Source organism: Diplotaxodon limnothrissa, linkage group LG1, assembly GCF_057381915.1.
Source record: "Diplotaxodon limnothrissa isolate DT_005_m linkage group LG1, D_limnothrissa_male_GT1.1, whole genome shotgun sequence".
Lineage (NCBI taxonomy): Eukaryota > Metazoa > Chordata > Actinopteri > Cichliformes > Cichlidae > Diplotaxodon > Diplotaxodon limnothrissa.
In genome coordinates this window covers 22,031,328-22,175,506 of record NC_140596.1, presented here as the reverse complement: position 1 = coordinate 22,175,506, position 144,179 = coordinate 22,031,328, and the positions used below count along the sequence as shown (strand labels likewise).

General features: G+C 40.0%; 5 protein-coding genes across 9 annotated transcripts; 3 read left to right on the top strand and 2 right to left on the bottom strand.

Annotated features, from left to right (window-relative positions):
* Positions 1-17,295: 17,295 nt before the first annotated feature.
* Positions 17,296-19,164, bottom strand: calca (calcitonin/calcitonin-related polypeptide, alpha). 2 transcript variants are annotated; one of them, XM_085355043.1, is made up of 3 exons: positions 19,079-19,164; positions 18,663-18,794; positions 17,296-17,458 (listed from the first exon to the last, which is right to left on the bottom strand). In XM_085355043.1, the coding sequence occupies exons 1-3, from the start codon at positions 19,162-19,164 to the stop codon at positions 17,296-17,298; spliced, it is 381 nt and encodes a 126-aa protein (XP_085211169.1). The 2 variants fall into 2 exon arrangements, with proteins under 2 accessions (XP_085211169.1, XP_085211159.1); XM_085355033.1 differs by lacking the exon at positions 17,296-17,458 and adding an exon at positions 17,871-18,048.
* Positions 19,165-28,769: 9,605 nt separating this feature from the next.
* Positions 28,770-31,537, top strand: cyp2r1 (cytochrome P450, family 2, subfamily R, polypeptide 1). The gene is made up of 5 exons (XM_085355019.1): positions 28,770-29,053; positions 29,786-29,927; positions 30,033-30,665; positions 30,783-31,112; positions 31,271-31,537. The coding sequence occupies exons 1-5, from the start codon at positions 28,835-28,837 to the stop codon at positions 31,486-31,488; spliced, it is 1,542 nt and encodes a 513-aa protein (XP_085211145.1). The 5' UTR covers positions 28,770-28,834; the 3' UTR covers positions 31,489-31,537.
* A 2,361-nt stretch (positions 31,538-33,898) lies between these two features.
* On the bottom strand, positions 33,899-82,454 carry pde3b (phosphodiesterase 3B). 3 transcript variants are annotated; one of them, XM_085342644.1, is made up of 16 exons: positions 81,455-82,454; positions 49,099-49,149; positions 46,972-47,262; positions 46,619-46,770; positions 45,864-45,964; positions 45,541-45,760; positions 45,341-45,426; positions 45,027-45,190; positions 44,351-44,485; positions 43,838-43,949; positions 43,601-43,714; positions 42,423-42,622; positions 40,102-40,305; positions 38,096-38,257; positions 37,483-37,741; positions 33,899-35,981 (listed from the first exon to the last, which is right to left on the bottom strand). In XM_085342644.1, exons 1-16 carry the CDS (start codon positions 82,340-82,342, stop codon positions 35,779-35,781), a joined length of 3,342 nt encoding a protein of 1,113 aa, XP_085198770.1. In that variant the 5' UTR covers positions 82,343-82,454; the 3' UTR covers positions 33,899-35,778. The 3 variants fall into 3 exon arrangements, with proteins under 3 accessions (XP_085198770.1, XP_085198850.1, XP_085198925.1); XM_085342724.1 differs by having other exon boundaries at positions 45,027-45,187; XM_085342799.1 differs by having other exon boundaries at positions 46,972-47,220.
* Positions 82,455-86,888: 4,434 nt separating this feature from the next.
* Positions 86,889-103,762, top strand: copb1 (COPI coat complex subunit beta 1). Its single transcript, XM_085342373.1, has 22 exons — positions 86,889-87,009; positions 88,455-88,607; positions 89,016-89,245; positions 89,409-89,578; positions 89,660-89,774; positions 89,891-89,983; positions 90,082-90,219; positions 90,360-90,479; positions 99,118-99,225; positions 99,342-99,488; positions 99,618-99,763; positions 99,922-100,018; positions 100,103-100,263; positions 100,369-100,489; positions 100,588-100,815; positions 101,296-101,475; positions 101,811-101,955; positions 102,063-102,182; positions 102,303-102,448; positions 102,659-102,748; positions 103,033-103,188; positions 103,524-103,762. The coding sequence occupies exons 2-22, from the start codon at positions 88,517-88,519 to the stop codon at positions 103,581-103,583; spliced, it is 2,862 nt and encodes a 953-aa protein (XP_085198499.1). The 5' UTR covers positions 86,889-87,009; positions 88,455-88,516; the 3' UTR covers positions 103,584-103,762.
* Positions 103,763-106,333: 2,571 nt separating this feature from the next.
* On the top strand, positions 106,334-133,689 carry rras2 (RAS related 2). 2 transcript variants are annotated; one of them, XM_085342528.1, is made up of 6 exons: positions 106,334-106,838; positions 128,654-128,741; positions 129,001-129,103; positions 130,691-130,799; positions 131,469-131,587; positions 133,088-133,689. In XM_085342528.1, exons 1-6 carry the CDS (start codon positions 106,737-106,739, stop codon positions 133,173-133,175), a joined length of 609 nt encoding a protein of 202 aa, XP_085198654.1. In that variant the 5' UTR covers positions 106,334-106,736; the 3' UTR covers positions 133,176-133,689. The 2 variants fall into 2 exon arrangements, with proteins under 2 accessions (XP_085198654.1, XP_085198601.1); XM_085342475.1 differs by lacking the exon at positions 106,334-106,838 and having other exon boundaries at positions 128,439-128,741.
* Positions 133,690-144,179: the final 10,490 nt, after the last annotated feature.

Genomic DNA, 144,179 nt, shown 5'->3' with positions numbered 1-144,179 from the left:
TCAGCGATTCAAAAAGGACCATCAAACCCAAACTTGAGAGCAGTGTCTTGTAATTGAATAATACATTACATGTGGCAATTATTTCTGTTAGAAGCAGACTGAGAAATCAATAACCAAGGGATCAAATCAAGGACTGTGAAGCTCTTGTTTCTATTCCCCTTGTGACCAATTACATCACCACAGTTTAAACACCTGCAGTGTCACAGCTCACTGTGACACTTTCTTGCACACTCTCTGTCTCTCTCACACAGACACACACACACACACACACACAGATAAGTTGTGTTAGGCAGCTGCTGAAGACTTTGAGAAAGGAAAGGTGCCTTTATCAGGATCTAATTTAAGTCTGTACTGAAATGTGCGCTGTGCCATTTAATATTTACATGCTGAAATCTAGTCTGCCTGATTGTTGAACTATTGTGTGCTAAATTGACTTTGCATCAAGACATAATTGTAAATATGAAATGATGGGAGAGTAATGCATCTTTGTTGAGATAATATGCACTCATTGCACAGCCTGACCTGGAGTTATAAATTATGCACTAGTTTTTAGCTCCAGGCACTGTGCTCCCATGACATGTGTGGTGCTGATTAAGAGGGAGTGAAATGGGTCTGTTTTAATGAACATATCCCATTACACAAAGGCATAGCTCCAGTATATCACTTGGAACACACAGGTGACAATGAACCTCTGACCACCTCACAGTCTGTTTGTATTGGTGAATACAATTTGCTTTTATCTGAAATATTCACAGCTCCTAAAAAGGCTGATATCAGGTCTCATTAAATGTTGATGCTCCTGGTGAGTAAAGAGAATACTGGCTACATCAAAGGCCTTGTTATGTCCAGTGAATACTAACTAATCCCGAGTTTTTGCTTTGGGAGCGTCGAAAGCCTGTAAGAGCAGCAGTGTCTGGTTCAATGCTGGGACTTTGTCTGGTCCTTACAGTTCCCAAAGCAGACCTCTGTAACATCACAAGGGAAGTGAGGAGGAGGAGGGAATTGTACAGAGTGAGTGAAGGTGATGTTTTCTGTAATTATCTGCTCTAGCATGTGAAGCATTGTGTTTCATCTAGCCCTTTATGATGTTCAGTGGCCTCATATGCCTCCTCTCATCTGAGAATGGATTATCAAAACGCGAGCAGTCAATACTGCACAACACACATAGGCTCACCCAAGCAATAATAGCCTGGAGTCAAAGGATACGTGTTCCACGGCTGATTGATTATTAGTCCCATTTGGATTACTTTGTTTATGTGAGACAGAGAGACAAGTGGATGCGTATGTGCCTGTCTGCGTATAGAAAACATTTTTAGCTGCAGATAAACTAACTTCTTATTTTATTGATAAGAATTCAGTGTCCACAATAGGTTTTTTGTTGTTGTATTTTAAGAATTAATTAAGTTAGCGAACCATGCCCAGCTTAAACCAGTCAATAAAACAGAAATGAGGCCATCAAAACATTGTGCGAGAAAGCCAAAGCAGGAAAAGCGCCTGCAATGTTAACAGCAGTCATAACAGGTTGTTGGTGTCAACAATCATAACCGGGATAGTGAACTGAGAATAATAAATGCTACGGTGGGCACTTATAAACCTCAGCAAAGAGAAATACAGTGTTCATGAAATAAAAATCATGGGCAGATCTGCAGACCCACATTACTCTGATGTAGAGAGGGAGAGTGCGGTGCTGGAGCAAGTTTTAGAGAAGGTTAAAACATCCACGGGCTAGTTGAATGAAGACATGCACAACCAAAGGACTTAACATCAAAAGAACCTGTGTTTTCAGCTATTCTCTGTGGTGGGCTTGCTTTGCATATTTCATGGCGGAGGATTTCATATCTAAGCCCACCTTTCTATTGATAAGAGCAAAGCCTTTTCTATTTTTCAATTAAAATGTGGGCTTTTTTTATTTGAAATGATAATCTGTTGTTTTGGTTTAAAGCTGTAATTTCAATTGTGTTTTTCTGCCGTGGGGAGCGATGCTAACACGTGGAAGCCGCCACCCCTGTGCAGTTCTTACCCAAAAAAATGTAGAGCAAAAGTAAGAGCGCAGCGTTTGTTTTTCTCTACATAAAAGCCTCCAGATGACCTATGGTTCCAGCCAGACCTTTAAAGAAATGGAGAACAATCAAAAGGACAAATGTGACGGGCCTCCTGTGTGAGGTACAAGATGAATGCGAAACAGTGCGTCAGTTCTGTGATGTCTTTGACCTGATAGTTCAAAGCTGCTCCTGGACTCTGGACCCCTGTTCAGTATGTGAGCACCTCAGACAAAGGCTTTGTTCATAATAAAGTAAATCCACCACATTGTTCCTTTGAGCTGAACATCACCATTTCAACCGGGAGGACACTTTCCCGACCTGAGCAGAGCATGAATGTGTCTACAAATACATCACAGGCGCTGACATCTTTTAAAAATCTAAAAAGAAAGAGAGAAAGTTTAATTTTCATCGATTTTAGACCGTGTGATGTTCCCTTTCAAAGTTATGCAATTAAAACCTTCTTTTTAAAAACTCTCCATCTGATATGCAAACCTAGTCTTCTTTATGATTAGACAGTGGATGATATTCTCATTAAAAATCTATGTTTAGCCATCCTCGTCAAGAACAACTCAGTACGCAGACTACCTATGCTGCAAGCAGAGAGGTAGTCTTATAATAGGTTGCATAATGCAGGGGTCAGATTCTGCAGTGGTATGGCCCAAACCAGTGTGCTGTGGAGGTACAGGACACCAACTCTCCCTTCCACCACCTCCACTCTGGTATAGAAGGCATGGGGTGGTGCTCCAGCCTGCAGTCATAGTTAACCATGGCAAGGCAGTGAAAGCTGGCTGCTATGGTGCCTCCATTCCTCCTGAGACACAAGGGTGAGCAAGTCTTTGAAGTTAAAAGTGTGGCTGGAAGACAATATGAGCAGCATATGAACATCTATCTGTACTGTGTGCTGTGTAATGTTAAGGCCAAAGGTGGGACGAGTGATGTTGTTCTTGCTGTACAATTGAGCGAAGTGTGAGTACACCGTGGTAATAGGGATGTATCTGCAATGGCTGATTTATAAAGCAGTTGTGTTTTAAACCATCCAGGCTTTAAACATATTGTTACTTTTAAGGAGTAAGATGGCAAGAGCTATAAAGATTTATATTTCAGGATCATGCAGATTCATGCAGTTCAACTTTTTCAGTTCCTAATTTTATAATAATTTTACTTGTATAGCGCTATGAAAATTAATAACAAACTGATCATTACTATTGAAATATCACAATATAAGATAGATTTTTCCAGATGTTTGCTCCAAATATTTGACAACCACTGAATCTCTATACACAATCTGGTGCGCAGAAGTCGTCAATATATTTATATAGGCTGGAGGCAATATAGCCAGTTGTGGTGCAAAATTATCACAAGCTGCTCAATATTCACGTACGATCAGGAGACACACAAGACGACTGTCAAAGAATTACAGCTATTTCATTATCCAGCGAGGTCCCATGACACTGCCCTAATGAGAAGTCTAACAATTAGGACTACATGTTGTGTGTGTCTTCTTTAAGGGAATATCAGAAAGGCATCTTTATCAGACATAGTTCTTTATAAATCCTTCTGTCACTTACAATTAAACAGATGAACAGCAGGAGCGTGCATATCAGAACAGGAAGCCTGCTTTCCTTTTCAGAGTATACACAGGGCATTCCTATGCTTACAAAGGGGGCCTTCAGAAAGAATGACTGATGATTTGAGATCAACCTAAAAAGAGCTATGCTAGCTTGCATTTGATAACTTCGGTGTTAAGGTCATACTTAAGTATCATAGGCATTCAGAGGTATTATAATCCTAAACAGCAGTACCACAATACGCTCATTCAATGCTATACCGATAAACTGACTTCATTCTGATTTTCTTGTGAAACTGGCTAAATGCTTTTAATTTATACCTCATGAAGACTCGACTCTCGAGGTATGAAAAAAGCTGAATGAAACAACACACCGCCGTTTGATGTTAATTTTGCTCATCACAGAGATGTCAGTTATCAGTTTTGTCATTTTGATTTAGTTACCACACTCCTTTCTGGTTGAATAGGTTATTTGACTGGACAGTTTTACTTCAGGAAGAGAAAATCATTTTATCCATTCTGTAAAGTATAAATCCAAAAACGAAATAAGATCAAAATTAGGATATTAAAAAAAAGGCAGAATACTGTTTTCATTCTCTTTGATAAACATAAAACTGATGAGTTGAAAAGTGGGGTAGTATGGCTGTTTGCTGCCATCTAGTGTACATGAAGATACATTACACTATTAAAATAAAAGCTTTGCTTTTTACAAACGTATAGCAATAAGTTTTTATGAAGTTAGTTCAGTCTTTGGAGAAACTCTCAGCACTGACTACTTAAGTTAATGACCATAAGGATTTACAGTACACATGTAAGTGGCACTCGTTATTAGCGTTTCATATATAAAAAGACTATATTATTAAGGTAAGAAAAATAATAGTAGGCCATTATAAATCTTACAATAGCTCCCCTGTATTTTTTTCACCTCTTTGATATCTAAGTTTTCATTTTTCTGTTGCACAATTAAAAGCCATGGGATTATTTTTCTCTTTGAATTTAATATTATGCACAAAGTTCATCTCGAAATCTTGAAAATCTAACTGGAGGGTATCTAGATCAAATACAAACGTTTCATTACCACTGACATGTAGGAAGCCAAATTAGGCCCTAAAATTACGTTAAATTAAACCCAGCAGACTTGGGCTCACTGTTCACTGTAGCACATTATGAATATAATATGAAAGTGTTGTATTATTGAAAAGGCCCTTCAAGCTGGCAGAATATGTTTTTGGAGCTGGGAACACTTACAGCTGTGTATTTGGCAAACCAAGACCTCACTGATAGGACAAATTCAATCCAACGCAAGGTGTCACACATGTAACACTGATGCACAGATGACCCAGTGGTCCATGTCTACGTGAGCAGTTTAGAATTTATGAGAAAGATTTGTTATCTCACTGTAACAGATTCAGATTAATTGTATTTATATCACACTAATTCACAATAATAGTCATCTCAAGGCACTATACAGTATATGTAAAGCAAAGATACTACCAAAATAAAGACAAAACGCCCTATGAGCAAGCACTTGGAGACAGTTGGAAAGAAAAAAGAAAAAGGAGAACCAGGCTCAGGGAGGGGCAGCCATCCACCTTGACCAGTTGAGGGTGAGGGGAGGGAGACAAGCCAAAAGACACACTGTGGGAGCAGCAGTTAACAATACAAGAGTTTAGTAGAAATCTAAAATCTCACTATTAACCTTAAATGAAGATAAATATGCTTATGATAAAGTGTACAGGATGATGGTTAGCCAACTCCATATAAAGGTCGTTTAGTCTTTGACTGAAACAAAGTGCAGGTTACCAACAGTTTTACAGTTATTGTTGTAAATGTGAAAAATTGCAGTATGTCTAATTATTATTTGTCCTGACCAATGCCATTTGACTGCGTTACTCCTGTGTTGTGTTTGCATGTGAAATATCTTGACTTGAACAGAGAAGAATCGAAGCATTTTAATCAAATTGAGTGTTACGGCCCTAGCAGGGCCTCTCTCCTCCTGAAGGTGCCTGTGTGGGCGTGTCACACTACCTCTTCTGCCTGAGGTGCCACCTTTCCCTTTTGTGCAGCTGACTCTCGTCAGTAATCAAGGAGATTTAAGCCCAGGGAAAGGTGAGCTCTGGGCCAGAGTGCCAGTAGTGTGGTTACAGCTTGTGAGCTGTTGTTGTGTTTTCAGCTAGTGAGCTGTGTTTTTGGTGGTTTTCAGCTAGTGAGCTGCTCTTTCTTTTTGGCTTACGTTTTACTTTATTGACCAACGCCTGAGTTTTGTTTGTTTTCTTAAATGGTGATAGCGGCTTGTCCGTCTCTTTTAGTTAGTATAAATTGAAACTTTAATAAAACTCTTTAATTTAACCCTTTTGCCTCCTTGACTCCTTTTTCTGACCCGGTCACTTTTGTTACTTCCCCCTCCTTGCCTAGACCCCTCAGGGGAACGTAACATGAGTAAAGATTAAAACTTTTGCACATAGGTTATCAGATTATTTGGCTGGATTAGTATTGTTCTGCATTTTTAAAAATAAATTGGAAATCAAACATGTGAGGTTTGGTCCTGGCAGCTAAACCTCTCAAAAATATCATTCTGCATCAATAATCCTAAATGTACATTACAGCAGCCATCTCCATTGTTGTGAAGCACTTTGGATGCGCCAACACACATTTTGAGCCACATGGTGGCATTGTACTGCAGAGAGAAGGAGACAGTGTTTTTCCCTCTGATTTTTGTTGCCATGTGTATTTTGATATGCAGTGATCCATGTGGAAAATGTGCCTGTTAAACTATGTGCCTCAAATTAAACCCTGACCGCTTATCAGTCAATGGAAAGATATAACAATCAAGAAAAGAACAATTTTAAAAGATCTGTTAAATTTGCTACATTTCTAAATGTATAAATACAAATATGTGGCAAGAAAATTAAAACATTTTTAAAAGTTTAGCCATGTCATAATGTCTAGTTCTAACTACAGTAGGCGGCAGCTGTATTCCAGCAACTATATAGTTAGAAGCCAGGGCAAATCTGGTTGATTCCTCCACTGCCAAAATACATCACAAGAATTTTAAATTTTTAACCAGGACAATAATCCTAGTGAGTTTCACAAAACATAATGTTAAGAAACGTCTCAACGTCCGCAAATATCCTGATGCAGTGTGAGTGATGGCTGGACACTACTAGAAAGGTTTATAAATAAAAAAACATAGATAAGAAACGAACTGTTCCTATTGGATCATATTCAGTATTGATATGTCAGAGTAAACTGGTATGGTGGTATGGTATGGTATGATGATCTGATCACTGTAAAAACCACATTAATTATAATCATGTTGACAATAACCTATAAGGAAAGAAGGCCAGTGCTACTAAGGCTAAGATTATACACACTTATAGTGTTTTAGTTTAGACTAAAACACACTTATAGATTATACACACTTATAGTGTTTTAGTTTAGACTACTTCATTGCTTATTCAGTTATTTATTTGTAAAAATGACTATTTAGTCACTAGGGAAACCTCTAGTTGTTGCTTCAAAGACACAACACAGCAGAAAGGATTTCGCTGCCGATACAGCAGACTAGTGTTTTCATGCATGTGGACTATAATACTTGACCTCAATACAACATTGTATTTCACTTTGGCAAAAGACTGGCAATACTGTTAATGCGGTTTTCTGACAGTATTAAAAACTATAGCATAAGTTTTTCTAAAAACCAGTACAGAAATACGGTGATACCATCCAATCATCTTTACATTATCTTCCACTTATGTTATTCCAGTTGGAGCCTATCACAGCTATCAATGAGGCGAAATCTAATGTACACCCCGTCCTGGTCACTAGTTAATCACCAGCTTAACACACGTGTCTATTCACACCTACAGCCAATTTAGACCAGTACATAGCAATACTGCTAATCTAAAGACATTTTCTGTCAAGTGTAATTGCTCACAGCAAAGTAGGGCAGAGTATGCAAATTATGTGTCAACACAACACAGCCCTTGAAGAGCCGAGGTGCTAGAGCTGTCCTGTATATCATTTTCTCACTATTTTCTTTCCTTCACAGAAGTCCAAGCCTTCATATGAGTGCAAAGTACAAGAACAACACATTCACAGATGCTTTCTGTATTTTCTCTCAACCACTCACTGAACAGAGTACACACAGTAAGAGGCGAGCCTGCAGCGAGAGAAAAAGATCATCCTTGAATATTATCCTTGCAGAGTAAAAACTGGTGACTGCTTAGCCAGTTCAATTCAAATCTGTGCTTTCAAAAGAAAGTTGCTAAAAGAATATGATAGGTGGTGAAATCAGTGATTTTTTTTTTTTTTACATATAGGACAAATTGTGCTTCGTTAAAGACAAGCTGTAACTTCAACTTCAATGAGGATCTGGTTTAAGTGTGCCTACTATCAACCATTGTTACAGTAATGTTAAGGCACATTTTCATAGTCTTGAGCAACCCCCTATGAAAATGGGAATTGGTGCAGCAGTTTATTGGAACATGTGCAAACAAGAAATAGTTTTCAAAATTCTGCTGAGCTTGAATGTCAATAATTGGTGTGACCACTTTTATCAACACAGCCTGAAGTCTCTTAGGAAAGTGTTATTGTAATTTCTTTAACCCGTTTTCAGGAATAGTTCTCCAGGCTTCTTGAAGGACATTCAAAGCTCTTCTTTGGATGTTGGCTGCTTTTTGTTCAGTTCTCTGTCAGAATGATCTCACATTGCTTCAATAATGTTGAGGTCTGGGCTGTGGGGTGGCCAATCCATGATTGATAATCTTACACTGTGTTTTTCTGTCCAGGTATCCTTTTACTTCATGCTTTGGCAGTGTGTCTTGGATCATTGTCATGCTGAAAAATACAGCCATTGTCAATCAGAAGTCTCATGATACTTTAATGTGTTTACACTTTCATAATTCCATCAACCAACAAATATCAGTACCAGTATCAGTCAGGCTTTACATAACAGTTCTGTATACCTAACAACTGGCTGGCACACACAAGAAAATATGTGACTGTTTCAGCATTAAAACTGAGTGCCAGTTTTGTATCCAGATGGTGTTGAGACAAACGTGGCAGATGCTTGTCCCCAGATGCTCAAAAGTTGTGGCATCTCAGCTCCACTGAGACTTTGAACCAACTCGCACACCCACCCTCATCTCCCTCATTAGCTTTGATTGGGAGTTTACACATGGCCACTCACATTTATGAGTAGACCAACTCTCCTCTGTCTAATCAACCAAGATATGTATGATTCATAAATGCTCAGGGGAGAACTCTAAATGTAAGAAAGGTCATGTTCAGATTTATGGTTCTATAAATGTAGAAATTCTGAAATTCTCCTCTTCTATGTATATTATGTTAATTTTTTCTTTCTTTCTTTCTTTCTTTCTTTCTTTCTTTCTTTCTTTCTTTCTTTCTTTTTTTTAAACATTATGGTTTCCTGCTTCTTCGATACTAGGGTTTTTAACCAAAACCTCTGATTTAGACATCTTCGATTACAAAATTCTGAAAACATGGCAGTACTTTTTTCGTCATGGTGGGGCTATGACTACAAGTTTTCTTGCCTATCCTGAAGAAGCCATCCAGAAAAAGAAGAAGGATGTCCATATAGCACAGCAAACAATATTTGTGAAAGCGTTGGTTGTTCTAAATAAGAAACTTCTCATTAAGCAAGATAGAATTTATGAGCATAGTTGTTGTGGTGCAGTGCACAAAAGTCACCAGTGCTCCAAATCTCTGAAAATATCAGCACATTAGCCCTCTATCAGATTGCCAACCTTACCAGGGTGAACCCGCCTCTCACCCAATGGCAGTTGGGACAGGCCCAGCCCCATCACAACCCTGATAAGGATGAGTGGAAGAGAATGGATGGATGGATGGACAAAAATGTTGAAGCAGGAGTTTAATGGCACAGATTTCCAAGGCCAAACAGCTCCTTTACGTGTAATGTTTTGGTGGCCTAGTACTTTTTTCCCAGTAAGAAGTATGTATCAAGTCTCCAGCTGAATGATATTGACTTGGCTGGCTATAAATGATCCCATTATTAACACTGAGTAGTGAGTTGTTCATATATACTCTACACAATCAGCAAACACCACATATCCAGGCCTAACATTATGTTAGCAGTTCAACATTTGTATTTTAATGTTATACCTTGACATGATGCCAGAATATATTTAGACAAGGAGGGAAAAAACATGTGCACACATTTTGTCAGCTATTCTCCATAAACACGCATTTTCCACTATTAATATTTATTTTAATGTTGATAAATACATTTAATATGGATTGCAGATAGACAACAGTGAGTAACACTTAGATTAGGTTGAGTTTCATTCAGCTGAGTTACCCACCTTTTCTCCATTTTGTATAACACCCAGTTAGAATTTCACAATGTTCAGAACCAGACAGCATACACGGTGCATATTAGTGTCTCTGTACACCACTGTATATTCACATAATAATCTCCTGTTGTTGATATTTCAAGTTTAGAAAAGCACATTCTCCCAAAAGAGACACTAGAATCAAGAAGTCAAACAACTTGTACAACAAACATGTCAATTAGCCAAGACTAGCAGCCATGAAGTTAAGGGTCTGTTACACAAGAACGCTTGAGAAATGTGGCAGTACTCTAGGGTGCTGTTAGGTCTGGAACAGCAGGTTCCAGGGGATATCCTTCATTATGAAGTAAAAGGACAGACTAACTACTGCTACAACACAGTAACCGTAAAAGTCAAGGGCCTAATCTCAGACAAATGTGACTAAAAGAGCAAAAGTCAGATTTATTGAGTTTGTCACTAATAATTACAAGATGGCTAAATTTAGCCTCGAAGGAGGACACAAGTAAATGATGAATCAACATCATGCTTCTTACTCTGGAACAAAGGGCTGCAGAAACAGAGCTAATGGTGAGACAATAAGATTTTTTGTCAAGGTTGCTCAAGTGGCTAAAACTTTAGTCATTCTGATCTATTTAAATGAAAAAAACACTTTCATTTTTTTAAATAACACTTATCCACCAAAAATTACTGACCCTATGTTTTGGTTTAGCAAAAACAAACGAGTAGAAAAACCCAATGAGTTAATTATCCAATCAATGCCTACTGTACATGAGGCACAGTCCCGCCCTCTCCCATAGAAAAAGCTTAGGGATTGGCTTTATTTTGTTTTCGGTTTGTTTTCTAGATATAGCGATATACACACGCATATATATCCGTCTATATTGTGCATATTTTTTACATGGATTCTCTTATACAACCAAAGGGCAATATTTGATATTCAAAGCACTGTTTTTTGGGAGTGTTTTCTTTGCATCATCCTGGTACAGTAAGACACAGTAATCCATGCCCCGGCTCCAACCATACCGGCCACCAGTCGTACACCAACAAAAAAAGAGCAAACATCATCGTTAAATGTGGGCAAGCGAAACCAAGTTCAGAGCAAGTCACCTTCCTACTAGCCTTGCACTATCACAACCTTAGCCTGACATCAGAACATACAAAGTACACTCATATCTTGACAAGACAGAAAACATTTTCACTATCTTGTAAACAATTATGTAAGAGTGTCATAATTTGAAATCAATATTTGCCGGCGAGAGATAAACTGAGAATACTTAGCAAGATACCGCTTTTAGCAAGTCATGCTTTTGGGAGTTTCTGTTTTTATGATTTTTTTTGCTTTGTTATTGTTTTGAACATGACAACGATGATTTGACAAACATAGCAACGCTACAGAGAAAGACATTCACTGAAGCTCATATCAATGGGGCAGCACTCTAGTGATAAAGGTGAATTGATATTTAGTTCCTAGATCCTCCTCTTGTGTAATTCTCTCAGTGTGTACTCCACATTGACATAATGATCTGCATCATTTAATCCAGGTGTTTCTATGTCAGAAGACCTTTCAAGCTGTCTCTATCCATAATAATTTGCGCTTCATGCCACATTATTAAAGCATTACTTTCTTTTTTTTATAAAAGTATGTGAGCTCACTTTTTATATTAATGTGGTTAGGCTAATTTTTATGGTCCTATAATTTTTTTCCAAGTTTAGATAATTTACCATAAAGAAAAAGCAGGAAGTGTACAAGTGTTTGTTTTTTTTATGACTGGCTCTAATCTGCTGCTAAGTCTGTTTCACAGCGCTGGAATTGCAACCGCTAGAAACACAGATCAGAAAATTGATCGACTACATTTTTAGGCTATTTAATCACCAAGAATATTCCATCAATAAAATTAATTTCACTTTGATGTGGTGAAAAACTGTTGAGGTGCCCAAATCCTTTAGTAAGCTATGGGACAGAGTCAAAAATGAACACACTAAGTAACCTGTAATGTTGTAAATTGCATCCATTTTAAAGTTACGGAGCTCTAACGTAGAGCTGTCGCGTTAAAAATAAACAGCAGCAGAGAGCGCACTCAGGGGTAAAATATAAATACATTATGCACAGTGGCTTGTGATGATCATGAATTCATAAGATTAACACCACTATCCGTAGCATTACTCTCTTATTTACAGCATCACTGTTGCATTTTGCAACTACAAATTTTTTTGTAATCTTTATAGATCTCTATCAGCCGCTCCCTTATAACGTCTGACTGAAGCAGGCAGGGTTCAATAGATCAATTCTATGCAGAAGAAAGAAGAAATGACTGTCAAACGCCCCCTTTTTTGCATAAGCATGCACACAGGCTGAAGTAGAAAGCCTGGGTTAACAGAAAAGTTGATAAGTGTGCTTAACAAGGTTTCAGGTTTTGTCAAACCAATTAAGAGAGCCTGGCAATGTTGAACTTCCTTTACAACAACTTCCTTTACAAGAATGCATATCAACATGTACCACCAACCGCCATAGAATAGGTCTATTTTTTTTTTATGTATTCTACTCTTTATTGGGTAAGGAATTTGGTAACTTCAAGGACATTAAAACTGGCCTCCCCATCCCTCTCTGTGAGGTTGTGGTACCACATAGATTTATCTCAGCCAATAAAAAAAACGATCAGGTTACATGACAAATAGTAACATTATTGCATCTGACCAATCAGCAGCGGCCCTGAGCATTTGAAGACTTCACTGTCCTTCCAGAATTCAGGAAACTGGGTTTTTGGCCCATGCCTAACCCCACATCTTTATGTTTATGATAGCCTTTATAACAAGGAACATTATATATTAATCGAAAGCCCTGTTCACCTAAAACTGGGTCAAATGATGGTAAATCAATATTTACACCAGATCCATGAAGCCACATTTGTGTTATTTAAGTTTACAGTAGAACTCAACAGTATATTTGATGTTGCCACAAGTTAGTAGAAAATTATATATGGATCCACTTATGCACATTGTCAAGCTATAAATATTAAAATATGTGCTTTTGTTTGTTTTATAACCATATGTATGTGTATTTTTTTATTATACTCAAATTGCATATATTGGTATTTGCTTTTTGTTTATTTTTTGTGAGTTTTATTTACTGCTAAAATTGATTTAGTAGTTCAATATTTCTGTTTTATTTAGTTTTGATTGAATTATGTATAAGAAAAAAACAGCTAACACCAGTAGTTAAAACACTATTTTTTTTACTTCTTGTTAAACATTTACGATTTTCCATGTCAATTTTTTTGTTTGTTTTCAGTAGATCTACACTTCACTGTTACTGTTTTCCTTCAAAGTTGGATTGATATTGACTCAAAAATGTACTCTTTTCTCTTGCAGCTGTCTAGTCGACTCTTTAATGAAAGCCTGCCCATCAAGTACCATGACACAGAATAGCACAACTGGAATTTGGGTCTATATGCACATGCTATGTTGAAGAAATGAATTTAAATCTTTGAAGAGAAGTACATAAATGTTTAGCCACATTAATTTACTGGAGATTATTGCCACCTTATATCAGCTTCACAAAGCACTATGAAGCTGTTGCCTTGAACTGGACAGAACTTCACTTTGATTCTTTATTGATGTTATACTGTATTTGTCAAACTTGCACATGTGAGTCAAGAAAAATGTTCCAAAACGTTCCTTTAAGTTTATATGTCCTACATTTTCACATACACACTTTTTGGGAGAAAAATGTTTACTCTACAGAGCCATGAACTATATATGTTAACTTAGCTGAGCTTGAGCTTGTGCCTCCCCCCCCCCGGGAAGGCACAAAAGTAAAAAGAAAAACCAAATCTTGCAATAAATTCCACTAGCACACTAAGGTTAAAAATGTGAAATTCCACGTATTTCTATAAAGGGTTAACATGTTTCTGTTAGCAGCACATTTTTGCAATCTATTTAAAATAAGTTTACTACCTTTGGGTGAAACTTCCCTCCCTCACAAGAGCAAGGACTATTCTTGGGTCTTCTTGGGCCTTTTTATCCCACCTCTTCACAGCATTATCTTTAACTTATGGTACAGCAATTAAGTTAGAACTTGCCTCCTCCTGGTATGATGTCATTACTATACAAGTAAAAAAAGTTAAAAAAAAAAAAAAATATATATATATATATATATATATATATATATATATATATATATATATATATATATATATATTCACCTTAAGACTTTTTTACTTTGTCTGGGGAAAATACACTTCTCTAAACCAAACAGAAGTTTGGTCCAAACTTCATAGCCTGCTGCAGCTAGCTTAATTCTTTAGCAGTAGCATCATGCTAACATCTTCATAAGTATAGGCTCTGATGGCAGCTCTGATATCTTCATACCAGGTCAAGGATCAACATTGCACCTGACCAGTCATGTTGTCTGAGCATTTAGTTAGCATTAGCCGAGATGTTAGCTAATGCTATTAAAACTCACAAGTAAACCAGCATGAGTAATCAAAATTTGGCTAACAGCAAATTTAATGTGTATTCTAGAGAAGAGGGTTTTTTTTTTATAAACACGTATTTTAAAGCCAAGACTTCAAAACAGTGGACCAGTATTAATTTGATGATAGGAGTAGCATGTGAATAAAAAGTCTGACAACAATAAACCTACCCAACTCCCATTTTTTTCAGCAAACCGACTGATAACACAAAAGCAGCAGTGATGATGACGCTGGCACAGTTTACAAGAAGGCTAGTATGTACAGACACACACAGAGACGGTGAGCTCAGGTAGAGCTAAAGACAAGGTGTTTTTGGCCTCTAAGACAGTATTTCCTGCAAGCACATATGTAATAGGGTGTACTACACATGTTAACTTCAAGGTTTTTGTAACAATTATCATATTGAAAGTGAAATAATATAAAATGAAGGCTTTCAGTGAACATGGTCACTGTGGTTCTTGCTGATACTTTTCTGTAGATCTTGGTTTCAACTGGTGGTTTTCTGAATTCTACTGCCTTGCTATCAGCTCGAAGCAGTCATTTCTTTTTCCTGACTTTTTACCCAGAGAACCACTGCTCACTGGATATGTTCTCTTTTTCAGTACACTGTTTCAGTTTCTTAAATACTAAGACCAGCCCATTTGGCACCAAAAGTCATACTCTGTTTAAAGTAACTTAAATCAACTTTTTCCTCATTCAATGCTCAGTTTCCACTTTGGCAGGTCATCTTGACCAAGCCTACTTGCCTACATGTATTGATTGAGTCCCTACCATGTGTTTGGCTGATTAGATAGTAATGGTTAAATAGGTGTGCCTAATGAGGTGGCCAGTCAGTGTGTATCAACACAAACAAAAGCTTTTCTGCAATTTATTGCCACACAGTTAGCTAGTTCTTTCTTTTTTCTCAAAGTCTGTCAACTTATGTAGAGCTTTATTTTTATAAGCATGTTTACTTAATTTCTAACGTTCCACTTAGACCTACTCAACCCGTTTAACTGTTAAGGGAAAAGCATAAATTTTTTTTTTGGATGGTTTGGTCTGACAGAAACGCCCTCTTCACTAAAAGTACATCTCCTTATTCTTAAAGCGCTGTCATTATATTACAACAACTTTATCTGTGAATTTAGTAATATAGCTCAATTAGACTAAAACTTTAAAAGGTTGCTGCAGCTAAAGTCTGAAAAGAAAAAGGCAGAAGTCTCAGAGGATTAGATCTATATGATCAGGAAAGGCCAATCGGTTTTATTGTGGACGTTTGCCAGATGATGCCATTTTCAAAGGCAATTGATTGGTTGGCAAATGATGCTAATGTAGTTATGTAAGTTATTTCTCACCAGAATAAAATGTGAACCGCCAACAGGAAAGAAATAACACAAGTGTTGTGCTTGCTTTTGTGTCACATGACAAGATAAAATGAAATAATAATGTATAACTCATAATTCAATACTTACTCTTTAATTAAGAATCAAGAGCATAGTTTCGTTTTCTCAACATGCAGATTCATTCGCTGTGGCGACCACAGGGAGCAGCTTCCGAAAGAAACCAACTTCATATTTTTAATACAACTTAAATTGCACCTTTTTAAAAACAAATCAACATTTCTTTGTACATTTCTTTGTCCATGAGTCGATCAACAACACAGTAAGACAGTAGAGTCTAATGTAGCTAAAATACAATTTATTCCTGCATTTTACATTTGTATTTTTCACGATAATTTAATTAAAGTGTTTTACAGCAATCCACAAGAAGGTGAAGGTGGTTTTAATGTAGATGGATACATCAGCACAAAATAGAAGCGCAGCTGAGCCACAGGCTGAGACAGAAAGAAATCCACTCTATTTTATCCTATTGAGTTACCTTTCTGTAACTGTAGTTATTTCTCTGGTTTTAAGCACAGATTAATCATCAATACTATGGAAATGTTTGTTAGCCTGAAAACAAGACATCAGTCAGTGTTTATGAAGTGTGTAAATGGATTGATGATGAAGTTGATGTCACCCAAGGAAAGAGGCACTTTGTCCTAAAAAAAAAAGAGAAGACAAAACAAAAAAGTTTATCTTTTCTGAACTTGCAGTGAATCACAACACGATGTATAAGATCCAGATTTTTGCGGTGAATTTAGGATTTTATATCAGACTTTAACAATAGAGTGCAAAATAAAATAAAATATGACTAGATTACAGAAGTAGATTACACCAAAAGTTAATCTTCTGGAGGAATTAATACATTAATGAGTTTTAATACGATTATTCTGACACACTAAATTTGTTTACTCCCTCTCTTAGTCTAAGGAGCTTGGAAAGAAAAGCGTCTGGACTTCTTTGAGTTGCTTGAAGACGTTTCACCTCTCATCCGAGAAGCTTCTTCAGTTCTAATTGAAGAAGCTTCTCAGATGAGAGGTGAAACGTCTTCAAGCAACTCAAAGAGGTCCAGACGCCTTCCTTTCCAAGCTCCTTAGACTACGATGACCTGGATGACTGAGAACCTTCACAGACATACTCCCTCTCTTATACTTTATTTTCAGCTCAATCTCCGATGAGTTCAGCCGTAAAAGAAGTACAGAGCATGGAGTCCATGTAAAGACGGACATAGCCTCTCACTGGTCAGTGAAGTCCCAAATTTCAGACGTGTATCTGCAAGTAAGACCTTAAACCAATCAGATGGTACATCGGGTGAACTGAATGTTTTTAACATAGACTTTATAATGCATACTGTATATCTTTTGTGGAGTCAAAAGAGTTGCACCCTGCTTGCAATTAGAAAGAATGCAGATTTTAAAGAACTTTTTATTGACTTCATTTTTCAGATCAGCAAGCTTTATCCATCTTTTACCTGCAGTCGATTGTATCCAGTGACTACATACCGTTTATCTGGCAATGTGCTCACACAGAGATGAACCGCTTCCGTCTGCCAAAAGCCTGGGCACCAACGTTGGTGGGAACAAAGTTGCTGTATCCAAGTCCCCCAGACCGACTCAAATAGTCTGCTAGGCGGTGGGTTACACAGGTGGCTGTGTTGCATGCCCGCTTTTGTGCTGTTGCATTGCTTGTAAGGAATAGAAACAAGACAGCAAATTATGGTATTCAAGATAAGACTGGAAACGTATGTGACAGACATTAAGCAAACAATACAGTCTGGAATTGTGAACACCAAATTAAAGGCACTGAAAAACTGCTTTGAAGTAAAATATGAATTTATTATAAGAGAAAAATGCCAGGAAAAAAATTTACATAAGAAAATTTTTTTGTAGAATTACTACAACTTTATAGGTGATGAAATCTTCAGTTTGCTGTCTAAAACTAGTGTAAGCACTGCCATTAAGCTCTTTAAGCTTTTTTTGTCCCTTTGTTTTAAGGTGGTCATACAATACATACAATCCTATACATGTAAACGTATATATCTGCAAGAAAATGTTGACTCAGATAAATGTAACATAAATGGGCTAGCGCTGAGAGCTTCAATTGTAAGAGTTGCTGTAGTTTTCATATTTCTCAAATAGACTTCTCTTCTTGCCGGGTGTTTCTGCTCCCACGTCAGTGCGAGGATGGGTTTGTAGTTTGTGAATATCCTGGGAGAGTTTTCCCAGCACACAAGTGCTTAAGCCTGTGCAGCGCTTAGACATGGGTCTATCCAAGCTGTTAGAGATGGAGACAAACATGCAAAAACAGGCTTACAGTAACATGCAGATAATTATTACTATTTACATGCAGACATATGGGGTTTTTTTCCTGAAATGTCATGCACCAGCAGAAAAGCTTCAATTAATATTTCAAAGGCATGCTAACGGTTTTGAATGCATATAATGATATCTTATTAACCAAAATAGCTTATGCATGTTTTCATGCTATTGGTATAATCTGCTCTAAGGCTGGCTATCATGCATGTTCCTGTATGTATGACATCATGCTTTTCCAGTGTTGCGCCTATTCCAGGCCTATTCCTGTTCCAGGCATGTCATTTAACATTCAAGAAATGAATGGATGAATGAATAATTGCTGTCCATGCATTAACAGATAATGAAAATGTTTACAGATCTCACTCTATACCTTATTAAGTAATAAACACAAAGTTGGAGCTGTTGGGCTTATCCAAAAGTGTAGTGTAACAATATGATAGATAGATAGATAGATAGATAGATAGATAGATAGATAGATAGATAGATAGATAGATAGATAGATAGATAGATAGATAGATAGATAGATAGATAGATAGATAGATAGATAGATAGATAGATTAAAAAGAGTCATACTTGTTCCCATCAGCTGTTTGTTGGGCTTGCTCCTCTGAAGTTATCTGCATGAACTCCTTCATAGCTCTGAGCAACCTTTGGGCGTCATCATTTGATAGTGTGACTCCATCTGACATGGATTCCTTACTGGTTCTGAAAATACACATTCAATTACTGTACAGTGCATTGATCTCTCAGGCTCTGCCAATGCACTTGCTCATAAATTATAGGTGTTGTCCAGCGTAAATACAATAGCGCACAAAGTAAACCAAAAACTATGTGAAGTGATTGTTTGTTTGTTTTTTTACTGGAGTACACTAAAGTAGCAATATTTCATTCAGCTTGCAACATGTAATAATGTATGTAAATACAGATGATTATCGTACTTTTTAAAGGTCAATATTTTATTTTCATAGGAATAATAACACAGTTCTCACCTAGTTGGAGCTGCCTCTGAGACATACATCTGGCAAATGATCAAGGCATAAGCAAGAAAAAGCGTCCACAGCTTGAACATTATCATTATTCACTGTGGAAGACACATACAATACAAAACAAGGTAATTAAATATGATCAGGAAAAGGTTTTGTGATTTGTTTTGGAGGGTTTTCCACATATGCTCACAAGATTTTCTCTATTCCATACATCCACAGCTGTATGAATCCCCTTTCTCTCTCACACACTCACTGCCTTTCTGCTTGAAGTCCTTGAAGTTGCGGAGGAAAGCAGGAGAGTTATTAGTAACTGCATGTTCCCCCAGAAACTATACCACCAGCTTTCCGTGTTAGCAAAATTAACAGCAGCAAACCAGAGACATCCTAACAACATCACACCAGTGGGTGCCAGCTACTATCCGATTTACCCACCTTCTTAAAATCTGCTGTTTCTAAGACTGACAGCACATTTTTCAGTAAAACCAAAGTAAGCAATCTTTTCTCTACTTACCGTACAAGATTTTTCAGCTGTTGAAGGTTCAAGTGATGGACCTACTCGTGGATCTGCTGAGCACTCCCACAGTACACGCTTTTATATATGTTCCCTATGGGTTTCAGCATCAAGTGAGTGAGCACTCAACGGTAGCTTATTGGCCAATCAAATGCTTTACCTCAAACTACCAGCCAATCAGAAGTCCTTTGTCTCTTAAAGTAAGCCAACAAAAGTGCCTCTGTGCAAATGACATCACTACACAGTCAAATTTACTGTGCTGTCAAGTATTTGTTTTTTGTTGGTGGTGGAATTTGCAGTGTAGTCAACCTTTAACCAAAAGAAATGTGACTCTTCTGCATAAAATTCATCAACTGAGTGCTTCTTATGCCAATCAGAAACATTATCAAAGCAAAAATATGGCTCTTGAAGCCAATTTTAAACTAAAACTCTAATTATAAACCGCTCCAGATCAGGTTCAACATATGATTAGTACTAGTTGTTATTGTGAATTAGCTAAGACAAAGGAGAGTGACCTTTGTGGCACTAAGAACTCCGACTTTAGGTACTGGACATTGTTCAGGAGAAAAGCTAACCCTGACACTTACAAACAGAAGACTGACAGTGAAAACAAACAGGAAACAGGCTGTGCATGACACAAATGTATGATAATGTGGTGTTCATAGATCCCCCGTACTGTTGGTTACTGAATGTGAACAGGTTTGAATGCCATCTGCAGAAAAATGCTAAAATACCTCTAAAAAAGACATCTTGATTATCTATGACTTAACAACACAGCTGATTAAACATTCTAAACAATTTACGTTCAGTTAAAACCTCACACATTAGTACTGATAGCAAGAAAATCTAAGACTCGTAAGAATGCATAATATGCGTCTAAATTGATTTATTATCACGGTAATTTATTTTTCTACCTCCTGAACTGCCAATCAGGTTATCTTCTTCTAGCTGATCTTACGATTGACCTGGCATCATGAGGTGTAGAGAAATACTGAACACAATGATGTCCCATTTGACAACAATTTAAATGTAATGCTGTAAATCAGTGAATCTGGAGTTAATTTCTTAGTTGTGTTAGCTAGTTAGGCAGTTGTTTAATACATGGAAATAGCATCACAGTGAGATACATCGATCAGCTAAACCTCCTATTTCCTGGTATCCATCCTGTTTCTCCGAGCTAATTACTGGGCTGTTGGTCTCTGGCCATCTTCTAATTCCTCTTATGTAATGATATTGGATGAGGTATCATAAACCATCCTGCCTCCTAGTTATTTTTTGCGTCACATGGAAACTCATTAGAGTAGATGAGCCTTTTAGTACTATTGTGCAGACCTGCAGCCTCTTATACCAGAAGCACTAAATTAGTTTCCCCCAGCTCCACATGCTGTCAGAAACTACTCCTGAAAGGCTGAAGCTTATGAAAACGAAAGACTTTAAAGCAAGCAATCCCATTCACAATGACTAATGTTAATTATCTTGTTCTCTGCCAAGACATTTTAATTATATATATATTTATCTTTTAGGTAACTGCTCATCCCCAAGTTTAAGTGCAGCGTTAGCCAAGTAGAGCACATAATTGAAAATTGAAGGGCATGAAAATACAAGAATCTGGAATTCGATGTTACGTCTTGGTTTTCTCAAAAGATGACAGTTAATACCGAAGCCAAGAGTTTTGTAATAATGATGTAAATCTACACTGAATCATTCCCAACTCAGAAAAGGATGTAAGGTGCCCCCTCTAATAAGCCAAACAGATCAAATACATATTGTATTAGCATGTGTATAATTAAGTATCATTCACACTGTTTTGGACTGACGCTTAGAGCCCCAACTGGCCACTATCTGGTTGACCAGGGACACCAAATGAGGCAGAGAAATTACATTCCAAAGGGAAAAGTGCATTGTCAAGATTGCAATTAGCTCACAATATTCACGTTCGCTAACGTTAAGCATGATTTGGCCTGGAAGATTAATTGAAACACAGGAGAATGTTCATGACAGCTAGGGCAACATTAGGCTCGGCGCGGTGCTCATCACTGACAGTCTCAGCAGAGTCACTGTGAATGTAACTGCTCGGAAACAGAAGTAACTCTAGTCTTCACAAGAATTATTCTTTCCAAACTCCTAATGTTTGCTTATATCATTATTTGTGCAGGCACCATGAGGAAATGACCACATAATGAACAAAAATTGCTGAACAAAAATTAAGTGAATTTGAATGTATGCATTTTGTTAAAGAGATGGTTTCTCTCTCTCTTTTTTTTTTAATAATAGGCTTATATGCAAAAAGTAAAGCTGCACTGAAGCATTGAGCACAACTAAATAGGCCGTGAGTATAACATGTTTAAATATGTTTTAAACCCATGGTCAGAAATCAAATGTCAACCTATCCTGTAAGAGCTCAAAAGTGAAAAAACAAAAAACAAACAGTGGATAAAAGAAATATAACTGTAGAAATGGTGTTATGCAAAGTCCTGGGAAAAGAGCAGCCCGAGGAGGACATTTACAGATTGCTCCGTATCTTCAAATGGAACATAAAATTCAACTTCATGGAATTATAAACACAAAGAAGTGAAGTATGCTTCAGCAGAGGTACTTCCACCTGCTGCTCTCCATTAGAAAGCTAACCAAACTCAATTTAACATTTAAACACCTGCCCAGAAGTTGCAGAGGGATTACAAGAGCTCTTGATGTTCCTGCCAGCGTCATTATGTTGTTAGAAAGACGAGGTTCTGGACAGTATTAGCATTAACAGAGAAGGCCAGTTATTAGATTTTCCACATGCACTTGATAATTCCGGTCATCCAGATGGTAAATAATTTACTGTAGAACCAGAGTAGTCAAGAGTCCCACCCAATTAAACTAGCATGCATGCACACAGTATAGCAAAGCAGGAAGAGCACTCCACAAATAGCCTCATAATATGCAAACTGATGTTTCCTACAGCACATATGGTAACTGCATTGATATCCTGTATACTAGACATGACTAAAATCTCTCCAGGATAGGGCTATATTTATATATATGTATATATAGTGGTGGCTACCTCTTTAAAAACTTTTCATAGTATTAGGATCTTGGGTAATGTGCCATAAACTCTTTTTTTCTTAACTCATATGAGGTTCTGCCAAGATTTTGTGGGACTTCACATATCAAGTAAAGTTAATTTATTTTATAAAACTGGTGATGTGAGAAAATGTATTGTTACATTGTTACAAGTCTGTGTGAGAAAGTAACTGTTGAACCAGACCTAACCATTTTTATGCCCTCTGGTGGTCATTTTGGGGCTGTTTATACACGGGCAGCTATACTAATTATGACATTTTTCTTTTCGTCTCCTTCTCAGATATTTACTGGCACCCTGTAATGCTTGTATGCTTGTGGCATTTGTTGTTTTCTACATTTTCTACTAATAACATTCGAATTTCAGACAAATATCTTTGAAATAAAACTGAGTCTGCTTTGTCTGAATCCAGTGTAGGCTTTTTGAGTGTCCGTATTAAACATCTGGCCACTCTTGTCTCTTCTGTTTTGATTAATCCACTAACAAGGTACAGTAAGAGAACATGAGTTTTGATTAGATTTGACAGATGTTTAACACACCCAGACTAGTCTTTGATTCAGGGAGATGGCAGGAAGCAAAGACAAAATGCAAGATTCTCCTTATTATGTAGTAGTTCTAACAGATCTGAATCAGAGAGCTCTGCAGAAAAAGGATTTTTTTTTAATAAAAGAAAAAAATACCAGCTGTCTTAGCAGGAAGCAATGGCAGGGTAAACAACTTCATGTGTAATGAGGAGTCAATCAGGACAAACTTGTCTAGCGGTGTGGCCAGCAAATTTTAGAAGTATTTTGTGTCTATAAAAGCTATAATGACATAATGTGAGACCTATGTACTTTTACCAGGTAGGTTATTGTTGTTTGTTCCCACTTAGGGCTTTGTTTTATTAAATATAATTTCATCAATCATTGTTTTATTGTCCTGTCCTAAAACATACACATCCAGTAATCCTGAAAAGATCACACATAACTTCACAAGTTTGGAAAGTGGCACATGCCTTCAACTTTACCCTCTTGAATTAGTCCATGACCTAACCTTTAATGGGTTGAGGTAAAAGAACCTGCAACAGATTACGGGTGTCAACATTTATTTGCTTTAAAACCTGGTAACGTACCTGGACTCCTCAGTAAGTTTGATGAATCCAGAAGCACTCTGTGAGCCGTTAATTTTACTATCAGTGAGTTATGATTACACAAGTAAAAATGAAAATGTAAAGAATGCTAGTACAGCAGCTATCATTAAGACAACTAGCTAAATAATCCATCAAAATATTAAAAGATTAAAGATTATTCTTATTTTTGAAAACAAAATGATTTTTTGTACTAATATGGGCAAATAGGTTGACACTTGAACCTAAAACTTGAAGTTGCTCATTTCCTTATGGGTTTTTTGTTGTTCTTGTTTTTGTTTTTTTTGTTCCTTTAGTTCATTACCAGGCCTCTGGAGAACTTCAAGACATGTTGAGGAGGTAATTTATCCATTTAAATCAGATGGGTTGGACCAAGCACACATCTAAAACCTGCAGAACACTGGCCATTGAGACCTGGAGTTCCCCACCCCTGCTTTAGCACAAAAGAGGACATGGGTAACAACCAAAATATAAAAAAAAATAATACCAAAACAAAAAATACAAACTAAAACATAATGAATAATAATAATAATCATAACTATTATTAATAGTTATGAGTAGTTGGTGGTGTCAGGAAATTACATTTCTGTATCATGGCACTTATTATTACTAAAGTTTTACACTCCAACTTCAATCATTTGTTCTCATGCTTTTTAATAACGCACGAGTAGCCTACCTCTTCTGCTCCTTTCACTTTGTTGAATGTGGATTCCAGTGTTGCCATTACAATTGATTTAAAATATCAATGCTGACTTCCTTGCTTATATTTCTTGCTGATAAAGTCACTCTATCAAGCTATTGATAATGTCTCTGTACTATGTGTTCATGGTTAAGGAGTACCCCCTCATTCAGATAAAGGAATACTCCTGTTATCTACAACAAACTTCCAGTCACATACTCAATGATGCTAGACCCTGATGTACAGCCTGTGGTCCGTCCAGCTCACCGCATCCCCGTCGCGATGCAAGAAAGAGTCAAAGCTGAACTTGAACGCATGCAACGCATCGGCGTTGTAACACCAGTCACCGAGCCTACTGACTGGGTGTCCTCAATGGTGGCAGCACACAAGAAAAACAAGCATGAGATCAGACTGTGCATAAATCCAAAAGACCGCAACACACCACTGAAAAGACCCCATCACCCAATGCGCAGCGTTGAGGAAGTGGCAGCACAGATGTCAGGAGCGACAGTGTTCTCAGTGCTAGATGCAAAAAACTCCTTCTGGCAAATACGGCTTGACGAGAAATCCTCAATGCTGACCACATTCAGCACCCCATTTGGGCGATACAAGTTTCTGCGGATGCCCTTTGGTATCAACTCAGCCAGTGAGGTGTTCCAGCGCTCCATGGGACAGCTGTTTGCCGGTTACCCGTGCTCTGTCATCGTGGATGACATCATCATCGGAGGACACGGAGTGGCCGAACATGATGCCAACCTGAAAAAAGTGCTGACACGTGCTCGAGAGATCAAACTCAGGCTAAACCCTGACAAGTGCAAATTTCCCCTAGATCAAGTGTCATATGTGGGCCACATCTTCACAAGGGACGGTCTAAAAGAAGACCCCTCCAAAACCACAGCAATAGGAGCAATGCCGGTGCCCACGGATGTCACGTCGCTACAGCGCTTCCTCGGTATGGTTAATTACCTTTGGAAATACATACCGAACCTTGGTGAGATTGCCGCACCCCTAAGGAAACTAACCCACAAGGAGACTGCGTGGTGCTGGTTCCCACAGCACCAAGAGGCTTTCGACCACCTCAAATCATGCCTCTCCAGCCCGCCAGTATTGGCGTATTACAACGTCAAGGAGCCAGTCACACTGACATATGATGCATCATGCTATGGGCTGGGTGCCGCGTGTTTGCAAAATGGCAGACCGGTGGCCTTCGCCTCGCGTGCTCTCACTGACACAGAGACGCGATATGCTCAAATAGAGAAGGAGCTCCTCACTGTGGTGTTTGCCTGCACGAAGTTCAAAGATTATGTCTATGGCAAAGCAACAATCATTGAAACCGACCACCAGCCCCTGGTGACCATAATGAAAAAGCCAATCCATGCCGCCCCTGCCCGGCTCCAGAGGATGTTACTGCGACTACAGAGTTACGACATCAGTCTGGTCTACAAAAAGGGGAAATACATGTATCTAGCCGACACCCTTTCAAGAGCCCCGCTCGCCCCGCTGTCACGCTGCCCGGTTGAACACACTGATTATGAAGTGATGACAGTGAGCTACATCTCCACTGCTTGCCTGGAGGAGCTAAGACAGCACACAGCACAAGATGATGTGCTACAAGCGCTCAGCACAGTCATTCAGCGAGGGTGGCCCAGCAGAGAGAGCCAAGTACAGCCCGCTCTGGCTCCGTTTTTTCCATATAGAGATGAGCTCAGCATGGAGGATGGGATCATCATGAAAAGCCACAAAACTGTCATTCCCCAGTCCCTGCACAAAGAGTACATCAACATCGTACACAAAGGCCATCCAGGTACCGAAGCAACCAAGCGCAGAGCTAGGAGTGTCATTTTTTGGCCAGCAATGTCAAAAGACATCGCAGAAGAGCTGCTCTCTTGCACTGTGTGTAACAGCACTAAGACACATCAGCAGAGAGAACCGCTACAACTGCACCCTGTTCCAGCCTTCCCAAGGTCAACGGTGGCTGCTGACATTTTTACCTGGCATGGAAAACAATACCAGGTCCTTGTAGATTCCTATTCAGGATGGATTGAGATTGACCTTCTCCGTGACTTGACCACAGCAGCGGTCATCTCCAAGCTAAAGAGACACTTTTCAGTTCATGGCACACCGCACACGCTCCTCACTGACAATGGCAGACAATACACTAGTCAACAGTTTATTGATTTCGCAAAACAGTGGGACTTCACCCATTCAACCAGCAGCCCAGAGTTTCCACAGTCAAACGGTCTTGCTGAGAGAGCGGTGCGCAGTGCAAAACAGCTCATGGAAAAATCTCACCGAGATGGGACCGACGTGTTTCTTGACCTCCTAAACCTTAGAAACATTCCCCGTGACACACAACTAGGCTCCCCTGCTGAACGCCTCATGTCTCGTCAGACACGCGCGGGCACCTGTGTGCAGCAAGCTGTTGGCACCCATTGCAAAAGACACAGGACAGATCTGTGACCGACTTCGCAACAAAAGACTCAGACTGAAGCGTCACTATGATAAGTCCAGTCGCACGCTACAGCCGTTGCAAGACGGACAAGTGGTCCGCGTGCAGACAGAGAAAGGCTACGACAAGCTGGGAATTGTGGAAAGGAAGAGCAAGGAGCTACGATCCTACATCATTCAGGTCGATGGAAGAACCTACAGGAGGAATCGCTGCCACATCCTCCCAGTGGCAGAACCGCCTCCGCCACCACTCCATGACTATGACCCTGAGTGCCAGGACACTAACCATTCTACAATGGACAGTTCCACACTCACACCACAATCACACACACGCTCAAACGAAGATTCACAAAACACATCCTCTCCTCAGCCCCAACCTGCTGTGCAGGTGCCCGGACAGAACATTGTGAACCAGACACCATACACTACACGTGCAGGTCGCATCTGCAGACCCAACCCAAGATACATGTAAATGGAAAACACTAGGATGCCTTAGGTGTAATCAGTTTGTTATCAGTATGTTGAAATATGATGCTTGCTATTTGCATTTTTCATAACTGCTGTTATGTTAAGGTGTGGGGTTACTCCGAGCAAAAAAACATTGTTAAGTTAAAGTTGTGTTAGAAGCACTGTTTAGAAACTTGTGAGTGAATTAGTTTTGTTAGGTGCTACCAGCTAAATGGGGAGGATGTAGATCATTTTGATCACCAAGCAATATTTGTTTGTGCAGACCTGCCATAACTGTGGGGGACTAGTCCAACCGGAATAGTATGGTGGGGGGAGTTTTGTTCTTCCGGTGCGGTTTGTGTGTTTTGTCGTGTGCTGGAGTACCATTAAAGTTTTACAGCGGACTAACATCGAGAGTGATTATTGGCTCGTCGCATCACACGAGAGTGCTACACCTAGAAATGCCTTTTTAACCAAAACCTTGTGTTTTAAAGTACTCCCAACATTTAAAGGAAGCGGCCATAGCCACAGTCCCCAGCTATGAATACCCAGAAACTTGCACAGAGCCTGAACCGGTACCGGTCCGTGAGTCGTTTGGTACCGGGCCGCGAGAGTTGAGGCTCGAGTGTGAAATGTATGGTTTTCAGGGTTTTTATCGGTTTTTAGCGTTATTTTGTTATCGTTTTTATCATTAACTCGGTTTTCCTGGGTCTTTTCACGTGTGTTATGAATAAATCTTCTTTTTTTCGGTACCGGTACTAGTTTTATTTTGTTGTATTTATCCGCCACACTTTAAAGGCCGGTCCGTGAAAATATTGTCGGGCATAAACCGGTCCGTGGCGCAAAAAAGTACATGCTGAACTTCAAATAAAAGCTGACAAAGAGCACGTACATCTGCTTCATTGTAATTTGGGTGAAAATTACCAAGAAGTCTTATTTTGATACATCATACTCGTGCTCTATAGCATATTCTATATCGATAACTGAGAGACATCTGCAAGCTATTCAGTTGCATGTGTCCATATGTTCACTAGTCTCTTCTACTGTAACGTCATAGATTTGAAATGAATTTAGATGAAATTAGTGTGTGACTGTTTTACATCCTCTTTTATTCACATCTTCGTCTAATCGAATACATTTACAAATGCATTTCACAACCATAAGCTCTAAAGCATGTTCACAACCAGTAACGAGAGGATGAATTGCAGTTGTATGTTGCGCTACCTCCCCTGGAAGTGAATGTATAGTTGCCAAAACTCCGTGTAATAGCCACCGAAATTCTTCGGATCATTGATCGATAGTTGAACAAAGTTCAGCCAAAGTCACACTGATTTTCTGACCAATCTTAGCCTTAGAGGCGGGGGATAGAAACGTGAAAGAAGATACATGTGCGCTTCGGTTGCTCAGAGACGAAGCCGAAGTCAGCAGAGTTGATCTGTTAGGGGAAAAAAGTTTGTTTGGTTTAAAAAAAAAAAAAAAAAAAGATGATTTCAATAAAATCGCCCTGCGCGCAGGCTCTGCTCGGTGTGGGCTGTTTGGCTTTCGCCCTCCTCGCGTTCATGCTGGTTCGCCAGCTCGTCAAGCAGAGAAGACCTCCTGGTTTTCCTCCCGGTCCATCTCCCATCCCTGTGATAGGCAACATTTTTTCTTTAGCCACCGAGCCGCACGTCTTTCTCAAGAAGCAGAGTGAAGTTCATGGACAGGTAATGCCCTTACGCGCACTTTATGAATCTAACGCTTTTACTAGTTTGCAGCGTGTACACCCACACCCACACACCAAGAGAACAAAAGAGACTCGCCTTAATGGCCTGGGAACAGCTGGAAAGCGTACAAGTCAGGGCCTCCCCCAAAACACACACACACATATGTATGTATATAAATATATATAGCGCTATTTCTACCGACCTTATATGACTCTCTTGGAAAGGTGAATAAAACTCATAATGGCAACCTGGTAGTTTGTACGTCAGTTTATTTCAGAACACAAACCATGTCACAAAGCTCAGATCATCTCAAACTGGTTTCTTGGACATGACAGTGCGTTCAGTGTACTCGCGCCCCATACTTAACAGCCACCAGATCTCAATTCAATAGAGCTCCTTTGGTGGAACAAGAGATTGACATTAGGAATGTGCAAACAAAAAATCAGAAGCAACTGTGTGATGCTATCATGTTATTGGCAAGGTTTACCAAAAAAGTGCCCACTGAGTGTGTGTATTATAAAACCGTTTGTCTCTCTATTGAATACCAGGGAACTCCTTCTCTAGTTCAGACAGCCACTTTGGAAAGAACAGACCAGCAAAGACTTGCAAATGCAAATACATTTGTCTAAAAAATAGTACATTCCTCTAACAGAGGCTTTAATGTGGATAGAAATGTGTGTGAAGATCTAAATGACTGCAGTGACTGCTAATAATGGAATTCACACCTTTCAGATTTTCAGCCTTGACCTGGGAGGCATCTTGACTGTGGTGTTAAATGGATACGACTGTGTCAGAGAGTGCCTTTACCATCAGGGTGAGGTGTTTGCTGATCGGCCATCACTACCTTTGTTCAAGAAAATGACCAAAATGGGCGGTAAGATGCTTTGATATAACAGTGAATGCCGTTTTTTGCAATCTAAAAAAATGTTATTTTGATTCAAAATGATTAAATTCTGTTTTTCTCTTCCAATGTCCAAAGGGCTTCTTAATTGCAAATATGGCAAAGGCTGGAACGAACACCGCAAACTGGCATGCAGCTCTTTTCGTTACTTCGGCAGCGGCCAGAAACTCTTTGAGAAGAAGATCTCGGAGGAGTGCATGTTTTTTGTTGATGCCATCGATGAACACAAGGGAAAGCCCTTCAACCCCAAACATCTTGTGACCAACGCAGTGTCCAACATCACCAATCTGATCATTTTTGGCCAGCGTTTTACCTACGATGATCGCAACTTCCAGCACATGATTGAGATATTCAGTGAGAATGTGGAACTAGCAGTGAGTGGCTGGGCCCTCCTCTATAATGCCTTCCCTTACATTGAGTATGTGCCCTTTGGGAAACACCAGAAGCTCTTCCGCAATGCTGCTGAGGTTTACAACTTTCTACAGGAGGTTATAAACGGTTTCTCACAGGGCAGAGTGCCCCATGCACCACGCCATTATGTTGATGCCTACTTGGATGAGTTGGAGCAGAATGCAGGCATTCAGGGGTCTTCCTTTTCTTATGAGAATCTCATCTATTCAGTGGGTGAGCTCATTATTGCTGGTACAGAGACTACAACTAACACTCTGCGCTGGGCCATGCTCTACATGGCTCTGTATCCCAACATACAAGGTCAGTTGTAGTAGAAACCCCCAAAAATGTTTTTACTTCTAATTATTTAGTCTGAGTTTGCTCTAAATTTAATGGTTATATAATCTCACCTAATAATCTGTGTTTTTACCTACAAAGAGAGGGTGCACAAGGAGATCGACAGCGTGCTGTCCAATGGGAGGGCGCCCACTTTGGAGGACAAACAGAGGATGCCATACATAGAGGCTGTGCTGCATGAGATTCTACGCTTCTGCAATATTGTACCACTTGGGATTTTCCGTGCCACGTCCCAAGATGCAAAAGTCAATGGGTACACAATCCCCAAAGGGACCATGGTGATCACAAACCTCTACTCGGTGCACTTCGATGAGAAGTACTGGAACGATCCTGGTGTTTTCTCACCGGAGAGGTTTCTGGACAGCAGCGGCAATTTTGTGAGGCGCGAGGCTTTCCTTCCATTTTCCTTGGGTAAGGCTTCGTTTCTCAAAACCAGCATTAGCTATGATTGGTTAAACCAAGTTATTCCTCAAAGACTTTCCTGTTTATTTGCAGACTTGAGATAATTAGCCAGATGCAGTGTGTGTGTGTGTGTGTGAAAAACTAACAGTTTTTTGTTTTTTTTTCAGGGAGGCGTGGGTGCCTGGGTGAACAGCTGGCTAGAATGGAGATGTTCCTCTTTTTCACAACTTTGTTGCAGAGGTTTCATCTTCAGTTCCCTCCAGGAACTGTCCCAACTGTCACTCCCAAGCTGGGCATGACCTTACAGCCCAAAACTTACTACATCTGTGCGATCCGCAGGCAGCAGAAAGTTCCCTGCTCTGGATACACTCCTTTTTACAAGTAGTCAGGTGAACATTTTCAATGGCTTGTTTAGCCATTATGTGTTACACTACTTTGCACAACAATGCAATTGCGTGATAACTTAATCACTCTGAAGTTTCAATGCATTGCATTTTTCCAAAGCATCATTTATGGCAAATACGGCTGTACATCTGATTATTTAATCCACTTTATCTAATTACTATTGCTTCTCTTTTTTTAAAATGAGCAATATGCATGTTTGCACAATGCTCTTTTTGGAAACAACTGGTGAGGCAGCAAGTGATGAAAGAACATCCTGGGAACATGAGTGTCATATTGATTCAGTTCTCTGAGCTCAGAGACTGAAATATCTGTGAACCCTGGGACAGTAGCAATGAGTAGCTTATATGCCAGTCAATGACTTACAGTATGTGCACCTGTGGCGGTTCAGGATAGCACTGGGTCAGACAGAAGACACCAGCAATTTATGTGGGTCACACAAAATGGGATGAACAGACTTTCCAAGAACGTTCGTAACACTGTGTGCTGAAGATAGACGTGGGCCAAGATTCACATCATGTTGACTGACACTGACCCCTTCTCCAGGCATAACGGTCTGTGGAAAATCTTTCTCTTAGAAAGCAAATGCAACCCTGTTTTTTTCTAGAAACTGACGTTGCAACGCTGGTTTCTGTTAAATGGTGCTTCTCAGTATGTACTGAATTTAAGTGGAATGTTAACATTTGTTTGTACTTTATTTGTTTTGTAATGCTGGTGTTTTTGAAGGAGCTTTATGCACATTAATAAAGTATTTTCTAAAAAATTAAAAGACCCAACATTATTCATTTCAAATCTATAAATCATGTTCATGAGAGTGAAAAAGGAACCTGAACATAAACATGGTGCCAAGTGTAAAAAATCTGCCTAATCACACACGCACAGCTACTTGCTGCAACTACCCCTTGTGACAAGGGAGCAGTTAAATTCAGTTCAATTTTATTTATGTAGCAAAAAATCACAACAGTCCCCTCGAGTCACTCTAAATTGTAGGAAAAGACCCTAAAAAAATAGAGAGAAAACCTGCAAAATCAGACGACCCCCACCATGAATATATAAGCAAGCACTTGGTGACAGTGGGAAGGAAAAACTCCCTTTTAACAGGAATAAACCTCCAAGAGCTGAAACCAGCTCCTTTAAAAATGTTTTTCTACCTATAATTCTACTCATAGGTAGAAAAACTAAACAGGCACAGTATGCCCCCTTTGTTAAAGGTGTAGACATTGAAACCATGGAGACAATCCACTCATGAGTCAAATGATTATAAATCAAACTACTAAGATCAAACCAATACATTGAGAGACGCTCACATTTTGTGTACTGATCTTGTGTGGAATTGAAGTGACCTGATCCTTCGTAAATCAAGCATAGTTTGTACATGTACTGTTCCATAAGAGGAAGTGAATACACAGTTGGTATATCTAATGTCTTTAAGGTTATTCTCCTGTTTTTATGGGGTGGCATGGACAAAAAATAAAAAAGAAAATTAAAAAAAAGAAAAGAAAGGCATATATATTTTGGGCTCACACAGACAAACACAGACACCAATAAAAATCAATGAGAACTGCTGATACTTGAGGGATGGTGTTTTATGACAGCTATAAATAACAACAAAAATCTGTTGCCTCCACAGTGTAGATAAGGGTGAATGGTTACATTAGACAAACGTACGTATATTGATGCTACATAAGGGTAACAACCATTCATTGATGTATTTATGGCACAATCATCAGAGGACACTGTGGTTTGAAGGACTGCACAGCGAGAAGCCAACAAACTTTTACAACTTAATGAGCTGGAATACGTCAGATCAGGGGCTACCGATGCTTTATAGTCCAGCACGGGTCCATGTGAAAAAAAGAAGAAAATAAAATTATGACACGTTTGTCATATTGTTTATGGCTCTGAGTCCACCCGCTATTCTTAACACTGTCACTGCCACTTTGATCCCAGTGGAGTATTTGACACGAGCTGCTTCTCTTTTCACAAATGGTACCGGAGCAATTTTTTTGTGTGTGTGCGCGTTTTGCCAATCAGCTCATCACGGCACACAAATGAATCCATGTAGGTAACGTTTGGCACTAGCTGGGTCATGTGATAAAGACAGGGACAGAGAGAGACGATGAAGAATATAAGAGTGGTTATGATACAGAACAGACAGACGCTGAAGTTGGAAAAATGAAAAAAGCTAAATCAAAACACCAAGCCCCACAGTTCCACACCTGGAAATAGAAGTAGATAAAAACTTTGGAAACACAAAGGTAATTACAGGATCGCAATGTACAATATGTCAGCTGTGTGTAGAAAACAGATGCATTCATTTGATTATTTTAAAAATATATCTTTATATGCACATACTCTTTTGTACAGCGGCTAAACACTTGTTTGGTATTAAAATGTGCACATCTGTATCTATTTTGTGTCTTTAAATATTACTATCTCAGTTTGCACTGCTTACTTAACATTTTCTCCAAACAATATGATTCAATAAGGTGAGAAAGGAGCTAGGTGACAGTTCTAACTTCCCTTTGATATAATGTCTTATTCTAGTGGAATGCCAAGAGTTCTTTAACCTTCCTCATGGTAGGTTAGAATATATATTTATATGTATATATATAGAAACAAAACCAAAGTGACATGAAACTTTGGATCCCTTCTTTGCAAACTGGCCAAGTCATAAGTGTGAACAAAAGAGAAAAGTTTGTCTATCTAAGGTCTGCATTTAGATACTGTTCTGTTAAAATGAGAGTTTGAATTTTAAATCATTTTAAAATTCAATTAAAAAAAACCCTAAAAAAAACCCAAACACACTGTTATAGCATGTGTGCATGATGTGCTGCTGCTACAGAAGACACATTTGCAGTCTGCTGACAACCAAGAAAGGCCTTTCTCCAGTGAGATTGTAAAAAGGTTACGCAAACAGTGTATGGATGGCCAAGAGACGGCGCATACCGCATGTCCCTCTGTCACAGAGGATTTCTCGAGGATTGCTTGAATTTGTTTGTAGTCGAGTTGTTCATTGAGAGATTACAAACTACTTCAGTCACCCAGATTTTTAATCTTCTTACGTTTGAAAGTGTATTTCATATTAATGACATAAACTCTTGCAAAATAATTATTCAACTTTGCGTGAATCCTGAGTAACCTTTAAAAAAATACTTAGAATCAAAAAAAAAGGAAAATGAAGAATCCATTCATTGAATCGGCACTCCTGATCTGAATGCGACATGTTAAACACCAACCAGACGACATTTCACTGATTAGAAATCAACTGTTGCTAACAGGACAAACAAACATACATACAAATTACATAATAAAATAATTAAAAATGCGATCTCTTTCTCCCTGCTCATTCTCTCCGTCACATTCCGGACAAAAATGTTCACACATTCAAACGAAACAAAGGACAGAGAGAGAGAAAAAAAACAAAACAAAATCCAAGAAGACAGGTGGTACGCATGAGTAAAAGCATCAAAAATGATGCATATATAATGCTATTAATCAGTCAACATTTCAATACTGTCTCTGTGACTGAGTCTGATACAGTGTTTCGTGTCACCAGCAAGGAGAGAACTACACAAGCCTAGGCTCTGGGCCAATATGGACTTAGTAAAGGTTCAGACAGGCACATTTGCTATATATATGTGTATATATATATATATATATTTACATATATATAATTCAAAAATATACCTGACATTGAAGCTGAAACAGTTTCAGTCTCTTGTCTTTCCTTTGGTAAAGGGTATCTACCACTTCATGATGTCATTTGCTTCAGTATGTTTCCTCTACCTTTCCTTTTGAAATACACAGAAACTGTTTTTGTACCTAAGGGAGGTGGTAAGTGTTAAGCGCTTTGCATTCAAGGCAGCATCACAGCCAAGTTACCATGGAGGACAAGTTCATCCTGGACGTCAGTCCACGCTCTTCTTTTTCTGCACCTTCTGCCTCCTCAGTCCTGGTGCGTTTCTCTGGGTGCACTTGACTCTCCATGGGGTGAAAGTGCATAGGAGTTGGGCCCCCACCGTTGCAGTAAGGATCCGCTCACAGTAGTAAGGCCTTTTTGTTTCTCCAAAAACCACGTGACTGCTTAAGCATTTGAGTGTCAGCACAGTGAATCTTTCAATATGTTTGTGTGGGCGTGTGTAAGAGAGAGGGAACGTGTGTTTTATGTGCATTTGTCAAATGTTAAAGTCGGTGAAAGGCAGGTGGTTGAGGGCCTCGTGCCCTTGTACTGCCTCTCCTTTTCTTGTCCACGCGTCTGCTCCTCTTGCTGCTACTGACGCTCCTCCCCTTCTTCCTCCTCTTGGATGACCTGGATGTCATCTGACGGAGAGGTGGGCAAACTGTCTGGCTGCTGCTGTTTGGCAAGCTCTTTGCTCTTATCCTCCTCATCGATGACCTTCTTCCACACCTTGTGGTTCTCTGTCAGGTGCTGCATGATGCTGCAGAACAACCTGCGCCGTTTTTTCCTCCTTCCTACAACAACACCAAAAATAAAAAAATAAATGTGTTTAGGGAATTCCACACTGGTGTAACTGTAACGTAAACATAAATGATTCTTTATTTTCTCAACACATCAACCGACTCCCCGTCTGACCAGGGTGGGAAATAGTCAGAGTTTGGTGCCCTGATCATAGACTGTAATTAAAGGATGGACGCACAGTGACATCACTCATTAGTTTGTAAAGTCCCATTTATAAGCCTTGATTATTTATTTTTAAAATTTCACCAGACATCACAGGTGGAGGTGGATCCAACTAAGAAACAAGAAACACTGGCCACTCTTATGATTTTTTAAAATCACAACAAACAAATTACATAAATAAAAACAATGTTTGATCAACTAATTATAAAATTATGTACTAAATAAACATCAACATGCCGTATGACTTGAAACCTGGGACTGAGACTGTAAAAGTTTCACAAGTGCTATAAATTACATTTTACTTTCATACAGATGGTCTTACAGAGAGTTGGCCCCTGCTGGCTATCAGGACGAATGAGATATTTTGCATTGCTTTAACTTTTCAGACCTGCAGGCTTTGTTGATATATATACAGTGTATGAAACTGACTGTGCAACCAGGAATAGAAATAAATGCAACAATCAATGTCAACTAGGAACATTTCTGAAAAAATTTTGAGTGTGCAATTAGATAATAATTATTAGATAATAATTACTGATATAATAATTATATAATTACGATTTGAGTTAGTAGCAGCCAATACTGTTAACAGCTTAACAGCTTAGAACAGAAAGACAGACAAAGTGGAAGTGCTGGTATAGTTTGGTGTAGGTATAAACTCCAAGTACAGCAAAAGTTTTAGCACTGGTTAGCGTAAAGGGACGGTTTAGGTTGGTAAAGACGTTGAAAATAAAGAAAAAAATCATTGCCTTATCATACAAGGACTGTCAGCCTAACAAAACGCATTGGCAGCAAGAGGAATCTTCTAGTGCAAAACACTGAGCAGACCGAGGAAGTTGGAAGCAGTTAAATTTGACCAAAACAAACAAAATCGCTCTCAACTGTAACAACTATCATGGAAGCATGTAATTTTCTGTCTGTATATATAACAAAGTGACAACGGAGACTGAATGAGTTGATTGTTCTTCAATGTGGAGGGGGTTTTTTTGGACACAGTTCTATGCGAATTTCAGGAAAACTATCAAACAAATCGGTACCAGGAGTTATAGCGTGCTATTCTCGACACAGTCACTTTGATATAACTTTTACTGAGGTTTTCTCAAAGCTGCACAAGGAGTACAAAATAGTACAAAAGTGCTAAATACTTTAGACTGTTACACTAAATTAACCAATTAGCTTAAAAACAGGGAGAGGTAAATATCAAAATGTCAGACGAGTCAATGTCATGCCGTTAACAGTCACATGACCACAAAACCCAAAATACTAAGAATACCTGTCTCATAACGACACCTGAAGTGGCTTTATTTAAAATTTGTGGGTACCACATCTTACTTGGTGCCAGCTCTTCTTCTAGCTCATCTTCCTCATCTTCATCTTCGTCTGTTTCGATGTCCACCTGGCCCTCTTCGTCATCATCATCCGACCCCTCTTCAGTGATCCAGTGGCCAGGAAGTAAGCCAGCAGCATCGTAGGAGTTACAAAGCGGTCCTACAATGTGTGTGATGAAGGACTCCTGCAGCTTGGCCAACTGAGGGGAGGAGCGGTCCATGAAGGGGCTGATGGGTAATCCCAACCTGGATTCTTCATCTCCCTGCAGATTAAAACCGCAGATTACAGACATTTAGAGATGAGATTTGATATTTGATACAAACTATATCACAATCAGAGGAACAGAAAGCGTTGCGCAGCTCTGACTTTTTTCCTCGTATGACCATGCGCACACAAAAGCAGATTTGACACAAATTTGAAAGGTTTTTTGAGTGTTGATATTTCTTGATATTTCTTCTTTCCTGGTTTCAGGATCAGTTTTACAAGAGGGTGCACTCTCATTTTACAAAAAAGTTCAAATCTTCTAGAAGGAAATGCTTAAAGTTTAATACAGAGATAAAAATCTATGATCTATGATAACTAAAAACTCTCTGCAGCATTAGCACGCAGTCTGTACCTGTTCGTAGAACTCATTGACGATTCCTTCTGTCCATTTGAGGTGCAAGTCACGGACTTTGGCTGGTCCATTGATATCTGCCAACTTTATGCACACTTGGCACACCAGCAGTCTATCGTTCTCGTTGGTCCAATCAATTCCTGGACTGTTCACATCGTTCACCTGTTTACAAAGATGGATGCCTTAGTACAACTTGCAGAGGTGTGGACTCGAGTCACATGACTTGGACTCGAGTCAGACTCGAGTCATTAATTTTATGACTTTAGACTTGACTTGAAAAAATGTTCTAAGACTTGTGACTTGACTTGGACTTTTACACCAATGACTTGGGACTTGAATTGGACTTGAACCGGTTTACTTGAAAAGACTTGATATTTTACCCCAAATATAAAACTTAACATGCATATTATATAGAGATTGAAAATGTGACGTCATTCACGGGTAGAACCGCAAAGGATTCTGGGAACTCGTGGCAAGCGGTACTAGCGCACGCAGGCTTTCAATTAAAATCAGTTATACAGCGATAAAAAGAAACACAAAAATGTCAAGAAGCTGTTGTATTATTAACTGCAATAGCCGGTCGCATGACAGCCACGGGAAGCCGACGGGTAAAGAGATCGGTTGTTATCGGATTACGTCGTTGAAGAGAAATTGTTCATGTTTCCGAAGTAACAAAGACGCGACGGATGGCCTGGATTGCAGCCATTCAAAGATCAAATATAACGTCCCAGAACACTCCAGCTCACAGGTTAGTCTGCTCCAAGCATTTACACGAAGGTCAGTGTTTTTTAGTAGTTAATACGTCATTTTCATAACATAATTGGTGATATAGGTTACAAGCAAGAACAGAAATTGTCGCGCTATGCTCCTTTATTTATTGTGCATAAATAGTGAATTGTCCTGACACAATATTGCGTTTCGCTTCTGTTATTATGGTACATTGACAAAAACATATACTTTTATTCACAGGATAAAACAGGTTTTTTGTATCACTAATTGCCCAGTACGATTACAGCATACAGTATTATTGTCACTGCTACATTTCTGTGATGCTACCAGAAATTATTTCCACTACTAATTAATTACCGTTGAGCTCAAAGGTCCTATTAATAAACGGTTAAGGAATGTGTATTTATGACGACAATTTGTGAGACTGGTAAACTTATGATAGGTACGATGGTCTTTCGTTCTACACGGTGCATTTCAAGGTCCTGCACCCATCCGTCGGTAAACTGTACCTGGGCTTGTTGCAGTGACCTGAAGTTACTAAACTTCATGAGTGTATGCACTCACTCCAAGAACCGTATAATTATAAATATGCATATAAATATGCTAAGATGAGATAGCTGACTTCATCTAACTAGCAAATGTTGTCCAGGCTACGTTGGTGATACAGTTTTTTTTAATGTGTATGATATTTTTGTCATGCGATTTTAAAGCCGGTCCTACAACCGCATCCAAGAATAACATGCAGCTTATCTCAGAACTGTCGGTGAAAATTATTCTTGGAGCTAGGTTTAATTGAGCTGCATTTTAAAGAGGTGCAATTTCACAATTTGTGTATATTTTCTAAGTTCACTATTTTGTATGTGTTGAGAAAAACACAGATTTAAAAATTACATGGTCTAATATTTACATTTAGCATATAACTGCAACATTATTTTTTCGTTTTTTTTTTTTAAAGACTCGAAAGGACTTGAAATTCAAAGTTTCAGACTTGTGACTTGACTCGGACTTTTACACCAGTGACTTGAGACTCGACTCTGACTTGCCTGACATTACTTGAGACTTGACTTGAGACTTGAGGATAAAGACTTGAGACTTACTTGAGACTTGCAAAACAATGACTTGGTCCCACCTCTGACAACTTGTATCGTAGACTCATTATGCCATGTATTGCTCAACTGATTTTTTTTTAACTTAACAACCTCTCAATGCTTAAATCAATGTTTTGCAGAAAATTATACTTTTTGTAAGCTGTCTGTTCAAAATAATTCATCTCAGACCTTGGAATTGAATTCAGCCAGGAAATCAAAGTGCTTCTTGAGGTCTGTGGCCAGTATAGCCTCGATGACGAGGAAACGAAAACGCTTGAATTCCATGTGATCCAGGTTGACGAGGAAGTTGAACTCAGGTTGGGAAAGGTAGAGGCTCCAGGCAGATGCTGCATGGTGGTTCTCCAGCACTGAGCGGTCATTGTACAGCACAGCCTACAGCGCCCAGGAGGACAAAAGCACAAGGTGTCAAAGTGGCACACTAAAATGATTCCTAAAAAGTTCTAAAAGGTTAATAATAGGGTTGCTCGTGTTGTGCGTATGAGCTGCATAACTTGTATTGTGTATAAAATCGCAAAGGTATTGATTTTTAAATCCCGGGTGATCGTTCATGAGTTATCGTGTTCACTGTTTAATAACAAAGTCCTTAGATCTCAAGGTCAAAGGTCATTGTTATTCAAACTAATCCAGACTCTTAGTAGATTCACCTATTGCATCAAACTGTCGACAAACTGTCAAGTCAGGTGATGGAGAAGTGATCATTTTGCCTTGTTCTGCAGCCACAGTACTTGTGCACTTGGCAGTCAATGAATCGTCCATAAAGTCGTCCGTATAACAAAGTATTGTAGAGGCAAATGTGAGGCCATCGTTCTCAAGCAGCTAAAACCTGGCCTAAACCGGATCATGCAGCAGGACAATGTTACGAGCAAGAAAAAGAAAAGAATCAAGGCGTTTAATGGAGCAGTCAACGTCTAGAATCAACCTGACTGAAATGCAGTGGCAGGACCTTTGAGAGGGCTGTGCATAAATGAATGCAAACCTCAATGAACTGACACAATGCTGCAAAGAAGAGACAAAATTCAATGATTCAGAGGTGGTTCTATCAGCTACTGAATCGTGGGGTCACCTTAGGTTTTCACATTCTGGTTCTGCATTTTAGCCTAGTGTCTGTTAAGTAAATAATGAGACAGTGTAATATGTCATTTTCATCTTAGATCAATCTTAGTATGTAAAACTTTTACTGTGACAAGCAAAGGCGCAGACACAGCTGAAAACATCTACTGGTTGAAAGGTATCAAATGATAACAAATGTTAAAACATTTGATACCACAAAATACTTAAGATCCTTTCAACAGACATAGTGGTCGTCAACATCGTTAGCAATCAATAGGTCCAAGGTTCTTTTCTCCTTTTCTTTTAACTCACTTTCCTAGCACGAAACCCAGACAGAGTGAGCGCTATCGCTGGACATGTCGTCAAAATACAATATTTAAACTGGGGCAAGTGGTTAACTGTTTCATCGCTCATTTACATAACTCACCACCAATGAGGGAGCATTAACTGGCCATGTGGTGACAAGCTAATCTTGCACATGATCTTCATTTGTAGAGATAACTAAGGAAGTCTCAGGAAATCAAATAACACCTCAGCGTAAAATAGCCTGTCAGACAAGCACAAGTGTGGCTCGTGTGTCACGCAGCGGTGATGTAAAGAAAAGTTAAAGATTAACTGAAAAACCGGACACTAACTACATAAAGACAAACCACAAAAAATACCACGTGAGGCAATCTGATACCGAGGTGCATGCAAGTTAAAATTTAACATTATGCTTACATTGCTGCATTAGCTGTAATGCTATCTCTAGTGTAGGAACCTAATGTATCTGATGTTACTATATTGCTAGTAATGTTAATATAATAAATCATACATCTTATGTCCAGTGGCAGTAAGTATTCCTTGGGGTGGAATCGGAGGAATGTAAAAGTAAAGCCACACAATATCCGTCGGGTGACACTTCAGGGAAGCCCAATCAATGCTGCACAGACAGCCATGTGAGTTTCTGTATGTACACGAGGCTTGTCTCAGGCCAAGTGTTGATATTTGCTCTTGGGCTGTTGGTCTTCAGGGAAAACAGGTTCCAGCGCCTTTCAGGCAATGACCATCAAGAGCCAGTGAGTAATTCACCCTGCAGACTTTGACATAAATGTATTTTGTACTTTGTTTTATGGAAGATACTGTTAATTTCCACAGGAAGCCTAGAGGACTATATAGACTGGCCACCAACTCTGAGTGTGAGACACCATATCTAACACTGCTGTACTAGCAAACAAAGCGCAGGACAAATACTAAGTGATTTATCCGCCTAAATAGGGGTGTAAGCTGAGTAAGTATAACTAATAACAACATTTTGTATACTCTGTCTTCACCACTCCATTTTTAGCAATCCATGAAAATGGCACTTTGCCTTAACCCATATTTTGAATTCATATTGTTATCCTCTGTTTCTGTTATGTCTGCAACCCTCTGAAGTACAAGCAGAAACTGTACGCTACCTGAGGTGCATTAGTGGCTACTAGAAAGGCATTTGTGCGACCAGGGTGGTCATAGTCGTGCATTGCAGCTGCTACATAAAGGGCCATGAGCTCCAGGGCAGGGATGTTCCAGGACAGGCAGCCATAGCTGTCATCTGAAATTGAGGAGCTCTTGGACGAGGCGTAGGATATCCTGCCTGGAGAGATTCCACTGTCTGAATCTGGAACATAACAAACAAGACTGATGAGTCTCAGCAATAAAAAAAATCAGACAGATTACACTTTTAGCTCTTTTGTAATTAAGCAAAACTAAACTGGAGCTAATGTAAAGGTCTCCATACACCTACATGCACACGCACACACACACACACACACACACACACACACGCACACACACACACACACAGCGTTCTATGCCAGCGTATTCGCTGTTTTAGATTTCATTTCCCAGATCACTTCCATTTTCTCACTCCCCCTCTCCTTATCAAATGACAGCTGCTCTGGCAGCAGTGGGTGCACGTCAGTGGATAAGCCTCAGATAATTTCTAATAGAGCTTAAATATCATCTGCAGAAACGAGCCTGGGAATCTCTGCCATTTGAGCCAAACCATCTGCTTTCTTTAAACCAACCCGTGAGGAAGAAACTCTTAAAAGCATCAAGCAGCAGTAACAGTGCGGGCACTTCCAAAGCATGCACACTTTAGCTAAGTTAACACAACAAGGCTAATTATGTTTAGTTGGCTGTATTTTTTTTTACCAGAACAGAAAAAAATGAAACTTAGAAGACCAAAGTGTTTCTGCATGTTAATGACATTTGAAATTTTTTTACAGTGTGAGGGAATCACTGGGAGTCAATGTTGTGCGACCATGTGTTTGGACTGCAAACAGCATTGTCTAGAGCAGCTTTCGCACATGCACTACGGCCCTGAACTTTTCAAGACACGGAGTGAATGTAAATGAATGTAAATGTTCAATTCAGGCAGATCAATCGCTGACTTTACCCCGAGACCTATTAGTACAAAGGTCGGATAATAACCGACTGAGCGCAAATCCAGGCCCTGTGTCCTGTCACCTGCACACTCTACCCCGGTGCCTCCCTCTGTCTAAACCAAATGGCAGTATTTCCAGTGGAGGAAACTGGTATGCATGAGAAAAGTGATTTATAAGATTATAATGTAATAGTACAAACTGTTGTTTACCTGTGTCACTCCCAGTCACATGCTCACTGTGGATCTGCTGGAACCCAGGGATTGGTCGAGTGGTCAGGTACCAAACAGCGTGCAGCACATCAGTAGCATGTACCCGATTATGATCTGTGTGTTTTTAACCATAACAGTTTAACTTAAAAATTATTGTGCTTGATTATTGCAAAAATAAACATAACCATGTATAAGATTTTTTTTTAAGTCTTAAACACTGCACAGCGCAACACTCACAAGGAATGTCTCTGTATCCATTTTCCAGAGCACAGAAGTATGTCATGAACTCCCTCACAGGGATCTTGAAGATCTCAAAGAGACACATATCCTGGAAAAGGGTGTATGTCACCTGGGGAAAGAAAAGGCAACTTTACTAAAACACCCATCCGAAAACAGGAAAGCCAGCGACATCACATCAGTTTAGTGCTACAGTAAAACAAAGTAGATTCCACAAGTAATAAAGTCCACAGTTGGCTCAAACTGAATCATACTCATAATCATAATCAGTCATAACTTAGGGAGGAGGTACCGGAGCATCCAGGCTCCACTAGACTGCTGAAAATGTATGAAGCTGTGCCTCTGGGGCACCTCTGCTAATTTTGGTAATCAAAGTTTACGAAAAAACTGGACATATTCACTTCAGACTAAAAGGTTTAAAGTCTATCCAACAGGGAAAACAATGGTCATTATATGCTACTAGCAGAACTGCTTATCAGATATGTACATATTGGGTTTGGAGTTGTTACTAACATAGCTTAGGATCCTTCCGGTCTTCCCTCCTGTTTTGTCCACCAGGTCAAAAATCTGGAAGTTCCAGGTGTTCATCCTCTCCATGAGGGTCTCGTGTTCCTCAAGCATAGGATCTAGCATAAACTCCTGTTCATCCTGATGACACAAGATCATTAGGCTCACTATAGACAAACAAACAACAAAACAATGCAGTATTTTCCTTCTGATTCTGCAGCTAGCCTGCTGACAGTTTGATCAGAGATTTGCAAATATTTTGTTTGCTGGTCACCGCTAATGTACCCTTCTGCTGATAGCAGGACCTCGCATGGCGTATTAAAACGGTGCTAAACACCTTGCTTCGTATCTCCGATAAACTCCCAGGAAGTTGTCATTGAAGGCTTTTTACAGCTTCTTTGGGCATTGCATGGTCTGACCTTGGGAGGAATTTGCTGAGATATCTGATCCTCGAAAGCCTGAGCAATAAGACCAGTTTTTTGGTCTGACTGCTCCAGACCAAAAAACTCCCCAAACGTCTCACACTTGTTGATGATCAGTTCTTCAAGTGCATTTGATTAGCAGTATCTGGCTGCTAATCACCCTCTTAACTTCTACGGGAACAGTGCACTTATGTTTTTTTCACAGGTTGTTCTCCGGTCGATAATCACACTGTGAGTAAAAGCCCTCTGATTAAGCTCACCTCTGATTCCTGAGTCTGCTGGTCTGTGCTCGTGCTCTTCTCCTTCTCCTCCTCTGTCAGCCTCTGGTTCCCCCCATCGTCTGGGCACCCATCTTCAGACACATCCATCTCCGAACTCTCCTCCCTGATCAGAGGTTCTCCTATGAACTCTGGTCCTTCCCCTGCTATGTATAAAAACACAATGTAAAACCACCCAGTAATGCATCACATGCAGAGAAAAACATTAGCACCTTACGCAGCTTATAGAAGTTTTATATTTTCAACCCTAAGACTCGAAACTGTGCCATTGTTCCATAACATCTAACTATATGTACCTGAGCGTCTCCGCTGAGCCTCAGTGGTGTACGGTTGATGGGATTCCCCTGTATCACTGTTGCCCTTGAGCATCTGACGACCACAGCTAATAATCACAGACATAACCAAATGCAATCCATCATATATCTTAACGGCAATCGCTGATAGACTGGATAAAAGATGACAGTGTGGCGTGTCTCTTCAGTTCTGCAGGTCTCACCTGGTGCAGAGAGGTAAGGCGGAGCTACGGAAATCAGGGGAGTTTACTGTGTAGCCCAAGGGTTTATGCAGGTTCAGATTTACACTAGGCTTCGTCAAGAAGTCAGCCGTGTCTGGGAACTCCACAGGCAATCGAGGAACAAGGGATGATGAAGAACCTGTGCCTACAGTGGGAGGACTGTGGCTTGGAGAGGTGACGGGGCTCAGGCTCGGTGATGTGCCTAGAGAGAATAAAGGGAGTGCAGGAAAAGACAAAAACAGAGTCAAACATGAGTAATAAACAGACGTGCAGTGAGTCCGAGGAGCTTTATATTTAAGTCTCACCTGCTCTCCTGGGCCCCGCATGGTATGTGAGGGTGACAGAGGAAGATCTCTGCTTGGGAATGGTGAGCAGGTTTGCATTAGGCCCATTGGACAAACCTGAGCTGCAGGACAAAAACACATATATTAAACACGGGATTTATCAAGAAAATATAAAAAGGGTTTCTTTTTATCAGATGTTATGCATTATCCAGACAAAGAACAACAGTTCAAGGCTACTCTGGCAAGCCAATCACGTTACACTACAGAAACAAAGACAAAAAAAGGTGCCAACATAGCCAATCCTCTCCTGCCATCCAGTGGAGACACACGGTAACAGGCACTGCACCCCACCGTCACTATGGTAATTCAAACCAATTTTGAAATGAATTTATTTAAAGCTTCTAAACCCATTTTTAACACTGAAGTGTTATGCTATAATTAATAAGTCCATTTCTTGATTGTGCATCAAAGAATAGATTTGCTAGTCCTTGGTTCATCGAGGTAGCCTTAGTTAAAGAAGTGACAACTGTACTAAAAGTACAGTGATTTATTTACATTTGGGTAAAACTATCACTGCACTTACTTTTCATGATAACTTTCATTATGACTTTCTGGCAATAAAAGGAACACGTTAGATCCTGCAAGAAAAGCAATTTTATCTGCTCCAAAACAGGAGAGATTCAAGTAAGAGATAAATAACGTGCGCTAGCAGCTCTACAGATACTCTTGTGTTTCTGCGAGGTGGTAAGGTAGACGGCTGAGTTTGTGATGAGTACCTGATCAAGTTGAGGTCAGGGTGGGGTCTCTTGCCGTTGTTACGTTCCCACCGTAAAGAGGCGCAGTCAAGAGAAGGGAGTGTGGAGGATGCAGATGAGGTGGAGCTACGCCTTGGCTGAGGGGTGGGGAGGCTGTTTCTGCTGTTCAAACCCTGATTGGTGAAGAAAGATCCAGTGATAAATATATGTTTTATACAGTAACATTAACATCATAAGTTAACTTGGCTGACTATTTGAAACTAGTAATCAGTTTTATGGCTTCAGAACTATTTCCCATCACAAACCAGTGCTGGTTAAAACTATTAATAACTGATAAGGGACTAGTTTTGTGCAGTAGTAACACTTGTTCCCACCTTAATAGGTTTCCTATCACTCCTCTCTACAGAGTCCTCCACCTCATCGCAGGAGTAGAAACCTGGAAAGGGGGTAAAAGGGTTGACCCTGGGGCGGCATGAGCCTGAAAACGTCCCCATGAGGCTGGAGATGCTGCGCAGAACTGAGATAGTGTGTGGAGGCAGCGACGAGTCCATGAGCAGGTCTGACACCAGATTCCTGGCCTCGTTGATGACTGAAAGGTCCACACCGTTGCCGCTCACTGCACCCTGTTGTAAATGCACATACACTGCACAGGTTAGGGAGCAGAGCTGCAAAGGCAGACATAAAATGACAGTTAAAAGTTTATGGTTTGTGGTGTCTAGTAGACTCCTGCTGGAGTGTGAGTACTGGTTTATGGCAGATAGGTGGCCAGGAATAGTATGAGGTTTATAATCGCGTTCTTTATTTCTTCACGCTCTCTTTTATAAATTCCACTTTCCCATAAATTACACATAAACTGTGCAAAAACATGAAGAAGGCATTTTAAATGATTCTGAATCCGGTCCTTGACGATTTTGGTTTCCACTGACTGTTATGTCTTTGTGTAAATTGCACAATGTACATCAACTTTATATACAGTCACGTGATAGATAAAGATAACGTTTTCACAGGACTCTATTCATCACTGTAAAAAACTAACAACCCATGACTCAGCCACTCGTAGGTCTACTTTTAACAGCAATAACTTGAAGTTATCGTTTTCTTTATGACTTTATCCATCTCTTACATCATTGTTTTTTTTACCCACTTCCTTTACAGCATTGCTTCAGTTCAATGAATTTTGGGCATTTGTGCACCCACAGCTCCTTCAAAGTCACACCGTTTCAACCAGGTTGATTTTGGACACCTTGATGCTTGTCTCTTCAGCCATTCTGCTGCTGCTCTGTTTGGGATTATTGTTCTGCTGTTTGGCCTATTTTAGGCTGAGCTTTAGCTCTCAGTTAAATGGTCTCACATTCACTGATAATTCATTGTCAACCCAATAACTGCAAGGTGCCATAATAATGTGGCTGCTAAATCATCAACCCTCCACCACCATGCTTGACAGTTGCTTGTGTAGTGTTTGTGTTGATGTGTTTGTGTTTGTGTTTGGTTTTCCCCAGATGTGGTGAAATGTATTACAGCCAAACATCTCTACCTCGGTCTCATCTGTGGTTTGTTCGGATGCAGTTTTGCAAACCTAAGCAATTTTCTTCTTAGAGAGAAGATGCTTTGTTCTTGCAACCCTTCCAACGAAGCCGTACTTGTTCAGTCTTTTTGAACTTTAGCATTTAACATGCTAACTGTGGCCTGTTAAGTCTGAGATGTAGCTACTGGGTTTTTTGCAGTTTCTTCAAGCATTTCACGCTCTGACCTTGGGTTGAATTTCCTGGGATGTCCACTCCTGGAAATCTTGTGGCATTTTGTAACACACACTTGAATGCTCCAGACTAGAAACTAACTTCTTCTAGAAACTTCTGCGTTTCTGGTGCCGCTCACACTTGCGTTTACATTTAATCAAGTACATTTGATAAGCAGCACCTGACTGCTACTTACCCTCTTAGTTCCTATGGATGGACTAAGGGTGTACTTAGTTTTTCACAGAACTGCAGATCTGATGTGTAATTTAAGTGTTCCCTAATTGTTTCTAAACACTATGTATTGTTTCCAACTTCTTCTTCCACATGATTTCTATTTTCTTGTCTCCTTATCCCTCTTCTCTTCCTCTAGCCTTTTGCACAGCAAGATAATAAAAATAGTGTACGTGGATGAAAACACACTGTCTAGACCAGAAATTTGGATTATTGAAGTGACATGCTATTGTCTAAAGTGAAATCCCCAAAATTGTGAGCGCAATCTGTTACAGGGTTTTATCCCTTCTTTTTTTTAGAGCAGATTTCATATGAAATGCTGTTGTTTGTGAGACACAGGAGCAAAACCTGACGAAAAGGTTGCTGTATGAACAAAATGCGTGTTTTAACTTAACGCACTAAACCTGAATTACTCTCTGTGGGTGGACTACAGACTGACTATCTAAAAGAAACTATATAGGCAGTGTGTTTCCTGAATTACCCACAACCTTAAATCCTCATAAACATGCGAGCTAAACAAAGCACAGCACTGACCTGATACTGTGGTTTGTACCAGTGTTTCAGATCCCAGTCCCATAAGATCATCTGAAAAGAAGAAACAAAGGAAACGTCAGTCAAATGTCATCTTTGTATGTTGTGTGTTTATTTATAAAAGAGAATATGAAATGTATCTACACAGATGGAGCTCGGGCTCTGACCTATGCTCCACTTTGAGCACAATGCTTTATGACCTTATAGAGCAGGCGCCGGTGGGCCACAAACAGACAGCTTCTGCTCGTCTGTTCTTCATGTTATCTAAACATTAAACACAACAGTGTAGTCGCAGATTACATTAGGGATTCCCCGTGCCACAAAATACAAATTTTACTACAGGTATGCTAATGCAGTCTGCCTGAGTGACGGCAGACAGAGGCCTCTCACTGAAAGCAAAAGCAGAAAAGCAAACCACGAAAACCACCAAGGTGCGTCTACAATAGAGCTATGAGATCTTATCAAGCCTCAACTACGTCAATTAGAAGCGCTATCTGTTGGTAACTACAAAGGAGCTCTCACATATTACAGAGCTGCACAGTCAAAGTGCTGTGCAAGTTGTTTAACAGTATGTTTCAGAAATAGCCTAAAGCTTTATGACAGCATATACAAATGTAGCAATTTGTAAGTATTTGAATTTAGTTATCCTCTTGCACATTTTCTGTTTTCCTAACATTTCAGCCATGCACTTTATAAAATATATGCATATGCATTTCTGGGTAGCATAACAAATCACAACGTGAAGCTTACGAACTGGATAAATGTGTGCCAAAAAGTGAACTTTCATGTGTAAAAATCCAGACATTAAACATTTCTTTTGCAGCACCAGCATGCAGTCTCACCCCGCTCCACAAGAGGGAGAACCGCAGGGGAGTATGCCTCACACAGAAGCAGCACAAGTCTCATCTGATCATGTAAACACGCATGCAGCCATGATACCATCAGACATAATTAGGTCACAATCAGCAAAATCAAAAGCAAATTTTTATCATTCTGAAATATTACTGTTACACGGGACTGAGCAGAGGAACACTGAAAAGCAAAAAGTTTGCGTTTTGGCACTTAAATGCCAAAACTAGCTATTTTACACTATATTTTTTACCAGCTGCAGCATCATTTGTTGATTATGTCCATACAGTAATCTATTACTAAGCTTGATAAATAGATCAGTAGATCCATGCCATCTCCTCTAATCACTGACTGTTTCACTGATCAAAGTGGGATGATGGGTGTTTGTCATCAGCATCTGTACAGTGCTGCCAAACATTTAATATGGCAAATAAGCCCTGCCATGGCAACCCGACATAGAGGCCAGCAAACAATGCTCCATACACCATGGCAACGAGATGGCGGGAGACAGCCTGAGGACAGAGTTGTTGGCCTTCTGCTTGTTTACAGAGAGAAATAGAAGGGCCGAAACAGAGAGGGAGATGGGTAAAAGCTGAAGGAGCGGATGCCATTAAAGCCGGGATGGAGAGTAAAGGGCTGAGACCTACAGCGAGAGAGACAAAAAAAAAAAAAAAAACATGTGTACAAAAGCTGCCAAAACCTCACAGTTACACTAGTCTCTTCACTTCTCTCCTTCTCCTCTGCCTTACCTGAGCGCATAACGCACAAGAGCACGGGCTCCTCCGTGATTCTCGCTAAGCTCAGAAACAGGAATAGCTGGATGAATCACTGCTAGCGCCACAACCGGTAAAGCTTGTGTCAAGAGGCACGTGCTCCTTGTGCACGTGACGCGATAAAAATCTTTCAATGAGCACGAAATATTGTCTCCAGCGACGTCACGAAATCATAGCATGGGGAAAGAAGCACAATTCAGCACACGTAGACACCTTTACGCAAGCAGCCGCACAGGCACAGCAAAACACAAGTGAAATGCCATTCACCTCTTTCACCATCGTGCAAGCATTGCAGCTATACTCGTCAAAAGTATTGTGCAGCATGGATATAACACGTACATGTTTATCCTTATGAAACAGTAATACACCGATAATAAACATAGTTAATATAGGTAATATGCAACTTTCCCTTCTAATTTTAAGTACATTTTGATACAACTTATACTTAAACGTGCTATGACAGTTTTTCACATTGTGGTAGAGTTTTGTTTTGTTTTTACTCAAACTAATTAAAAACTAGATTTGAATCAAACTAAACTAAACATGCTTGCAGCTTAATTTGACTTTTTCTGACATGATGCCGATTATGTCAGACCACCTGCTTATCTGATTAATTTAATTAATCAACACATTTTTTACGTAGGAGCAGTGACACATTAACAACTGAACATATCGCCTATATGAGGATTATTTTATCTCCAGGACGGAAATTATCAGACGCACGCATTTTTAACAGTCAACTACGGGCAATGCAGGACATATGACGTCCACTTGCTCGCTGTGAATTATCCGGATAATCTTGCATTGTTCTCACATGGAGTTTGTACTAGGGAGCTGCCAACTGACGTCTCCAGAGTTTTTGAGCTTCTCTGCATGTTTGAAGATGGCTAGAAAGCGAGCTGTACAGATAAGAACACACATCAAAACACACTGGCAAATACTGATAAACATGGCATAACATGAAATGTGAAAATAACTCCTCTCACAGGTCATAAATATTTCCTAACAGGAGTCAATAAAACTGTGCGGGCCATTAGGCCTCCGGCTGGTTACACCTGTGTGTCATATTAGCTGGGCTGTGTGGCGCGAGAGGTGCTAGAACTGATAAAAACATGCTAATAAGAGTGCGTGGGGAGGGCAGAGAAACGGTATCAATGGCAGCCAGACAGGAAGGGCATTTGCATGTAGAGGAGCGGGGCACTGCTGACGTCAGTGTGCAGCGACACACACAGCGTCAGCAGCCCTCTGCACATGCACTTGCTGATAATGAGGGCTAAGCTCTGGCTGTCAAGACCTGCAGAGGGGGACAAGATGATACAGCCTGATTGTTTTTAAGACTATATTCAGGAAAAAAGTGCAATAGGGGTGGGGGGTGGAGGCACATCCTGAACTGACAGAAGTGTGCCTGTAGCTTAGTGTAAGAGCTCAGGCAGGCTAAGGAAGAAGCAGACTGGGATTAAAAATTGTCTCTGAACTTCTGACCTTGACAGACTTGCTACAAGGCTTTATCCTACATTCAACCGCAGATAAACTGGAAACCTGTGTGATAAAATATTTTGCTTTACTAAAATTCTTCAAATTTAGCATGCATTACATCACAAGGACGGATTTTCTAATTGCACTTTGTAAAAACTCAGCTGGACAGCCCACAGGGCCAAAGACTTTTGCTGGTCTCAACAGCAGCCCCATAGATCAGCAAGTCCAATGGGAAAAATCAGGGGCCTCCAGATGGCCAGGCCGCCTATGGCTGTCACCAGTGTTGTCAGGGCGACCTGGCAAGGCCATGGAAAATTCTTTGACTGTGGAAAGGAGCTCGTTCAAAATGTCATTCCTCTCTTTCACACTCATCTACTACTTCACTGGACCTGGAATTGTTCAGCGCGTGCCTTGCGCAAGCAAACATCTGCAAGTGTCCTTTGGAGTATTTTTAAATACTATAAAACCGGTTTCTTGGTATTTGTATATATCAGACAAACTGTATTCTACTACAAAGAATACAAGTAGAGTTGCTGCATCCACATATCTTAGACTCATATTTTATATGCAGAAAAGACTTTAAAAGAATTAAATTGGTAAACAGACGTCACCAATTCAGTGTCTGACCAAAGATGAAATATGGTCAAAATTCAGGGCAGGGATAGCTCAGTAGGTAGAGTGGTGGCCCCATGATCGGAAGGTCGGGGGTTCGACTCCACTGAACGGCTACCCTGAGGTACCCCTGAGCAAGGTACCGTCCCTACACACTGCTCCCCGGGCGCTGCACTGGCGGCTGCCCACTGCTTCACTGGGTGAATGGGTTAAATGCAGAGGAACTATTTCCCTATGGGGACTAAGACGCACACTTTACAATTCCCTCTTGTGTTCCTGAGCTGCAGCTTTAAATAATGGCGAGTGTGTTTTTGCAGCAGATTGCTATGAAGGCAAGTGAATTTGACCCTTGACCTTGTGCATATCAAATGTCATCACTTCTTGAGCTATGGCTTTTGTTAATTCACAGCGACCTTGATCTTTGACCAACTGATTCCAATCAGACTGAACTTGAATCCAATCCATTTGAAAAATGCTCTCTAGACATTTGAGAGAAACACACAGAAGACAGCAGCTGTTAATTCAATGTCTCACTTCACCTCACCATCATTATCTCTATGCATTTTCCACAATAAAAACATCTAACATCTACTATCGTCTGATCCTCAAGAGTGTACTTGCACTTTTTTATCTGGAGTTTAACAAACTACACCACAAGAAAGCATTTGAATACAATATTCTAAAATGCAAAAAGAAATTGAAAGTGGTTTTTTTTTAAATTTCTCTATCAGGTTTCCCCTTGATATGGCAAAATTTAAATTGGCAGACTTTCAAAGAGAGATTTCTGATTTCCTCCGTATCATCTGACGTATCATGTGATGTGTTCATAGAGCATCTTTGAAAACAACACTCCTGTTAGCTAAGAACAGGAAACTGAGGCAAGAGTTTGCATGGCCTTGTCGAAATTGGACAAGAGAAGATTGGGGGGAGGAAACATTGCCTGGTCTGATGAGTCTCGATTTCTGCTGATAACATCGTGAGGGCATGGATCCATCCTACCATCTATCTGTGGTGTAATGGTGTGGATATTTTCTTGGCACACTTGGCTCAGTACCACTTGAGTACCATTTAAAAACCAGAGCCTACATGAGTACGATTGCTGACCATTGTCTATCCTTTTATGTCCACAATCTACCCATCTTCTGAGGGTTACTTCCAGCAGGATAATCAGCCGTATCATAAAGCTCATCAGCCTGGTTTCTTGAACATTTAACAATGAGTTCACTGTGGCCGCCACAGTCACCAGATCTCAATCCAATACAGCATACAGGATGTGGTGAAACTGGAGAGTCCCATCAAGGATGTGCAACCAACAAATCTGCAACAACTGTGTGATGCTATCACTTCAATACGGATCAAAATCCACGAGGAATGTTTCCATGATGAATTCCGGCAAAAAGGGTCCAACCCAGTTTTAGTACCATGCAACTAATGGCCATGTGGTAACCAGTGAGTTTTTATGAATTTGTTTTTGCTCTTCCCAATTACATCACCATATGGTTGGTTACATTTACTACAGACTCCACTTCCCACCCTATTGGGAACTGTACACTGCAAATCTAACTGTGTGATTACACCTTTTAAACTACTGGGAACTGTAAAGGCAATCCACTGGTCCATCCTTAATGTAACATCCATCTTATGAGGTTAAGGCTTTAACAATCTCTAATGAAGATAAGCCTAAACAGTTGGTCTTTAGCACTAACACTATAAGAACTGGTTGTGTAAACTACAACAACTGGTACATGCTACATGATACGATAAGATAAGCCCCATTAAATAATTATCCACAATATTTTAGGAGGCTAACAAAGGAGCAGCCCGGAACTAATGGCAAGTACACAAATAACCTCCTAAAAAGTGTCGTAAATAGAAGAATGAGGAGGGCAGATGAGGATAATTGTTATTGTAGCTATTTCTCTCTATTTAGAGTCATTACTGAAAGCTGATCTAAAAAAGATCATTTATAAGTCCAATAATATTTCTTTGTCTCACACTATTATGAGAGTAGGTCCTTTCACATTTTTCTCATGCTGCATAATGTTTTCTTTAATTATTTCTTCATTTTTATAGTCATATAGTTTAAGAAAATCCTAAAGGGGACACTTATATGAGTAAATCATAGCATGAGATAAGTCATGTACAACATAAACATTTACTATAGCTCTTTTCTATTTCCATATGGGTGTTGCTACCATCTTGTGAACTATATACTCCATTCAAACCAGTTCTACAGAAAGCTTTTACACTCGCGTGACCTTTATCACAGACCAAGATACCGTGAAAAGTTCCAAATCCTCCTTTTTATTTGTCTCCTTCTAGAAAAACGTTGTTTGTTCTCAGAGGAGTATAATTCGTTTACTCTAGTTTCCTTGATAAGTTACAGATGCCTTTTCATGGGACCCCACCAGCTCCAGAGTGTACTTAAGTGAACGACAAGCAAGAGCAAGTATCCACAGATGTGCATGCAAAACCATGTTCAGCCATGTTTTGTGCTGGGCTTGTTTATTTTTAATGTATATGTGTAACAACTATTTAGAATATCTTTGTGGAGCTTTTTGCAGTTTGCAGGCCATTTGTAACATGGTAGACCAATGTGCCTGTGTTAATTCAGCTCCATATTATTGTGTGAAGTTGCACTGGGTTGGGAGTGGTTTTGTGTGTGTGTGTGTGTGTGTGTGTGTGTCACATTTTTGGTGAGCCAATGGCTGGAATGGGGTTGGACTAATTAGAGGCAGGTGTACTTGATTGCACTGATACACTGGTCTACTTATAGCCCACACTACAAACACTGCTGTGTCGTTTTGTCTCTCTGTGCAGGTATGTAATGTGATGAAATCAGATATGTTTGGGATGGATGGATTTTGTGCTATGAATTCTATAGTGAAAGTGTCGTTTTTGTCTCTCTGTGCAGGCCAGGGCCTATTATATGCCACAGCCTAAAGGCAGCAGAGTTGCAGAGGCTGGAGTGACCACTGGCTATATGCTTGCAGGGTGGTGGGTCTCCAAGGACAACTTCTAACCCTGTTACAGGCAACACGTGGAGTGCAACTGGCCGTGTGGCATAGCTGGCTCTGGCCTTGGGACTGTGTGTTTTTTTTATACAATTCATAAATGGGACACTGGACTGTTTTATCTTTTATCTCTTGATATATTTTTTTGTCAATAAATTATCTTTTAGAATTTTATTGACAGTCATCTTTTTGCCCACGACAGAGACGGTTGGTCAGACCTAGAATCTTTCTTTGGGTGTGTTACACATTTTTCACCTAAAAAGCAGCATTTCCAGATTTCCGTGCCCTATAGATAATAATAGTTTTAATAACAAGCGTAAGTGGTCCCAAATGTGATGTGACCACATGTGCCCATTTGTCAAGATTATGTTACAAATGAGACTAATAAAATTTTGTCCTGCAAAAATCACATGTGGGATGAAGCAGCAGAGCAAGACTTTACTGTATGTTGTGAATTAAATGTGGAATGTGAATTTGTCCTCGGAGATGTAATGGAAAATGAGTTTTTATAAAGTTAAATAAATACAACTAAAACTACATCTAAAAATAGCAGCAAAAATAGGAAAAACAGGAAACCAGAGGAATTTGGACAAGACCAAGTGATTGATCAGCTTCAACACTAATCCAACATCCAAGCATGTCTGGCGTACATCAACAAAGCTTTGTTTAATCAAAGACTAAGGCTAAAGACACTTATGGTCGCTCCTTGCAGCTGCAGACTGATCTTCTCATCTTCTATCATTGAGGCCTAGCATGTGATTTTACTATGGCACTTTGTTTACATGAGTTTGTAGATGTGCGGCACACAGCCTGTGCACACGCAGGCGCTAATTCCACAGGGGAAAATTGTTGCTGCTGTCTGTGTCCCCACAAAAAGCAGATGGGCTGGACAGAGGCTAACAGAGAAAGAGAATGGAAGAGTTATAACTAAGCTCAACTTGACTTTTGGAATGTAGAAGGAAAATTATGCGTGCCAAGTTGGATACTGCTGTCAAGGCGTAGAGACTGGACAAGCCTGAGGCATGTGGAAAGGGTGTTTTTTGTCAGATAGTTCAACTCAAAATATTAGATGACTTTTTTTTAACTTTATGTGGCACAATCTGAGGTACTAAACTGACCCATTTACACCCCTGTGTGGTGAAGGAAATGGCTATGAGCCGACACTAAGAAGTTACTTTGTGTTCAACATGGTCGATGCCAAAGAAACTGCTGATCAAATAAAGTTTTAGCAAAAGACACAGAGGCCTTACAAGCAAAAGCATGCAGAACACATTGGAGGAGTCTACAGTAAAAACACGTGGCTGCCTAAGGAAGCAAAGGCAAGAGCAGAAATCACTCAGGCAGCTCTGTTTCTGCAGGTGTGTCCTCAATTCAAGAGAAAGTGGCGGTAGAGGATACTTAAGTGTCCCGGCAGACTTTCCACTTTGTTGATTTACAGTACAACACAGTTGACCTAAGATCACTCTTGGATCTCCCAAGAAAAGATACAGGAAGTCTCTTTGTGTGAGTGTTGCTGCTGCTGCAAGAAGTGTCAGTAAACAGCGAGTACTTCTTATGTCTTTGCTGGCTTTTTGGGGGGCTTTTGTTTTTTGTATGTCATCAGTTTTATTTTGAGTAATTGCTCTAAAATAATTTGATCAAAGACCAGAAAGACATTAGAACGCTTCAGCTTTTGTTTGCCTGTCACACAAGGCGGAATAAATAAAACACACTGCACGTAAAATATGGTTAAAGCCAACATATCTACCACATTGTTTGCTAGACTACCATTTTAAAGCCTTGAATATGCCATTTTGCCTATGAGCACCCAGGGTTTTGGGGTAACCATATTTGCAGGAGAGGGTGGAATGAAAAGTTGTCACCGAAAGCTAACTACTTTTCTGCTGGTACAAATAACCACACAGCAAGCCATCTGTGTCACCACCCAAGTTTTACTCAAAGTGGTTATGCACTTAATTGAGCATAACTTTGAAGTGGGCATTATATTCATATGCAGACACCATCTGCATTCACCAGAGATGAGTGTTTTGTCTAGACCATTAGGCTTTCCGCTTTGACAAAGCATATAGTTAGGGCTGGATCAGGTGACCCTGAATCCTCCTTCAGTAATGCTGCTTGGGGCTTCCCACAGTGCACCAAATGTTTCGTGTTCACTCACCTTCTTCGCTCACTATGTGCTTGCACACCACTCTGCATTTAATTATTAGTTATTAATTTCATGCTGTCTTCCATTGTTTTCCTTCCTCACTCCCAACAAGTCATGCTAGATGGCTGCCCCTCCTTCAGCCTGGTTCTGCTAAAGGTTTCTTCCTGTTAAAAGTGAGTTTAATCTTCCCACTGTTGCCAAAGTGCTTGTTTATAGTAGAGATGGACCAATCTGATATTAAGTATCGGTATCGGTCCGATACTGACGTAAATTACTGGATCGGATATCGGAGAGAAATAAAAAATGTAATCCGATCCATTAAATATCAAAAAAGCACCTCACAAAACTTGCAACATGGCATAACTCGGCTCATAACCGTAGCGCGTCGGAGCAGTATGCATCACGTGATAGAGCGGCTGTGGCGTGCGAGATCTGTTGTCTGGTTCAGCATTTGGAGCCTCGCTACCAAACCGGCATTTCATCTCCGAGAAAGTTATCCCAGAGAGAAGTAAAGAAAGTGTGTAAGTAGAGCAGGGCAATATGGCCAAAAATATTTATCACGATATATATTTGAAAATTTGCGATAACGATATAACTGACGATATAATTGATGCGAGACAAAATACAACTCCACAACATTACTAGCGCAAAAAGACAACCTTCCATTTATTTTCACTTAAACAAGAAGCTGGTTTTTATGTACATTAAAGCTTTATAAAAATTTAACAGTGCAAATGCAAATTCCTTGCTGAAAGTTTAACCAAAAGGCATTTTCAGTAGAAATGGGCTGACATATCCTGAGCATAACCATGTATAATATCCACTGAAGTTAAAAAGAGGTGCTTTGCAACATTAAACTGCAGTGTGCAGTACGTATTTTTCGGACCATAAGGTGCACGGGATTATAAGGCACATTAAGCGAAACAAAGCAGTCAGATAAATCAAACTTTATTAAACTCATTCTTCTTGCTTCCTCCACTTCTGTACCATTGATTCATTAATGTTGAATTCTCTGGCAGCTGTTCTATTCCCATGTTGTTGCAGTATATTAATGACTAACCTCATATTGTGGATGGATTATCTCAGTTGTTCTCCTGACTGAAGTTTGGTCCGTTTACAGCATCCTGCCATGCGATTGCATTTGTCTCTAACCATGAAGAACCTTCACGTTAACTTTTATAAGTGGAAAAGTGTTAGTGTTCGTCCTCCAGCTTCACTGTTTATGTTATGCTAACATAGCTGTGTCGCTAGCGAGCACGTAGCACATAATTATATACCAGCTAGGCCAACTTCAGTAACCCTACAAACGTCACTGCTGTTTAGTTTCCTGTCTTCATTTATGTTGGAAGTGATAGCAGAGCTGTACGTTTGATTTTTTTCAGAAATCTCTCAGTCAGAACATGCAATATCATGCTTAGGTAACTAGCGAAACTAGCGAGCTAACTTCTGCTAGCTTCCTGCTAACTTCCGCTGGCTTCCTGCTAACTTCTAACTCCGTTAAATGTAATACATTTTGTTTTCATGGATGCCTGGAAGTTAAACTTCATAGTTACACCTGATAAAGCAGCAATGCTGATCGTTTTATTAAAGATGAAAGAATTTAGACAGTTTTTAACTCTCGGTGATGCTGCAGTGTTCGTTTGACCTGAAGTATACGGAGTTTAGGACCCAGATTACTCCCAGATTTAAGAGCATCTTAGTCCGACAAATACGACAATAACGACGGCCGCTTGCATGTTCTGCAAAAAATGTGCTTTGTCGTGTATCTGACGGACAAACGCCAAACCAGTTCCACATCACTGAAGTTGCACCATTTTTACAAACCAATTCTGGTTCATCTGTTTCACTCAACAATCGGCCATGTGCGTATGAAAACAAAGGCACTGCGCATGCGCGTTTTACTCATATTCTATGGCAATATTTCATCTTCCTATCGTTGCCTAACATTATACCGGTATTACCGTGAACGGTATAATATGGCCCAGCCCTATGTGTAAGTTCATCTCTGAATGTTTGTAAAGCATTCTAGCGTTACGCTTAACAACCGATATATGGAGCGACTGCCTCTTCTCTCTCCCTCTCTCTCCTGCTGCTACTTCAATCGTGAAACTGATCAATGATCAGCTGATCGGCTTTTCTGTCACGAGTCCGTCTCTCATGTTTATTTATCGCCCACTTCGTGCCAGAAAGAGGAAACCAGCAGCTGAACAACAGCAGCACGTTTAAGCTTGATAATCTGTTGTTAGAATTTATTTAATATTACTTTCTACACCAGGATCCTTTTCTACGTAGCTGACGGCTGGTAACTGTGCAGGGGCGGATCTACCAAAGTTTAGCCAGGGGGGCCGATAGGGCATGAACAGGGAAAAGGGGGCACAAAGACATACTTTTCTTTCTTATTCTCATTTAAAATGTCTAGCTTTTAATAAATCATTTTCTGAATCTTACACCCAAAGTTTTAATCTGATGTAAAATGTATAGAAGTCCATTACTGTATATAGTAACTATTAAGTCTAATATACCCTAGTAAGCTATAGTACTTTTTCCTTTGGGAAGATACCATCTGTGCAGTCTGCAATTCTGTTGAAGAAAGATGTTGAATCTATTTAATTATTCTTGAAAAATAATGGATTTCTGTGCATTTTTTTCACACTGCATCAAATTAAAGTTGATTACGTCAATTAAGCATCATGAGGTGGGGGGTGGTTCCCTATTTTTTTTTTTTTTTTGCTGGGAGTTTTAGAACCGTATTGGTTAGGTTGCTTACTCTTTAAAATACCAGAATAGGAAGGATTGAGTAGGTTTAAGTTTATTAGATTGATCAGTGTTGCTGAACTATGAAATATTTTGGGTGCAGTGTATTTTTTACATACAGGTATAACAAAATAGCTTTAGTGTTTGTTTGATTTTTAAAATTGAATTTGAACTTATACAAAATGCAGCAAGATATTTAAAAAAACAGTTTTATTGATTAAAAAACACACTATATCGGATTCATATCGGTATCAGCCGATATCCAAATTTATGATATCGGTATCGGACATAAAAAAGTGGTATCGTGCCATCTCTAGTTTATAGGGGGTCATCTGATTTCCCTGTATTTTTGTAGAATCTTTACCTCACAATATAAAGTGCCTTGAAGAAACTGTTATTGTGACTGGAGTGGTCACTCAGACCCTGTAAGACCTGCATAAGCATTAGTACAATTTAACAGGTGAGTCACGTAAACATGTTTATTTCTCCTATAAAACTAGTCTTTATGGTTCCATAAGAAATGATTCACCTTTGGACCAGCCTCAAGTGGTCATTCAAGGATATTACGTTTAGGGCACTTCAACAACCCCAGAGACTGCAGCTTGTTTTAAATCCTGGCATTTACATTAGCCCGGAATTTTACAAATACCAAATAAAATCAGAAGAAAATTACTAGTGTCACTTTTTTGCACCCAACGTGGTCACATATTGTTTTTCCAATGAAAACTGTACTTCCTGCTTTATAGCATAGTTTGACAATATAAGCATTTCATAGTTGCACAGGAAACAAGCCATTTATCTTCATTTAATGTTTTTGCTTAACTTATTGTAGTCACTTTCAGTTACAGGCTGATTGCTACCACAGCATTGTATTTTAGCTTCGCTTGGCTGCACAGGCCTCCAAAAAATACTTTAAGCATCAACTCACACAAGCGACAATACTGATTGATAGGACTGTCAACACCTTCTAACTCAGCTGTTAAAAAGCAAAGCACTGACAAATGTAAAAGTGAAAGAAGTTCCATAATGAAACGTTTTAGTTGGGACATACTGCAAGATGGTTATGAATCCAGCTATTTAAAAGGATCTGTGAACTCATCCTGGATCGACCTGGTTTCTGTCAACAACACGATCTTATTGGCTATGAACTTCGAGATGAACATCCACAGAAGGAATCTATCAGCAGCAGATTTTGAAAAAACAAAACAAACCCCCCCCCCCCCCCCACTTTTCTGCATAAAATCAATTCACACTGTGGGGATGTAGACAAAAAAAGTACACACAAGTACTTCACAAGGTGTGTAGTGTCCAAGGCTATGTGTAAAAGTGTATAAGCAATAAGACAGGAGCTGAAAACAGAATTAACTAGTGGTTAAAGTTTGTTAGTTAACAATTTTTTTGAGTCACAACCATCTCTAGTATTTAGAGATAAAGACTCCAAAAATAGAAAATATCAAATTTTCTGAGCGAAAATGCCTTTTGTTGTTACTTATGCAACAGTAACTCAAATGTATGAAAGCCCGTTTCTGCCACTGAAAAAAAAGTATCCATAACTCGAAATTTTGAGTTTTGTTTTTTTTAATTTAGAGAAAAGTAACACAAAATTTCAAGTTAGCACTGCCAATCAGTAATCTACGTGAATTACTTCCTTATTATTTATTATTTCCTTTTTACCTGTAAGCTGAAGCCCTCAGCTCCAAATACTACAGCTAAACTACCAGTATTACAGCCAGTCATGATGCACAAATTGCTGAGTATTTTCAGCGTGGCTTCACAAATGATGAATCCTTGTGTTGTTAGCTGAATCACATGGCGTTACTATGGCAAACATACTCTCGAAAGCGCCAGTTTGTTGCGTATCCCTCTGTGGAATATCCTTCTGGGCAACAAGAATATGACGTAATTCACGTAGATTACTGATTGGCAGCGCTAACTTGAAATTTCGAGAAAAGTAAGTCACAATTTTAAGTTACTTTTCTCAAAATTTCAAGTTAATAACTTGAAATTTTGAGTTATGGATACTTTTTTTGTGTGTGGCGGAAACGGGCTTCCATACAAATGACCACTTGTTACACTCAAGGTATGCAGAAGAGCATCTCTGAGAGTACAACAGAGCAGCAGCAGAAGACCACACTGGATACCAAAACAGGTCAATAAAAGGCTGAAAAAAATGTTGTCTGGTCTGATGAGTCTCGGTGTAAAGAGCATGAAAGCTTAGATTGGATTATTTCTTATTACTACTTATTAGTAGCACTAATAATAACGATAATGTCTATCCATATATTCTTCAACATGCAGCGAATGCACCACCAAGAAAAAAATGTCAAGCATAAAATAAAAATTCTGCTGAGTTATTTTTCAATATCCAAATATTTTAAATACACAAAAAATACAACATAATCCAATTTTTGTTAAGCCATATGGCTTTAGGTTTTAATGTATATAATTTCAAAACGTTCTGAATTCTATTTTGCAAAGTGAGAAAAGGTAAGACACAGACAATTCAGTTCAGTGGCCTGCACAGCAGACAAAATGGAGCTTGCACAATGACAACCACAACATGCAGGAACAACATAAATGCCACAATATGAGTAAGGTCAACCCTGCTACGTCAATGATGAACTTTTTCCCACAATGGTATGTTTCATGCTCCAACGGCCCTCAACCTTTTGACTGTGCTCTACTACACTGAAACTAAGCAGAGTTTAGCTTGTAAAAAAAAAAAAACACACTGTACTAACTTATACCTTGGTTAAGATTAAAGTTAAGATGAGCTTCAAGTAAAAGTCAAATGAAAGGGGAACAAAATGTCTTACAGCTTTTAACTCTACACAACATATTCCTCAAAAGGGACTTAATTCATGCGTGACTTCGGCTCCACGTTTACTGGAAACCACTCTGTAAATCATGCCCCTATAAATAGCTGAAGGTAGTCTCTAGTAGACGATATGTATCCAGGTTACATTTTATCTGAGCTTAAATTTTCTGTTGACCTGGTACGCTGCAATTCATCGTTATCACGAGAGATTGGCAAGAATATAGGCATGTATGACCTTTGAAGAGCGGTGGCAGAGAGCCCAGGTGTAAATACTCTAAACAGTGCTTCTCAAAGTCCTTTCTGCTGGCATTGATTTTCTGATCTGCAGGTTCATACAAAAATACTAGATTTACCAAATAGTACCGCACATAATTACTGAAAAGGCAAATGACCTTCTGACACACAGAATGTTTAATCAAAGTGTCATGGCCACTTAAAGTCGTGAAAAAAATGAAACCTATTCAGCAGTTATTTATCGGGGCACAATAAGCAGCGCCACTTTGTTTTTCAGACCTTACAGCTGTATATCCCTATATCAGTCCAATGTTTGATTTACAACACGCCGTTTGAAACTTTGCATTATCAAAGGCTCGATGTATGCCAGGGACAAAGGTAGGCTTGTTGTCCAAGGCAACAAGCTTCCATCCTGCACACACAGTCATGCAGTATATATTTTGCATATTTTACTGCTTAATGTTACATGCTTGTTTTGCATATGCCAGCATAGAGGTATAAAAAAAATGAAAGCCCTGTAGGTAGAATAAACAAATTAACCTGACAGTACTCGCAGAGCTTCCGTGCTGGCAGATCCATTTGACTGCACAGTATCCTGACCGTCTGCTTTTTATTTCGCTTTTTTAGACACATAAACTCTTGAAATGGTAACAGTGTGAACTTTTACAACAATGCTGTACGGCAAATTGGAAAATCAAATACGGGCAAATTCACATTCCAGGTGGATTACTACATAGTTCCAGTGTGTATGTCACAATTATCTAAACAGAGGACTGAATAATGCCACTGTGGTAACTTTATAGAGCTGTAAAATCCTGCCTCATTTTACTGTAACCTGCTGTCCGGTGTTTTGGCATCTAACAGGGCTTACGTATGCTAACAATGAACAGATGAGATCGCAGTGAGGTAACAATCTCTTAAATACAACAGCTAATCCGTGTGCCATTTCCCTTCATGTATGTCCTAACCCTGCAAAACATTACGTGCAACATCTGCAGCTGCGCCATGTGTTTTGGTTTAACGGTATAATTTAGTGCTGAAGTAGGCAACAGTTCTGATAATTGATTAACTAGTTAAGTCATTTATCAATCTGTCTCCAGTGGGAGAATTAGCTACCCTCTCCTCATTGCAAATTACAAGCCCACAATACTGGATGCACTGCGAGAAAACATGGAAGCAAAGCTGTTACTCTAATATTTTTACACTTCCGTGTTGACAACAACTAGTCCATATTCCTTGCATTTTCTATTAAGGACTGTTTCTCTCTATCAAAGTGCAAACATATGATCCATGCCCTTCACACACAACCTTTTTTGACCACTGCGGAGCCCAAGAGCAAGCTATAGTTTCGAGGCTGGGAGGCCCGAGTACAGAACAGGAAGGTTATACCTGATATGGACATGAGAACTAGATGAGGGAGGCTCGAAGCCTTGTAAGGGAACATCTGGTTTTATCATGGAATCAGTGCAGGCTCCTCTCATAAACACAACCTAACGCCTGAGCCCCAGAGCTCTGGCCAATAACAAGCATGTGAACACAAACGCCATCCATCAGAGCTGAGCAGTGGTAGGAGGAGTTCCCAGGGAAGCAGAGACAGAGCAAGAAGAACAGAGAGACAAGAGCACAACTGCGATTAAGTAAATCATTTACAAGCAAGTGACCAACACTGGCTCTAGGAAGCGTCTTATTTCTCCTTTACGTATCACAGTCACAAAGCTGCCATTAACATTCAGGCGACAGGGAGGTTAAATGTCAAAAAGAGGAGCTTATGGGGAGTTCAAATCAGTACAGTTTGGGCCACGATGAAGCACCTCAACATCGGGCAGGCAAGTTGGTGTTAAAGTTTTTTGGGAACACAGTTAAATAACTCAATAGCTGTACAGTATGAGCACAATTTGACCAAACTCAGTTCATCCATCTAAGCAAATCCATAGTGAGAGGCTGTTCGGCTGCTCCATAGCAACAAAGAGCATGTTTCATCCTGTTCTTTCTTACTCTGTTGATCGTGGTGTGAAGGTCTGGGTTGGATCACAGAAGTAAAGGTCAGCATCATACAGGGCTTGTACATGTTCTTTTCAAAATGCCTCACAGCACTCTGTGAGTTTGTCAACTCCAGCTAGGAGCTACAATAGAAAACTTGCCATTAAACATTAACAGCTGAATTCATCAATACACTAAACTCTTTAATACCCTGAGAATTTCTCTAAGCCTCCCGTAGCACCCCTGTGTGGTTTTACAGCTACATATTTTTACTATATGTTTCGGTCTGTTCGGTTCACTCCTCTCGTCTTGTTTGCAATTGACGTAGCGCTCGGTTAATGTAGCGCTATCCACTCACTGTAACACGTGGAGCTGCAGTGCAGACACACCGGAGCTGATGACAGAGACACAGGACAGTTTATCCCCCACTTGCAAAGCAAAGCATGCTATAGCAGCAAGGGATCAGCTGAACCATACCTGCCATACGTGTAGCAGCTGAGCCTTACACAATATTACACATTGGTTTCTTTTTCACTTTTTAATACATTTTTAGAGTTTTAGCAGCACTTCTGAGCTGCTTTAATAAAAATTGTGAGCATGATAATTAAAACATAAATTAGCCAACTTTAAATGTATTTCTTACATGTTAAAAAAATCTTAAAATTACATTTTCTAAAAAATGCTTGGACTCAGCAGCCGGACGCCAGGCTTGCAATACACTGGCAGAAACCCTGCAGAGATAAAAGCTGAACAGTGACTACTGGAAATATATATTCCTCAGAATATATGACTCAAATGAGAGAGGGTGCTTCTCTATGTTTAGATAAATGTTCAAATTTTAACCATTAGAATTTTATAGGGCCTAGTAATGGTTAACGGTGTGCCTGTGAGCTGGGTGTAAGCTTTTTCTCTACTTGTGATCAAGTCCAAGATATATGCACCTCTATTTTTATTATATCCTCACATTCAAAATTTCCATGTACCCACCCCCCAACTTCTTGGTATGCCTGAACAATGGGTAGCAGGTCAGGGACTAAATCCTACAGCAGTGCAAAAGGCTTCAAGATTACTTTTGTTACATTGTCCAAAAGCATGAGAATAATCTACCCTGGCTTCATACGTGATTGCAGCGTCTTTCACAGTGTGGAGTCTCTGGTGTTTAGTACACACATAATGAAGTGAAACTGTCACGACACCGGTACGCTATCTACGACAAAACGTGGAGAAACTGCTGGAGGGAAAACAGAGAACTTTTGTGAATCAAAAGAAAACCAGCAGAAGTCAAAGTAAATGTGTTCACTAAAGTTTAAGGTGAAATGATTCTGAATAGGCTGTATTTAGACTATATATATTGTATTAAACATATATTATATCCCCACAGTGACCAAAAGCACAAAACAAAAATGTTAAATCTTTGCCAGTAAATATAGTTTCCACCTTTACAAATGTTTCTATTAACTTTATTTCGATTTAATTAAAATAAATACTTCTGGAATTTTACCTTTTAATTAAAAATCACTGACTCATTTTAAACTGAAATTCAGCTTAATGACACGTCTCAAAGCGTTTGAACGGGGGCAAGAAAAGGCTCAAAAAGTAAGTATCGATAAAAGGACATTTTGTCGTTGATTAGGTTAATTAGCAGCAGGGTAGTAACACAATTAGGTATGAGCAGAGGTTCACTCATCTGCAGAAAAATGCAGCTACGAGTTGCGGAACAATTTAAGAATAAATGCAAAGGCTTTAAATATCTCATCATCTATAGTACGTAATATTATGAAAAGAGAATTTGGTGAAATCTCCGTGCACAAGGGACAAGTTTAAAAAATAATTATTGCACGCCTGTGATCTTCTGGCCCTCGGGTGATTCTGCATTAATAACAGACATGATTTAGCGATTTAGGAAATCACCGCATGGACTCGAGAACACTTCCAGAAATCATTACTTGTGAATGCAGGTCACAATGCAGATTAAAGCTCTATCGTGCGATGAAGAAGCCGCATGTGAACATGATCCAGAAATGCCACTGTCTTCTCTACGCCAAAGCTCATTTAAAATGGACTGAGGCAAAGTGGAATACTGCTCTGTGGCCAGATGAGTCGAAATCGAAAAGTATAAAATTAGACCTTGGCGAGCATTGCCTACGTCACCTGAAACAGATGCAACATAGCATGAACTCTGACGGACTGTCAGATGAGTCAGAGTAACACAAACAAACCTGAAGTAGGTTTACTAAACAGAGATAAGAAGAACAAAGGTAAGATCTTTGTGTACCCATTTCACCAACATGTGTAGAACACACTCTTTCTAGGTATTAAACTGTGGTGCTGATGAAAAGGAAGAGTCAAGTTGTATAAAACGCTTCTAAAGAAAAATAATAAATACATCAATATAGCAGAAAATTGGATTTATTTCCTTTTTTGCTCAAGACATATATAACTCTTTCATACAACATAGCTATAGCTATACTATACTAAAAAATCCTATTAAATTCTACTTTTAAATACCTTTTATTTCTCAGAAACCTGTGCTGTGGATTTATTTATGTCTCTAAACATTATCTTAACGACCTGATAACTCCTTTCAAACAACCCAACATCCCCTACTAGTTTTTTTACTACCGTCCTTGTCATCGTTCCTGATGGTGTCGTCTAAGCAGAGTTGGTGAGAGAGACTCTCGCATTTCTATCTTTACCCTCCTGTTTGCCTCTTCAACCCTTTGCCTTGATGCCTATAATAAATACCTTAAATATTTTACATATGGCTGATGATTTACTAGCCTTTGGTAAATTTGTGGACGTGCCGGCGCTCTGAACCTGGTCCCAAGTCATTGTATATGAAAAAGACAAACCAAAAGAGAATGGAAACAACTCTTACAGCCATCTAGCGAGTTTTGAAAACTGCCAAGTGTATTTACCTCTATTTTTAAATTGAATTTATGCCTGTGTTTTTTGCTAAATGTATAAACACCAACCTGATGTGTCTGTGTTTAGAGCCACAAAACTTTCTATATGATCTGTTCTGAGTACAGTTAAGCTTATGTTGCACATATTTCATCTTTAATCCGTGCCTAAATCCAGCCAACTACTGCCGTGCCTAATGCTCCATGTCTGTAGAGTCGTGCCAGGGAGCCTGCTGTTGATATGTGGCATCAAGTCCACTGCTGATCCGGTTGATCCTTTGATACAGTTGAGACAGATAAGGACAAAGAAGGAGAGTCGGACTGCAAGAGAAACAAGCGGACAACCCCAGAGGTCCACGCACAGACAGAACAGAGCAGTTTAGGAGTTATTCAAGGGGACCTACACATTGCTAAAGTAAACTAACTAAATAAACACATTAAAATTTTGACAGTAATTCCTCTTCCATCATGCCTTGATCCCTGTATATCACTCTCCAAAAAATCCTATGGACATATCATGACGAGACCATCTGAAGGATCAGTAATAATTTGGGGCAGATCCCAGCTCTAACTCCCCACCTCTTAGCTGCAGTAATTAAACCATGTGCGCTACGCTCACTCATTCTGCCATCAGTCAGCTCCATATGACTGCTAAACCCCATAACCCTGTCCATGGATCTTCTGTGTTGTGCTTGTTCCACCTGCAGCAGCCTCTATTAGCCATAATCATTTTGCATCTTTTGCTGTATACAGACTCATGAACTCCTGTGCCATTACTCTGTAATGTTTCTCACAAATATTTTTCCCCAGTGAGCATCACGAAAGCACAAGCTTTTTAGATTAGAGGCCACCTACTAAGATGTTCCTTGCACTGATCTGCTGAAACTTCTGATAATTTCGACTGAGAAAATATGGTTCTGCAAAAACTGTAAACAGTAAACAGACTGTGAGATGGAAACATGTTGCAAAATAATCATAGTAGCACTTATAGTATCTATGCTTCCTTCTGGACGGATGTCACAAACTATGAATATTGACGGCCAAGGATGATGCGCTTCCACGGCAGACGGAGGTACATGCATCACAGATGAAAAACAAAACTTTGGAAGATAAACTCTTAGATATGGAGATAAGATAATGAGTGAACAAACTCAGGCAATACTTACTTACATAAAATACTTAGGTTTGATAGTGAAACCTTAACCAAAGGGGGAAACAACAGGCAATGGTGCCTGGGCAAACAAAAGACATTTTGTAGAGGAAAAAAACAAGTGAGGTTATACAATGCATCAAAAGTGTTATTTGGTTCGCCAGCTGCTGTGGACCCTGGGGATATGACACAAACTGACTGCACCTGCAAGACTAGTGGTAATATGCAAAGAGTGAAGCCACATCAGCTTCCCGGGTAAAACACAAGATTTCATCAAGGAGATCAAACGAGACAACAGTAAGAGCAAAACAGAGCACACTACAGTGACGGCGCTTCGTCTGGGTGTTGTAGTTGTTAAACAACGCAACTTTAGGGACAGTTCTAAAAAAAATTAGTTATCTTCAAAATGAGGGTCCAGGGATATTTACTGATTAAAACAATGTCAGCTATATTACTCCTTTGTTAAAATTAAGGTGCAGAGATGCAGGGCCTGAAGATCACAGGGATTCAATACAAAGTTTTGCCACTGTCGCTTGCGCACAGAGATTTCTCCAGATTCTCTAAATAATTGGCTGATATCATGCCCTGTAAGTGATGACGTACCCAGAGTGTCTGTAATTTTATGTTAAGGGAAATTGTGAATGTATTTCTTTTTTTTCTTTCATTTTTTTTTTCAAATTGGTGACCCTTTGCCCATCTTTAGTTCTTATATACTCTGCCTCTTGATTAAAAGATGCTCTTTTTATACCCAGTCGTGTTATTTGTCTGCTGCCAGTTGACGTAATTAGTTGCAAAACGTTCCTTCAGCTGTTTCCTTTCAGTACCACTTACTTTTCCAGGCTTTTGTTCCATCCCATCTCAACTTTTTTGAGACGAGTTGTTGCCATCAAATTCAAAATTAGATTTTTTTTTTTTTTTTTAACAAAATAGTGAAATGTGCCAGATCTGATATGTTTTCTATGTTCTATTGTGGATAAACTCTGGGTTTATAAGATTAGAAAATCATTCTGTTTTTTATTTAAATTTTAAACAGCACCATGACTTTTTTGGAATTGGGGTTGTAAAAAAAAAATAAATATTAGCAGTGTAGTTTGCACTTTTTATTTCAAATTTGAAAATTTGCTGTCACAGGAGGGAGAGCAGATTGCACTGATGTAAACAATGATACAGGTTCCCTAGGAATTGATTACCTTGAACAACTGCCAGTAGATCAAGAGCAGCCTTGACAGGATGGGGGAGATATCACCCTGAAGCTCCGAGTTAGAGACCTCTGTCCGACACTAAATCTACCTACAAAATCTGACTTGAGAGGAAGGGGGATCTGACATTTCAGTGTGCGTGCGTGCGTGTGTGTCTGTGTGAGTGTGTGTTTGCGTGTTGGGGGAAGGGTAGATGGAGGAGTGGGGGTTAAAGTGAGAAAAAAAGTGAGACAGTGACAGACTGAAGAAAAAGTGAAGAAAAGGGGGTGGGGATTGGTCGGGTGCAGTCCCCCCCCCTTACAAAAGAATATATATGAGTCTAAACCTCATCATTCCACTTTAAAATATTTACTTTTAAACATGAGTTGCTCTGAATAATTCGTGCACAGTTAGTGCAAATGACGATCTTGTTGGTTGGAGTTAGGGTTTTCATTGCAGTGACTAATAGCGCTTCACAGTTTTGCCCTTTTCAGTAGGATCTGCCCTCAGCTGCTAAACACACACAAGCCCTCCTCTGTAGCTGCGGCTGACGTCAACCGTCACTTAGCAACAGCCTTTTGGTGTAAAAGCAGCAGTGCTGACACCGTTTTCAAAAGAGGCGCACACAGAGAGACAGAAAGAAACTCAGAGAGAATGAGAAACAGATACTGAGCGAGAGAAAAGACGAGGGAGAAAGATTGCAAGGCAAAAAATGATAATTGTAAGAACGAATCACCAGCAAAAGCTGAAAACACTTTAAGAACATTGGAGGAAAAGATTAGGTTATGTCAATAAAGTTGTCTGGAGACTATTAACAGTCAGTAAAACCCATGGCATGTGCTCTTTTACGTTAGACTGAAATTTATTACATCCTTAACCTCTCCTTCTCCACGCTTAAATTCTCACAGGGGGCTCCCACCATCTATGTCACAGCAGTCAAATTTAACCCTACCACGCTGCTCACACACCATCACTGGACTGAGCAAACAGCCAGCACGTGAAAAGTTCAGCTACCTCAGCCTGAACCTAAAAAGCAACGCCACCTAAAATGTTTGAATTGTGGGGAATCTCGTGGTGTATTTAAGAAAACCTGAGCAGAAGCCAAGATATGCAAAGTATGGGAGGCTGGCACAACAGTTGCAGATTTTTTTTTTTTTTTTTTTTAATGGCCCAGATTTATCTGATGGCAATGGCTCCGCATCGCTCTGACCAGTCCAACATTCTGGGCCTCAACAACACACAAACTCAGCACAAATAAGCTTTGTATAGATAATAATACAGGCTGAGACAAAGTCGGGACAGCACATTAAGGCTCATTAGAGACAAATAAGAAACAGGGGACATGCTGCCATAACTAATCCCTCAAATAACTGTAATTTATTGTTAGTCTTGTAAACTAAATGTTAAAAAAAAATACAACAACAACAACAAAAACCAAAGAAAATAAAACTATAAATTCATAATTTTTTTTTCAGCCCCCTTTTAGACAGTGACTCCTCAGACACCAGAGTCATTAGGCTAAGCTCTGGTAGACCTATCATGAAAACTAAAGAGCTGCAAGCTAATTGCTGGTGATCATGACGCAAACCGTTTCCAGGGCAACCCGAGTTTTGGAGTACCCGCTCCAGCATTTCCTCATCTGTTTGCACTCACACCAGCAGGCTGACAATGCAGTCGCTGCATCCTGTTTCACTCTGCGCCTCGCACAAGTTAACCCTTTCTAACACTTCTGCCGCTGCGATGAGAAATTAAAAGCAGCTACGCAAACTAGTTTTGACTTTAAAGAAAGCGGGCTGGGAGCAGAATTCACAGAAGCTATCACGGCAGCCCATCTGGATCCAATCCCAAAAAGCAAGAGTTTTAACCAGTGCAATTCCCAACTGGGGCTTGCAAATTATACACTTTTCAAACAGAAACACCTGAAGAATTTCCATCACTCATACGGACAATATTACTGATTAATTTAATATTTATAAAATTGTTACCTATATTATGAAAGCTACCTGTGGAATCAGTGAAAAGTTGCTACGTTGAGAATTGGGACATCTTGGTCTTGATATCGCAACTGTTACACAACCTCCTAAACACACAGTTTACCCCTCACGTATCACTCTCCTTCAGTTCAACAGAGGCTCAGCTTGGCTCACAATTTGTCCCAGAGAATTATCACTTTCGCTAAAAATGGCTATTTCCATTTCAATTTAGAAACCAAGAAAAACACAATTCCTATATTTGAAAACTATTCTTGTCTGACTTGGACTGAGAGGGAAAAAAAACAATGATTAAATTTTTTTTATACTACACAAACACGTCTACTATTTTATTTTAAATTATTTTCTAAGTTAAAAAAAACAACAACAACATAAAACTACATATCAGTGCTGTCTTAAGTGTTCACGATGCATCCTCTGTAAATATCAGGCCCCGAGTGGCCCAATCTCAGCCAATCAGACTTGATTTGATTATCTTTTATACAATTAAAATATGAGATATATATGCTTTTTTCATACTTAATACCAAATTGAAAAAGATGCAATGACCAGGATTAAATGTGTATTGGAACACAAAACAGTGCTTGTTTCAGCATGCAGTCCACACACACACACACACGCACACACACACACACACACACACTACTCCTGAATTTAATATACATTGCTCAGACAGTGTTTCAGTTTTGATATAACAGCAAATCAAAGGGGGGGAAAACTAAACGTGCATCAAGGGTTTACATCTCCACAAACAACACATGAAGAGGCTAAAGACGCATAACAGTAAAAACGTACGTTTTTCACCACGATTTGATCTGTAGATCAACTGCATTTAGGCCCGAGCAGATTACAAGCACTGATTCTCCAACACATACGTGACTGCTTTTCTGAAAATACTGATAAGGCAGGATTTGCTCAAAGTAAACATTAACTTACACAGTGCTTACAGAATTAAATAAACTGCCAGCAAAATATATGCATATATCAAAGCAAAGTATAATTACAGATAAATATATAATTTCTATATATTTTGGACCTTTATGTGATTTTCTGAATGAATAAGTTGATATGAAGTAGACTCTTTTTTTTTTGTGGCACCTTTTTTCCACCAAAACACACTTCATACTGCACACTGCCTAAAGACTGAGTGCTTCGCTCTTTCTCATCGCTGCTGGAGGCAGACATTATATGCTACCAGGCAATTAATAAGACTTGTAATCCCCCCCCCCCCCTTCTCTGCAATAACCCTGTTGTACGTCACTTGGTTGTGACGTCAATGTTATATCATTCCACATGGCTTTACAGCAAGCTAACGTGACAGCTGAGAGCTGCTCTGCGTTTTCGCTGCTCTCCCTCCAACCTTTCTCTCTACAGCCTGCTTCTCTGTTCCTGTCTGCATGGTGGGGGTTGCGCTGATGGGAGGGGGGGGTTAGTTAAGTGTATTATTTACTTCTTCTTGCCCCCGTGAAGTGGTAACCACACATAAAAGGGCTGTCTCCCTGAATTCAACACTGGCCTGCTAATACAGCCTCTGAGGTCTTAGTCATGAAGCAGAGCTTTTAGATTTCTGCCATGAAAGCCCAAATACATTAATCCTACTTTAAAAAAAAATTAAGTCTACTTTACTCTCTCCGTCTCAAAATACCTCAGTTGATCTCACAGACGCACGCTGACAGAGAGGGTTGGACAATAAAATCACTGTTTTGGAAAAACAGTCATTGGAGATAAATTATTCTAAAGGCCCATAACCAAATATGGAGCGGTTAATATAAATTTTCACTTGGTTTGTGGGTTCTTGGGTTTGTTTGTTTTTTCCATCCGGTGACCCTTATGACTATTAGACAGTCTCAAAGTGCAAGACTGATCCCACAATGAAATTAGCGAAATATAGTTTTTACTAAGTCAGATTGAAATCATTGATCTGTTTAAAATATCTATTAAATAAGAATTTAACACACACAGTTAACATAGTAAATCAAAGATTCTGCGATTGCAGTTAACCCACAATGCTTTGGCTGTGCAGATTTTGAGTGACAAAACGTAAAACTGAGAGCACAAGTTAACATTAACTGAAACTAAAACTAAGTCTAAAATTCATAGCCTGAATTTAAGGTGACAGCAACCACAAAGGGTTTTCCTATCTTGTCAATCTGACACATTCAAGGATCACACATTACAAAAAATCGTGTTCTCAACTAACAACAGAAACTGTTCCCATACAGTCACAAGCAGCGAGAGCTGAGAAATTGGCTTTCAAGAATAGTAAAGTAGTTTTTTGACTCAAGGTGAAATCCTGATGATGTCCTCTCATTTTTGCATTTGCTTCTTGCCCAAAGAAGCGCTGACACTAGTGCAGTTGGTACAATTCTATTTAAATTGTAGAGTTGCGGTTGACAAAAGATTAAGTAAGGCTGTAACGGCAAAGTCTATTTCATTTTTATGCTTGCCCACTACCTGAGAGTATTTAAAAAATGACAGATAAAATTTACAAAGGTAGTAAACAGTATACAGTTAACATAAAAAGTTCATGATTTGAGTGGACACGAGTGGAACCGTGAATGTGCTTAAATGTCTTCAGAGTCGGAGGTGTTACGTAGCTAACATATTACACCTGTTTGGAGGTTCAGTCTTTTCAAAATAAAGCTCTTCCAAAGCCTGTCACTTATGGCAATGAACCAGTAATTACAAATCAGTAGTTTACTAAAACAAAATGCTTCCTTCATTTTCTTTGTATAACTCCGTGGTACAGGACACTTTGCCACTCCACATAAATGGACACCGAGTCAGAGAAGGCTTCAGCTTTTCCTGATTTTATTTAGAAAGCTTTACTTTGCATTTTAGATGCAGTATTGAAATGTATAAACTGATTCAGATTACACATTCAGACATCAGGTGATCGGATTTTCTAAAAGGTAATAATATTTGACTGGACATTCAATTTTCCATTCACAAACATGATTTTTCAATTCTTAAACAATTTGTCGAACCAGGATGCTCCTTTTTTAGCCAGTCATGATACTTGACTTGCTGTTGTATTGTATTCCATCAAATATTTTTTATGACTACAAACCTTTTCATTAATTTTCAAATGCCAACTTTTGGTAACTGAAATTAGGGACTGAATGATTGAATTTTTAATTCCAAATTTAATTGGGAACACAATTGTAAATCCTGATTTTTGCTATCTAATAAACCCATGTCTCCCAGTCCACTAGGGTCCGCTTCGGTCAGAGCGACATAGATTCTGTCATCAGACAGTGAGGGCAAAACTCCTTTCAGATATGCCTGCTGGTTTTTTAGGGGCTTTTCCTAGAGAATTTACATTGCAATGGACCAATTAAGCATGCGCCCCAGGCACCGGACTTCAAAAAACTATAACAGGAACAGGAATAACTCCTCGGCCTTTGGTTCTGTCAGGACTGCAACGGAGTGTAATAGCAGTGCATACCCTAAGTTCAATTCAAGTTATTCTACAGCAACTCTGGAGTCCAAAATTCCTAACTTTACCTTTAAGAAACAACGGTGATGGCTTTTGTCTAAACATCAAAGAAATACTAGTTCTACACAATTGTTAACCAATTTCTGGTACTGTAATGTACCAGAAATTGGAATAATACCTTCAAGTGACTGGGGACTTTGTGAGCAATACTTGGTGGCTGACATAACACTTTAAAAGAAAAACATCTTAAAGCTTTAAGGTTAAAACAGTATGTTCATAAATGTATCCTCACATTTAACTCACAGAAGTGATTTGTAAACGAGATTTTAGGGGGGAAAAAACTAGGTTAAAACTGCTTTTATTACCATGTTTTTACTCATACTGTTCCACCTCCACCAGTGTAAGGCCCACGGTGGAAACACAATGCAAAGCAAGACAAATAAAATTTTGGGAGCCAGCTACATAAACAATATCTGCACACCAAAAAACTATGTACACTGTTTTACACAATTTAAGGAAAATCTGCTAGAATGTGCATATTACAGACAGTACTTGTTATGTACATACATTTGAGGTGTAAAATTAAAATAAGGCTTTGCATAATGAACCAAATGGATATAGAAGTATATATCTGTGGCACCTGTAAACCATCATTATAGTTCTATCTTAGTGATACCAAAAATACCAAAAAGAAAGATCAATGATTAAATAGTAGGGTACTTTTAAAAACAGACTTTTGTAATTTGACTACTTTGCAATTGAAAATAAAACTTAAAGAAAGAGAAGACAGGCAAAGAAGGCAGTAAAAAATGCCCTAACATAAAGAAAAATGATTTTTCTCGCTCATAAACAGTGATTTGAAAGAAGTTAAGAAGTTATTACTGTCTGACGAAAATATGTTGTGGTGTAACTTTAACAAAATCAGAGACGTTCTAGAAAGACACTTAAAAAATGATTTAGCACAAAATTATGTCTCTCCTCTCATGAGGCGTGATCAAAAAGTTTTGGGAACGAGCCCATAAAAGTCAAAAACCATACATAACTCTAATATGACCAATGATCCATGTCAACACCATCTCGTCGTACATCTCTCACTTTAGAAACGTTTGCTTTTTTTTTATTGCTTCCTGGAAGTCCAATTACACTCTATTTCATTGTGCACTCTGCAACCTCATCATGGACCTCTTGGAAAGGACACACAGCAAAGAAAGAAATTTTATATAAACACGCCCGACATCTGGTGATAAGAGCTGGATATCTAGTCAAATGATAAAAGGAACACACTGGACCTGGCGTGTAGCCACAAGCATGTGCTGTGTAGCATTTTGTTTTCAACATTCATCAGGTAGTACATGAATTTGTCTCCCAGAGGCAGATTATAATCATATACCTTCTACTGTGAGGTCCTCACGTGTCTAAGACAGAACATCCAGCAGTAACGATCTCAAGCAAAGGGAAACACACGGTGCTGACTAAAGTATGATTTTTGGCCGCATCAACAGACGTGTTGCCATAGTTGCCAGATTCACTTCTCTGTGAACCTCAATACCATGAAAATCAAGTTAAAGGTTGGCTTTTTTTACATACTAGAGGAGATCCAGCACTCCTCAAAAAGGAGAAGGTGAAAAGGGAAACTGCACAAATTGTTTTTTAATATTTTATCTTTTTAGGCCCAGGCACATCTGAGCGTAAGAGCTGTGAGTCAGCTTCCGATGATGATTTAGGACCAAAAAGGGGAGCTACTTTAACAAAGCACGGGAATTTTGCTGGGTGAAGACACACTTTTTCCCCCACTTGAGGAAAAACCACACCGTTGACTACAAACAGGCTTTGAAGAGGCAGATACTATCCGCTGGTGACGTGCAACTGAAATATGTAAACAAATTACCCCATCGAGCGCTGCCGGAGCGCTCGCTAGTGGCGCTCCATGTGACAGGAAGAGCCAAGAGTGGATGGAAATAACTAATATGGTTACATAGTGATATACATTTTTCAGTGGTATTATGTGACATTATCGTGCAGACTTCCTACAAGTTACAATGTTAAGTTATTTTAATTATTGTTAACTTAAAAGCACTAAAGTTGTTATTTTATGCATTTAATTCAAATTTCCAGGGAAAATTCTTCTAATTCTATGTTTCGTCACTGGATATAATCTTGTCTCATTACTATTGCAATATAATGCCACAGCGGCTGGGATCTTGTTTCAATAGATTCACATTTCAAATTAGGAAGTCTGTCATCAGTGACATTAGCTCAGTGGAAAAGAAACATGGAAAATGTCCTTGATTTACTTACACTTATTGTAAGCACCAATTAAACATTATTCATTATCTGCTACTTATTGTTGTTAGAAACATGCGCCTAAAAAGGTATAAATATATATCTGACTGTGGTGTCTCTTAGGAGTTGCACTGTCTGAAGCTGCCTTTTTTAAGGGTATTCATGATGGAACAAGACTAATAACAATGGCGCGTTATTGAGAGCATATCTGCTAGTTCAATCATGACTTTAAAAAAAGCTTCCTACTATTGTGAATAGATGTATTGTAGAAAGACTAAAGGCTGTTTTTGATTTTTCTGACAGAACCCGCTAAAGTCACCAAACACAGGATATAGATGAGTCTCAACTTTGCAAAATTCCACTTGATGACAAAAAACAGCCACTGTTGTGCGCTACATCCTTTTCTTTCTTTTTTTTACACAAGGAGTATCATAATGTAAAAATACAAATAAAAAAAACATACGGAGAAATGTGACGCATCAACTGGAATGTCCTCTATCTGCTCCATTATTTTCTGCACTGCCACAGTTATAAAACGGTCTTTTATCAGAGATTTAAAAAAGGGAAGCTGTGTTTACATCATTATCTGTTTTGTTAAAGGTTGTTGGCCGTGGGTTTAAGCCCTGACGAGCCCCATTTCATTAATGGAACTGTTATACATGATGGTGCAAAAAGCACTGATGCTGAAGTTAGCGCTAATAAAGTACATAATAGTTCAAATCAACATGCAGTTTTGCGTGCGATGAGGGAGCATGATAGCATGCAACTGTGATCTGACAATGATTCTAATGTTCTGTTTTGAGATTTGAAAGCACAATTTGAATATCTTTAGTCTGACTCTAGTCGCACACTCATGTCTGTAGTTCTGATCCAGAGCATCTTGACTTGTGTCTGCATTGGGGTTGAACTTTAAATCGGTTTTCCCAAGGCGATAGACATTTGATATTGAAAACCACATGTTGCTGCAAACAGAAAAACAACCTCCTGTCTTTGCAACTGAAAGACAGAAACCAGTACCCTAGTCAGAAATGCAGAACTGTTATGAACTGAACTGTTATGTGAAAATAAATAACGTGTTTGACATTACCAATGAACCCTGAGTGTTTTTATCTGTCTCTGTATTTTATTTTTTTTTAATCTGCATCTGACACAGAAACGGTCAGGTCTTTAAATCATTAATTATTACTTATGTGCAATATAAAACAGACACAAACATCCCTGATAGCTCTTCACTACACACTCACTCACACATTGACAACTAACGGGCAATCCAGGCTTTAATTCACCTGACTGGCATGTGTCCACGCAGCAGATGGAGAGCACTTAAGCTGTTTGTCTCTTCTAGTCACAAAGAAAAACTCTTTGCTTTAGTGTTCACTGGAAGAGAGGCCAGGATACTGTGATGATAACATGTGGGAACTAAAGTTTATTATTAATTTGTTAATTTGCAATCAGTGTCCCGTTTTTACTTTTTAGCTGAAAGCAGTATTGCCCAGTAATTTTAAATTAAATTCCTATCAGCAAAAAGCCTAAAAACTAACTGCAGGCACACAGCGAGGCAACAGTTCTTTGCTTTTGTTGGGTTGACTTTGCAAATTTCCACTTCTATTCAAATATTTTTCCCAAAAATATTTAAGGTCAGTTCTTATAAATAATAATAATGAGAAGCTGACAAATGCTGGAGCTGAGGCCTTAATCCCAAAGCCTAATTCACAGATATTACAACCTACCATGTAACTATTCACTTCTCCATCATTTTCAGCAACACACAAGGTGCATTCAACTTTTCGGTGCTCTGTTTGAGGCCTAGTGCAATGTGACTATCAGGCTTCTAACGGCACACAACACAATGAGGTTAAAAACAACTACTGGAAATAGCACAACTGAAACAAACTGGACATATATTTTTAGTTCTCTTATCATTTCTAACAAACCTCGAAGGACACAAAACAATGTGTGTGAACTGATGGCTTGGCATCCACTAAAGAATAGCACTGGCAACAATAATGCTGGCATTTGTCTACACTGCCTACACTTAAATTAAGGCGACGGGCGGCGTAAGCTGTTTGCTCCCAACATATTGCATGCAACCTGATAGTCTTCATTTTGTACGCATATCACTCCATGTGGGTGTATCAGTTTTCAGAAGTGCTGCAAAGTGGAAAGGAGCACCGCAGGCTCTGCTGTGGGATTGTGGACACTGAAAGATGCCAGTGCGCGCTCGCCATCATTTTGTGTTGTTGACTGTTTGTCATGTGGGACTGAGCCCACATCACTTGCTTTGTTGCTGGCTGTGCTGTTATGCTGCCAGGAGGATGTTGACGTGCACTTGCATTTTATGGCTTGTGTGCCACACGAGCTCTTCGGTGAGGACATTCCCACGAAAATGTGGAGAGACAGCACTGCCTAAGTTTTGTATCCGAGTGCACTTCAAACCAATGGTAGCATTGTGTTTCAGGGTTAAAATCGGGGTTTTGGCCATTTGCTTGACATTATCGATCACAGATTATTAGCATTAATATAAGAATATTATATACGTGTTAGAAGCAACCTGCAGCAACCATATTGAATTTGGAAAACAAATTCTACCAAAGTGACTTTTGTAAATGCTCTGTGTGGGCTTTAGTGATACAGTATTGTGCTTTCAACTTGTGCACATGTGCACTCAGAGTAGCTGTGGATGAACAGTGGGCCTACTTTTGCAACAACAACAACAACAACAGCAGCAACAGACGTGGTCCTGCAGGGGGGAGACCTACCTGCTCTCTGGATATACAGGGCAACGAAGGTCTGCGAGGCATTTTACAACTGCCATAATAGCTGGTCGACGTCTCCCCCAGCGACACGCAACTGGACCTTCTCCTAGGTCTGATCACAGGGACCTTTTCCTCCGCGCTGGAAATCCCACTCGGTGCTTCCCTCGACGGGTAGTAGCGGTCAAAGCAGAGCCCCAACAGGGAGCCAGAAACCCCCGCAAAGCAGGCAAAGAGCGGTCTGAGCAGTGCGGGCAGACCGCTCAAACTTGTGAAAGAAACAAGCCACACAACGCTGGCAAAAACCAGTATGAGAACACTGTGTTTGAGTTTTAGCGTTGGGATCAGCGTGAGCAGACCCACACATCCCAACACGAATAACAACCTGCCCACCATTTGCATCTGGTGCTGGTCCTCTCCCCATTGTAAAAACCGCAAGACCAAAAAATCCCCGAGGTAACACGATGCTGGCAGTGACACCAGCCAGCATTTGGTGCTCTCCTTCTTTTTCCTCCTCAGGTAAAGTGTCAGGAAGAAGAAAGCACATCCTATGCTGAATAAAGGACTGATGGACTGGGAGAAGCCCGACAAAAAAGTCCGCAAATCCCAAAGCGAGTCACTTTGCAAGCTCCTGGAAATTAGAAAGGAGACCGCGAAAATCACAAAAGCGCCCACGTACAGGGCAGAGACCTTTAACAGTTTGGAGCTGAGAATGTCTTCGTTGCAAAACCTGCACACGCTAAACAAAAATCCCCTCTGATGGTCCTGTTTCAGGGGGGTGACGCAGCTCTTCACATAGCCGTTCCTGAAGCCTTCTGAGCTGTTTACACTTCCAGCTCCGTCGTGGTGCCTTGTTTTACTGTGCAAAACCTCTCCTTCCTCCCGTGCAGCCATGGCTCGACTGTGGCTCCTCGTATCCACGCGAAAGTCCCCCTCTCCTGCTATTCACGCCGTATTAACGCTCAACTACATGACAGCAAACGCACTCCATGGTCACTCAAACGTGCTCCAGCACTTGGACTAAAGAAAGAAGGTGAGATGTTGTTTTTACAGAAATGGGGCTCTCTGTCGCCGGCTATAGGCCACAACTCACACTGCATGGCTTATTTTTGCGATGTGGAGCGCTGAGCCCACAGACCGAACCAATCCTGAGACTTTATAACCCAATATTAGCAGTGTACGATTAGACAGAAGAAGCTCATTAGAATATAATATAGCGAGGAAAACTGTTAAATTTCCATCGCAGGATGTCCCACAATGCAGTTTACTTGTTTTGTCTGCATCCCTTGTGTGCACGGGAAGTCTTTGTTAGTTCACTATTCATCTTATATGTGTGGCAAAGGCTTCATGGAAGTCTTCGCTTCATAAATAAACCCACTAACGCAGAGTTTCTTGTAGTGTTGACTCTTTCTCCTCTCTCGCTTATTATTAGATACAAATAAATGTAATGTAATTTAAATAAAATGATACTGCACGACGCCGAAATTGTTTTGGTCTTCTGGTTAAAATGTCATCGCTGCTTTTCGCAGTCGTTGGATCCATCGACTTGCACTGTGATCGTTTGGTTTGCCTGTCTTTAGCTCAATCGATTCTCGATTTTATCGATCTGATCAGGCTAAACCAAACAACAGTGAATATCACCCATTATCCACGGACGTAATGTAGACATATACAAAATTATGCCGCTAAAACATTTAAGGGGCACTCGGACCATTTTTAACATTTATTATGTATTTATTTATTTTATTTTTTACAAATTACACAGCGTTTGTTAAAACATTTTTTTTGATCTTGAACATTTAAATCATTATGATTTATGTGTGATTTAAGTACTCCCTTAATTTTTTTTATTTATTTATTTATTTAGCTGTGGATACATCCACTCTCAATCAAGCGTTTGCTGTGGAGGAATTTTGGCTCACTTTTATTTGTAGGATTGTTATAATTCAGCCACACTGGAGGGTTTTCAAGTATGAATGGTCTGTTTAAGGTCATGCCAAAGCATCCTGATTAGATTGGAGTCTAGACTTTGACCTAGTCACTCCTAAAGAAAAAAAAATCCCCAAAGTGCTGGGGATCATCGAAATGTTTTTTGGGAAGTGTGAGACAAGCCTTTGTGTTCTTTTTGCTCAACAGTGGTTTTCCCCTTGGAGCTCTCCCACAGATGCCATTTTTGCACAGCCTCTTTCTTACTTTCTTACTCTGACCTTAACTGAGGCAAGCGAGGCCTGCAGTTCTTTAGATGTTGTTCTGGGTTCTTTGACATTAGTCAGTGTTCCAGACTGATATCAGAACAAGGGCAAATAATTTTTTCACCATAATTTTGCACAGTAAATTTCTCCTTTACTGCATGGTGAATAAAGTCAAAACAGGTTAAAATCCTAACTGCAAATTCCAAAGTGCAGCTTATACAAGTGTACTTTATTTCACTGTATATATTTTAAATAATGTCTGATTTAAACTACAAGTGATGAAAACAGATCTATATTCATATATAGATTCTTAAAAATTACAAAAATCTGCTGAATGTAGTTTTTTAAAAATGTTATTTTAATGTTATTTTTTATGTTATTACAATTGTAAGTCTCACTAGGGACAAGGATTGCTGGTATTTATAAAAGATTAGGTCTTAAAAACCTTTCACGTTTTAATTCAACTGTTTTAGCATTTGTTACAAAACCATACTGATGGTTGTTTTTTGTAGCCAGCTTGTGAGCTTTGTTGTTTCTTTTTAGCTGATGATAGGCTTAGACATCTCTTTGAGTTAAAAAAAAAATGACTTCCTGGTTCGAGCGAGCTGTGGTTAAATTACTATTACTGTGTAGAGATCACCTGCACTGAACTGCACAGAAGGCATTTCCCCATTTTCATTAATATGCCAAATGTGCAAAGAATGGCAGAAACCAAGAAATTGGCCTTTAAAAAACTCCTTTCCACTGCTAAGCATTGCTGAAGTCCCATGAATTAAACTGACAGTCTCAGGTTACCTTAATCATGCAGAAGAAAGTATGTTGACGCCATAACAGACTATTCTTAGAGCTGCTATTTCTGTCATTTTTCCACCGACACAGTAGAAAATCACATTTCATTAATAATATTAATAATGACTGCAGTTTCCTTTAGTCAGTCACAGAGCCCTTAAAGTGTTTCCCCTTAAAATGAAGGCATTTGTAATGTAGCCCTGATTGGTTACATCTTTGTCTCTGCAGCGGAGCTCAGTGGAAGGGCAAGGTGCAGACAGAGTTTGTTTAATTTAATAAACTGTGCTTTGCATGAAAATACACACAAGCAAAATGAATGAAAGTCAGCGCTTATACTGGCAACTACGATTATGTGAAATATAAGTAACAATGACCTTTTATATTCCTTCTTAAGCTAATCTGAATGGTCTGGCACAATATGACGTTACTGCCCCAAAAGTAAGCATGCCCGTTGAACAGGATATGTGTTAAATGCCAATCCTATGATTACTTATCATTTCCAAAAGGCTCATCATCCATCTGTATGAAGCAAACATGTATTTTGTTCCCTGGCTGGCAGGGCTCTTTGTGATAAGTGTACTTTGCTCTTAACTTGAGCCATAAATCTTCTTTATCAGCTTCAGTTTGAATTAGCGCAATAAACGGGTCTGTGGAAGTGGGAATTAATCAGTGTTGGGATCAATTTTGCCTACTGTGGCGTCTACAACAGATAGTTTGCAAAACAGCGTTGTGAAAGCCTGATATGACAATTTAATTCAATTCAATTATATTCATATAGTGCTAAATCACAACAATAGTTGTCTCAAGGCATTTTATAATGTAAGGTAAAGGGCTTAGAGAATACAGAGGAAACAGAGAAAACTCCAACAATCAGATGACCGCCTATGAGCAAGTGCTTTGGCAACAGTGGGAAGGAAAAACTCCCTTTTAAATGAAAGAAACCTCCAGCAGAACCAGGCTGATGGATAGGCAGCCATCTGCCATACTGGTTGGGGGTGAGGGGAGGAAGACAGCATAAAGACATGCTGTGGAAGAGAGCCAGAGATAAATAATAAGTGGTGTATAAACACATAGAACCTGACACCTCAAAAAGTAACAATAACAGTGCCACATTACTGTACATGGGAGCATTATTCTTTTACTGGGCGTTATTCTGCCATAAACCTACTGACCAAATAACTGCTGTTTAACAGACTTTTAATGGGACTTGTCTATTCACCATCTGTGCGTATAAAATCACTTTCAGTCATGGAAATTATTAATAATTAAATAATTAAGTATTCAGATTTTTAAAAATATATCCTAATAGTCTCTTTGCTTTGGTGCTGTTGGCCATTGATTGATGCATGACTGAAAAGTGATAATAATGGGTGGATGGAAGATTCTGAGGCACTCATATGATTCACTCAAGTCTCTGCCCATCCAATGTGTTACTAAAGTAAACACTAAAACCTTCCACTGGAGGGTGCTGCATACTGTTATTGTTAAGGTACTCGTGTTTTAATTCGGGGTCCATCCATACACGCATTATCTATGCCTGAGCAGCTCTTGTAGGTGTAGTGTGTAGGTGGTTTATCAAGGTGAGATTAGGCAGACTTCAGCAGGTGGGTATTACTATTAAAAAACACATATGTTTTTGAAAGGAGACCTGTAGATACCCAAAGTCTCAATTAGCATGTCTATCAAAGCCATCATCATCACTTTTTCTTTTTTTTCTTTTTTCTTTTTAACCAAATTTTTAGTTAGCTTTCCAAGTTGACAAAATAATTGTAATTTAAAAAAAAAAAACTAAACTATAGTTTTTATTTTTTTAAATTCGTTGACAAATCTACTGTCAAAAAATATTTATCCCCAAAATGCTAACTTTAATAATTTGATTTTAAGTATGTGTTCCGCGTAATTTCTTACATAACTGTAAAATGTAAAATGTAAAATTTAATGGAATATGGTCTAATTAAATGTACTTGATTGGTATGCATTCAGTTTATACCCATTACTTTTTTCTTAATGATTCATTATTTGGATACATAAACTGTTGATTTTATATATTTCATTTGCATTTCACTCAACATTATTGCTTCATGTTTATGAGGGCAAGAATTATTTATTCATTGTGTTGTTTTAGTTTAATTTTAGTTAACTATAATGCCTTACTTACTTACAAAACAGCTTAAAAAAGTAAACGTATCTCAACCATAGAAACAAGGTGACAGACAACATACATAACAATATATTCATTTAAAGTTGGCAGTATAAGATTAACGGCCTTTCTCGTGTTATTGTTAAGCAGAAAGAGAGGACCAGCTTGTTAGATTTTCTTTTTGTTTACTGATTGATTTTATTTTATTTTATTTTTTCATTTTTTTGCGTTTGTGTTGCACAGGCGTTCGGTTTGAGCCTTGTGGCGCACGGTAGCAGTGATGTGGCTCTCGGTAAAGTAATCTTCCACGTCACTAGGAAGTAGTGCAGAGCCGAGGGAGTGAGAGCTCGCCTGCGGGAGCTTTTGAGAAATTTTACAGATGTAAATATCTCAAACTGCACATCGAAGGTCACCTGGGAGGATAATAGTCCTGCAGATAGGTAGGTTTTGGGACTTATTTTTAACCAACATGAGTGACATTTGTTTCGCTGTCTGGTGGTAACTCATAAGCTCGTTAGCTAACGTTACTGTCCTCCATTTCATTGCTAACCGAAGCAAAAGCTAAACTCCTGTCAGCTAATTCTTGATAGTCAGCAGTTGGTTCTGTGTTTTAACCTAGAAAAACCAGCTTTGGGGACAACTAACTAATAAAAATGAGCAAAACCTTGCTATTTTAGCATTTTTGTCTTTACGCATGTAACGCCATTTAACCTGTTAGAAAGCTTATTAGCTGCGTGTCACTATTTTTTGACTTGTTAGCTTATGCTGTTTTGTGATGAAGGCAACCAAGATTTTCCGTAAAAAGCAGCTGAAAACTTTGATCTGACTTTAATTTTGAGAAGTAATTGTCGTTTTCAGGTTTAATCCAGACGTAGAACACCAATCACCTGGTTCTCCAGGTTTCAGCTAGTAGTATGTTTTGCAATTCAGTTGTAGCTCTATAGCTAAATTCTAAAGCAACAGAAGTTAGCACAAAGTGCTTTACTGACACACTCATTTGTAATACAGGTCTCCTAGAACCCAACTAAAATCATGGAACTCACAAAAACAGACGGCAAAATAAAACTGCAGTTAAGGAGAAGCGAGAAACTAAGAATAAAAACATAATTAGATTTCAATATTGGTAAAAACATCCACACACGCACAAAAAGCAATGGAAAACATTTGCAATACGTTTGGCCAAATCATGATGAACTCTACTAAAAGCAGCTGAAATTGGGTATACCTTAGAGGTTCTTGTCCGGGAAGCCAGACTGCTTCATCGACTAGGGGCAATAACGATGGTCCAGTCACCTTAAGTTTTTAGGTGAGAAGATGGCACTTTGAGCAGTTGTTGGGAGGATGACCTCAATGACTTGAAGGCAAAATATCACAGATTTAAAAGATTTCGATATATAGTGCAACCAAATCCACAGAGGGCCTTAAGAATGTGTAATATAAGTTTAACATTTATCCAAAACTGTACCCAGTGCAGCTGAGCTATTAAGGGAGTGGACTGATGTGCTGTAGTTTCTGAATATCTACAAGAGAAATTCTAGGACAAATTTATCCTACCACAGATTACCAGGGAAATGCTATTTGGAAACAGAAAAAAATGTGTACAAAAAGGCAACAACTTGATCTGACTAACTCAAACTACCACAGCTTTTATTTCAGATATAGATCAATTATAAGTATAGGACTTTATCAAATTGTGTGTATAAAATCTATGTGCTTTTATCTTGTGTGGAAACATGTTGATGATCATAGTTAGCATAAACAAAGAGGAAGAACTGGCAAACGTATTCCATGAGATTAGGTTAGTTTTGACTTCACTGAGATTTTTTCACCAGTGTAAATGTTTTCTCCATCACTGACGAAATCTGTTCTTTTTCTGTTTTCATAGGTATTATCCAGTGAGCAACATACATTTGGATTCTTCTAATCTGATACAAGCACAGCAGCAAAATGACGGCTGCAGAGAACGTTTGTTACACTCTGATCAATGTTGCCTCAGACTCAGAGCCCCCTTCTGAAGTCAGCCTAAAGGCAGATCTAGGTAACCATTTGCTGTAAAGTTTAATAACTTACCTCAATATACAGTACAAAGGGAAAAATAGCCTTTCTCCACTTTTTTCTACATCTTAATGCATTTGTGATGTATGAGTGTTATTTTTATAGGCCATTATATAATGTCTGGTTTAGGGGAAAAACAGTTCAAATCTTTTTTTATAGATTAATTTTGATTCAAAGAAGCATTGTTGATGTATGACATCAAGCTTTGATCAGGATTGGTTTAACTTTTTTTGCATTAACGTGCAAATAAGTCAGTGTCCTTTGGGGGGTAAAACCTCACAACGTCCTTTGAGAGTTTTTGGTGAAGTTTAGTATCAGATGAATTTAATTCGATGAAGACTAGTTTAAATAATAACTGATTGCTATGCTAAATATAATAATCTTTCTTTAGAAAAGGGAGAGATCAAGGCCAAAACTGAAGCCTTGAAGAAGGTCATCATCATGATCCTGAATGGCGAGAAGTTGCCGGGACTGCTGATGACTATAATCCGTTTTGTGCTGCCGCTTCAAGACCACACCATCAAGAAGCTGCTGCTGGTTTTCTGGGAGATTGTTCCCAAAACAACTCCTGATGGCAAACTCCTTCAGGAGATGATCCTGGTCTGTGATGCCTACAGGAAGGTAATCTAAGTGATATACTATCAGCTGCTATAAACAGTGCATTTTTAAATATACACATCAGGTTACACTATTTATTACTGCATAACTATAGCAATGGGGGAAAACTAAAGGTTAAAAAAAATCAGTTCAGCAATTCTAATTTTAAATATTTCTTCTATTTCAGGACCTGCAGCATCCCAATGAGTTCATCCGTGGCTCCACTCTGCGTTTCCTGTGCAAGCTGAAGGAGTCTGAGTTGCTTGAGCCTCTCATGCCAGCGATCCGGGCCTGCCTGGAGCACCGCCACAGTTATGTGCGCCGTAACGCTGTCCTGGCCATTTACACAATCTACAGGTACTAGCTGCTAAATATTATAACGTATAAATTTTGAACTGTATTCATCATGAACAACAACCAGCTCTGTTTGTTTTGTAGGAACTTTGAACATCTCATCCCAGATGCTCCAGAGCTGATCCATGATTTCCTGGTCAATGAGAAAGATGCCAGCTGTAAGAGAAATGCTTTCATGATGCTGATTCATGCAGACCAGGTCTGTAGCATATTGTCTGTTCTTTTCTTACTGTTTCTACTTTTACTTTTAGTCATACAGTAAATATGCCAAAGGTCTATCTCACACCTTGTCATTCATGCATTTATATGTTGCAGGATCGAGCTCTGGACTACCTCAGCACATGTATTGACCAAGTTCACACTTTTGGAGACATCCTCCAGCTGGTTATTGTGGAGCTGATTTACAAAGTGAGTCACAGCTTGTGGTGGTCATATCTAAACCTTTTAGCACAATGGATGATTTCACATCCAAGTTCTTGTTGTTTTTCTTTTTTCCCCTCTGTTAGGTTTGCCATGCTAACCCTTCTGAGCGTGCCCGTTTTATCCGTTGCATTTACAACCTGCTGCAGTCTTCCAGCCCGGCGGTTAAGTATGAGGCTGCTGGCACCCTTGTAACACTCTCCAGCGCTCCCACAGCCATTAAGGTACGTCATCAGTGTTTCAGTGGTTGTGTGTATGTCTTGTATCATTTATACAGTGCTTTATACATTGGATTACGTTTAGATAGATTGGTATCTTTGCTTTATTAAAGCCTGTATGCATTCTGTGCTTTGTTGGACTCTAGGCTGCTGCCCAGTGCTACATTGATTTGATCATCAAGGAGAGTGACAATAATGTGAAACTGATCGTTCTTGATCGTCTCATCGAACTGAAGGAGCATCCCACTCATGAGCGTGTGCTCCAGGTACGTCTCATAATGGCTTTTATTAGTTTTTCTAGCACTTAACAAATAAAGTTGTTAGTGGCTCTTTCACTACAGAAACCATAAAAGGAAAGGAATGGTACCTGATAGGTTTGTAACATAAACCTATTCGCTGGAACGTTAAGGACAATCTGCTACACAGCAAAAAGCAAGACTCAAGGCACCAAAGTTCTCTGGTTACTCATGCATGAGGGAGACCTGGCTGGAGCCAAGCGTCGTTCCACCACTTGACCACTGTCAGACTCTCAGCCAGGTTTCCCCACAGCACTCCTTTTATTGTGGTTACATGAATATGCATAGGGTCATTAACATATAACATCTTACATAGGTATACATGTGAACAAAGAATACTGTGTGTGTGTGTGTGTGTGTGTGTGTGTGGACTGCTGATCAAAGGGTCAAACATCCTTGGTCAGGAAGAGGGTAGCCTCCCCCTCACCCTAGATGGTTCATCCTAGATAACACGGTGAGGAAGTCCTGCAGTTCATCTAAACAAAGAGCACTTAGACTAGAACAGACGCAACTACGTTAATCCTACCATAAAATAATAAGACACGGTATGACCTCTCATGCTCCCAAAGTGCTGTCTAATACACACAAAGTTTGCAGACTATCAAGGATCAAAACCTCTACCAATCTACAACTAATTACAAAACTCTAAGCATATATAAGTAAATATTTCTAAGCATAAATGACAATCAACAATACAAACTCTAACATTCCCCCGTTCTTGACCTTTATGCTAGAAAAGTTCCCAGGTATGAATACCTCATGTCTGACAGTTTCAATGCAAACATTTTTATACTCAGCATATGTCAAATCACCCTAAATTACTGAAAAGGTACACAGTCTAACAAATGTATTAGCAGTTATCCCATTCATTGAGCTCATCTCATGGCAAACTGCATCTTACGAGCAAACAAAGAAATTGTTAATTTAATAGTGAAAATAAAAAAGTAACATTTTCAAAAACATCTCAGCTTGGTAATGCTTCCTCCAGGTGTGCACATCACATGTCTCTCTGCAGAGTGGTTTGAGTTCTGCAGGGCGTCATGAATGTCTCTTCCAGTTGTTTCCATCGTTGTCCATAGGACCAGAGTCCAAATGTATGTAGAATAAACATTCAAACATACCAGTTGGTTTTGTTGTTTGTCAACATGGTTCTCAGCTATTTCCAAAGCTGCAGACCTCTCAGCACTCTAGTTTTATGGCCTCCCATTACCTCACTTCAGGCCTTCGTCCTGTGAGGGGGATATTTATGACTCCTTCATTGTCCTTCATTGTCCATACTCTGCAGAAAACACCTCTGTGGAAAGGGTGCAGGGTTGTCTTACTGCTATTATGATCCCAGCAGCCTTCAGAGTGTCATCGTATGCACAGTACAGTGGCACAGCGTTAGGTGATGTTCATAGGAAACTGCTGTTATCACCACCATAGCTTCTGGTTCCTGTGCTTTCACAGAATCATGATGTCATCCTCGAACTCCTTCTACACTGTCGATGGAGCTTGGCACGCTCCTCATCCCCTGAGTGTTTATGTTCCAACGCTGCTGAAGGTTTAAGGCAGAGCACGTCGTACACCTTAGTCGTCTTCCTCAGCGTCAATATTGAATCTTTCATTTTATTTAAAATCTCCTGGAAGCTCAGTAGCACAGCTCTCTGTGTGATGTCTGCTGTGCTGAAGATGATCTCTGATCCTCCTGAAGCCTCTCTCCTGGCCTCAGCTCCCATCTTGTGGACGATCCTCTCCTCTATTTTGCAGGCAGTTTCATGGTCCTTGCTGTGGCTCCAAGGTCTGATCTCATGATGGGCCCCAACCAGCTTGATCTTTGACCTCAACCACTGCCTGGCTGTCAGCTATGCCTGGAATGGTTCACGCTTCTCACTGGGTCTCTGAAGATTTCTCAGGAGATTACTGCTGCACCTGTATTTCCTTGCTAGGAAGACAAACTATTTGGAGAGTATGTCAACAATCATCAAACCACATTCTTTAGTTCAGTGAACTTCACTTATAGGCCATCAAAGCCTCATCTGAACATGGGTGCACCACTTGCATAGGTTTAATACTTGTAAATAAACGGCTAATCACACAAATCACTGCAACAATAATAAAAAACATTGTTTAATGTTAATCCTTGGACCCCTCCTCTTGACGCATGGACACACCCATGCGTCAACTCACCAAACCTGGATTCCAGTCTTAAAGAAAAAGATTAGCTAGATCATATCCCAGGCAACATCAGGGCATCTCCTCCCCTGGAGCAGCACCACCCTGGACCTATAATCCTGCAATGAAAATGTTAGTGTGCTTTGCATATTAAGTTTGCTTAACACCTGGCTCTCCCAGGAGCCTGCATACACACCATCATGGCCTGGAAAACAAAATCTGGAAGTAAAATCAAACTCCATACCTGTAAACAATTGTATCATAAGGACAAGAAGCATTCAACATCAGCAAGACAAGTGTCATGTGCAGGTTTTCTCAAATCAGTAAACTACAATTATTTTCATAAGTCGCCTCAGACATGGATCACCCCATGTACTCAGGCAACATTAATGTAATCGGTGACTGCTCTTAAGCAAAGTCACTCCACTCATATATTATTTATTATTATTATGGGCTCAAAGTGGCCAGCAAAGAGCCCACAACAAACTATTCCATAAACACGTAAACTCTTATTTGTTTCACTCATGTCACTTGTCCGTTTCAGCTGAATCTTCCACAGCATTCTCAAAGAAACTAACATTAGCAATACACATTGACTGTAGTCAGACAGAGGTCAGACACAGGTCAACAGGTTCCAGAGGTGCCATAAAAACACCATAAAGTTAGCCATCTATAGCTGTGGAAAGAAGTAACACCAGTTCTCAACACAGGAAATTTCACACATGTTATTCACATTACCAAAGTACCCTTCACATTTTCCCATCAACACAATGCAACAGCATCACCACTCATAACCTGTAAACACAGTTTTCCTCACACATAAACCCAGAAATCCTGTAGTAGGAAAAAACATCAACCAGTTGTCCTGGTATAAATCGCATCATCAATTCACATGAAGAACTGGCATGCTGTAAGAAAAGAAAATGCAAATATTAGCGCTTGCGCAGGCGTATGCATACTTTGTCACAGTTATCTCTGTGAGCAACACAAGCCTATGAATAACACACCTGATAAATGCACAGACACAGAAAATGGCATTTAAAAGGTTAAATCATCATGCAACCTCGAGTGTTGCTGTCATCTTTCTGCTCCTGTAAAAGGAAACACATGGGTTCATCTGCACCTTTGTCAGGTGGGGGTTAGCTTCACACAATCATGTTCAGTCAGTCAGTCAGTTATTTTAAAATTCTTACTCATTCACTCAGTGGTTCCTTCTTTTGCTAATTGTGGAAATTATCATCGCATTCGTTTCCACGCTCAGCAAAACGACGTTATTTCAAAAAGAAAAATAATTTAGACTGGATTTCCTCGTTGAATCCTTTTTGGGGGGGGACTCTCATTTCCTAATTGTCCCAAATAAGTGGCTTTCTCCTGAGCCCATTTTAAATGTGGAGAAACTCACTTGCAACAATTTTCTTGACGACGTGTAACGCTTTTAATTCCCGACTTGCAGATCTGCTCAAAGAAAAGAAATTCACAAGCAAAAATCAGTGCTTGTTCAAAAATGAAAAATAAAAAATAACAGAGATTATCAAACCAAACTCTCAGTGCACTGTGAAAGTATCAAAATAAAAAGGCCTTGTTAAGTCATGACACAAACTCCTCATCATCTTCACAACAGGAGAAGAATCATCAGCTAGATTCACTCCAAACCAACCATCAACTGCACAACACACAACATAACCCTAATGTCATATTAGCTATGAGTTTAATCACCCGGTCTGTGCTCTTCACTCATTTAAGCCACAGATCTATTTTATTCAATTTTTCCTTTTTCCCTTCATCATAAAACATGTGACATGCTGTCATGCACTTCACAAAAGACGTTTGTTCTGATGTATTCAGAGTTGTGTATCTAAATACAGGATTCACTCGCACATCAAAACAGGAAACTCAGTGTTTTAGAGTCTCCACTCAACACACAACAACTCCAACACATCTCATTCACTCATACTAGAATTCAGTCACCTTTCATTAATCTAAAACCGATCAACTAATTTGCATATCAGCTATTAACCCACTAAGTTGACAGGACAACAGAAAAGCATGTTCAAAATAGTATCACAAAAGACAATTTCCCTCATACAGTAAATTACATGTGCTGCATTAATCAAGCAGGAAGCTTCTCCCAATTTACCATTTTAACAACTAAATTTATTGTCTGATCACTGGTTGGTCAAACCAGGATCTTTTTTCCCACAAAAGTTAAACTGTTGTCCTGCAACCTGGAGAGTCAATTTTTTGCATTGGATACATTCAGTATTTAATAACAAGTGTCTGCTAAATTGACACTAATTTAACACTGATGAAAGATAACAAGCTAATTTTCATTGCATGGGTGTTTGTGTTATTAGGCAGGTCAAATGCATGTCTGTGGAGCTGCATCTCCAGCAGAGCATGTTCTTAAAGCTGCCTTTTCTACACATTTCTCTGCTATTATTTAATCATTTCTTAACTAATGTGCTATGAGTCTTCATGAGTCATTTTGTGTTTGGAATTGTTAGTAGGGTTAATGCATGTTCTGCTTGTGTGTGTGTGATTTTGTATATGTTTCTATTTTCGCAATGTTTCAGACTCCGTCTCAATTTTCCAACTTAAGCAGTCAGTTTTCTTTTCCCCAGGTTTGCTAACCCAAATTTTGATTTCCCACATTAAATAATTCCTATGTGTTCTCACCTAGTCTTCTCACTCTGTTGTCCTCTCACTCTTTTGTCCTCTCCCACTTCAACAGTCCCGGCAGTTCTCCTTCAGCTTTGTCCTGTCTAGTAGCTGAAGTGCTGCTGCTGCCTTCTTGGGCGACTTCTTAGCAGCTGCTGCCGGTTTCTTGGCTTTGGCCGCGGCGGGCTTCTTGGCTTTGCTCTCAGTAGCCTTGTTCATCTTGAAGGATCCGGAGGTCCTGGTGCCCTTGGTCTGCACCAGAGTGCCCTTCGCCACCAGGCTCTTGATGGCGGTCTTGACACGGGCCTTGTTCTTGTCCACATCATAGCCTCCGGCAGCCAGAGCCTTCTTGAGAGCGGCCACGGACAGGCCGTTGCGCTCCTTGGAAGCGGCCACGGCTTTCACAATCAGCTCGCCCACGCTGAGGCCGACCTTCTTGGGCTTGGAAGTCATCGTCTTCTTCTTCTTGGCCTGAACCTCGGCGCAGGGCGCAGGGCGTGTTTATGATGGAGCCTTTCCCACCACAGCGCTGGCACGTTGAACGCATCATGAAGGGTCCATTTCTTTCATGTCGCTAGCCGCATGTGGCTTGCCCGAGTCACTCAGTCCTTTTTGAGCATTTCAACATGCTGCCGCCGCAGACCCTGGCCTCAGATCCAGCAAGTTTAGCGCGCTGATCTCCAAAAAAGTCCCGAAGGCCAGAAAGACGTCAAATAAGTGTCTCGTGCTGAGAACTCAAACAAAAACTCCTCTTCACGCTGCCATCTTGCTCGCCCCTCCGTGAAATTCAACCAATCAGACAGGAAGATGGGTTTGCTTTCTTCTTCTGCTGCTGTTTATCCACATTGCTGCTGCTTTGCTGGGACTTTTTGTGCTCAGGACTTGCTGCTGTCTCTTTATCATGTTATTGCTTTGGAGCTGCATTCCTTATCTTCAGGGAGGAGTGAGCTCGCTTGTGAGGTTGAGAAACACATGGCACTGTAAATAAGTCAGCCAGAAACTTGGCCTGCATGTTTCCAATGATGTTAAACTATAACTTTCTTCCGACTGCTGCATGTGGAAAATTGATTCAGGTCTGCTTTTCACCTGAAAGTGACAAACTAAGACATGTTCATTATTATCATCACTGCTTAATCAACACACATCTCTCTCTCTCTCTCTCTCTCTGTCTGTGTTTGTGTGAACAATCCTTTCTTAAAAGCAGAAAATGACATTGTAGTTGTTTTTCGGCTGATCAACACAAAACCTTTTTCCTATGATTATTTCTCTTCGTCTACAATGTAGTAATTTGTCTCTTTTTCACTCTTTTTTTTTTCTTCACAATAGCTGGTGGTCTGCAAAATCACCGCTCTCACTCACAATCAGAGGCAATCACTTTTGCACAGTGCACAAAAACACTGTGATGTCAGACACATTCACACTCACTTTTTCATCTGCATAAATAAACCATATGGCTGGAGATATGTGCCATGGTGATCCATAAGCATGATCACCAGTTTATTTAATTATTTTTAATCCAACAAAACAAATAAACAAAAACATGATGCTGATGCTACACACACACACGAGTCAAGGTGCAGAAAAACTGCTCATGGAAACGCTGCACACTCTCTGTTTCCCTCTCTTTGAGTAGTTCTCAGACAGCTCTTGATCTGATAATGTGTAGCTTGCTCATCAGCTCAAAAAACAAAAACAAAACTGCAACGCGACATCACACAGTAGTTGCATGCTCTGCCCACAGTGGCAAAGTCTTACACTTACATATTCAACACAGCTTCTCCATCATGTATTTTTAGATGTTTCATACAGGGTTGAGCATATTAGTTGTTTTCACAGATGTGCTCTATATCTCAACAATGGCTCATAATAAGACGACAGTCTTTCACACAGGTCAAGTGCCTCTATGCACATCATTAGTTTAAATATTTACCTATATCACTTCACCTCACATGTCATTGTACTGAATTTAAGCAACCACAAGCTTAATGTAGATTACTTTTAACAACTATCCACCTCAATTAAATCTATGGTCTGGCACACAGGCTGTTGTCGATCAGGGCAAGCTAAAGAATAAACATTGTGTCAGCAAGGGGTGGGGGGAAAGCCATTCACCAGAGCATATCTTAAGTGCTGCTGATGTGGGCTGGCCTTCTCCACAGCTCTCCAAGGCTGGTGTGTTTTCTGAAAACTTCTAACATTTGAATCTCCTCCATTTTTAAGCCTGCGATTAACCGCACGGCTCAGGTCCGCGTGAAACCCGCGTGACCGCGCTCGCGTGAACCCGCGCAGCTGTGGAGCCGTCGCTCCCTCTCTTTTTTACATAAATACTTTGTGCTGCCAGGAGCAAAGTCCAGCACAAACGTCTGTCTCCCTCCGACTCACTCTTGGTTGCTTAGAAACCCGTGATAACAACAACAGTCGGTGTCACAGACCACATGTTCTGCTCCGCACACACAACAACAACAACAACGACGACGACAATGACAACAACACAAAATAGGCCTACTGTCCAGCACAATCTGGACCCCGCGGAACTTCTCAACACCCCACTGAGCGGTGGAGAACTCACTACAGTACCCCACACAGCGGTCTGTATTTCGCCCCACTAAGACGGCGAACCAAAAAAAGTTCGAACTGCGCAACTCTGCGACTTAATGCTTCTGTACAAAAAAACCCCACTGAGCGGCCTTGTACATCGCCCCACTTAGACGGCGAATTTTAGCCCCACTGAGCGGCCACGGGCAACACCCCACTGAGCGGTGAAGACGTAATTATAGCTATAAACTCTTTTTTTTTTTTTTTTTTTTTTTTTCTTACTTGGAGTTGCTTATTGCGTGTAGCGTCAGTCCCGAATCCCATCAATCGCCATCCATCGAGGAGAAAAAAAACAGACGGCTAATCCACCGGCCCGATGACGAATTCTCACGCCTCAGGACTTTGTTGCAGGACCTCTATAAGTCCTGGCTGACGTCAGTCTTTCGGTGTGTCTCTTTTCCCCTCGGTGAACGTCGACCCCAGGGATCCGGCTCTCGAAGGACCAATTAATGATAGGTTTGTAACATAAACCTATTCGCTGGAACGTTAAGGACAATCTGCTACACAGCAAAAAGCAAGACTCAAGGCACCAAAGTTCTCTGGTTACTCATGCATGAGGGAGACCTGGCTGGAGCCAAGCGTCGTTCCACCACTTGACCACTGTCAGACTCTCAGCCAGGTTTCCCCACAGCACTCCTTTTATTGTGGTTACATGAATATGCATAGGGTCATTAACATATAACATCTTACATAGGTATACATGTGAACAAAGAATACTGTGTGTGTGTGTGTGTGTGTGTGTGTGTGGACTGCTGATCAAAGGGTCAAACATCCTTGGTCAGGAAGAGGGTAGCCTCCCCCTCACCCTAGATGGTTCATCCTAGATAACACGGTGAGGAAGTCCTGCAGTTCATCTAAACAAAGAGCACTTAGACTAGAACAGACGCAACTACGTTAATCCTACCATAAAATAATAAGACACGGTATGACCTCTCATGCTCCCAAAGTGCTGTCTAATACACACAAAGTTTGCAGACTATCAAGGATCAAAACCTCTACCAATCTACAACTAATTACAAAACTCTAAGCATATATAAGTAAATATTTCTAAGCATAAATGACAATCAACAATACAAACTCTAACAGTACCCAAAAGAAGTCTTTTTGAGATCATAAAATTTATTAGAAAATATACAAAAATTGTTATGTGTCAGTACCAACTGTGTTAAAAATTGGGTCTCACTAATACGTTTTCATTCAGGACCTTGTGATGGACATCCTGCGTGTTCTAAGCACTCCTGACCTGGAAGTCAGAAAGAAGACCTTACAGCTGGCGCTGGACCTTGTTTCATCCCGTAATGTAGAAGAGGTCTGTTGACATTTGCAGCTTTTGTGTATTTTTGTTGTTGCTTTTTTTGTTTTTCCATTGACACCTAGAAAAACTGGAATACAGTGTTAAAGTAGTGACTTCTGTCTGGCTGCTAGTTGGTGATTGTTTTGAAGAAAGAGGTGATCAAAACAAACAACGTAACAGAGCATGAAGACACTGATAAGTACAGGCAGCTCTTGGTGCGCACCCTCCACTCGTGTAGCGTGCGTTTTCCTGACATGGCAGCCAATGTCATACCTGTGGTGAGTTTCCTCTTATTTCCTTTTAAGATTCTCGTGATATCTTTAGATTTCTAAATATACATTTTTATCATAAATGGTCTTTAAAATAAAACATTTTCTAAACATTTTCTATATGTTGATGTTTTACAGCTGATGGAATTCTTGAGTGACACTAATGAGGCAGCTGCTGCCGATGTGCTGGAGTTTGTGCGGGAAGCCATTCAGAGGTTTGACAACTTGAGACCCCTGATCATCGAGAAGATGCTGGAAGTCTTTCATGCCATCAGAACTGTCAAGTAAGTAATCCTGATGAGTCTAAAGAGCAGATGAAAGTCAATTCGTGGTTAAGAAACCATTGTATAGGCTGTGCTTGCTAAAGGGAAGTCACTACTTACTCTTTGATTGTGTAGCACTGTGATTGTTTATAAAGTTCATCACAATTGTCCTGTTTCAGGATTTACAGGGGGGCACTGTGGATCTTAGGAGAATACTGCAGCACCAAGGAAGACATCCAGAGTGTGATGACAGAAGTTCGCAGGTCCTTGGGAGAGGTATGTTTGTTCATTGTTGTCAGAATTACAAGTAACGCACGCTATTTTGATTAAAACGTTTATAATTGTCTCTCCCCGGGACAGATCCCAATTGTGGAGAATGAGATTAAGAAGGAGACCGGTGAGGTGAAGCCAGAAGATGAAGTGAGCGCAGCTCCAGCTCAGAAACTTGTGACAGAAATGGGCACTTATGTGACACAGAGTGCCCTCAGCTCCTCCAGGCCTTCAAAGAAGGAGGAAGACAGGTAAACACTGGACATCATGGAGGAAAAGCATTTTGCTAACACTGTATACCCTTCATTGTGCTGAATTTTCCATCCACCTCGCTCATTAAGAATTTGTTGTTCCAGACCTCCACTCAGAGGCTTCCTAATGGATGGAGACTTCTATGTGGCAGCTTCTTTGGCCACAACGCTGACCAAAGTGGCTTTGCGCTATGTTGCTCTTGTTCAAGATAAAAAGAAGCAAAATGTAAGTTATTCTTCCTTCATTTCAATAAAAGCACTTTTAATAATTTGCCCTACCTTTGCTTCTTCTGACCCCTGCTGTCTTGGTGCCCCCCCTTGCAGTCTTTTGTTGCAGAGGCCATGTTGATCATGGTCACTGTGCTGCACCTGGGTAAGTGCTCTCTGCCCAAGAAGCCAATTACAGACGACGATGTGGATCGCATCTCACTGTGCCTGAAGGTCCTGTCAGAGTGTTCACCACTTATGAATGACATTTTCAACAAGGAGTGTCGCAGATCCCTGTCACACATGCTGGCTGTCAGGCTGGAGGAAGAGAAGCTGTCACAGAAGGTAATGAAAGTTGACCTAAAACTCACCAACCTCGTTACACAGAAAATGAGCAAATTTTTGGTGCCAAATTTAATACGAAACCTGTGATATGTTTATAAGCCAACTTTTGTTTTCAAGAGCCTGCACCCTGATAGGTCTAAGGAGGAGTGTAGTAATATCACACCCCTAGATGATCATTTAAACCTGATGTGTATACACATAAGACTTTTGGGACTGATGGAAAACTTTTTTTTTATAGTGCACCAGTTTCTCTTGACAGCAGCATTGTCTCTGTCTTTCCAGTTTCTCTTAGTTCTGCACAATAACATCTGTTTTTATTCTCTTTCTGTTGAACAACTGTTTCTTATGTCTTTTTTGTAACTTGCTATGCTGTGTTATTTTCACTATACTAGACTACATTATAGATACTTTTGTTGTTGTTCCATTGGGGTTGTTATTTCCTCCAAAAATAACCACATGTGTTTCTTCTTCTGACTACAGAAAGAGTCTGAGAAACGCAATGTAACGGTCCAGGCCGACGATCCAATATCCTTCATGCAGCTCACGGCCAAAAATGAGATGACTTCCAAGGAGGACCAGTTCCAGCTCAGCCTGCTGGCTGCTATGGGCAACACTCAGAGGAAGGAGGCCGCCGATCCTCTGGCATCGAAACTCAACAAGGTGCACCATACTTAACCCCTAAAAGCCTTTCCATAAAAGGAAACTGGAAATTAATGTGAGAGATAATGTTGGAGTAGTGCTTTTGAACAGAAAAAGAGGGAAAGGGACTGATTATTGCTGTTTGCGTGCATTTCAAGTTTACGGCTTAGTCTAACTTATTTACTGTTCATATTATTTCATATTATTGGCAACATGGCAGCAACCGCTGCTGAAGCCCTTCTTGTGCACATGCTTTGCTTTTAATAGGTTATTAAAAGATAATAAACTAGTGTTTAGGGAGTGCTTGTACTAGGTTGTTTATTAATCATTAAATGAATGCATTTTGTCCAACTTAGGTGACCCAGCTGACGGGCTTCTCAGATCCAGTCTATGCTGAAGCCTACGTTCATGTGAACCAGTATGACATTGTGCTGGATGTGCTGGTGGTCAATCAGACCAGTGATACTCTTCAGAACTGCACACTTGAGCTGGCCACTTTAGGTTAGTGTAGTTTTTTCAACTTCTGTGAAAATATGTTTTTTTTCTCTCATTTAGGCTGTACACATTTGGGTTTCTACTATAATGTAATTCAACTTTCTGTCCTGCAGGCGATCTTAAGTTGGTTGAGAAGCCTTCACCTTTAACTCTGGCACCTCATGATTTTGCTAACATCAAGGCCAATGTGAAGGTGGCATCAACAGAGAATGGCATTATATTTGGAAACATCGGTAAAAGAATTTTTGACTATTTTTAGCATCACATCTCAAGTCACACCTTTTTTCTTTCTTTTTTTTCTCTAAATGCATTTTTTAAATTAATTGTGGGGATGTCTGGATTCTTCTTTTCAGTCTACGATGTGTCAGGAGCTGCTAGCGACAGAAACTGCGTTGTCCTCAGCGACATCCATATTGACATCATGGACTACATCCAGCCAGCCTCCTGCACTGATGCAGAATTCAGACAGATGTGGGCAGAGTTTGAGTGGGAAAACAAGGTAAACTTAAGGGGTTAAAACACATTCCTGAAAGCTGACTCGTTTTGCAAAAAGTGGGACATGTTAAAAGTTCTCTCTCTCTCTCTCTCTCTCTCTCTCTCTCTCTCTCTCTCTCTCTCTCTCTCTCTCTCTCTCTCTCTTTTTTTAAATGGGTTTAGTTGATGCACATTCAACTAACATTGAGCACTGATTGTCCTTTCTTTATTGTAGGTGACAGTGAACACCAACATCACTGAGCTGAACGAGTATCTCCAGCATATCCTCAAGTCCACCAACATGAAGTGTTTGACTCCTGAAAAGGTTGGTATGAGAACATTTTGTAAACCACAGACTAAGGAAAGTAAACAACCTTTTAAATCTTGGCAGCTTTCCCAAATACAAATAACAAGGGTAATTAAAATTTTTGGCACCAGTGCACATCGGAAAGAATCATTAGCGGCCGTATAGCAGGATAGTTTCTTGTGCTGACTATATAAAGAATATATGTAAACATAAGACATGCCAGTGCTTCCTTATAAGATGAATGTGCAGATACTGTGATGTTGTTTGTTGTTCTTAACCAACGTTCTTCTCTCATAAACAAGGCTCTGTCTGGCTTCTGTGGCTTCATGGCGGCCAACCTTTATGCTCGTTCTATCTTTGGAGAAGATGCCCTGGCTAATGTCAGCATTGAGAAGCCTTTCCACCTGGGGCCCGATGCACCTGTCAATGGACACATACGCATTAGAGCTAAAAGTCAGGTAGGTCACAGCTGCCACACCGTGAACTCTTAAGAATCTGAGAGGTAAAGGCTAGGTGGACTTTATTTCCCCTCAGTAAAGCAATGCATCCATTTGTAAAAATATCACATGACTGATTTGATTTGAAATAATTGATCAGTTCTGCAAGTATTTGCACAGTGACACAGTTTTTGCCTCTCTAAAGTACCCCAAGTGTGGACTTTCATCCTTAAATGCACGCAGTTAACAAAAAATTTGCATTTATTAATCTCCAAATGCTGATGGATTTCACTGTATTTTAAATATGCTAATATGTAGCATGTGTCGCAGCTAACCCTCTTTCCTTTGTTCCACAGGGGATGGCCCTGAGTCTGGGTGACAAGATCAACCTCTCCCAAAAAAAGGCAAATGTCTGAAACAGCTGCTGTTCTGTGTCACCTAACTTACTGTTTGATCATCGTCATAGCAGATATGAACTATTATATGGTCAGTTACTTCTGTGCTCTATATTTTTTAACATCACCTCTTTCTGAAAACTACATCTCAGCAATGTGCTTTCGCTGTCCTGTTTCATTTTCAATAAATGTATTGAAATAATGTCCAAAAGATGCTCTGTGGTGTTTTCATTGAGTTAAGAGCCTTTTTTTCTTATTAAAACCTCATTATTTTTATTTTTATTTTCAAAATAGTGCAATTTACAAATGAAACTTAAGACAGTATATGCAAAAGATAGGGAATTCCAGTTTAATTCAGTAAGAAAAGGGTAAAAAAATTCTCTAGTACCTCCCAGAACCACTAAGGTTCATATTGAATTTGATATTCTTAAAGGCATAAGACGGAAAAACATCCAAACTAAAACAATGATCTTTAAATAAGTGTGTACCCTTTTTATAGGGTCAGTATAAGGCTTCCTGGGGTGACTGTTGATGAGATTTGGTGCTTTATAAATAAAATTGAATTGAATTTTGGAGATGGCAGGGAGGAGCAGTGGTTAGTAATAGGTTTGAATCAGCTGGCTGGAGCCTTTCATTGTAAAGATTCTAAATTGGGCATAGGTGTGAGTGTGACCGGTTGTCTGCTTGTCCCTGTGTTATCCCTGTGACAGATTAGCAACCTGTGCAGGGTGCACCCCACCCACTGTGACAGCTGGGAGCATCTCCAGCACAACGGTAACCCAGAAATGTAGTTGGACTGTATGCCTTCTTTTGGAAAATATGGAAAGTTGTGCTGTACCTGCCTTAATGTGCATGACAGTAGATGTTTAGTAATAATCTTTAAAGAAGCTGTTACAATTACCTAAAGGACGTTGTGCCCCAAAGTGAAGAGAGTGTCTAGCTTGTGATGGTAGCTCTGGGATCTAATTAGAATTCCTCAGATTCCTTCCACAATATCTCCCACAGTGGGGTAACTGATTGGAATTTGTACTGCCAGTACCTCTAAACTGACGACATCACCTTGAAAATGTCTGTCTACATGCATAACCTGGGCAAGAACATAAATTCTTTTAACCTCAGGTAATATATTGCCAAGATTTGAATTGAACTCTGAGCCATCTGCAAGTTTCACTGTCAGCGTGATAATGAGATGGAGATAGATTAGTGCTGGCACAGGCCTCCATATTCCACTCGCCCTCCAGTTTATTATTTATGAGTAAAGGGATATTTCTGGCAGTAGGCCAGATTAAAGGGTCACCACCCCAGTCATACATTTACAGTATCTGTAAAAATCTCCCCCCAGGGTTTTTAGATAAAGGCTGAAAGGTGGCGTTGAGGTCAGACCTTCAACTGTGAAAATAAACAGCCAACTCCAACTGCCGTGTGCACAGCACAGACTGTCTGGTTCGGGTATAGTTATTATGAGAATCACAGCTACACCTTCTAACACAAGGCATGACTTTGGCATTGTGCTTTTGGGTGATTTTCTTGCTTTGCCACATCAATATGTAGACACAAAGTGTTCATGCTAAACACAGGATCACTGTCACAATTCCTCCAAATTTTAAGAAGGTTTGGGTGATATAATATTTTGTATTATATTTTAAAACCACTCTGGTACGACTGAAACTGACAGCACTCACCATGTAAACCATTTGGAGGGAGTCTTGATGCATGCTCAATCATCCAGTGGGCTAGTTTCAGTCATTCTGCAAATGTACTGTTTATAAGATTGGGGAAACCTGCAGTCAGCTGAGACTGAAGAAGTCACTTGGATGAGTGACGAAACGTTTCTCCCACAAAACGCTACGTCCAGATGAACAGAATCAACTTTTGGAGATTTGGAGGGAGTTTTTTTTAAGGCCCCGCGTTTTCTCTTTTCTGACACCGGGTGGCGCCACGGGTCCCAAAGCCATGTGGTGTTTTATGTTTTGTTGTTGTTGTTGTTGTTTTAATGCAGTTAAACATTGGATTTAGCACGAAGTGAGACACGATTTACGCGCTGACAACACAAGTAGGGACTTTTGCGCAATGAAATAAAAGGTTGTAATTTAGACGAACTGGTATGAGTCCGTTTCAACAAGGGAAAAAACAAAAAGAAAACACAAATCACAGTCCACCACTTTCAATTTCCACCTGCGTGATGAGTTATGACGCCGCATATAAAGTGCACACATGTGCGCATTTTATAGTAAATTGCGGGGCAGCAGCAGGCGTGTGTGCAGCGTGCAGAAATACTCCTGCAAACATCACTTTTACTGCATTTCCTCCGTTTGCTTTATCTGTCCACAAAACCTATTTTCCCCCACTGTGCTGGAAAAGGTTTTTTTTTTTTTTTTTTTAATAATTGAATATTAAAATAAGTGATTTTTTTCTAATTAAATCTATCTAAAGTTGGATGTCGCGCACAGCACAAATAAAATGTTTAAATCCGACTAAGCTGTGGAAATATTGTAGATAACATATCAAGAAACGTCACCCTGAGTTTGTTTTTTTTTTTTACAGTTTTTATTTTTTTATTCATTGGACTGAAAAGTAAAGAAACTAGTAACTTCCAGCATGTTTAAACCATATTTACGTTGCGACGACGACGGCCACGGGGCGCGTTATCGCTGCGTAATTGGCTGTAATTACAGCGAGCAGACAGCGCAGAGCCATTTGAGGACAGGAATGTGACTGCAGGGTGCATGATATTAGTGTCAGGGCAGAGCTGCAGAGTGGGTTGAGGTCTACTTGCGTCGGTGTGTGTGCGTGCAGGAGGGTGTTGAAGCAGTTTGCAGACTGCCTCTAGAAACAGCCCCTAGCGTCAGACATCAGTATTAGCCTGGCTGATTACTCTTAACTATCGGATCAGCATCTTGAACGGTGCAGTGTTGGCGAGCCCGAAACGCGGTCAGGCGTATGGACAGTCGGTGGTAGCTCCGATCGGGATCCCTCTTCGTTTACATCCCTACAACTAAATAAAAAGAGAAAGGGGGGCTGCTGCACAGGCGAGACTGTTTCGGCACGTAGCTGGCCTCTGTATCTGCGTTCCGGTGCCTCCAACTACGAGGGCCTCTTCAGTTTACAGGGGGAAAAGTGGGTGTTTGCTGCTTCACTGGTGTTTCGGCAGCGGCAGCGGCGGTGGTGTCCTCGATGGCAGGCTGGAAGGACGGCTCGGTGCAGGAGAAGTATCGCCTGGTTGTGGTCGGAGGAGGTGGCGTCGGGAAATCAGCCCTGACTATCCAGTTTATTCAGGTCAGTAGCGGTAAACCTTGCAGTTGAAGCGAATGTAAGCCTCGCTCTGATTTCCACGCTCGCCCGAAAAAACACGGCCAAACAAGGAGGGAGAGGCCGGACACGGGTTCCGTCCGTAAACGGACACCGGGGTCTGTTTTTCCTCACTACTTTGCCGAGGCCTGCGACTGTCGGACGGATGGGGAGGTTTTGGAGAATTAAACGTCTGTCACTTTAACGCGACGATTTCCGAGAGGACCACTTCCACTTTGCAGTTTGTACAGCCGCTAGTCATAAGAGAAAGGAAAGTGGGTCTTTGGAGCTTAAAGAGTTGTCCTATTTTCTTGTACCTAAGTTTCCCTACAAAGTAAAGCAGCGGATTTAGAGTTCGTGCTAAGTTGTTAGAAGTCCTGTGATTTTCTTTGAGAGGGGGTGCACTGGCCCACCAAGCCACACAATGTAATACTTCAAATAGAAGGATGCAAAAGCTGTACAACGTTGGTACATTGGTGTCTCTCTGTGTCACTCTCAAGAGGAAAAAGTGCGTTTGAGTTCTTTTTAAGTGCCACCAAAACGGATCCTCCAGATCTCACTGGAAATATGTGAACTAGACAGAGAAAATCCGTTCAGGTTGGGTGACTGTAAAATAAGCAGCAGCTGCACAAAATGTCCAGTGAGAGATGATTAACTTTTGTGCTCTGATGCAGAGTCTCACCAGGTCTGCTGGTTAACCTCGTTTCAAGCTGAAACCAAAGGCAAGCAAGCGCACTAATATAGATAATCTATAGAAATGAAAGGTTGCTTCCACCACTCTTAATCAGTTTTACAGCAGCCTGCTTGAAGAAAACTTGCTGGGTGTCACATATAAAAGGCGTGTAAACAGTTTACCTCCCTGTAATGCCTGGTTGCATTCCACATTCCAGCACAGTGCAGACACTGCTCTGACCTTCCAGGCTTTCATAATCGCCATTTAGGAGAGGGCCCAAACACACACACACACACACACACACACACACACACACACACACACACACACACACACACACACACACACACACACTGTAAGAAAGAGATGACATTCTTTGCCCTTTGCCTTGTGTGTGTGTGTGTCCCCACCATGGTGTCACTGTGTTACTGATGCTTGCTCTGGATTGCAGGAGACAAGACAGGCAGGCAGCTGTGTGTCTCCACACTGACAGACAATAGTTGGGGGGGTGGATTGTGAAGCTTGTGAGCAAATGTGTGTGTTGGGTGGGTGGGGGAGAGTTGTATCCTAATGAGGGTTCAAAAAGCTCATTAACTGCATACCAAGTAGGAAGGGATCAGATAGACCTGAACTGGGTGGAAACACTTGAGATGTTATGGTAACACCACTGGAATAACGCTGATAATGTCATTGTGAATTTTCTCATTTGTAGTTTTGCTTGTCATATGTAATAATCGTTTAAAACGTGCTTCATATATGCACGAGGTGGGCCTGGATTTAGTAATAAAGTTTTCTCTAAGGTCTCACAGACTCATTTTCAAATCAGCTAACTGACTGCTGACTGAGGATTTTGCTTGGATGTCCCCTTTTCAGTTAATCACCGTGTGTGTTTTTCTTACTGCCGGCTTGCATGTCTTGTGCCGTGATGGTGATAGAAATAGTAGGGTTAGGGGAGAACTGACAAACTCTTCAGAGGTTTCAAGAAGTCGCCTGCTGTGCTGTGTTGGGGTGGACCTGACAGCTGGTTGTGAAGTCGAGGCGATACTCAGAACTATGCTGAGTGTTGTGAGTTTGAGGGTGTGTGTGTGTGTGGTGGTGGGGTGGGGGTGGAGGGGTCGGAGGGTGTCTGAGTCAGCCTGGATGGGTTAATGGTCACGGACCATGTGGAATTTGGCCCTTTGGCAGAGGAAGTCCCTCTACTGCTGCTCTTAGGGCCTCCTAGTTCTGTATGGAAAAACATGACCTGCTTCCTGAATCACTGGAATTCTGTGCACGTGTGCGTTTGTGTGTGTGTGTGTTAGTTGTCACTTTGACTAGCACTAATTTTAGTTTTATGTGTTTTACCAAAAACATAAAATACTCGATGAAGTGACTGCAAGTGTCTCAAGTCTCAATATATCCCAAATACCCTTCTTTGGTTAGATTTCTCTTTAGCAAATGCTCTTTTTCCACTAATAGATTTTTCCTACATTGCTCATTAATGTGCTTTTAATCACCTTCATGGTATGAAATATTGCTCATAGTTTTAGCCTCAGCTGCTGGTGAAACAGGTTAACGTCATTTATTATCTTGTCAGTAACCCTCTGAGGTCAGAGTCGTCATCAGTGACAACTCCAACCCTAACCCTGACCCACATCCTGTACTATCAGAACTTGTTGTTCTACGGTTTCAAAAAACAATTGTTCCCTCAAGTGTTTGGAATTGGGGAACAAAAAAAAAGTTTGGATTTCTTTAGAAAAGTGCGGTGGGTTATGGTTAGGATTGGGGATCATGACAGATTAAGACTGTGACTAGAAGATCTACTTCTAATAAACCAGTAACAATGAGATATTTATGGTATTTTGTTATCTACTTCCATTGGATCCATATATTTAGATCATCCTCTTGTGGCATCACAGTTTAGAATTTTGTTTGTGTGCTGAAATGTTTATCGTTGTTGTTCGTGTGTTGGGGTGGCTGTGGGTGACCACAATGCACCAGCACAGTAGCATTTTTAAAAGCACTTCGTCAATGTGGCCAATCATCTGATGTCAGCTTTTATATTTATTCCGCGAGCACATTTTAATCACTTGCTAGTCCTAAGGTGTATTAGCTAATGTTGATCTTGAGGTTCCCGAGCAGCTCAAATAAAAGACTTTTTGGGGAGTCAGAACATGAAAGATGATGTCGCTAGCAATAACAAAGAGTGGCAGGTCCCTGGCTGCTGGCCACCCTAATGCCAAGCATTAGACTCAAGTTGAAATAGCGTTAGGATGACATAACATTGAGTCATCTGACAAAAGTTGTTGAACACTGCGTGTTGTTTAATGTGACGTCTGCGGGGCAGGAAGCATCCCAAGTAAGGGAAAAGATGACTCACATTAGCCATGTGAGCACTGCATGTGGGTTGCGTCTGTGCCTTTTTTGTGCCTGAAATAATGGTATATTAGAAACCCTTCTCAATTTACTCTGGGTTACCAGAGAAGCCGCCAGCATGAGACAGCTCTAGAAATGTTGAGGTGAAGCGTGGTGTTGTTTTCTCACATGCTTGCTAATATTAGCATGATGGCAGCCCCTGGCCATGGAGATTCATAAATGAGAGCAAAACATCCTGACTGATCAAGTCCAGACAGATTAGCTGAGGATTTATGTAGACCTCAGCTGGATTTACAGCTAAAGCACGTGTTCTCCAGTTTCTTTAATACACACCCTTATTACATGCATCTCTCATAACTTCTAAAATGGATTTGATTAGTCAGATATGAAAACTTTCAAGAGACATGTTGCCAAAAGTAGCAGCTCAGTAGGGGAAAAAAAGGCTGGATTATGAGGGCAGCAGCCCTGGTTGAGCATGTGGAGGCAGGATATGGCTGTAATAGTAGTGTTTGAGTAGAAATGTGGAGGGTGCCATTTCAGAAACAGCCACAGGTGTCTGGGCTTTGCAACAATGTTTTGGTGAATGTGTGTTTTGAGAGATTGTTTTATGTATTTCCACACAGTGCATGCTCTCAGCCCATTTTTAAATACGGGCGGTTTGTAGCTTTTTGTAGGGCTTAGTCATATGCCAAATACCATACCAATGAGTGCAAACAGCTCCATTCACTGGATATTCTGACTGGTGTTTTTTCTTTTATAAGGAAGTTTATGTCTTTTTGTTATGTCTCGTGCAAGCTGAGGATTATATTTGCTTTCAGATGCAGACACGGACACCTGCAGACACCAGACAAGTAGTTATTTCTGTCTGCTTTTTCAAAGACCGCTTGAAATTTTCCTAATAAACTCCACTCGGCTTTGCTTTTATGAACTTTGGGATGCCTCCATAGGCAGAGGCGGTCATTTATCAATTGAAAAATCGATAGGTCAGCGGTTTGATACCCGGCTGCTCCAGTCTAGACATTGAAGTATCTATAGGCAATAAAGTGCTGTATGTGTGCATGATTGCATTGGCTGTGGTAAAAAGTTCTTTGACTGCTTAATTAAAGTAAAAAAAAAAAGTGCTTTATACAGGGAAAGTATAACATTCTCCTAAAACTGACCAGTATAACAGTAAACTCATTTTAAGTGTAGGATGTGGCAGATGTGTGTGTGTGGGGGTAGGTGAGGAGAATAACTGTTTGTTTAACACTATTGAGTGGTCACACCTTGGCTTCTCACAGAGTGGAGCCTCAGTGAGAGCAAATAAGCCCCTCAGTAACTTTCACCATAGACTCAATATTGAGTCATCTTATGTCACCCACTGGTTTGAGATGGCATTTTGGCTGCTGGAGTCTCCATTTCGGAGCTTGAAGTGGACATATTAACAGAAGAAGATTGTGATAACTTGCTAGCTTGGTTAGCAAAGCTAGAGGTGGGAATTACTAAAACCTGCCATAAGAATGTTGCAACCTGTTCAGTCTCCTTGCGATCAAAAGTAGTCATGAGTGTCCAACACGCAGAAGGTCTGGGCAACCGTTTAGTCACTACAAGTTGGAATTGTTTCTCCAGCCTCCGGATGATGCCTCTTATTTTTAAAACAAAATAGAAATGTGTATAAAATATTAGCAAAAGAAAATTTATCAGAAAATTATGGACTTCAAATTTCACGCAGCACTATCCCTCAGAAGTTTAATTGTAAACAATTGCCATAGACCTACTGTTTTTGCGAGCGGTTTCACAGCCTGTTTGTCTATGAATCATCAATCAAACAGACAATATTTGTGTTGTGTAAACAGCAGGCGGTGTGCACTCTATATCATAGCTGGCTGGAAAGAAAAAAATTAATAGTGGGTAGTTGTCATTCTGGTGGCTTACTGAGAGTCAGATTACTATAAGCGCTCAGTGCTACACTCACATCAATACCTGTTTCATGTTTATGAGTTCCAGTAAGATTTAGACTGCTGGGTTTAAAGCAACAGTTTCCTTTCCACCTTCTCTGCCGTATTTGAATCTTTTGGTGCTATGTTATTCTCAGTCTTTATCACTTTTCCACTCAAATTCTCTGTTAACACTTTCCACTTGCTTGGGGTCGTTCTGTAAAGATGGCAGATTTCATGTTTTTTAAGGACAGTGGACCAATTCTAATATGGCACCATAGCCAGATGTGCTCAGGTTCTTCCAGTGTAACTTCATCCACTATCCCTTGCTGATCTTAAGCGGTCAATTTGTATTCTGCACTGCCGCTCTCCTTCACTCATGTGAAAACAATATGCAAGTCTACATACTTAATTATACTTCTTAATGTATCTCACTTCAGTGAATATTAAACTCTATCCAGATATAACCTGTAAGGCATACAGTTAATTCATAAATGCTTTTTTTAATGTGACCAGCCAAGTATGAATTCAGGAAATCATGTCATTTGTGCCTTTGTAGCGCTGCAAGAACAAATGTTGTAATGTATAGAGAAAACATAACTGTACACATGAATGCCAGAGGTTCTTTGACACAGAGAAACATCAGTTGTTGTTGCAGTGCACTGTTGTATCTTTACTGATGCTCACCGATGGCTGAGTGTCAAGCTGCAGATTTGTGCTGTCCGATTTGTCTTTGTGTCGTAGGCTGCTATGAGTATTTCAACATCAAGATCCCCTAAGTAAGACTTTAAATGCAGGGGATGAACGCAATCCCATTGCTGAGGTAATTTAGCTGTATCTGGCAAAATGCCTAGCAACACACCAAAGGAATGTACACGAGAAGAAGTTCAGGATCCATAAAGACACTCCCACCCATCTGGGAAAGCTCAAGAGACTAGTAGGTCATTCCCTTTGCTCCACGCTAATGAGAACCTAATGACTATCCAGGGAGGAAGACCACTGTTAATCAGCAAAAATTAAATGGGCATCACAGTCATTAATGCATTGCGCAAAACAATAGGAGTAACCTCTATTTTTGCACTTATACACTTTTGTTTTATTGTCAGGAAAGATCTGTTGTCAGTTACAATAACAATAACAGGAGTACATTTACATACATGGGTCACACACATAGTTTACAGTTTTCTCTAGCTCAGGTTTTTGTGGCCTTTATCTTTTTAACACATGCTGGCTGGAATCCACGTCCTCATGTTCCACACATCGATATCCCCGAACAATGGGCATCACTTATCTTCAATGGAAAGTGCGCTTCCTCATTCTGCATGCTTCTTCTGTATATAGTATGTGTTTGTTATAAAGTGCTTCTCTGTTCTCGTTGATTGTGTGACATCGAATTACTGCTCAGTCAAAGAAGAACTTTGTCTCAGGGCCGCACATATGATGCGAGTTCAAGAAAAATGCTAGCATTCTCTTACCTAACCGAGATCAGTCACACCCTGAGTCATTTGTTGCCTTGAATGTCAGAGTAACGGAGCAAATCTGCGTAAGAAGCACTGCTGAAGGTCTCAGTAAAACGAAATCAACAGAATATATTACATTGTGCCGATAACGTGGGAAAAAACGTTGCGTCAGTGATCGAATCTGTATTAAACGGCTCAATGTATCTATTTGGAAGTACCTGTTTTGCACACATTTTTTAGTTGGAGGCAAAGGTGTGATTTAAAATGTTCTACAAAAGGCAACACAGATTTGAGATCAGATAACACAGTTCTTCTTTCCGTCTCCCTCAGTATGTCTGTCTCTCTGTAGCAGCAACAAGCAAGAACCAAACATAAATCCCATTAATGTAGAAACTAACAAAAGAGCTATATACATACATACATATTGGAAAAGAGAAATTATGGGGGAATTAGTCATAAACTCCAACAATGTAATTCATAAAATAGCATGCAATTACTGTTATGGTCACATTAGGAAAACCAGCGGTTGGAGACTGCAGCATGACCAAAGTTATTGTTACCGTACGCAGTGGATGCTGCCTCTGAAATGGTCACTTCAGAGTTGTGCAGTTACCATCTTATTACCTTTTTATTGAAAAGGTAATAAGATGGACTCAGTCTTCTCTCATTTTGTGATTGAATGAGGTCAAGTTGACAATTATATGCAGTCTTTTTGTGAAAATATAAAGATTAACGTCAATTTGATTGAATTCAGTTTTTTTTATATGCAAAATCACAACAACAGACGCCTCAGTTTGCTTTATATTGTAAGGTAAACCCCAACAATTAGACAAACCCTATGAGCAACCACTTGGTGCGACAGTGGGAAGGAAAAACTAGGAAGAAACTTCTGTCAGAAACAAGTTCAGGGAAGGGCAGCCATCTGACACGACAGATTTGGGTTGAGGGGAGAAAGACAGGACAAAGCTGCAACTAACTGTGAATGATTGTGATAAAAATGCAAAAGTCGCAAATTTGTTGCCATCTGCGTGCAGAGAAAGCTACATTAAAAGTAACTACTTCCATTCAGAGTCCAGCCAGAACCTTATAAATTTGAAACAGAAATTCCTTGACTGGAAGTGATTTAAGAATGGCAGTTTAACTATAAAATGACATAGGCACCCAGAAACCTTGATTTAGGTATGGGCATGCAGATAGAATGCAACCAGGTTGCCACCACCTGAGTCGAGTCCCCAGTTGCAAAGAGATGCATTGCAGATGAGTTTCACTCATCAGCACAGACTGATTCAGACTCGTTGCAAATTGTTGGCAAGTTTGATAATGGTTGCTGTCAATCCAAGAGGAACCATGATTGTTTGGAAACATTTTGCCAATCTGACCTCTGGGCAACCAGTTTGCCACTGTAACTACTTGCAGCTGGTTGCCGAATATGAAAAACTGAATGCAATCACTGAGCAACCAATTTTTCCTACTCACAAGGATGTTACTGCCATGTCACACAGACTTAGAGAACAATTAGTGACACCTGGTCACCACAGGTCGCTAGGGAAAAGTTGCTGACCACTTGGTTGGTTGCTGGTAGTGGCCAGCTAAAAAAAGGATTTATGATGCTGGACCAAAAACCACCTTGCTACTGCTTTTGTTGCTAGCAGATTGCCAAGGTTTTCCATAGTTTGTGACTTATCTGCTGGTGGCATAACTGTGGAAAACAGTGTTCAACTTCAAAGTAAAAGTTGTGCTGTTTGAAATGTGTTGCCTGAAGCTTTTCCTTTGAAGGCAAACATTCCGGTTTGTGTCACACTCTTCCAAGGTTTTACTTATGCTCAGTGGTTAGTTGCCAAGTGTTTCCAAACAAATTGCTGGTTTCCATGCAAACTACAGGTGACCAATTGCCAACCAGTTGTGGACTTCATATTTTTCTCTAGCAGTTAGAGGTTGCCAGGGGGTCGCTGACTAGTCTCTTACCATAAAGACACACTTGAGTTTGCGCCACTGTCCTGATGTCTAGTCTGTTAACTCCACCACTACAGTCAGGGCAACATCTATTATGAATATCTTCAAGAATTTAAAAAGTACTGGACGACAAACCAGCTTTCAAGTGCATGATGATTTCATGGTTAAAAAAAGGATAATTTGCTGTTTTGAATGGTGATAATTACACTATATAGTGACAAATAGTCCGAAAATGCAGCTTAATGTTCAAAAAAGTCAAGGAGGGTAGGATGAAGCAGGTGACAGCTATGATTACTGTTGACTAATCATTACTAATAATGAAAGCAAGTAGGAGTTAGAAAACACGTCAGCGTAATTTGCAGGGTGTAAATATGAAATCAGAGCAAAGTTTGGCTGAACAAAGTAACTTCTCCATGCAGAATACATTATTAGTATTTCCACTGTCTGTAGGCCGGGCATCAAGCTGGCGTAGGACGTGTGCAACGAGCCATTCACACATCATCACCGTCAGCAGTGCCATAAATGACAGTCATTTAAAAACAGCTAATGTTGGTATGTTGGCAACCATGTCCACCCCCATGGACTTTGCGAGTAAACGCTCGGAACATTGTCTCAGATTTCACCTCAAAGCTAGTTCCCTTTGTTAGGCTTACAGTTTTAACGCTGAGAGATCTGAGCAAACAGAACCCACCTGCAGCCTTATGTCAAGTTTGTAATGATGACAAAAAGGCTCGTGCGTCTAAGGTGTGATTCTAGTTTTGTTCATTTACAAACTGTATTCAGTTTAGGGCTGTGCGATATGACCAAAATCTCATATCCCGATATAAGACATCTATCGCCCGATAACAATATAAATTACAAAAATTTAACATTTTCTGTAAATTCTGTGAATCTAGTGTTTCCAGCTGGGCGTCGTGTACCTGGAGTCGAGTGTTTTAACCGATGCGTGAAACTATATATTTTTAGATATAAGTTTCAACGGCCGCCTTTTTCTTTGTAAGTATTTATTATATGGTGTGCTGCGGGAAAAAGCCTGTTCTAATGTTTGAGTCTAAGGTTTATTTTTTAGCACCTGACGGCTCTTTTTTGCTTCTCATCCGTAAATACTCTGGATACTATTTCACGGGGTTCCGTTTATTTTGAAAAGTCTCAACAGGATCTTGAGCTTTATTGTGAAAGGTTTATGTGGAAAATAAGCGGATACGGGATGGTTTTGTCGTCGTTTTTGCTAACAACGCATAAAAACAGGTGCTTGTCCGTCTGTTATGTGGTTATATTAAATATAAGAGAAAGAGAGAACTTTAGGAAATTAATATAGCCACTACAGTGACCATCAAAACAAAAAAAAATTGTCATCCGATATAAATCGTTATATTGAACAGCCCTAATTCAGTTGTTTACTTCCTTGATTTATTACCATTTTTAAAATTGCATTTGCGTTTGTCATATTGATTGAAAAGCTGCATCGTTTCCAGGTTTTATTTCTACAGTACTGAAGATCATTAAGACAACATTCATTCTTAACTTTATATCATAAGATGTTAACGGAATTTTTCCTTATTTTTCATGCAATTTAATATCATTGTATAAAGCCAACAAGTGACGGATATGATGTGGAACTAGAAATCGCAGTTTTCCTTTTTCAGTTTGGTCCAAGCCTAAATTTTCTACAGAACATGCAGTTACCCATGTATATTTTGTTGGATGTCCTTCTAATAGCGGAAAAAAATTGAAATATACTCCCTTGTTTTCTAGTCGAAGCCCCTCACATAGTCAGACAGACAGAGAGGACGGCGGGTTCATCCGTGTTGTTTTTGGCTATTGTTCTGTATTCACACATCTGTCTGTTTCAGAATAACTACTCACAGTATCAGGTCTCACATCTCAGAGTCATATAACAACAGCTCTGGCTATGGGAAACCAACATGCAGGCTGCTTATTTTAGCATCCCACTCCACCACACCTTTTAACATTTAGCATTTCAAAGGTAAGTCATCTTTTTTATGATAAGCTTATATTTATTAATGGTGCTACAGATAATTCTGCTGACTTTTAAAATAGTAGGCAGTGTTGATTTCATTATTGGCGTGACTAGTTACACGGCTAATTGAAGCGTCTTTTGTTGTTTGCCAAAAGTGAGGGGGACATTTTTCTGAACCTTAGTCAACAGAGCGCTCTGAATGGTTCTTTTTATGTCCGTGTGCTTGTCGCTGATGCCGTGCTCTGAACTGCCTGCCAGGCAGCTGGTGGACATTTGGCACATCTCGAGCAGACAGTGTCCAGAAGCCTGTGGGGCACCTGCTGTCCATCAGGGGGAGGTGAGGCACGGAATGAGACAACCCCTCAACAGGTGACGGTATAGCACTACTCACTGTCCAAATGTGTCTGCGACAATGGCCAATTGGGCCTCGTGTTCTTTCTGCCACTGATAAAATGCAAGAGCGTCAGGTAAGCGCGTAGATACACTCAGGAATATCTGAATTTGGTTTGCGACGCAGCTGTTGTGTGACTGCTGCGCTGATCTGACACACAGCAACTGTATGCGACCGTGTGCGTGACACCAGTTGGTGTCGACTAACCCGAATTTTTATTTGGCACACACCAGTGCGCACAAAGTCAACAGCTGTGTAAAAAACAGCGTGCTTAGTATGTCTAACCAAAACATTGTTGTCTCACAGGCAAGCCTCTTTGGACTTTGGGGGACTAGTTAACGAATGTGACACTCTGCCCCCTGCACACAAAAAAGACAACCGCCGTTTCGATTTTAATGATGGCACTTTGAATATATACAGTGTCAGTTGAACAAAAAAAGAAGAAAAAAATCACTGTGGGAGGAGTTACCAACATAAATGACTAAAAAGGTGCATGCATATATCGTGGTCACACTGCCTGACATTTTGCACCCTTTTATATATATATATATATATATATATATATGTGTGTGTGTGTATATATATATGTGTGTGTATATATATATGTGTGTGTATATATATATGTGTGTGTATATATATATATATATATATATATATATATATATATATATATATATATATATATATATATATATATATATATATATATATATATATATATATATATATATATATAAATAAATAAATAAATAAATAAATAAATAACAAGTTATTGTCAGATACACAATTGTTGATTCTGACATGGTGTTTGTCAGAATCAACAACAGGGTGACAAGATCAACAGAGAGGAACCGGGAGAAGGTGAAGCGCAGATCCATTAGGACTTATTTATAAGATAAGATAGAACTTTATTAATCCCTCGGGTGGGTTCCTCTGGGAAATTCGATATAAGAAGGCGCCTGTTGGAGTAATAACTTTTCTGCTGCCTGTGATGTAGGGCTGCTGGTTTAAAAGCACACGGCACTAATGCTGCGGCGTCTGACATGATGCCAGTCAGTGGACCCATTTCCTGTGACATATCACCCCATGCTAGGAATTATGGTCTGCAGCAGAGCACACCATTGCAGAAATACACACTGAGCGCTTGTCCCAGTAGGGAGAAAAGGGAGAAGATGATAACACACACACTCAGATGCAGTACAGTTAAGGGTTTTAGAGGTATCTGCCTTGTTTTAAAGCAGATAATAAGAGACAAATGTTTATTGTAGCATCGTGTGTCAGCTATAAGCATTCAGTTATAAATAAAACTACGGCCTGTGTATTTTACATCACTGATCAGCGTTACCATTATTTGGTCAGTCATACGGTTTTCCCGAGAACCATAGACTGCGAGACGCACTCCACTGAATGACTTTGTGTGGGGTTTCTGAAAGTCACACAGTAGTTTCTCTGTCCTCGTAGCCACTGCGGTAGCTGGTGTCCTCTCGCTGAGTTGTCACAGTGCCGCTTTGTCGATGAGCACGCGTGCAGCGCTACTTCTGCACAAACACAAGCAGAATTGAATAAAGCCCAGAGTGAAGCAAGAACATATGTAAACATGGAGCTGTATTACATGTCGGGTAACCAGCAAGGCTCACGCTCAGTGTATCATTACATAGCTTGTGTGTACCTAAACTAGGAGGGTCTGTGCCTAAACAGATCATAACCTTCATTACTGTTATGTGATTACTGTTTAGTTTTAAGTCGTAAAAAAAGGATTTTTTTGGATTCTCTTTTGTCATTTAATGCATGATGTCAAGCACATTTATGTCAGCACCTTTCACCTGTAAATGATCAGATCTTTCCAATTTCGTTTGTAAGTTTTGAGGCAACCTCGCATGGGTCTAGTTTTTTCCCCAGCCTCCACAAAAGAAGACATTACGGAAGAAATGTCAAAACAGTCAAAGGGGCTCACTGTGTCTTTTTTAGATATTTTTCGGTTGAGCCTTTTATTTTCTGTTCCCTCCAGCAAAACAGCAAAAAGCCGAAAAGAGAAAACCGGCGTCGATGAACAGTGACTTTAGGGTTTAGGGTTGGCTTAATGCAGAGGGAGAAGGAACATTAGTGAGATCGCACGATCACCTAGAACGTCTCTGAACGACACATGCGTCTGCCACGCGCCTGCTTATTCAAGAGAATTGGCTTATGAAACTGAGATAAAGAAACAGTGTGCTGTGTAGCCACTATAGAGCAAGTAGGTGGCTTTGTGCCAAGTGATCTGGTAGAAAAAAGGCCTTTAAATGGCACCGCTTTGATTCTGCGTCTTTGAGCGGGTTCAAAAGTGTTCAGTCCGGCACGCATTGATATTTAGCAGAGTGATTGAAGTCTTAATGCCAGAGAGGTTAGAGGAGAGCAGGGGGTTGACTGCACCAGGAGTTGGCCTACTTGGTGGGACATTTATCCTGTGCTTTATTCTCTGCATGGGTGCTGTCCCCATATCTAAAGCCATGAGTGCAGGCTGGTCATTCAGCTCGCATAGCCTACTTGACTTGTTTTATCCTAACAATGCGTCCAGAATAGTTGTAATAAATCAATGTAGCGTTCATTTATGCCTCATTAATGGCTACTTGGATGAAAATAGTCATTGTTGGGCGATGACAACAAGAATTAGTTAAGAAGGAGTCAAACAGTGCGAATAACCCAAGCAGGGAAAGAAACCTACATAAAAATCAATGAACATGTCAAAGTAAAAATAGTTGTACTTATTGAAAATGTAGGAGGTCGAACCAAAATGTTGGGTTGTAGTGACTTCAACTAGTTCTCTGAAAATAAAATCAGTGTTTTATGTTTTATTTTACTTTCTTATGTGTGCTCCTTAATTGTGAAGACTTTGTGGATATCTTTGCTGTGGAGTGTGTGGCCATTGGGAAATTATAATAGGTATTAAGTTGCACACAGAGGTTGTAAAGTTAATATTTGCAAGGGACTGTTTTGACCTCGTTAAATAAGTTTCAGACTAGTGATCATTCCAACACTACTATTGTACTTTTGTGGGAAAGTTGGGACTTCAATATCACAGTACGGAATTAATAAAGGCATTTTCATGAAATAATTAAATTATAGTTCAAAATGAATGCTTCTGCCAAAAGTTTCCTTCAGTTAAAAGGAAGTTTTTCCTTCCTACTCTTGTCAAGTGCTTGCTGATAGGGGTCGTCTAACTGTTGGGGTTTTCTCTGTATTATCGTAGGGTCTTTACCTTTAAATATAAAGTGCCTTGAGGCGAACACACACGCTCAAATATAGGAATAATAATAATAGTAATCAAATATTATAGGAGGGCCACAGAACCAAGGCTATAAAAGACTTTACAGTACATGAAAAAGATTAAAGAGGAACTTGTTTGGAGTTTTGAAAAAGAAGAACAAGAGATACACTCACCTACATCTTTACTAAAATAATAAGTGCATGAGTCTGCCACCACCCATATAAGACTGTCATACATCAGCGCAACGACATTACTAGCTTTCCCAGCTCGAGTGATGATTGTTTAAGGTCATGGGTCAGGACAGTCACCACTTTTGCCATTAGACAACTGTAGCGTGAGTCACCTGTAAATTTCTATGTTGTGTAATGTTTCTCTCTTAGAATATTTCTGATCTAATTATAAAAGAACCACCATTAAAGACAAAATCAATGTTATATGCTTTATTTTGACCTTACGTTTTATCGTTCTTGCCATCATTTCAGTTGCCTATGGGGAACTCTGGCAGAACCTGAGCCTGGTTCTGCCGGAGGTTTCTTCCTGTTAAAAGGGAGTTTTTCCTTCCCACTTTCGCCAAAGTGCTTGCTCATAGGGGCTCATATAATTGTTGGGTTTTCTCTGTATGTATTATTGTAGGGTCTACCTTACAATTTCAGGCGACTGTTGTCGTGATTTGTATAAATAAAATAAATAAAATTGAAGTGAAGTGAATCTGAATTTCCAGTAAGGTCACAGTGCTGGATAGATGTGTGTGTTATGTCGAGGGTTTGCCTGTTGGGGTGGGGCTTCACTAGCCTGCTGGCATTTAAGGACAAGGCAATGATTAAAGGAAAAAGACTATTGATCTGTTGCGCATTAGGAGGAAGAGCGCTTGTAGGAGTGATGTGCAGGGGTTCATTTAATTCGGCATCATGCCAACGTTTGGCGCCTGTACCCAGACCGCATTCTCCAACTGTAAACATTCAATGGAAGTCACATTACTATGGATGCTTATTTGGCTTACTTTATAGCAGGGGTGTAGGGCTTTTTGGAAATGACCAGCACTGGGTTTTTTGTTTTTTTTTAATGTTCGAGTATTTCTCTGCAGCATTGTTTACGGTCTTAAAGCTTTCCCAGCTATAACAGAATGCTCCCCCGTGGCCCTTTAAGCCAGTGGACACATTGTGTGCTTTCTTTCTCTCCATGTGTATTAGGTATTGAATAAGTGACCTTTCTGGTTTGTATGAGCTCATGGGAAAAGTGGGTGTTTCCACAGGAAGTTAATGCCTTTCCCTCCCCCTCTTTTTTCTCTCGCTCTCCCTCTCCATGTAGCTTACAGTCTTACTCCCCCTCAAACCTCTTCATTCGCTCTGAACGCCCCCCCACCTCCCACCCTATTTTTCAGGCGCTCCCAGGTACTCGACAGAACAATGCTCCTCGCGGCAATTCTTGTATCACTTGTGTGAAACTTTGTGAACCATGAAAAGAAAGGCGATAACGGAGGGGGACAGGCAGGGCAGAGATTGCAGAGGAATTGGTCTTCATTTCCATCTGTTTAACATTAAACACTGATGGCGGCTATTTGATTGCAGACAGCTGCTCGCAGCCCCGGAGGGTCCACAGAAGGTTAAACCTGCATGGTTTTTCGGACAGGAAGTGATGCCCACAGTCAAATTTCTCTTTTCTTAGACGGCAGTGTTGCCCTGCCGGTTTGAGGTAATCGAGACTTGCTTGATCAAGTATTTGCTTACCGTCAGATTGAGTCCCCCCAATATTTATGCTGTTTTGCCTTTTTGAAGCCTTTCATTAGCATGTACAGTGTATGAATTTACCATGTCTGGCTATGATGTGCTGTCAGAAACGGATCTACACATTCTGTCTCAGACTGTAACTTGGCAGGCTCCAGTCTGTCTGGCGTGGGGTTTGTGTTCTTAATCAAAATTGCTGAACTTGGCTCCGGCCCACCGAACAAGTCTTACAAATGGCATGTCTCACCTGTCAGCTGGGGGGCACGCCCCCGCTTCATGTAGCGACCACTCCTGTTCTACTCCTCGCTGCTGATATTTCAGTCCATCTAGCAGTTTGTGCTTGCTCTGTCAGCAAAACAAAGAGCATGGGTCAGTTTTGTGAAGTAAGCTGAACGCTCACTGTAAAGAGAGCTATAGCTTTCCCTTGACCGTGCCATATAGCTTTTCTGGGCCAAGCACTTTTGATACATTTGGCAAAAGTCCTGCAGTGTGAATAAGAACTGTTTTCATTCACTCAAATTGTGGTCACAAATGCTCTGAATCGACAAAGCTTGCTCAATTGGATTTGCACAAGTCCTGAGGTTTGCTGCTCACCTTCAGCTCATTCTGCAAAATGCACAAAAACCACGAGCGGCTCATTTTCACACCCACCTCTTCGTGCAGAGCTATTTTTCTTTTTCTTTCTTTTTTTTCTTTTCTTTTTTTACTTTTTCGTTCATTGAGCACAAAACAGGCGTTTGGGTGACGATCTAGTGAGCATTAAGAACTCAAAACCAGCTACGTTGACAAAAAAAAAAAAAAACCAGAATGGCGTGCTCAAGATATAAACAGTTTGTTACATGCGAGGTCGCAATTCCAGACATATCACAAGAGATAGTTTTCTTATAAAATGTAAAATGTTTAGTTGGGGAACATTTTGTGGTAGGCTTGCGGTGTGCTGGAGCGGGGAATGAGCAGTTTGGGGAATAGTGCAAATCTGCATATGCTGACTAGAATAACAAGATTTAATGGTATTTAATCTACATTTTTTTCTTTAATTAAAGAATATCTACGGCTGATGATTCTCAAAGCTGAGGTCTGGGAATTCTCATTGGGCATTAAGCCATATGCAGAAGGTAATTAACTCCCAACTGTGTTGATGACTATTTGTTTTAACTCAGCATTCCCTCTCATTATGACAGTCTTGTGAGCGGGTGCACCATGTAACCTACATTGGGTGGGTGTTTTTTTTGTTTTTGTTTTTTAATGAAGTTTTTTATTATGTAGTAAAAAGAAAATCTCAGTTTCATCTCTGCTGCTGCTGAATCAGTGGTTTTATGTTCCGCGTAGATAATGATGGTAACAGTCAAATCGGCGTCTCTAACCAAACAACCAAACAAGCAGGATAACTGAGTGAGATGGAAAAGGGTCTATATTTAGTGTTAGCATAGCTGTTTGTGTGGGGAGGAAGTGGGTGCATAATGCAAGCACTATGCTGATTACACGCCTACACATATCACCCATTCTTGCGTCGCTGGCAGCCAGCAGTCGTAACAGTCGGGATTAATTGCTTTATTTCTTCACTTGTTACAGAGCACAAACTTCATCAGGTGCTTTGGTGTTTTATTCCTGTGTTGAGCAATGAAGTGGCTTAGACGACAAAGCACCTACACGCTGAATTAGCGCTTTTTTTTGTGCGTGGCTCGTGTAGCAAAGAGGGGGGGAAGACGTGCGTCTAAATGAATCAGTGCATCATGTTTTTCTGTTTTTTTGCATTTCTTGGATTTCTGAAAGGATAATTAATCTACAGGAATTTGCGCAAAGACTTGGATTCTTTTTCTCTCTTTTTTGTCAATTATGCAAAAAACAACAACAAAAAAACCCCTCTTCTTTTTAAGAATCTGTTGATTCTCTTCTTCCTGCTTTGTTTGAACATTTTTTATACATTATGTATTGTTTTGAAAAAATATAATATGAAATGGTAGAAAAAGGCATTTTAAGAACATTGAAAACCATTCATCACCGGCACCCAAACAAAAGAAATTGATCATAAAATAAGCAGATCAGAAATCAATCCCTTGTTGTAGCCTATTTTTTTTTAACCCTTTCCTTGACTTTCTCCTTTATATGACAGCTTCTTAGTTTCAGCCCAGAAAACAATCTGTCTTTGTTTCACAATCATCTAGATACAGAACGGCCTCAGCACACAAAGCCGCACTGCTGCTGAGCCTCATCAACTGGGCCTCCACTCGTGGCCTTTAATGATTTCCTGGTGTGAGCGTACATGTGCTTTGTGTGTGTGGCTGGGATGTATAGCTAGAATGCTGGAGGAGGACTGAGCCACAGGATCAGACTTTGCTGGAAAGGCGGGGTAGGGTAAGATGTCATCTGTGACATCACCACCACTCGAAGGCTCGACCGGGCCAGCTCCGTGCTGCAGAGGTGGAGTTTCCTTCCTGTGGAGCTGACCAGGGCTGAGTGTGGCTTGACCCACCTTACCACCGACAGCTAAACTAGACTGGATTTATTTTTTCGTCATACAGTGTGTTGTTGTGTGCTCACTGTTGTGCTGGTTTTCTTTCATATTGTTAAGCTTTAGCACCTTTATTTGATAATTTGTGTCAAATAAACCAAACTTTTGTCCTGCTGCTGAGTGGAGGTGAAACCAAACCATGCTGCTAATAATGTGAGAAATAATTATTTGTTCTTCTGCTGAATTTGTTTGTTTACTCACTTACGAAGAAATGAGCAGTCTCTAATTTTTATGTCATTGTAGTGGGGAGAGACAGAATATAAACCAAAAATCCTAAAGAGAAAAACCCCCCAAAAGACAGGATTACATAGAAGTTAGAAACTGAGTAGGTTCCTTTAGGTTTCTTGGCTGCTGCTTCTCAGCTCGAAGCTTCAGTTCCTTCCACAAATTGTCTAAAAGACTGAGATCTTTGAAGACTGGCGAGGCTACTCCATGAATCCTGGTGTGCTTATTCTTTAGCCGCTGCTTTTTTTTGCCTTGGCAGTATGGTTTGGGTTATTGTCATACTGGAGGACTCAGTGATGGTCCATCTTCAGTGTTCTGACTGAGGGGGGGGGGGGGGATTTTACACGGCATGGCCTCGTCCATTAGCCCCTCAGTGCGCTGCAGTCGTCCTGTATCTTTAGCAAAAGAAAGAAAAACAGTCCAAAACATAATGTTTCCACCTCTGTGCTTGACTTTGGGATGGTTTTCTTTGGGTCACTAGCAAACTAAATATCCTGCTGGTGCAGAAAGATTTCCATCCGTTGCGCTGTAGTGTATCACGAATGGTGTTCTTTGGGATTGTGGTCCCAGCTGCTTTCAGATCATTACCACTTCCTCACATGTATCAGTTATGGGCTGATCCACCAGCTTTCTCATGATCATCCTCCCCCCATGAGGCAAGATCAGTTGATGGAATTTTTATATTTCTTCCATTTCTGAATAATCACAGCAACAGTTGTCACCTTCTCACCAAGTTTCTTGTCGATGGTCTTGTAGCCCGCCTCCAGCAGCCTTATCTTCCCTAATACATATCTTGCAAACACACACGTCCTGTTCTGGTTTATTAAAGATTTATTACACAAGCTGGTATACTGTATTTTATCTCAGGTTTGCAATGTTGCTGCAGAAAATCTTTAATGTCAAAGCTTTTGACCTCATCTGAATCAGTCTAGTCTTTTCATTTCTGTCTAGTCAAGTCATAATCTGCCTACATTCTTGAAAAAGTATTTTGCTTATCAGTTAATTTATTAATTGTGCGTTGTGCTCATAGCTGTAGGTTTAACATTTTTAGATGAAATACGATATGACAGCTAAAACACAAAAGTAAAAGAGAGCCGAGAGGCGATCAGCACCTTAAGGATACTACCTTTGTGGTGTGTGGTGAGCGTCTGGGAGCTACTGTTTCCCAAAACCTGCAGCTGTTCTCGTACTCGACATGCAGCAGATTCATTTCGTTATAAGGAGCCTGTTTCAGCTGATGAAGTTGTGGATTTATAGGCCATATTACTACCCATGATTCATGCTGGCACATGTCATATAGTTATTGGTAGCCCTCCTGTCATGTTGCACTTTCTCACCTAGCCCATCGCTTTGCTGTGGCCGAGCTGAAAGCCAGCCAGGCTGGGCTACAGCCCTGTTAGTGCTGGCTCTGGTGCTGCTGGCACTGCAAAACAGCCTCATCTATCACGGGAAATGGCAATGAGACAATCGGCCAGAGTGGAGTGCAGCATCTCCATCGCCTGCTCGCGCAGAGGAGGGAGAAGGGAGGAGCAGCCAGGGCAGAGCGATGCTCATCGTAGCCCGAGGTTGACAGAATAGGAATAAGAGATTGACGTGAGGCCGAGGTCACATGCTGAAGCTACAGCTGGGAGAGTGCTAGAGGTGGTGGTGGGCAGGGACAAGAAACATAAGCAGCATTTTTTTTTTGTTGTTGGGGTTTTTTTCTTAACCCCCTTCCTCTCCCTCTCTCTCTCTCTCTCTCGCTTTCTGTCTGTCTCGTCGTCTGAAGGCACACTGTCAGTGCAGGTTTGCAGTGTGCAGCGAGTTCTAGGATGCACAGTAATACTGATGAATTATTGAACAGCGGTGAACGGATGTGACACAGGCCAGTCTTGCTTCCACGCTACACAACGACAGGAGCGTGCGATGGAGAAATTACCTGCATGTGCAAAAAGCTGCAAGAGACAAAAAATATATAAATACAAAAATAAAGTACCCTATAACTGAAACAGAGCTTGACTAAGGACTAAGAAAGGCTCTATAGAAGGCACGAAATCTGATTATATGCAGTATCAACCAGAGACTTAAAGGCATAAACATTTTGATCCCATGAATATATTTGAGCATCCCAAGATACAATATTCATGGATCATCCGCGATGGAGCTGCAGAAATGATCCAACAGGCTAAAAAGAGTTTTGATAGCATATATGAGCTTCTCGTAGCTTTAAGTGGTGATGTGCTTTTGCAGTTTCAGTGCCACCATCACTTAATATTTATTGACTAAAATGTTTCAGTCCCTCTCAAATGAAAATTACGTTGCGTTAACCGCCTCCGTATTACTCAGAGATGTGCTACTGACAGCACATAGAGCAAGAGCTCTCTGTCTCCTCAGCTGCCAGCTAACCCCAAAATAAGTGGGATTGTGTGTGAGTCATAAAATAACATACAGTTTCAGGCACAAACAACGCCACTGCAACTGTAAAAGTTTAATTTGGCCTATTGTTAGAATGACAGGGAAACTTGTCTGGATTTTTATGTCCTCGTGATCGCGCTGCGTTTTAGGGTGTTGGTTTGACATTCCCCGAGCACTCCCCTCAGCTGTCACCGCTTAACTAGTCCCAGAGGAGAGCGAGAACAACAAAACATGGGAAAAATGTAAAAAATGCACGACCCCCCCGTCTCACCCCACCTCCAACACCGCCCTGGCCCCACCCTTCCAGCTGAGGTTACTAAGAGACCAGATTTTGGCCTCGGAGTGAAAGAATCAAAGCCTACAGCGGTAACGGAGGAAGCATCTTGTAAATGAGATATTAGCGTGAAAAGCAGGCTGCTGTCAGAGCCTAAGCGGCTTTTTTTTTCGTGCAGGTGTCCGCACAGAGTGTGCTTACCTCCTGCGTGCAGCATGCTAGTAAAGGTAGAGGTCAGTGGAACTGTAGTGTGTTTAAACCTAAAACAAAAGGACAAACAGAAGGGGCAGTTTTGAAGCCGCCTGATCAATGCACACAGTCGTTTTTCAGCAGCGTTTAAGCACACAGTGGAGGGAACAAAAGGGTAAAAAGTTAACTCAGACTTTATATTTTTAAACGTGCTGTGGACATGCTTTATGAATGGTGTTGAAATATAAACACATTTTTGTATAAAGACGTACACAAAAAAACATCTAATAACGTCACTTCATTTCATTTTATGTTTGTTTTTAATGTGAAATCTACAAAGATGGAGAAACAAAGTAAATGCACTGTAGGTTGGATGTAATGTTGATATGTCTAACCCGACGCAGTTCCAGGCCTCGGATGCATTCACAAATTCATTATTTCATTTGTTACAAGAAGTAGGCAGAAAGAAAATATTATCCACCTTTTATTGTCGTTTTCTTTGCCTCCTACAGTCGTACTTTGTCACTGACTATGACCCGACAATTGAAGACTCTTATACCAAGCAGTGTGTGATCGACGAAAGGCCGGCCAGGCTCGACAGTAAGTGCACTTTGCTGAATAAACACGACCAGTGCAAATACGCAAGTACAAAGACGCACACGTAGCTCCTTTGTCCTGAAGTCTATTGCACTTGAGGAACTGATTTCAGAAGTTTATTTTGCTGTGAGCTACCCTGTGTGTGTGTGTGTGTGTGTGTGTGTGTGTGTGTGTGTGTGTGTGTGTGTGTGTGTGTGTGTGTGTGTGTGTGTGTGTGTGTGTACTTTTTTTTTTTGTCAACGCACATGTTCATGCTCTCTAGTCCTCGACACGGCTGGACAGGAAGAGTTTGGAGCCATGAGAGAACAATACATGAGGACAGGGGAGGGCTTCCTGCTCGTCTTCTCAGTCACTGACAGAGGAAGGTAAGTGACAGTTTTCATCATGTGCAAACACACACACGCACACACACGCACACACGCCTTGCACATTTCTGTTTACAGTAACATACGCTTGTGCGCTGCTCCTCCTCTATCTCCGACTCTAAAGTAAAACCATAAATCTTGCACCGATACTCTCACTTGTTGCTCTTACTTCCGGACCTTGTTGTTGCTCTTGTTGTCATATTCTTTTGTTCTTCGCACTTACCCCCTTATCCTGTTCTCTTGACTTCACCTTAGCTTTCTATTTAAAGCCTGCTGAAACAATAGCGCATGGGCTCAGAGAGCATTATACAAGTTGACGCTTAAGGGAGTTGACAAGAATCCCGTAGCAATCCCTGCTGAATTCCATCATGTATACAGTAGAAACATGCACGTATGTATGTACTAACAACACTCTGAGGCACAGAGAGTCCTTTAACTTGTTAAACCCCGGTGCATAGCACCCTGAGTCAAAGTAACACTGTCACGGACTTTTAATTTAAACTTTAGTCCACACTTTCTAATTGGTTCTGATTTTAAACAACATTTAAAGGATGCCAGATTTATTTGGTCACCTTGGTAAAAACAAGTGTCATAAATCACTTTTAAGCCAGCGCCAAGCAAATTCATCTTTTGAAAATGAAGACAGGCTACTGCAATAGTGAAACTAAAAAGAATAAAGGGTGTTCCTCCTGTTTATGTAGATAATCTCAGAAACGGCAGGCTCCACCAGTTTCAGTAAAAGCCAACTGACGCCATATAGCAGCATCTAGGCTTCCTCTCTTCACTAATACTATTGAATAGAAGCAAAAAAGTAATAAAAATATGCAGATACATCAGTATGTCTCTGTATGTCTCTATGTCTCTCAGTATGTGTCGCAGCTTACGCCACATAAAATAGTGTTTTATGTGAAACTTTATAGAGTTTATGCTGTGATCTCTGTGTTTCTACTCATCTTCTTCATGCCTGCGTCCCTGCCCAGCAGTGCAGTGAGCTGCATTCCCCTTGCCCCCACAGCCTCCTCCCAATGTTTATGTTGTAAACAGCCTTTCCTTCCTCCATTTATATTAGTGAAGTCCTTCCAGATTTACTATGTGCTCACCAAGCTGTCTGTGGGCCCGATGCTGGAACGCCGCCCTGGGTGCACTGTTCCATTCTGGCCCCCCACCTCCTCCTTTTTTTTACTTATTTTTTTTAACATTTTTATTTTCTGTTGGGTTGAAACTAGGGCTAGTTTCAACCCAACAGAAAATAAAAATGTAGCCCTCACATGCTATCTTTATTGTAGTGGCTCAGCAGTCAAGTCAGCATGCAGAAGAGAGCCTTAAATAAATGCATTCGACATTTTTTATATTCTGACATGTTTTAGCCTTTCTGTCTCATGCACGCTGCCGATGACCCTTATCTCTGGGTGATCGTTCTGTTCGCGTGGGTGTGGTAATGGTGGGCATTTGTAGCTACATTCCTTTTGCTTTGAAGTCTGTCTCATGTACATTTTTAGATGAATGCATTCATCGATATGTGAGAAGATATTGCACAACCTGTTTGTTTAGGGAACACGACCTAACACCACATACTATGATTTACAGCTTTGAAGAAATCTACAAATTCCAAAGACAGATTCTCCGAGTGAAAGACAGAGACGAATTCCCTATGATCCTTGTAGGAAACAAAGCAGATCTGGAACTACAGAGACAAGTAAGTCCAACAGATTGCACTGACAGGCTCACATGTACCCGGTTTGATCAGCTGAAGAGATAATACGAACCAGTCGGGAGGATTTTGCATTTGCATACTTGAAAGTGGTAGCGCAGCAGCTGCAGCGTAGCTGCTGAGATACAACAGGATGTGAGTGAAAGAATAAAAGAAGCTGCAGAAAGGCTGGTGTCGAGGGGAGGATGGATGGAAACAGGAGTGTGATGAAATGATGAATTTTCAGCCGCTGGTGTGCAGTCAGGCCTCGCTCCCTTCGGTAAATCCACACCGCCCCCTAATGGTGAAAAAGAATCTTGAATCTTGATATAAATCAAGAATCTTGATCGCTGACCTGTGACTCCTTTTTGACTCCAAAGGGAGTCACGGTTAAAGCAGGTATTGTCCTCTGTGAATGCAACTTTGATTAATACAGATAGAGCAGCAAAAGGAACTGGTCGATGTTGCACACTATACTCATAGAATAAAGGCAAGTATGTGACAGACATATTTGATATTTTACAATATTATGACATTTGTAGCTTTTCAGTAAGTAATAACATTGTTTTTATAAACACAGTGATTGCGTTGATGGATTGTAGAGCATGATCCTTCCCGGACTTCAGTTTACATTGAAGGTTCACGTCATCATTACCATCTTTCTTTTTGCCTCAGGTAACCCAGGAAGAGGGCCAGCAGCTGGCCAGACAATTAAAGGTCACATACATGGAGGCTTCAGCTAAAATACGAATGAACGTAGACCAGGCTTTCCACGAGCTGGTTAGAGTAATCAGGTAGGTGCTTTGTAAAAGTGTGTTGTTTTACATATCGTCCACATGTCAGTCTTTTGTGTTGTATCTGTAAACAGTGTGGAAGCTTTAGTGTTGAGGCATGTTGCACATATTGCTTAAAAATAATATGTCTAATCCTCAGAGTGCCCTGTTAAACACACTGCAGGATCTCAGGGTGAATGTTTACAGGAGCAACATTTTTTTTTCTTAAGCTCTTTTGTTTCCTGCCTAGCAAATTACTATAAAAACAGGGACAAGCTATGTCAACAGTTGCTGTAACAGATGAGTTACATTTCTTTGTTTCTGTCTATATTCTTTGAATTTTAAAATATAAATTCCCCACCACTCAAGTATAAAGTCCTAGAAAATATTCCAGAAGGCTTTAGCATAAAACAACTGTATCTGCATTCTGCAGGGAGCAATAGGACAGTATTTCCTTCATTTATTGACAAGGAGTGCTAAAACTAAGCACACAATCTCTGGCTGTGTAAAAGAAAAAATCATATTAGATAAAACTCAAAGGAATTTAAACTTTGGCTCACCATTAATTGTGGTAAAGATGAAGAAATTAATTATTAATTAGGTCACATTTCAATGTATGTGGTCATGGAAGTGTCACAGTCAAGGTTAATTTAAATTTAATGTAAACAGTTTCCATATGTACTCAGTAACAGAGGCCAAGAGACCAGTCCACATATGTATTCCACAACCAGTTAGAAAGTGGTTGCTAGAGGTTGTTGGCTGTCGCTAGGTGAAATCAGTTACAAACTAACTAACTGCCCGGTTCCTTGACTAGAAACAGTGGGTGACTCTGGTAATCTGTTAGCACCCTTGAGGAGGTTTTCAATTTAACCAAGTGACAGCAAGCAACTTCCAGCAACCCGTGACATGAACGTAAATGCTCCAGTAGTTCAGAACACAGCACCTTCTTCCTGTATTTACTTTTAATGTTCCCACCCCAAACACATCTGGACAATAAGCGGACTGAACATTCTCACGTGGTTTGTAGTGATGTGCTTGGGTTTGCTTGTTTTTGTTCTCTGTGTAAAAAGAAAGTGAATCATGTGAAAAAGCTACAAGTTTACAAACTCATCAACAGATTCGGACCAGAAAAAATGAACGATATGTGTGAAAATATCGTTCATATATCGAGGCTGCGTTATGGCAGCCTCGCTTCTGTCAGTCTGCCCCAGGGCAGCTGTGGCTACAACCGTAGCTTGCTTCCACCAGTGTGTGAATGCGAGAGTGAATTAATAGTGGTATTGTAAAGCGCTTTGGGTGCCTTGAAAAGCGCTATATAAATCCAATCCATTATTATTATTATTATTATTAAAATGCCCTGAGTTAAAAGGAAGGAGATTTAAAGGGATATAAGGTGCTTTTGGTGGATAACATGTTATAGATGATAGTTTAAAGACCGATTAAGTATCTCTGGCCATAATTACAGGGGGAAAAGTACACACTGGGTCCTTATAGCTATGCTCTATCTCTTCCAACTCCCAGGAAATTCCAAGAACAGGAATGTCCACCGTCGCCAGAACCTACAAGGAAAGAAAAAGACAAGAGCGGCTGCCACTGTGTGATTGTCTGAGTTGGCCTTATCACTGTAACTCATGCAGCTACTCTACCACCCCACCCACTCTGCCTGACATCACATCCTAAGTGGATGACTGACCGCTGCCTTCTCCACGTGCATGACTTCAGACAGCCTTTTCTGAAATACTTTGACCAGGAACTGCTGTCCCCAGGACATCGCTATGGACAACTGACAATGCCAAAATTTAACACCACTCTACCTTCAGCAGTAATCTTAATTCACACGAGAGTCCCAACACTAAACATTGCCTTCTAAATCAGCCTGACAAATTAATGTTTCGTACTCTGAAGGACTTCTCTTGCCTTGTAGTGACATTTGTACTTGCTACCGAGATTGAATGAAAACTATGTATCCAGAATGTTAATGACTTTCTTTAGTTTCCAGTGTCTGACCAGAGCAGAGAGATTATCTTATGAAGCTTTGTGTATGTTGTGCCATATCCACCTTTACTCCCATGTGCTAATCTGCTACTGTACATATGTGACATTTGTTGTGATTTTGTATTTCTAATGACCTATTAAATCACCACAGTACAGTGTGTGAGATTGAGTTTGGTTTTACATATATGAACTGAATATATAAGTATGTATATAAATATAATGATAGCCCTTAAAGCTATTATGAGATTAGAGGTTTCTGGCATTTTGCAGTGAATTCTTGATCTTTTTTGTGGTTTCTGCTTTCATTTTAGTCAAAAATGAAGTGTCTACTGTATTTTTTTTTTAAGTCTTACAGATTGAAGGATTGTTAAAAATCCTACACTTGTCAAAAAGTAGCAAATCTGTCTGAATTTCTTTCCTCGAAGGTGGCGGTTAGGTCAGCATTGGACATACTACATATTTTTTTCACATTTCTAAGAAGCAGTAGAAATAAAATAACTGGTAGAGCTTTGTGTAGCCTTGAAAACTAACCCGATTTCAGCTCAAAACACTGAAAACTACATTCTATACTCAGCCTTTGACGAGCAATGCTAGCAAATCCCTTTGTTGCAAATCAAGCTTTCAGAGCTCCATTCAATCTAGATCATTCCAGTGCAAAGCATCTTTTCTGTCAAACATTTAGTCCATGATGTAGATCAAATAACTGTTTCACCATTCCAATAACACAGTGGCAATGTGTTTGTTCCCTTTGTCTTTGAATTATTCTGTAACACGGCTTCCCCCCCCCCCCCCCCCCCATCCCGATGGTCTGCCAGTTGGAAAATTAGGACAAATGGAAGCTTTGAGATGCACATCATAAGACAACCCATCTCCAGTGGGACATGAACTCAACGGACCTGCCACCTGTGGAGCAGCCATCGCCACATACCCAGTATAATGTTCTGCCTTCCCCTCCCACTTGTGTACTTCTGTTCAGGCATTCAAACAGAGTACTGCAGTTTGTTTTTCACTCATCATCTTGTAATATAAACCACAAAAATTAGACGATTGAAGTAACGGACTTGATTAAATGTTTCTACTCTACTTTTATACATTATTTTCTTATCAGACTAGTTGACAAGTATTTTTATATGTTTATAAGTGAATACATGTTCACAGCACAGCTGTGTATATATGTAAAGAAGAATATTTAATTCTCTCAATTATTTTAAACTGAAGATGACTGTTGGCCCAAAATTGCAAAATTGGATTTGTCACAAACATGTGACCAGGAAGGGTTTTTTTGCTTTTTTTCTTTAGTTGCTTTTTCAAAAAAATCTTATGTGGCTTAGTTATGGAGAGTATATTTATTATGAGGTGTTCATTACCAGCACAGAGTATAATAATGCCGGTTCAAGTGGAGGAGAGTTTGGGAAACTTTACAGAGGAGCTTTAAATTATACAAATGATTATTATAATTGCTGAAATCTCCCATCTTATTGCAAAACCTAGTGTGAACCCCAATCATACTGTTTGTTTTTTCTCTTCAACATCAGTGTCCTTTGCCCTGTGTCTAGCTTTTGGTGCTAAAATAAAGTCTGTCATTGAGCCTGAGGGGGTAGAGAATCTTTTTTTAGCTTTAAAAAATGAGATTGAACTGAAAATTCACTATTTACTGCAGATCTGCATTACTGTCCTTTAATCTGCAGGGGACTTCATTTTGGCATGCTTTAACCGAGGCATATAAATTTCCAGACACCTTACATAATAATACACATGTTTATTCTATAAGTGTTGAAATAAACGTGTAGTCTAGACCTAAAACAGACCAAAAAAGGCCAGATTCAGACAGATCAGTCGCCTTTTCATACTTTCTTCTCATTTTGAGTCTTTGAGACCAAAACATGTTACTGACAATGATTTAATAAGCTCCCCGAACCCAGTTAAATTCACACAACTGTGCAAAAGCAAACCTCCATAAACAGCTACATGCATGTATTTGAACCACAGGGTAACTGTTTGACTAAAGGGAAATGCTATTAAGTACATGTACCAGAACATGGTCAAGGCAATGGTTCTCATTTTTCTCTCATACCTTACATCAGATGATACAAAACACCACCCAACCCACAGTTTTTTTTTCGCCGATAGAAAAAAATGACCCAAGTAAATTATTGAAATAAAGGTCAGTAAGATAGGATCAGTAAAGTCTTACATATAGTAGCTCTGTGCCTCCAAGGGAGGTCTGCCTACACTGTTTGAGAACCACTGGGTTTATATAGAGAGCACATAATACAGAGACATAAAGCTCGATGACAAATTGATGGAAGGACTTAGCTCTTAATAAGTTTTAGCAAAAATAACGGGCTATCATAAACATCTTAACAGCTCCTTGGCATAATTCCTTGTCAACTGAAAGAATTTACATCATTCGTTTACTATAATTTAATGATATTTTGATTTTATAATCACACACACTATGCCACTATTTGTGCAATAGGTTCTAGAGAGTAACAGCAATGTCAAAATTCGAGCATATGTGATATTTGCGCCTGCAAAATAGCAGAAACTGGAAAATGAAAGTTGCTCATTAGTGCAATCGCAGGCGCGTTCCTCCTGAGATTAAATACGAGAAAATGAGAAATTTGAAGGAGTTTGTATTTTTATTTGTTGGCATAAATGGAAGGCTATTACAGGTGAAGCTCAAGAGGATTTCCTGCTTGTCTTTCACCCCAATTGGCACCTTTACTCCGTGGATTAGTTTGCCAAATGAGCATGTCCACGTGTGTGACCAGGTATTCATTTATTTAAAACAAAAAAGCATCAGTCAGCAGTGAGCTGATACATACAAGTATCTTTTACTGTGCAGCTGTCAGCAAATGAGTAAAAAAATGCTTATGCGTTCATGTCCTTGCATGCCAGCAATCAAAAGAAAGCGTAGGGCCATACATCGGTGCGGACTCGTTAATTAGGGTGAAGTGTATGTAGGGCGCAGTCAGTCTGTATAACTAATCGGCGCCGTAAACGACTGAAATTGGTAGATGCGCGTGCACTGGAGCTGACAGCGCTCGCGCTCGCTCCCCTCTCTGTAGTGGTATAGTCCATAGGATAGCGTCTGGCTGCGCGGAGCCATCCTGCTCATTCACTAAACGGCGATTCCATTAGTTCGTCTTTGCCGTGGCAACGAAGAGGAGGGCAGCGTTTGCGCTTTGATTTTTTTCCTTTCTTTTATTATTTATTTTTTTATTTTTTGCCGTCTCACCATCCAGTCCAATCCCTGCCATGGAGGGAGTCAGCAGCAACAGGAGTATGTCTTACAGTAGATGGAGTTATGACAGGTAAGCGAGCTTTCCCATAATGCCAATTGTATGTTTAAACCAGTATGAGGTGTGATGCGTTTCGCATGTACTGTCACTCAAGGGCGATATTCTTAAGGTTTAGGCTGTACATCTTTGGGGGACCCCCCTCCCCTGCGGAATTAGGTTAGTTGGCAGGTGAAACCGAGCAGGAAATGAGAAATGTGATAAGAGTACATCAGTAGCCTGAGCATCGTAGTGTGTTTGCTGTCTGCTACACCGGATGTTTGCTTCACTCTGTGTTGTCATGATGTATTCAGAAATGTCCTACCTTCCCAGGCAGCCCACCATTAACAAAACATTCCCCTGGGAACGGCTGAAGTGTTTATGCTTAAGGCTGTTTCTGTCCACCTATCTATCTAGCTATGCTGGAAACGTGACTGTGTTCGTTCATTACAGTGATCCCAGAGCTTCACTTAATTAGGCAGGAAGTTGGCAGACTGGGTCCCAGTAGGGGTGACTGTGATCAAAACCTCACATTTTGTTAAAAATTAAAACAGGCATGTGGAGTATGAACACAGAAAGCATAAAAGATACACCCACCCTGTACAGCCACTGTTCCTCTCAGCTTCACCGTAGCAGTTTTTAATAAGATGCTCAAATAAGAAGATGAAATGTGCTTGAAAGTGTGCGATTCATGACACATTTGCATGCCATAATAACAAAAACATTCATTTGGTGTGTGTGGGATGGCATTGCCATAATGTCAGTGGTAAGTGTGAATGAGTCAGTCCTTCTGAATGGCCTTGCCCAATGAAAATGACTCCAACATAGCATGCTTTGAGTGTGTCACTCTGTTACATGTTTATCTATATACGCTAAAAAATGCTGGGTTATTTTCACAACTCAATTTCTGGGAAGTCGAAGGGTTGTAGGTTGGGTTAGTATGGCCAAATATCGGTTAAAAAGTCATGACTCAGGAGTTGGGTTGGCGATGTGCCGGGTTCTTTAATTAACTCTACAGCTTGACTAATTCTGTTGGGTCATAGACTCGGTAGCTTTGATCAAATATTGGGTTAAATTTTACCCAATTGGTTGGGTTGAAGACAAGCATCAGAAGAAGGCACATCTTTCTTCACAAACCATCATTTTCAACTAGATCTTATCTTATCTTATCTTATCTTATCTTATCTTATCTTATCAACCTGATAATATATCACTGGACTTCTCCTCTTCCATGAAATAAAACATGGTAAGTAAAAGGTGAATTCTTACAGTTTAAAAGTGATGGGGTTATTTTTGATAATTACAGTTTATTGGTTTATAATAGAATTTATAATAGAATGATAACAATTAAGTCGAATAGGACGTCTATGTAATTACATTTGATATTAGCACAACACCTGTTAATGTCAGTTATTGTAGCGAGACAGCACACTTACAAGCATACCTCTCTCCACAATATTCAAGCATGGCTCAGTCTAAATTTGCAGTGAGCAAAAGATAAACATAACGTTAAAGGAGTTTTTGTCACTAAAGATACGCTACCACCGTAAAGCTGAGACAAGATTTAAACTAAGCATAAAGCAGCCCGACCTTTGAAAAACATATCTGCAGAAACTTTAGTCTGTAAGCTGCCTTGCATAATCCTACAAAGTGCTGTTTCTATGGGATAATAAACAATTGGGGGCGGGGGCATCTTCTTAAGAGAGACTGGCCAGTCTGAAACTCCAAACGCAGATAAACTTTTAGAGGAGTTTGCATTAGCCTCTGAACCATTTTAAGGATTTGAATCACAATATAGACAAATGAAGTATTTCACCCAGTCTGGATACTTCATACAGCCAGAAGCAGTTCCTTTCCCTGGGTTTTCCTATATGCAGGAAATCGATGGAGAGACAGGGACAGTGAAACAAGTAGCAGTGTGAGACACCTTCTAGTATGTTCCTCTGAAATCTATTTTGAAAGTCATTCTTGAAAGTCCAGGAACAATAGAGAAAATTAAAAAAAAAAAACAGCCCTTGAAGATTTTACAGATGAAACATTCTTTGCAAATACTCTTCTTCTTTCTGAGAATTTGTCTTTTCTATTAGCACTTTACAATGATGATTGTGAGATGGTAAATCCACTTGGATCAAAACTATCAGTCCATAAACTAGGGTTGTATCATATATCACTATATCAATAAGTGCATGCCAAAAGAGTTTCTTGCTAGTCTAAAAATCTCACTTCTTATTGGCAGTAAGCAAGACTGATGATGTAAAAACCCATGGAATAAATGCTGTATTGGAGGCAATTGTGAATGAAATTACATATCTGGAAATTAATGGCTTTCAGGTGGAAATCCCACAATTCGAAGGGAGTGTAAATGCTAGAATGGCACAGATCTGTGGGTACAGCGTCGGACTCAACAGCATACTTGGCTACACAGAAAGTTTTGCTGGCAACAGTGTGTGTAGATGGTGTCGGATACACAGACATGTTCTGAAGGTACAGACAATTGAAGATCCTTCAGCAGTGTGTGATAAAGAAAACTACATCTCAGTCTCTCTTCTACGTCACCAATTTCAAACTGGTATTAAAAGAGATTGTTCTCTTAATAAGTTGCTGTTCTATCATGTCACTGACAATGTTGCTCCCAATATTATGCATGATATCCTTGAAGGAGTTGGGGATTGGGAAATTAAGCTAGTGCTAAATGCATTGATGGACCAAGAAGTCCTGACTATTGAGCAACTTAACTATAGATTGACCAGTTTTGACTATGGGGGTTGTGATAGTCGCAACAAGCCATCAGCTATCAAACTCAATGGCTTAATATATGATTCTGCATATAGGCAAACAGCGATATAGACATGGTGCTTACTCAGACTGCTAACTCTCATTATTGGGGATTTCCAGAGGGAAACCAATACTGGGAGTTACTCATTTTATTGCTTAGCCGTATGGAGTTGATTTCTTTCTCCTTCATTAACGCAAGGAACAGTAATCTTTTTGAGACATCTTATTCAGGAACACCACTGTCTTTATTTGGAGCTCTTTCCTCTTAGACACTTGAAACCCAGTCACCATTTCATGCTACCTTATTCTGGAGCCATCAGAAAATTGGAGCGCGTAGTTCATTTCTGCTAATTAGTCATGTGTACTGCAACTTTCCGAAGATTTATAAAACCCAAGCTTACAGACATCAAATAATGATGTGCTACACTCTTCTTTCCGGCCAGATGCTCGGTCATCGCCTTGAAGTTGAGCCAGGAAGCACCAGACTGCTTGGTGCTGTAGATGATTTTGAAAAACTGACAAGTGGATTTGAGGGAATTTCTGTTTTCACAGAAGGGTTTTTGCCATCTTGGATTGAGTGCAAGGGTACAAACTACAGATCAGGAATGACACTATTGTTGTCTCACTCTGAAGATGGGGAGCCCCTGTTCGGAACCGTTAAGAGCATTGTGACAGTAAACTCCAAACTATTGTAAAAAATTAAAAGGATTTGAAAGGCATTTCTTTGCCTTCAGTGTGTCCTATTTCCGAATTTGTGGCACTGGACACTGAATCCATTGATGACCATCACCCCCTCCATGCTGTGAAACGGCGAAAGGAGAATAGCAATGAGTTTTGCATTTCTTTAAGATGTAGAATTTTTTAAACATTGGAAATTATTTTGCGTAAATGGTTTTACAAAAACTTTTTGTGTTTGTCTTGATCTATGAACAAAAGCTACTTTTTTTCAAATTCAATAATAGAATTCTAATTACATCATTTTGGAGAAAATCAGCAGTTTCCTCAGTGACATTTACATTACAGTGGTAAGTATAACCAGTGTTCATAAAGGTACATGAAATAATCTGAGAGGGAGTTTACCTGTTGCCATTTTTCCAAAGTGTTGAGTTGATTTTTTTATGTTCTTAAAAAACCAAAGTCACCACTTTTTTAATGATTGAGGTTTTTACATGTAAAAAGTTTTACTTGTATTTTACTTTTATTGTTTGATATATTTTGTATGAATTTTGCTGTTTATATTCTATGTGTCATATGGCAATAAAAGTACTTTTTATCTTGAATTATCTTAAATTCATTTTTTTATATGCTGAATTTAAAGTAGGTACAAATCTTTAGATTTTACCCAAATAATAATTGTATTATAACCTTTGTGATGGGTTATGATTTTTTGTAACCTCAGCTTTAAACATTGGTCAATTTAACCCAATTTTTGGATAGTTATCCTAACCCAGTATGCTGGATCAAACCAATAATCCAACCCTGTTGAGTTGAAGCAACCGAGGGGTGGCTCGGCCAAAATTTGACCCACTGGGCTACAAATTCAGTTATTTTTAACCCAGCAGTTTTTAGTGTGTATCAGCTACAAGCACAGTTATTACACATATCTTCAGTAATAGTCCCTGGCACGCGTCCTACAACTGAGTCCTGCCTGCTGAATGTTGGCACTACCTGTTCTGTATATTTCCTATAGTTGGACTGTTAATCCAGCCAAGGCAGATGATCCATCCCTCTATTCATCTATCCATCTGATTTTCTTACACTTATCCAATTCAGATGGAGCTTGAAGCCGATCCCAGCTGGAGGGTGAGAGGTGGGGTTCACCCCGGACTGGTCGTCAGTCTGTCACGTGGAAGAAAGCACTGCTGTTGTTTTTAAAAGTTCGATTAAAAAAAAAAAGTGATTTGACATAAAATCTCTATGCTGTTCGTTAATGAAGCAATTCCTCTTTAGTTCAACTCAGCCAGCAATCTAAAATACAAAATCAATGGTACCATTGCTGTATCATTGATCACAAGCGGCACAGACGAGGTCATACTGTGACAGCAGTAGGGCTCAGACAGTGAAATTAGTATTCTAAATCTGTGCTTGGATCTCCCAAGAATCTGTTGTCAGAGCCACTGGTCCCTCAGCCTGCTACAGTTTGTTCTGTAAAATTATATTTATAGTGTTTTAAAATCATTGGTTTATAAGATGTGCCAGAGTCTGTGCTTTAAAGGATGTGTTTTGGGGTTTTTTGTGTGTGTTTGCAGCAATTTCATCTCATGTGTTTCTGCCCTGAAGCCATTACTTCATTATACAAATGCATTGTTTTGGGCGTGCCCAAATGAGAAGCCTCTCTGCTAATGAACTGCTGCAATAGACTGACGTTCACCCTAGAGGAGATATAGCCAGTTAAGAGTGATTGCTTGTGTGATGTGGATATTTCTTGCCAGCGCAGGACATCAGCATCAGGGGTCAAATTTAGGTCACTAATATAATTGCTGAATCACCAAACCCCAAGTCTCATTTCTTTCTGGTTATTAGTCTAGAAAAATAGAAGAGACATGCACCTGTGTTATGAACAGACTCCCTAATAAAGAGGGATGGATTATTAATTCTCCGACTGATTTCTGATCAATTTGTTTGTGTAGAAAAGAAAAGTAAGTACACAAAGATTTTCAGTATCAACATAAATGTTTTATTATTACAGAGATGATATGGGCTACCATTTTGGAAGCTGCCAAGAAAAATAAACATTGCATAATAGCATGAGGCTTATTTGATTGTTTTATGGTGACAAAGATGCTGATACGTAGAAATTAATTCTCGCTGTGTTTTTACTTTAATACTGGGTGATGTGTAGATGATTCAGTTCTATCATTTCTATTCAGTTTTTATTTATGCAGCATGCATTTCCCAAAAGATCTCACAACTGAACAGTTTCTTTTTGGAAAGAGAGTCAGGAGAAAAATAAAAATACTCCCTGTAACGGTAACAGGAAGAAACCTTCATCCAACCAGGTTCAGGAAGCCCATCTCTCAAAATTGGTTAAAAATCAAAGAAAAGGGGAAAGAAAAAAGCCGCAATCTTTAATATAAAACACTCAGCAGGTTGGTGGGACCATTATCCAGAGATCAGGAAGATGCATCATGGGAGTCAGTGATACCTGCGCGGAGTGCAAAGCACAAATTGCAGGAGAGAGAAAGGACAAACCTAATGACATGCAATGGTTGTATATAAAAGCCAAGAGAGGGAAGGACGGTCAGAGAGGAAAATAGTTTTGATTGCTGTATGAATGGGAGGTCCTACAGTAGCCTGAGCCTATAGCAGCATTACTGAGGTTGGGTTCTGGCTGACGTAACACAGCCCCTACTCCAAACTTTATCATAAAGGAACCCTTCAAATCTAATTTTAATAGTAGAAGAGGTGTCTAATGTGCCTCTCCAGTTATGTATGACAAGTAAGCCTGTACATTGAGAGCAAAGTGCTCTTTTGGAATACTGTGGTACTATGAGACGTAACGGGTTTGTTCCTCTGTGGATTTGTAGATGACCGAGAGGTCTCTACCCGGACAATCTGGAAACACACTGCACGCAGCCAATCTCTGGTTTAATGGGGCTGCCAGGCGGCCTGCCAAGGCTCTCCTTCTCCATCAGGCTCATTTTGGCTGGCAACACGTGCACTGGAAGCTGAACATGGGGAGGAGGAGGATGTTCATCCACATTCTGCCTTACAGCAGTTGGATTGTAAGGTGCAGAGAAGGTGTAGAGAGAGCTTTGCTGATCGCTGGCAACTGCTGTTCATGCCAGAGTGACCAACACAATCACATTGGCTGACTTGTGACAAATACTGGTTGAAGAATGGATGCCATGCCCTAGCAGTATATTACCAAGCTGGTGACCACCATGAGGAGGAGGTGCCAGGCTGTTCTGGTCATGTAATGGTTCTTCCACATAAAACTGAAGTCCCAGTTTGTTAAAGGAATAAACTGTTAAACTTTCGAAATGTCATGTTTCTTCAGGCTTCAGTCATTAAATCCAATAAATGATACTACACAAAAGTCAATAGCAGAATCAGCTGTTTGGCATTGGCAGAGAAGATTTGGCAAGTTTTTCATGGGCGCAACCGACATACTCAGCTCTGCGGTTCAACCCACGAATGCATTTTCCTTACAAATGCAGCATTTAAAGGAAAATAAAAAGCATTTCAATGATATTAGACCTACTGTCAAGAACTGTCGTTATAATAAAGAAATCATACTTTTTGTACTAAGCTTTTTTGTTGTTGTTGTATTAACAAGCAGTTGAACAACTATTGCTGAACGAATTTTGCATCCATGGGAGGATTTTTAGATTTTCAAAATAAAGAATTTCAAAAGCTCAGCCTCAAAATTAATCAATTAGACCACTTTTTCCAGCATCTCTTTGAAACGAGATGGTCCTAATTTTGTCCAAATTGTGCAGATGAAAGAAAGCATTCCTAGAGCTTTCTTTCTCACAGTGTTTTTGGACACCACCATAACGCTACCCAGGGCATTTTCTGTTTTCATTTTGCATCACTGATTGGTTGAACATATTTTGGAA

Bases quoted from the DNA above. Each gene is read 5' to 3' on its own strand.
- rras2 (XM_085342475.1), top strand. From the start codon at position 128,528: ATGTCTAACCCGACGCAGTTCCAGGCCTCGGATGCATTCACAAATTCA. The intron at 128,742-129,000 runs GTAAGTGCACTT...CATGCTCTCTAG, and splicing joins AAGGCCGGCCAGGCTCGACA to TCCTCGACACGGCTGGACAG. The intron at 129,104-130,690 runs GTAAGTGACAGT...TATGATTTACAG, and splicing joins TCAGTCACTGACAGAGGAAG to CTTTGAAGAAATCTACAAAT.
- cyp2r1 (XM_085355019.1), top strand. From the start codon at position 28,835: ATGATTTCAATAAAATCGCCCTGCGCGCAGGCTCTGCTCGGTGTGGGC. The intron at 29,054-29,785 runs GTAATGCCCTTA...CACACCTTTCAG, and splicing joins AGAGTGAAGTTCATGGACAG to ATTTTCAGCCTTGACCTGGG. The intron at 31,113-31,270 runs GTAAGGCTTCGT...TTTTTTTTTCAG, and splicing joins TTTCCTTCCATTTTCCTTGG to GGAGGCGTGGGTGCCTGGGT.
- calca (XM_085355033.1), bottom strand. From the start codon at position 19,164: ATGATAATGTTCAAGCTGTGGACGCTTTTTCTTGCTTATGCCTTGATC. The intron at 18,795-19,078 runs GTGAGAACTGTG...GTGTATTTTCAG, and splicing joins TCAGAGGCAGCTCCAACTAG to AACCAGTAAGGAATCCATGT. The intron at 18,049-18,662 runs GTATGACTCTTT...CATCTCTAACAG, and splicing joins CAAACAGCTGATGGGAACAA to CTTGGATAGACCCATGTCTA.
- pde3b (XM_085342644.1), bottom strand. From the start codon at position 82,342: ATGGCTGCACGGGAGGAAGGAGAGGTTTTGCACAGTAAAACAAGGCAC. The intron at 49,150-81,454 runs GTAGGTCTCCCC...TCTTCTTTTCAG, and splicing joins CCTGTATATCCAGAGAGCAG to ATGATCTTATGGGACTGGGA. The intron at 43,950-44,350 runs GTTAGTAACAAC...TTCTTTCCCCAG, and splicing joins CCGGAAGGATCCTAAGCTAT to GTGACATACACCCTTTTCCA.
- copb1 (XM_085342373.1), top strand. From the start codon at position 88,517: ATGACGGCTGCAGAGAACGTTTGTTACACTCTGATCAATGTTGCCTCA. The intron at 100,490-100,587 runs GTAAGTTATTCT...CCCCCCTTGCAG, and splicing joins AAGATAAAAAGAAGCAAAAT to TCTTTTGTTGCAGAGGCCAT. The intron at 101,956-102,062 runs GTTAGTGTAGTT...TCTGTCCTGCAG, and splicing joins ACTTGAGCTGGCCACTTTAG to GCGATCTTAAGTTGGTTGAG.